This window comes from Lemur catta, chromosome 12 (genome assembly GCF_020740605.2).
Source record: "Lemur catta isolate mLemCat1 chromosome 12, mLemCat1.pri, whole genome shotgun sequence".
NCBI lineage: Eukaryota > Metazoa > Chordata > Mammalia > Primates > Lemuridae > Lemur > Lemur catta.
The window spans coordinates 89,668,281-89,812,459 of record NC_059139.1 but is presented as its reverse complement, the minus strand read 5'-3'; the positions used below and the strand labels follow the sequence as shown (position 1 = coordinate 89,812,459).

Sequence of the window (144,179 nt, the reverse complement as noted above, 5' to 3'; positions counted from 1 at the left end):
TTTTCAATAAATATTTCTTGAGTGCCTTCTATATGTCAGGGTTTTCTTTGTGGGTAAGCCAAACAGAGGAAAGGGAGTTGCCAACATTGACCCTGTTCAGTTTCCTTCCCAGGGAACAAATTCCCAAAGGAGTCGGCAGTGTAGAGTTGATGTTTTCTGTGGCAGCTGCCAGACGAGAGGGAACATAAGTGTCATAGCTTACTGGTGACAGATGGAAGTAACCTCTGGGGTTCGGGAAAAAATACAAGTTTATGGACCAACAAAATAAAAAAGCCAAATTTCCTTCACTAGTTACACAATGTTTAAGGTATGATGTAAAGTAAAAGTATAATTTAGATAAAACACCATCATGTTTCCAAAATATTAATAGATTAGAAAATTAAAATATTATGATTGTGAAAGAGGTTACTACCCTTTATTTACTCCCTGCCTCTAGTGTAGCAGCCAGCACGCTTTCTGTTGCAAGTGGCAGAAACCCAACCTAAAACAGTCTGAGCATAAAAGAATTTATTGACTTGTGTAACTGGTAAATTCAGGGTGGGGCTGGTTTCAGGATGACAGATCTATGGTCTCAGATGAACTTGTCTTTCAATGTAGTTTTATTTCATTATTCTGGACCTATTCTCTTCTCTGCAGTGGGCTTTTTCCACATTGCAGGGAAATTATCAGAAATATTCCTCAGTTAACATCTGCTCCACTTCCATAATACAAAAGCAAAGCCCTTTCTCCACTTCTAGATGTAAACCCTGGGAGGAACTCTAATTACCCTGACTTGGGTTGCATGCCCTTGCCTGGAACAATCGATAAGGCTAGGTAGATAGGCTATTAGGGTTGTCTGGAATACCATGCGCCCACTACAGAGCAGAGTCCTGGTTTAGGAGCCCACCAAAAGCACATGATTGCATCACTATGGGAGAGAAGCAATTCTCCAAAGAAAGAAGAGCTTTGCAAACAAAGGCAAAAGATATTTCTGAAGATTCCAACTCCTAAACTTTAAATCTGCCCTTACCTCTTGGCTTAGTCTTGCTCCATTGAATTTTTGAGCAATATGGTTGTACTTCCAGCTCAGTGGTTCTTAGGACTTTAGCACACATCAGGACACCTGTGTTGTTAAAACACAGTTTGCTGGGACCCACCACAGAGTTTCTGATTGAGTACCTCTGCGTTCCAGGTGTCGCGGCTGCCGCTGGTCTGAGGACACGCACGTTGAGAACTACTGTTCTGGGAGTTTATTTTCAAAATTGTCAAAGAACTTCTTATTCAAAAGAATACCAGTCTGAATATATTTCACAGGGAAATGCTTTCAAATCTTCCAGGAACATTTAACTCGGGCAGATTAACTTCGTGGCCTGGGGCCAATGAATGAACCACTCTGCCTGTTTTTTCTTATGTAAAATGGGAATAATGGTACTTACCTCACATGGTTATTGTAGAGATTAAATAAATTAACATATGTAACATACTGAGAAGAGTTCCTGGTATATAGCATATGATTTGTTATGCAAACATTACAGAGACTAAACAGAGAAGGAAATCATCCAAATTATTTATAATGGAACCAAAATTTCAATACTAAATCCTGAAAAGGATTATGCACACCAATCTCACTTATAAATTATCCATGAAAAACCCTAAATATTAGCAAATAGAATCCAGCCATACATTAAAAGAATATAGTAACACTGTTACAGCAAGTGTTACAGTGGGTGGTCCCGAGGACAAACCGAGCGGCACACGGAAGAGTCGGAGAATCAAGGTTTATTCACCAGTGGGCTCAGGGGCGTCTCACCACCAAATTCTGAGCCCCATCTACCCGATTTTTCCCACTTTTATTAAGTTGGGGTGGTCCGAGGGGTGGGGTCTCAGGTGGCTAATGAGCCAGGTAATAGGTTAGTTGATGTGTCAGGTAATAGGTTAGTTGATGGGCCAGGTAATAGGTTAGTATTATGCTGATGTGGGTCTTCCATGAGGGATTAGGGTCTCAGGTGGCTGATGCACCAGGTAATAGATGGGGGTTTTCATTATCAGCTGGATGGGTCACCACTTGGCAAGACTGTTACAACAAAGACTCAAATATCTGATGGCTACTTGGACCAGATGAATTCATGTTGTCTGCAAACCCAAGATTTCTTATTGCATGCTTCCCAGTCAAGGGAACACACAAAACTCCCAAACTTCAAGGGAACACCCAATTTCATGAGTCCTAGTCTTCCTATAGGCTGCATTTGGATCATCAGCCTACCTGAGGATTGCATGAGTCATCAAATAGCCTTCCAAAATTTTCTGCCCATAAGTCACCCAGATTCTGTTCCTGGTGTTTGAAACTGAAAATTTTGACTAGTGCAAGATGAATCTTTTCTTGACCTGATTTTAAAAGTATGTATCTCAAACCAAGGGCCAACAGTATATTTAATGGTGCAACGCCAGAAACATCCCCATTAACACCAGCATTAAGACAAGAGTGATCTCCTCGATCATCTACCATAAGAGTCTATAGATTTCTTTTGGGGGGGGGGGCAAGGAACAACTTTTATTTCATCAAAAATCTTGTGAACACTAGCTTGGGCAAGGTAGGTGGAGCAGTAGGTAAAATGCCTGAATCAAGTCAAGGGAAACTTACGACACGCCAAGCCAAGGGAGCTGCGGCAGGGGAACGTGATAGTTTGTCTGAAAGGGCTTCACAAATGTTCATGCCCTTGTCTCAGTGGTTCACTTCTGGGGATTCAGCCTAAGAAAATAATCAGGGCTGAGAACAAAGACTTGTGTGTAAAGAGAAGAAAATTTGCACCTGACCTCAATAGACAAGCGTCTCTCTTTTAAGCAGAAACTGCTTTCTTTTTCTTTCTCCCTTGTCCTTCCTCTTTCCGCCCCTTCCCCTCCTTCCCTTCCTCTTCCTCCTCCTCCTTCTTTCTCTCTCTCCCAGCCCCCTGATTTTAATTTTATCACACCTTAATATGCTTTTTTAGTTGTAAGAGAGATCTTGGACTAGTCTGAATGCAATAGGTTCGAAAAAAGTAGGGTAAGTGCTTCTGAATAACAAATCGGAATTTTCAAGTTGAGCTTTGGAGCACCAGGTGATGGAGGCCCTTGAACTTAGAATCAAGAGAAGAGGTGGGGAAACCTCTCAGAGTGGGGAGATGGACCCCAGTATCATGGAAGCAACTGGGAACCTGGGGGGAAAAGTAAGAAGTTCCCTGTGGCTGAAAGAGGTTCGTGAACTGGGAGCCAGCAATGCCTGATCAGCTCTAATTTGTTTCTTTTTCTGCAAGCGATTAAATTCTAGTTTCCATGAAAATCTATAAAAGCGTGAAGATGGAGGTGTCTGGAGCTTGTGCTCATGCTGGAAGTGAGGGGGCGAGGGGAACTGTCTGGAGAGGACCTGGAAACAGGAGCAGGTGGAATTGGTGCCGAGGTGCAGAAAGCCTCCAGGGGAACCACGCTGGGAAAGTGCTAGGCTTCCTGCAGTAATGTGGGGTTCGTATAGTGAAGAAAAGAAGGCAAGGGTATTTAGGGACATTCCTATTACATATGTGCAAGGTTATTTAAGATATTATTTATACCCATACGTATCTACCTTCGGAATGACCTCAAAGTCCACTACCAATTCAGAATTCTCAAACTCACTCTCTGCCCCAGCCTGAGGGGGCAGGAAGAGCTGATCCTACACCAACTCCGGGCCCCTTCTGTCCTGTCCACTTTCTCCTCCTGCTCCTAGCTCTCTCCTGGCCACGAGGGTACTGGTGGGTACTTGTGAGCACCCATGGGAGCATCTACTCCCTGTGTTCAAACTCTACTCACATTCTTGCCCACCCCTCCGGCCTAGGAGCAAGCACACCAGTTGTGTGGCCCATTCTTGGAGAATGGACCAGGTAAGAGCCCCACAGAGGTCCAGAAAGTGAGCTCCTCAAGGCAATTTGGGCAGGGAAGTTCAAGGTACCCAGATCAGACTTGACAGGGGAATGGAACTACAGGGCCTCGGAAATGCTTTGCCCTTTGGGACACGGTATGTCCTATGGAGAGAGGTCTGGCTCAAGTACTGGATCAAATCCAAAAGAGCTTTATGAAGATGACCTTAGCTTTGTTTTCCCTGTGATTTTAGAAGCCTTATTAAAGTACAAGGATATTTGAGGGCATGTATACTGAAGATGAGTATGAGGAAAAAATACAATCCTACAGCTGTTAATAAAGAAAATGAGATAATGAGGTAGTGTCTAAGACTACCCCCTAAATTACTAATATGAAAACCTTCTGTTCAGATATTTCCAAGCTGTAGGTAGGAATCTTCAGTTCCCAGCACCATGGATCTTCTCAGGCAGCACCTGGTTGTTAGCCAGAATGTATGGAATGTTCTCTATTTTCTAAACCTTTTTGTTACTTGGGTCATTTCATTTAATTTTCACAACTGCCCAATGAGGGAGGTGCTATTATAACCGCTAATACAAAGATGAGGAAGCCAAGTCTTCGCGAAGTCATGTGACTGAGATGTGCGCCCAGGCAGAGCCGCGCCAGAAACCCACTCCTGACCAGTAAGTGGCAGTTTCCCAGTTGGGTAGAAAATCCGAGAAAAAAAATTTTAAAAACCAGTCATTTGGGCAAAAGTGGCTCCCATTCTCCTAACTTAGTTTGGTAACATGATGTGTCCTTTTTCCCGGCAGCCTTCAGGCGGATGCATCAAGTCTTTGCACATGTCTTGATCGTATCTCTGTCCTGAGTGCGCAGGCAGAGACAGTAAGCCTTAGGGACACAGACCAGAACTTAGCTTGCACCTGGGACAGCCTGTGGGACTGAGTCCCTTAAGGCAAATAGGAAGGAGGCCACCAGCCTGAGGGCGTCTCCGCGGCTGGGCCCTTGGGTAAGCAAACCCGAACTTACCTTGGAAACGTTTCTTGTAACTGACAAAGAAAAAACACAACACAACAAAAATGAGCCTCAGAAGATCACGAACAGCCAACCAGCCAGTGATTATAAAACTCGGGCCCCCCATGGGACCCCATCCACGCGAGGCACGCGCCCCCCCCCGGGCTGTGGCCGGGGCCCAGCTCCCGCGCGCGGCCTCTGGGCTCAGCCGCTCCGTCTGTGGATGCGGCCTGCCTCGTTCAGGTTGTCTGAAGCCTTTTCAAAACTAGTCTAAAAGGGGAGTCCAGGCCCTGTGACCGGCCAGACGAGGGCGGGCATTGCTCTTCCGGGCGGGCGCGAGGGGGTCTCTAGCAGGAGGCACGGAGTTCGGCCGTGTTGCTCTGCGTGCGACAGCCAGCGGCGTGGGTGACGACAGACGGGAGCAGAGAGCCCCTGGCTGTCCCCGTTTCGGCCTGGACACCGGGCGGCCTCGCTCGGCGGCAGCAACAGCCGCGCGGCGCTTCCTTCTCCCCCTCGGCCGCCCCCGGCGCGGTCCCCGGCGGAGTAGCCGCAGGCAGGGGCTCGAGGTTTGGCTCAGCAGTGGGACGGAAACAGCGGGACTCACCTGGAAATGGAGAACTTCAGAGAGTGGCTAGCACAGTGGGGGTGGGGGGCCCAGGGGACAGACGCTGGACTTGCCGATAGTCTGAGGATATGCAGGTGGGAGGCATTGCTTACACCCCAAATTAGCGTGTGAGACAGCTCAGCTACCTTTTGAGGAGAACAGAACATTTATACTGTCGCTCTGAAATCCTAGAATCTCCACAGTGGACATTGGGAGGGACTTTGAGGACAGTTTCATTAGAGACACACCCAATGTTTGAATGTCTTTGCCAAGAGTCATCCAGCCTGTTTCACAGATCTGGAGACTGGGATGCACTATTTTCTGAAGCACCTCACTTTATGTTTGGGAAACATTAATAAAATGGTATTTTTAAAATTAAGCCTAAATTTGTCTCCTGCAATGTCCGCCGTTTGGTCTAGGTCCTACATCCTGAGGCCATGTGGGCTAAGTCTAATCCGTCTTCCACAAAATACTCATCAAAAATTTAAAAGCAGCTGGCATGTCTGTTTTCAAAGCTGTTCGGGTTATTTTGCTCAAGTGTTCCTCGCGTGACATGTGTCAAGGCCCTTCACTCCCTGAGTTTTCTCTATGAGCACCTGACAGTTGTCTCTGTTCCTTGTAATTCACTTCATCCAGAAGTGAATGTCATGCTTCTGCGCAGGGAGAGAGCAACAATAACGTACACTTTTCTATTAATACAGACCAAGATATCATACTGGCTTTTTTTTTTTCTCTTGGTGGAAACTTCAAAATGGGTGTATACTGATAGAACTCCTGGCCACATTCCCTAAATCATTTTCACATGAGGTATTGCTAAACCGGGCTTTTGCTTTGCTAAAGGCAGCTGGTGTGCTGTAGTGAGACTCAAATGCCCTTAGGGGGATGTTCCCGCAACAGAAGGAATAGTCCATTCAACCTTACTAAATCTGTGTCTCAATTTGAGACAATCTAATGTGTTCAGTTACACGTTGTATCTTTCCATAAAGGAATGTTTAAATATCTTTTGAAATGTCAAAGAGGGTGCCAGATTCTCTAATGTTTTAGAAAATATGTTTTGCTATGCAAATGTGGGAGCAGCATTAGGACTATAGGTGTTGTTTTGTTTTTCACATAAAATTTAGATGCAATTGCAGTATCTTTACAATTTCAGCTCTAAAGACTTAACGGATTCTTAGGAAAATATAGTAAAGTATTTGTACTGAGTTTAAAGACTAATTTTTGAAGACTGTCAGGGAAATTACTTATATCATCAGAAAGAATAAGCCTTAAAGTATAAAATTATAATTCACCTTTTAGGTGTTAAGAGTTTGAAAAAAGATTAAAATTAAAGTAAGTGTTAGTGATGTTTGGAAAACTTTATAGGATTTTTCAAAACACTAAATTGTTACTGTGTTGTCTAAGTTTGGCTTAGATAAGTACTTACAACCGCAGACATCAGTGTTACACAAGAATAGTGTCAGGTCTAAGATTAAAGTGCTTGGAACTGCCAGTGCTTGGATATCTAGCCTGGCATGAGGAATGTGTCAAGTTCTTACAAATATGCGAGTTTCTAGGGTTTGTTGGGATTTTTTTTTAAAACATCCTTGGATCATTTTAAAATCTTGCAATTAATTTAGCTGAAACTATTTTATTAGCCTAAAACAAATTACTTCATACTTCATCATTCTTTGGAATTGAAAATACTTTAAATCACATTTGGACGTGAGCTGGTTGTAACCTTATCCACTATGTAATGCTAAAGAGTAAAGAATATTTTCGGCCAACTTTGGTGTTTATCTACTTGAAATATTTCATTTTTCTAAAAGTAAAGACATGAAAGAAGTTTTGAACAAAAACTGAGTAATAAAAATAACACTATTGCTATTAAAGTAGTCACATTGCAAAAGACACTGTTTCACTTAGCAGTGTGCAGATGAAGAACCCTACAGCTAGGACTGGCCCTTCTTTTTCCCCTTCCCTGGAGGCCAGGGTGCTGGCTGGAATTTCTGGCAGTGGAGTTTGCAGAGGTAGGCAGTGTTTGTGGAAATGTGAGCTGAGAAGTAAATGTGGTTCCCCCTCATCATTTCCTGCCCATAAGTTCTGTCTCCCACTGATGGCCCAAGGCCAGTTGTGACTACAATAGAAGGTGCCTTCCTCCACCACCCCACTCTCAGCGGGAGATGGCACCCCACTTCTGTCTGGCCCAGTCTTGCTCAGGTGAGAGCTGTCCAGCGAGGGTTGTCCCAGCTGAGTGGACTGGGAGGTGGAAAAACCTTTGTTGGGAAAAGGGGTTATCATTTCTGATAGACCAGCGATGTGTGGTTTGCTGACTGCCCTGGTCGTGGGCTGGGGGAGGGGGAGTCACCAGACAAGGATAGTCTGCAAAGCAGCTCAGCAGAGCAGCGAGGTCTATCTGCCCACGGATAGAGACTGGACGTCTGAGAGCGCACCTCTGCTGACACCAGGCTTCCTTGCTTCCGCCAAACACTGATGCTCTCTCCCCACTCACTTCTCCCTGTGTGGACTCGCCCCTCTTTCTCTTCCTTCTTCCAGTGGGACCTTAATTAGGTCTAGGTGGTGGGAAAAACTGTAAATGTGTATCTGAATTTTTCTGGCTTCACCTAGATCAGTGGCTTTATAACTTCGACATGCCAGTAAGGGAACCCTTCCCCTGAAGCAGAGAATGACTCATGTCTAGCTCACTTTGAAGTTTTCTACAACCAAATGGCAGTAGAGAGAATGGCAATGGCTAACTTGTAATTAATAACAAACTAAAAACACTTATGTGGGTAGTTCCTCTGGGTTCTGTACTTAAGTCAGATGAAGGAAACCCTATAAAAAAAGATAACACACTTAACTGAAATATGTGCAATTCTTGGGAAAAATAACGTTGGCTAAATGTTGTTAATATTTATCACTATCTATTTTCATTCCTGCTGTGGAATGAAATTTTTCTTTTCAAGGGTCACCAATGGGCCCATGTTGCCAAATGTAATAATGACTTCTATTCTGTTTTTCTTGGCAGCAGCATTCAACTAGTTGAGCATACGTTCTTATTTTTAAAATTATATACACACACAATGTAAAAGTAAAACATTCTGTAAGGTTTGTTATAAAGAACAATCCCAGCTGTTCCCCACCCTCCCAATCTGTCTCCCCACCCACAGCCCATTACCATTTCCCGTTTCCCAGATAATGCTTTTAAGTACTTTTGCTCATTCTTTTGATACTTAATATCTTCATGTCTCTGAATAATGTGCTTATAGTACCACTTGTTGAATTTCCCCTTATTTCCCCTTTTAGCTGACATCTATTGATTTCACATCGTGAGGGATTAACATGGGCTCTCTCTCTCTCTCTCTCTCTCTCTCTCTCGCACACACACACTGCTCTTGGCACACAAGCATGTTTCTCATTCCCTTTGTCTCCAAATAAAGTTACTTGTAAGAGTGCTTAGATAAATATTCAGTATTTCACTACTAGGACTGTGTAGATATTACTGCGAAGCCAGGTCGTGTACAGTGAATATCTCCATTTCCTACATAACATTTCTCCCTGCCCCACCTTCACACCCCTACCCTCGACTTAATTATTACTTTTTTTCTCATTTGCTTAATTTTTTCTCAACAGTACTTTCTACTAGATTAACCATAAGTTTTTCCCCAGTTTTGAAGCTCTTTTCTCAAAAAGGTCAAACATATTAGGCATTCAGTCGATTCCTCCTCTGTGAAGAAACTCTCCTGGCCCTTCCAGTGAGCTGCAGTCGGGACAGGTGGCCCTCGGGCCTGCAGAGTAGCTCTTGCCCTGGGAATCCTCCTCTCTCATCCTTGGGGAGGATCCTTTAGCCTCTCTATTTGTGTTGGATCCTTGGTCTCCCAGATCCTGTATCTTCCTCATTCTGGGTTTACTCGTTTACTCCTCTAATTTAGTAAAGCCACATTCTCCTGCAGCTTCCTGAAAAAGAGTACACGAGCAGTTCATTCTTTTTACTGCTGTATGTTACTCTGTTATGTGACTATATCACACTTTGTTTCTTCGGTTTTGATGAACTGTTGGATTGTCTCCAGTTTGGTACTATTATGAATAGTGCTGCCATGAAAATTCTAGCACATGTCTTTTGGTGAGTTATCTAAGAATTTTTTGTTGGCATATACTTAGGATAATTAGGAGTGAAATTTCTTTCTTTCTTTTTTTTTGTTTTAGAGATGAGGTCTTACTCTGGAGTATAGTGGCACAATCATAGCTGAATGTAGCCTCGAACTCCTGGGCTCAGGTGATCCTCCTGCCTGAGCCTTCTGAGTAGCTGGGACTACAGGCTAGGGGTGAATTTCATCCCAGCTAGGGGTGAAATTTCTGGTATAGAAGAAGTATATGTTCAGATTTAGTAGATATTGCCAAAAAGTTTTCTAGGTTGTTGGACTAACTTGTACTCCCACCGGGAATATATGAGAATCCCAGTTCCTCTGCAGCCTTGCCAACACTTTGTATTTCTGTCTTGTTTTTGTGTTTGAAAGTTATAAAACTTTATTTTTTTACTAGAAGAAAAACATATATTACCTTTTCTTTTTGGTGTTTAATATAACATTTTTATTAAGATATGTTACAAACTGTAAAGGTCATCCATTTATTTATTTATTTATTTATTTTGAGACAGACTCTCACTCTGTTGCCCGGGCTAGAGTGAGTGCCGTGGCGTCAGCCTAGCTCACAGCAACCTCAAACTCCTGGGCTTAAGCAATCCTACTGCCTCAGCCTCCCGAGTAGCTGGGACTACAGGCATGCGCCACCATGCCCGGCTAATTTTTTCTATATATATTTTTAGTTGGCCAGATAGTTTCTTTCCATTTTTAGTAGAGATGGGGGTCTCGCTCAGGCTGGTCTCGAACTCCTGACCTCGAGCGATCCACTCGCCTCGGCCTCCCAGAGGGCTAGGATTACAGGCGTGAGCCACTGGGCCCGGCCAAGGTCATCCATTTAAAGTGTACAATTCAACTTAGTATATTCACAGAGTTGCACCACCATCACCACAATGTAATTTTGGAACATTTTTGTCCCTCCAAAAGACCACACCCATTAGCAGTCACTCGCCATTTCCCTCTCCCACAGCCTCTGGTAACCACTATTCTGCTTTCTTTCACTGTGAATTTGGCTATTCTAGGTATCTCACGTAAGTGGAATCATATAATATTTGATCTTTTGTGTCTGGTTAATTTCTGTAAGAGCAAAGGTAACTCCATGACAGGCTAGGCTTCCTGGAATAGGCCTAAGTTTCGGTTTCCCGGTGCGGGCCCTCCCCTTCCCCGGATCGCGAGACTTGGAGCCGACCAATCAGGAGTTAACGCAACCATGGGACTGACCAATGAGGAGCCGACACGGTCAGCCAGTCTTGAAGGAACAAATGAACTGAGGGAGGGAGGGGGATGATGTGCACAGCGTATGTAGCCCACTGGAAAGTATAAAAGCTTAGTTTTACCCCAGGGTGGGGTCCTAGTTCATGGAGAGGCCACTGCGTTGGTGCTCTGGGACTTGGGCCCTAGCTCGAGCTAGCCAGTAAACTCCTTTGCCTTTTGCAGCCTCGGTGACTCTGCCTCTCTGTTCCTGGGGCCGAGGGAAACCGGTTCTAACATTTCACTTAGCATAATGTTTTCAAGGTTCATCCATGTTGTAGTATGTATCAGTACTTCATTCCTGTTCATTGATGAAATATATTTTATTCTATGGATATACCACATTTTGTTTATTCATTTATCAGTTGATAGACATTTGGATTATTTCCACTTTTTTGGCTATTATGAATAATGCTGCTATGAACATTCATGTACAAGTTTTTCTGTGTACATATGTCTTCCACAGAGGTTTCTCTTGGATAGACATCTCAGGAATTGCTGGGTCATATAGGAATTTTATGTTTAACATTTGAAGAACTGACAAATTGTTTTTTAAAGTGGTTGCATCGTTATACAGTCCCACCAGCATTGTCTGAGGGACTCAATTTCTTCACATCTTCAACACTTATTATTATCTATCTTTTTTATTATGGCTATTCTAGGATATGTTAGCTCAAGCTGCCATAACAAAATGCCATAGACTAGGTGACTTAAACAACAGAAACTTATTTCTAACAATTCTGGAGGCTGGGACCTCCAAGGTCGAGGTGCCAGATGATTTGACTCCTGATCAGAGCTCTCTTCTTGGCTTGTAGGCAGCTGCCATCTTGCTGTGTGCTCACATGACCTTTCCTTTGTGGGCCGGGAGAGAGAAAACTCTGGTCTCTCTTCCTCTTTTATGAGATCATAATCCTATTGGATCAGGGCCCTAAACTTATGACCTCATTTAACCTTAGTACTTTCATAAAGGCTCTAACTCCAAATATGGTCACATTGGGAATTAGGACTTCAATATATGAATTTTGTGGGGACACAAATGTCTATAACATAGGGAGGACAAAGTGGTATCCCACTATGGATGGGATTTGCATTTCTCTAATACTAATGATGTTGAGCATCTTTTCATTTATTAGCCATTTATGTATCTTCTTTGGAGAAATGTCTGTTCAAATTCTTTGTCCGTTTTTATGTTGGGGTTTTTGTCTTTTTATTATTGAATTATAGGTCTTTTATATATTCTGGATGCAAGTCCCTTATTAGATATATGATTTGCAAAAATATATATTTTCTAAAGTCAACATTTTTAATTATAAAGGTCACAAAAAAATATAAACTTCTCCAAACACTGGAATTACCAAAAAGGCAAAGAAAACAAATCACATTGTGAAATAATCAAATTATAAATATATAAAATACAAAAGAAAGTAACAGAACCAAGATCAAGTATGTCTGTCATATCAAAAAATGAAAATGTGGCCAGGTATGGTTGTGCACACCTATAATCCCAGGACTTTGGGAGGCCAAAGTGGGAAAATTGTTTGAGGCCAGGAGTTCAAGACCAGCCTGAGCAAGAGAAAGACCCCATCTCTAGAAAAAATAGAAAAATTAGCCTGGCATGTGGCATGTCCCTATTGTCCCAGCTACTCAGGAGGCTGAGGCAGGAGGATCGCTTGAGCCCAGGAGTTTGAGGTTGCAGTGAGCTATGATAACGCCACTACACTCTAGCCTGGGTGACAGGGCGAGACCTTGTCTCAAAAAAAAAAAAGAAGAGGATCAGAAGACATTCTATACAAGAAATACAGAAAAATGAAATAGCAGGGGGACAAATGTATTATATTTGTAGACGTCAAGAGAAAAAAAATTTAAATGAAGTAGAGATAATATGCCAAGACAACATACTGGAGAAAATGAGGAGGTATGACATTCTCACAAATCAGCAAGTGAATAGTGTCAATGTAGCCCACCAGGGTTGTCAGATTTCCAAAACTACTTTGCAGAACCTTTTTCAGGCCGTTACATAATTTCAGCATTATAAGTGACACAATGGGATACCTACAATGCGTCATCAGTGATAAAATGTATTTAAAAGGGAAATAATGAATCACTACTAATAGCTCCGTTTCTAATTTATTTACCACCAAATTTTTAGAATTGTAATCATGATCACATACAGAGAAAGTTCAGAGTTAGTAAATTATTCAATTCTTTAGAGATAGTCTTCAATTCATTTATGTTTCCCCATACCCACCTTCTCCTATTAATAAATTACAGGGTTTTGTGTGGTTTTTTTTATTCGGTAACTCGTAAAAAACAACAAGAAACTTTTCATTATTGAAAGCTACCAAATTACTATTTGTTTATATCTGAAGTGGGTCTATTCTGGTAGAACACTGGAAAGTTGTGCAAAATGAGGCTAATTCTTTGTTGTGTGAGACATTTCCACACGCTGCAGATGGTCTAGTGTCCCTGGGTACCCCCCATTAAATGGTAGTGTTGCATTTTCCAATCACTGTGAGGGATAAAAAGATCTCTACAAATTTCCAAAACACACTTTAGGATAGGGCATGGCCTTATTGGCCATCACCATGTACACAATCAACTAGACTAGACCCAACTCTAGATTGCAAAGATTTAATGCAATTTTCAAACATCTGACTTGAAACTAGACATTTAGTATATCAAAGCAGTAAATCCTCACCACAGCCTTGTGATCCAAGTTTCATGTGGAAAGGTCAGGCCCTGGAAAAATCTGATGTATTTACTTGGGGTTTATCACTAAAACTCAGGTACTTGGATAGCCAGTGAGCTCTGAATGTTCTTCCCTTACTAACTGGAAATACAGGAACAACAGCTTCTCTTCATTGTAACTTATTTTACCCAAGTGTGGGCCTCTTTTACTCTCTCTTCTCTAAGCACAACCTACCTGAAAACACTTTGCTTAAATTCACTTTATCTGCAGGATTTCATAGCATGTCATATGGAAGACGAGACCATATTTTGTGTCATAATTTTCTTGCTTAATTACCCTATCGTGAATGAGGTAACTTCAGGGCACCATCTGTTCAAAGAATAACTGGATGAACACTTCAGAGAAAATACGTGAAAAGGGTAATTAATGTGGTAAACAAAACAACGCTAAGACATACGAGAACATATTTGGTTAATTTGAAAGGTCTCTTCAACACTTCTTTTACCACAGCATTTGTATAAAATTATGTGATATGCATGTATCGGGCCCTGTAATTTGCAAAACTATAGTCTTGCCAACAAAGTGGTAGACTCTGGCTTATTTGTCCGTAGCAACAAATTTAACCTTGAAATCAAAATCTAGATGGATTAGTGGCATCAATAAATTAACTCTTCCTAGACTTAGTAAATTATGAAAAAAAATTCAGACACTAAGTTCCTATGTTCACAAGATGCTTTTTTAATATAAGCTAAAGCCATGTATTTTTGAAATGTCTGTCATGATCAAACTTCAATTAACTTCAAACATTAAAGCAAATGGATGACATTTTAATTGTTTGCTATGTCTGATTTTAAGACATCTACAGTGCTCTGTGATATGTAGAATAAAATCTGAAAGACTGGACCACAAAATATTAACAATGGTTGGCCAGGCACGGTGGCTCACATCTGTAATCCTAGCACTCTGGGAGGCCGAGGCGGGTGGATTGTTTGAGCTCAGGAGTTCGAGACCAGCCTGAGCAAGAGCGAGATGCCATCTCTACTAAAAATAGAAAGAAATTAGCTGGACAACTAAAAATATATAGAAAAAATTAGCCGGGCATGGTGGCACATGCCTGTAGTCCCAGCTACTCGGGAGGCTGAGGCAGGAGGATCACTTGAGCCCAGGAGTTTGAGGTTGCTGTGAGCTAGGCTGACGCCACGGCACTCACTCTAGCCTGGGCAACAGAGTGAGACTCTGTCTCAAAACAAACAAACAAACAAAAAAAAACCACCACCACCACAACAACAACAAAACAGTGGTTGTCTCTGGAAGTTGGAATTATATACAATCTTTATTTTGTTCTTTTTGTTTTTCTATGTTTTTTTTCTAAATTTTTTTTCAATGAGTAAGTCTTATAATCAGAAAAAAAAGTTAGTTATTTTTTAAAAAGTAATGTATTACTAGTAGAATGTTTACCAAAGCTTGTTATTTAAACATGCTTTACTGAATGGAAATAAATACCAACCTGTAACAAGAAGTTCAGAAAATAATGCATTAGAAAAATTAAAACCACAATATCTTCTAATAAAAATCATAATGGAGTCTATAAACAAAGCTTTGCTATTAAGAATTAATTTTTTTTTTTTTTCTGAAACAGAGTCTCGCTCTGTTGCCCGGGCTAGAGTGAGTGCCGTGGCGTCAGCCTAGCTCACAGCAACCTCGCACTCCTGGGCTTAAGCATCCTCCTGCCTCAGCCTCCCGAGTAGCTGGGACTACAGGCATGCGCCACCATGCCCGGCTAATTTTTTCTATATATATTTTAGTTCTCTGGCTAATTTCTTTCTATATTTTTTTTCAGTAGAGACAGGTTCTCGCTCTTGCTCAGGCTGGTCTCGAACTCCTGAGCTCAAACGATCCGCCCACCTCGGCCTCCCAGCGTGCTAGGATTACAGGCGTGAGCCACTGCACCCGGCCTTAAGAATTAATTTTGAAACTAATTTCCCGCTGGGCCTGGTGGCTCATGCCTGTAATCCTAGCACGCTGGGAGGCCGAGGTGGGCGGATCACTTGAACTCAGGAGTTTGAGACCAGCCTAAGCAAGAGTGAGACCCCGTCTCAACCAAAAAGAAAAAAAAAAAAGAAAAGAAGTAAAGAAAAAACCCGCACAAAACTAATTTCCTTTTCTTTCAAAAGACTTTGTATCATAAGAGCACTTTAAATCTCTGTTTAAAAACTTAATTTAACACCAGTTAGAATATCTTTAAGGTAAGGGTACAGTTTTTCTCTTTAGAGCCATTTCTGAGGAATTGGCTTTGAGGTGGTTGTAAAAGCTATAGGTGTAGCGATTGCCAATAGCTAGATACCACTGGGTCTCTATGGGTGTCAGGGTCTAGTGGTCTACTCTCTGATTTTCTTTTTTCTTTTCTTTTAAGAGACAGAGTCTTGCTTTGTCACCGAGGCTGGAGTGCGGTATTGGAATCATAGCTCACTGCAGCCTCAAACTCCTAGACTCAAGCGATCCTCCTGCCTCAGCCTTCTGAGTAGCTGTGACTACAGGTATGTATCACCATGACCTCCTAACTTTATTTCTTTTCTTTTCTTTTTTTTTTTTAGTTGTTGGGGAAGACTGTGTGTCTCACTATGCTCGTCTTGAATTTTTGGCTTAAGGTGATCTTTCCACTGTGGCCTGCCAAAGTGCTGGGATTACAGGCATGAGCCACAACTCCTAGACACTCTTTGATCTTCACATGTGTACAAACTTTCCTAAACACACACATGATAGAGCAGAGTTCTTAAAGCATGACCCTGGGATGCCTAATGGTCCCTGAGAACTCTTGGAGTGGGTCTATGAGATCAAAATTATTTGCATAATAATATTAAGGCATTATGCGCCTTTTCACTCTCATTCTTACTCTAGTGTACCACGGAGCTTTCTGAAGGCTACATGATAGGTGACATCACAACAGAGTAAATGCAAAAGCATATGTGAGACTCCAGCTGCCTTCAATTAAACTAAGCATTAAAGCTGTGCAAATTCAGCCACTCGTCTAATTAAATTGTTTTTTCTTTCAAAAAATATACTTAACTTTTTCTTTAATTTTTTTTAAATAGTTAACTTTCTTTAAAATGTTATATGAAGACATATGTAGTGGCTCATACTTGTAATCCCAGTACCTGCAGAGGCCAGTGTGGGAGCATGGCTTGAGGCCAGGAGTTTGAGGCTGCATTGAGCTATGATTATGCCATTGCACTCCAGTCAGGGCAATTTTTAAAAAATTTTTTAAAAATTAGCTGGGCATGGTGGCATGTGCCTGTAGTCCCAACTGCCTGGGAGGCTGGGATGGGAGGATCACTTGAGCCCAAGAGTTCAAGGCTGCAGTGAGCTAGGATCATGCCACTGCATTCCAGCCTGGGTGACACAGTGAGTCCTTATCTCTAAAAAAATTAAAAATTAAAAAACATAAAATGAAATAAAATGTTATATGACCATATAGTGAATTATTATTTTCAAATAAATTTAATAAATTTTTCATGTTGGTTTTAATTTGTAATATAGTAGATATCAATAGATACAATTCATATAAACAAAAACTTTTCTTGAGATCCTGAATATTTTTAAGAATGTAAACAGTTCCAAAGACCAAAAAGTTCAAGAAGCGCTACCTGAACTCAAAAAGCACAGAGGGCTTAGTATGTGAACATAATTATTGTTAGAAATAATTTAGGAATGAGCTTCAAGCAGTGTTTTGTTTTCTTCTCTGAAGAAACAGATCAGTGTAGAATGGGCACACACATTCCTCCACCTTCAACCCTCCCCAGGTGCTCAAATTAACGAATAAATTAATTTAGTGGGGAAAGTTTACATGCTAGTATGTAGGACTCTGCCACAGAAAATAAAAGTATGTGATGTATCTTCACTCCGACAAGTCGTGAGGAACGCTGCACTTTCTTTTGTCATGTTTTTCCTGCAAACAATTATTAGCCTAGACTGTCATCAGTGAAATGCTTATATGCAGGAAGTTAGTTGCAATGGTAGAAATACCAAATTATGAATGAACACAGCCATTAGCGTGTGAACAGACTGAGGCCTGATGTCCTCACCAGTTGTACCAATGCAGAGGAGAATCGTCATTGGAACATATGTTGGTTTTCTTTTTTTTATTTTTTTGAGGCAGAGTCTCGCTCTGTGGCCCGGGCTAGAGTGAGTGCCGTGGCGTCAGCCTAGCTCACAGCAACCTCACACTCCTGGGCTCAAGCGATCCTCCTGCCCCAGCCTCCCGAGTAGCTGGGACTACAGGCATGCGCCACCATGCCTGGCTAAGTTTTTGTTTCTATTTTTAGTAGCCCAGCTAATTTCTTTCTATTTTTAGTAGAGACGGGGTCTCGCTCCTGCTCAGGCTGGTCTCGAACTCCTGACCTCGAGCCATCCTCCCGCCTCGGCCTCCCAGAGGGCTGGGATTACAGGCGGGAGCCACCGCGCCCGGCCCAAAGACTCTTTCAAAGAAGGGCTTTAAGCGCCAGACTCTGCAATTCTGAAGTAGAGCGCTGGCTCCTTGCACACCACGCCCGAGCTGTTCTATTTAGTTCTTTCTCCACTAATTTGAGGGTGCTCCGCCCGGCACCTCCAGATTTCAGGGCTGGGAACCGAGCCCCGCCGTGGAGACTGCGGGGGGAGCGCCCTTCCCCGAGGCCTCCCCGCAGGGCGGCGCTGCGAGGCCGACGGGGGCCGCAGAGTCCTGTTTCGCTCGCCTCGGCCTGGGACAACGCGCGGGGACCGCGGCACCTCCGGGCTCGGGCAGCTGCGGGGAGGGCCGGGGCTCAGGCGGCTGCTGCGGGCTCAGCTCCTCCCTCCGCCCGCCCGGCGCTGCCCGCCGCTGTCCCGGGCAGCGCCCCCAGCCAACCTGCGCCCTCGTTTTTGTCTCAGTGTCTCTTTCCCCCAAACTCGAGCTAAAATAGTAAGAAAAAAAAAAGTCTCCTCCCACTCGTACTCTGAAGCCGCCCGATTCTTTCCCGCGGCGGGCGTGCTTACCAGTTTCCCGTCTACCGGGCGGAGGTGTTCCTGGCGGTTACAGACACCATGCGTGTATCCGGCTCTCCCACTTACTGTGTTTGTTACACAAATGATAGCTTACTACACAAGCCATTGTTCACTTTGCTTTTTTCTTTTAATCATACATCTTGCAAAGCCGCCTTATTATTTTTAATGGATGTTTATAATGAATGTACCACAATTTATTTGACCATCACTCTATTATTATGGTCTGTATAAGTTGTTTCCAATCTTTTGCTACTACATACCATTCTGCAATCATAACCTTGTCTTTTCAGGATTATGTGATCACATCTCTAGCATACATAGCTAGAAATAGAATCGCTTGGCCAAAGAGTATGTGCATTTAAAATAATGATAGATGTTGCCAAATTGCCCTCCATGGAAGGTGTGGAATATACTATTTCCCTATACCCAAGCCAGTGCCCTGAGTTATTAACCTGTTTGATCTTTATCAGTCTCTTAGGGAGGAATTGTATAATTATACCTTTAACTTGCTATTTTGAATGACATGGAGTGTCTTATGTTTAAAAGGCATCTATAGTTTGTGTATGGGTTGTGTGCATGTGTGAACTGTTTGTTCAAATCCATTGTCCATTTTTCCATTGGGTTGTTGCTGTTGTTTTTTAAATCTATTTTTAAGAATTCTATATATTAGGAAACCTAGTATTATAATAGGAACTACAATTTTTTTTTTTAAGTTTGTCATCTGTATTTAGACTTTGCTTGTGGTAGATTTTGCCATGCTAATTTTTAAAATGTAGTTTAATGTACCAATCTTCTACAATTTCTAGGATTTGCATTATAAGAGTAATGAGAGAAAAGGGCTTTGAGATAAAATCCAAGGTATGCTAGAAAGAACCATTCTAATTAAAACTTTGGATAAGATCAGAACTATTTTAAAGTTATCACTGATAACCTAATAAAAATCTCCATCTTCCCTCCACCCCACCCTTTGAAACTTGCTCTTCTCATAGTCTGCCACATCTTTCTACTTGCTAAAGGAAAACCTGGAATTACCCTTGGCCCTTCTCTTTCTCTCACAACCTATATTCAATCCCTCAGAAGATTTTATCAGCTCTGCCTTTAAAATGACTCTAGGATCTGACTTCTTTTCTTAACCTCCCCCACTACCCGGGTCCAAGCCACCAACAGAGCCTGTCGTAGAGGCTGCTAATAGTTTTTCCTGCTTCTATCCTTGCCTTTCCACAGCTTACTCTCAAGCAGTCAGAGAGCTCCTTTTAAAATATAATTCCAATCATTTCCCTCTCTGCTCAAGAGCCTGCAAAGTCTCCCTGTGTGGCTCAGGGCAAAAGCTGAAGTCCTCACAGTGGTTTATGACCCACTGTGACCCTCCAGCTTCATCTCCTCACACACACTGCCTGGCTCGCTCTGCTCTCCTTGGTATTTACTATTTGAACATGGCAAGTGCTTGCCCCTGGGCCTTTGCATATCCTGTGCTTCTCTCTGAAATCCTTTTCCCTTAGTAGACACAAGCCCATTCCTTCACCTCCTTCAGGATTTTCTCAAATGTCACCTCCTAGTGGGATCCTCTATAACCACCCTATTTATAAATTCACCTCCCACTCCAACCACTTCTGGTACTCCCCATTCCCTCCCACTCTACTTTTCTCCATAGCTCACCTCTCATATGACATTCTGCACATGTTGCTTATTTATTTGTTCAGCGTCTTCCTATCGTGCGCCTGCCCCAGCTTAAGCTCCATGAGGGCAGGAGTTTCTTCCTGTGGTGTTCACTTCTGCATCCCTCACCCACTGCAGTGCCAGTCACATAAGTATGATTGAGTGGATCTAGAATTGTCCCCAAAGGATTTATTTATCTAATTCAGTTCCACAAAAGTGTACTGAAAAGTAGTTATGCGGATGGTTCTGTGCTTGAAACAGTGGAGGTTGTTAAGAAAAACAAAACCAGACTTTACACATATGGAAAAAATTTCCAAGGAGAAGAGACATTTAAGATTCTTCAGCTGGGTGTGGTGGCTCACACCTGTAATCCCAGCTCTTTTGGAGACTGAGGCGGGAGGATTGCTTGAGGCCAGGAGTTCAAGACCAACCAGGGAAACATAATGAGACCCTGTTTCTAAATAAATAAATAAGATTCTCCTAAAAACTTGAATAAAATTTGAATGGAAAGGAAAGGAAACCCCTTAGAATAGAAAACATGACATGAAGAAAGACACATGGATAAGAAAGCACAAGCTTTTCCAGGTAGTTATAGTAGAGTGGTAGTTATAGTATAGTAGAGTGTAAAATTGGTACTAGGGAAGAAATATTGGAAAATTCAAGTTTAAGCTTAATTTTAAGAGATGCCAGGCTAAGGTTATACTTAATTACATTTGAAGGAGGGAACCACTGAGAAGAAATGAGCAGAAATAAATATGATGGGAAATGGGTTTAAAAGCATAGTCTCTGTTGGGTGCAGCAGCTCATGCCTGTAATCTTAGCACTCTGGGAGGCCGAGGCAGGAGGATCACTTGAATTTAGCAGTTCAAGACCAGCCTGAGCAAGAGCAAGAACCAGTCTCTACTAAAAACAAAAAAATTAGCTGGGCTACTAAAAATAGAAACAAAAAATTAGCCGGGCATGGTGGCACATGCCTGTAGTCCCAGCTTCTCAGGAGGCTGAGGCAGGAGGATCTCTTGAGCCCAGGAGTTTGAGGTTGCTGTGAGCTAATGCCACGGCACTCTAGCCTGGGCAACAGAGCAAGACTCTGTCTCAAAAGTAAAACAAAACAAAATGCGTAGTCTACTAGCATGTCAAGATGGACTGGGACTGAAAAGGGCGTTCAGAGTCTAGTGCTATGGGGTCAGTGAGAGAGCCTGAAACAAGTGGCGATGGATTTGGAGAGGAATGATATGAAAAACCCTGTGTACATTGACTAGACACAAACTGGCGAGTGAATGAATATAGAAAGCAAAAGAAGAGGCAGATGGAGCTGGGATTTTAAGTCTGGGTGATGTCACAGTTACATTCCTTAGTAGCACGTCCTAGGTGCTATTGGTTCCTTATGGCACCGGGTCTCGGATCCTTCAGTGTCTTCTCCAGTGGTCTGACCTATTTGTCCGTAAGGAGATTTTCAGATCATTCTACAGATCCTCAGCAGAGAAAGCAGCAGTGCCTTAGTTCTCCGTTCTAAAGGAAATAGCTATTCCCGTTATACTGTTATAGTAATAGGAGTACAAGGATTAAACCCTGAGGAGCCAGGTTTGTGGTAAACTGAATGAAGCAAAATGCTTGATAAAGAGGCTGAAGAGATCATCCGCCTTTTCTGTCCCTTTAAATGCTTTATGGGATGTCATAGCTTAAGCTGAAGCTGAATTTGCAAAAGCTTGCATGGCTGTTCAGCAAAGCACAATCCCACAGCCTGCGCTGAACCGACCAGCTCCCCCAGCCTCTGAGGCCTGTGCATCATCCTCGCCTGCGAGAAGGTCAGCCGGTGAAGACAGGCGTATTATATGATGGGTGAGACACAGGCAGCCCAGAAAAAGGCCTGAGAAAACCCTGCGTTCCAGTCCCTTCCTTATCTGCACTCGGCCCAGGTTGCTCACACAAACATCGAGATTAGTGAAATGCCACGCCCAGTGTAAAAAAGAAAATCTATGTGATTCAGAGAAACAGAGTGTCAGAAGACTTTATATTTACTGGGAAAACATTTATCTGTGTTAGCTTGTGGAAATTTTCCTATAATAATTGTGTGCCTTCTAAATGACTTCCCTTAGGTCTGTCAATTTTTAAAAAATAATTACTGAAACCAGTAAATAAAATTTGATTGGAACACAGCCTTGCCTACTTGTTTATATGGGAAACAAAACTTTAATCAGTTTGTAGCTTAATGTTGGATTCATTCTCAGCCGGGGCTACGCGTCACCGATGTGGTCGTGGCCAGGGTGCCCTGGAGTGTCTCTTGGAGTTGCCAGACACAGCCATTTCCCACTGGACTCTCTCGGCCCCCTTGCCCACTCCTCTGAAACACAGAGCACCCCAATTACTGCCTTAATTGCATGGAGTGTTGGAGCTGTTTGAGTCAACTTGCTTATATCTAACATTGAAAGCAAAGAACCTAGTGTTTTTATCTCCTCTCTGGTCTTTAAAATCTGGCCAGGGACTGTGACTCATGCCTGTGATCCCAGCACTCGGGAGGCTGAAGTGGGAGGATCCCTTGAGGTCAGGAGTTCCAGACCAGCCTGAGCAAGAGCGAGACCCCGACCCCGTGTCCACCCGAGTGATGCCTGTAGTCCTGATGCCATGGCACTCTAGCCTGAGCGACACGGCAAGATTTTGTGTCAAAAAAAAAAAAAGGCCAGGCGCGGTGGCTCACGCCTGTAATCCCAGCACTCTGGGAGGCCGAGGCACGCGGGTCGTTTGAGCTCAGGAGTTCGACACCAGCCTGAGCAAGAGCGAGACCCCATCTCTACTAAAAATAGAAAGAAATGATTTGGACAGCTAAAAATATATATAGAAAAAATTAGCCGGGCATGGTGGCACATGCCTGTAGTCCCAGCTACTCGGGAGGCTGAGGCAGGAGGACCACTTGAGCCCAGGAGTTTGAGGTTGCTGTGAGCTGGGCTGACACCAGGGCACTCACTCTAGCCTGGGCAACAAAGTGAGACTCTGTCTCAAAAAAAAAAAAAATTATTTAAAAAAAAAATAACTTTTGCTGAATATTTCTTGAAGAGATTTTATTTTAATACAATACAGAGAATCATCAGATATAAGAGCTAGAAAGGTTCTTTGAGATCCTATTGTCCTCTCTCACATTTCATTTTACAGTTGATGAAACTGAGGTAAAGTTATGTTTTACTATACCCTATAACAGGTTGGTAGAGGAGCCAGAATTGGTTAAGTAGTTCCTCCAACCCAGTGGCCTTTAAACTCAAGCATGATTACTATGGAATAATTAAATGACACTGTTTAGCAATATAATCTTCAAGTAAAATAACTCATAAACGTTTAGTCATTTTTTAGAGAAATTGTACCAGAGAATTTGTATCAGAAAAGACTGTTGGAAACGTCTAGCTCAACCTCCTAGTACATCAGAAATCCCATTACAGTTCACAGGTAGGGAGTATACTAGTTAGAGTAATACCAGCTGCTGTGACAAAACAACTCCCAAACCTCAGTGACTGACTGAACACAGTAAGTTTCTCATTCATTTAACAGTATGGGTGTTACTGACTGGTGGCAGCCTTCCGTGTAGTGATTCAGGAACCCAGGCTCCTTTTAACTGTGGCTTCCCTGCTCCAGGCTTTCCTTATCCTCTGCACGCAGGGGGACGATGGGGAAAGAACACGCAGAGAAGACTTCTTAATTTTCTTGGTTTTGAGAGAATACACCCCACCTCCTCTCACAGTCCATTGGTGAGAACTATTCACACGGCCCTGGCTAGCTGCAAGGGAGGGGAGGCTGGGTAATGCGGTCCACAACTGGACACTGCCTTTGGACACTGTGGAGGGGGGAGCACAAATGTTTGGTGACGCCTCCCAGAAGCAAGGGGGCTGGGCCTGTACCCTTGCATCCGTCAGTCATTGACCCCAGGCAATCTGTGGCATGGGGAGTGCATTAACCCCCGTCAGTCATCTCTGGCTTAGGCAGCTCCCTCAGCCCAATGCCAGCCTCTGGGGAGGAGCACAGGTGTAAGCCATTAGCAGCCCACACCGCACACCAGCCTGGAATGGAGATTTTAGGAGGGCACCATTAGCATCTGTTACAGACTACCCTTTGTACCAGCCAGCACCAATTGTTTCTCGTGTTAATGTCACTCCATCTGGCTGCAGGTCACCCAGGATTCTGGCTAGTGTGATTTCTGAACACTTATAAGAGGGTTAATGGAACAAACTTATAATAACAACCCTGACTGCTGCAGCTGGTCCTGAGGCTATGACAGATACAGTCATGCTCAGGAGGAATTGTCGTTCCTCCTGCACGTGGAGGATATGGAAAGGGTCTGGTATAATCATTTTGCCGCCAGTGGCTGGTTGGTTTCCTCCAGGGGCTCTACCGTCTGGAGGGCTCAGCCTTGCTCTTCCCTCCTGGTGGCTGGACGTGCAGCAGCAGCAGTGGCTACATGGGCTTTGGTCGGAGGCAGCACATGCTGCCCAACTCACACCTGGCTCCACTGCTGCCGCCACGGCTACTCTGTCCTGAGCCGGCAGCGCAAGGACTGGTGTGGCTGCGAGGAGGAGCTAGCTGGCATTTGCCTGGCAACTCTCCACGCACCTCATCTGTAATGGATGCTCTCTGGCGGACATTAGTCAGGCGGACATTTCTTGCTCACTGCCATTGATCTGCTCACATGCTTCACTTCATCTTCTTGTGATTTTTTTCAACCTTGCCCTTTCCAAGCCCCTGACTGACCAGCCAGACCATTTGCCACTGCCTGTAATCCACATACGCTTTGGTCAGCCCATTTTCTTCCCCTCACAAAGCAGTTCCAGGCACTTGGAGAATTTGCCTCCAGCATGGTCTTCCAGCCTGAGTGGTCTATTTTTTGTCTATATCAACATACCAAGGCCAGGACTTTTCTTTCTCTGTCAGTTGGTCTTAGGAAAGTTCATGAATCTGTAAGTATGAGCTGAAGGAAAAATGTTTGTGTAAGAGTAGAGAGTGATATGGCAGCCTGAACTACTTGTTTGTACAACTTATTTGTGGTTTTTGGACCTTCCTGTTTCAGATGCACTGTTTCCATCTTGTGATAAAATGTTGCTGGTATACTCAATCTTTCTTTTCTTTTTCTTTTTCTTTTCTTTTCTTTTTTTTTTTTTTGAGACAGAGTCTTGCTCTGTCACCCAGGCTGGAGTGCAATGGCATCATCAGAGCTCACAGCAACCTCAAATTTCTGGGCTCAAGCAATCCTCCTGCTCAGCCTCCTGAGTAGCTGGGACTACAAGTGTGTGCCACCATACCTGGCTAATTTTTTAAATTTTTTGTAGAGACAGGAGTCTTGCTGTTGCCCAGGGTTGTCTCGAACTCCAGGCCTCAAGTGATCTTCCCTCCTCAGTCTCCCCAAGTGCTGGGATTAAAGGTGTGAGCCACCACACCCGGCCTGGTGTATTCAATCTTATGATTTAGTAGATCATGATAGGCAGTGCATCATAGGCAGCTCTAATTTCATGATCATTTGATGTTTCACAATCAGATTGTCTCTTTCAGGTCCCAGCAGTATGTCAGAAGCTGTTTTTTTTTACCAGCCTGAGCAACATAAGTGAGACCTCATCTCTACAAAAAATAGAAAAATTAGCCAGGTGAGGCAGCATGTGCCTGTAGTCCCAGCCACTCGGGAGGCTGAGGCAGGAGGATCACTTGAGCCCAGGAGTTTGAGGCTGCAGTGAGCTATGATCATGCCACTGTCCTCATGCCCGGGCAACAGAGTAAGATCCTGTCTCCAAAAAAAGAAGCTGTTTTTGGAATGGTGTATAGTTCTGCAGGTGGCCTGACCTTGTTCTGCCCCAGAACCCTTCTAGTATGCCCTGCAGCTCTTGTATTTGAGCTTTCCAAATATTTCACATAGCATCTTTATCTACTACAGATCCATCTAGTACCTAAGAATCTCCTGGGTCGTATGGCCCAAGCTGCAATGTTTCTTGCACTGCAAACCAGAACCACTATAGAGCGCTTTTCTGTTCTGGGGTTTACCTAAACTGATAACCTTTCTCATTATGCAGAAGTGGGTCAGAGCAGTGTTCCCCAAATGTGGTATATTCTGCCTCCAAAATGCGAAGCAGTCTGTGCTTTTTCTTAGTGATAGGAGACACCAGGTGCAATAACTTGTCCTTTACCAGAGAGGAGATGTCCTGGCATGCCCCAGAACACAGGACCCCTACAAACCTCACCAGTGCGGCAGGCTCCTTCATCTTTTCAGGGTTATGTTCTACCTTCTGAAGTGCATAAGTCTTAGCAACCCAGAGCACTTGCCGTTTCTTTCTTATCAGGTTCACTTAACATTATGATATCAACATAGATGACAAACATGAAATTCTGTGGAATGTCCACATGATCTGGGTCCTTTGGGATGGCATTGTGACAGAGAATAGGAGAGTCTGTCACGGCAAGTATTACAGCGAGTGGTCCTGAGGACAAACCGAGCGGCACAGGCAGAGTCGGAGAATCAAGGTTTATTCACCGGTGGGCTCAGAGGGGTCTCGCCACCAAATTCTGAGCCCCGTCTACCCAATTTTTCCCATTTTTATTAAGTTGGGGTGATCTAAGGGGAGGGGGGGTCTCAGGTGACAATGCCCGCCAGGTAATAAGTTTAGTGTCTGCACTAGGCAATAGGATTAGTGTTATGCTGATGTGCCAAATGTTAGGTTAGTGATGTTAATGTTCCAGGTGTTAGGTTAGTGCTATGCTAATGTGGGTCCTCCGTGGAGGGTGGGGGTCTCAGGCGGCGGCTGTGCCAAGTAATAGATGGGCGTTTTCCTTATTAAGTCAACATAGTCCTGGGACAAAGTCATGAATATATACAATTATTCATTCTTGAGAATGCAAACTGGTTCTGAGCGAGTCTTCTGGTAGGTACAGAAAAGAATACAGTCCAATAACTGCACACCACATACCAAAGTCAGTGTTAATCTGTTGTAGTAAAGATGCCACATCCAGTCCAACAGCTTTAATTGGGGATACTATGTGGCTGCGTTTCTCATAGTGCATTTTATCTGCCACAATTCATTTGATTTTTGCAGAGATCAAGCTACTGAATTAAATGAGGATATGTGGGAATCATTGTCTGCATCCCTTAAGCCCTTGAGGATGCTACTAACGTCTACCATTCCACTTAGGAAGCAATATTGTTTTCATTTTTTAACTTTTTATTTTTAAATAATTGCACACTCACGGGAGTGGCAAAAATTGTATAAGCAGTCCCGTGTGCCCGGGTTCCCTCTGTTTTCCCCGTACGTCTCGAACGCCTGAGCCACTCCACAAGCGCGTGCCACCTCTTCTCCCCACGTGTCGCCCGCGGACCGCAGGGGAACCGCGGAGCAGTCGCGTCCCCGCGGGAAGCCGAGGACTGACCCTGGCGCCCCCACCGCGATGACGGGGCTGTCGCCGCCGCCTAGTGGACGCCTGACCCGGCGCCAAATCTAGACGTAGTCGGCTGCTGAGGACCAATTCTGTCACCAACTGTCTTAGATGATGTCCCCTGTGAGCAGAACCCGAGGCGAAGTGATCTTAGGGAGAAACCTGGGGGTCAAAAAAAGGAGAAGACGGCAGGGAAGAGTCAGGCGAAGATGGCTTCGGGAGTGTAGTCTGAGCCCTCCGCGAGCCGCAGCCCCGAGCGGCGCCGGGGCCACCAGGCCGCTCCCTCCCGTCGTCGGTTGGTCTCCGGCGGTGGCCCGGCCCGGTGCAGGACGTCCCCTCGGCCGTGGTCTCCAGGGCCACTGCCAGGCCAGGCGGCTTCTGTCAGCCAACGACACCCCTCGGTAAAAGGACAAAGGCCTGAGCCCTTGGCAGGCAACCCCGCGGCGGCTGGAGGACAAACACCCTCCGGGGACGCACGGCGGGCCGGGCACCCACCCGCTACCCTGCCCGCCCGAGGAGACGGCATCGATGCGAAAACACGGCTCGGACGGCGGCAGCCACGTGACAACCCTCGGGACGCGCCTTCCAGGGAGCTGCGGGGCGGGACGGGACGGACGCGGCGCGACGGGCGCACCGAGAAGCCCGGGGGCGGCGGCGAGGGACGGGCTGCGGGGCTGCGGGGACAGCGCAGGGCGACGGCAGCTCCTCCGCTTGAACTGCCGCTTCCTTGGGGCGCTTTGTATCGCCCACGCGTGTCCGTGAAGTGATTTATTTTCTAAATAAATAATTCATGTTGGGTATTGCCTCTTTTTAATAATTGGAGAAATGAGAGCCATAGTGGTAATTTGGTTTGCACTAAGACACACAAGAGAAATTTGAGTTAGTGACGTGATTAGAGATGTCTTTCCTGCTTTTATTAAAAATACCACCCACACATCAGCTCACAGCTCATTCCAAATGTATGAGATCTTGGATAGTGCCACTTTCATGAATTTTTAGAAGGTAGCAAAGCAAGTCCAATCTTGACCTTGGGTGCCTTATCTGTTTCCTCCTAATTAGGCTGTACTTAAAGGAACCATCGCTGAAGAAGAAAACAGATTAGTCACACTAAATGGCTTCCTTAAAATACTTCACCATAAAAGAAAGCTCCCTGCCTCTTACTACTGCCGACATCACACATTGATTTTTTTCCCCTCCCCATCTGTCTTGCTAGAGAAGTGTTTCATTGCTTTTCTTGGAGGTTAAAGTGACTCTCTAGCATAGTGCCTTACTGACTTCATTTATAAAGGTAACTCCCCAAGTGCAATTTAGCTCTCCCAGGAGGGGTCAAGCCTGTCTCCATGTGCCCACGCCTCCACTGTGGGCTTCATTCACACCAGTATAAAATGTCCACGTGTACTTCACCATCAAATTGGTACTAATTCATCAACACTTACGTGCACATATGGAAGAATCATTCATTGGGTGTTGGGCAGGTGGGTGGGGGGAGGAGGGGATGGGTATATTCACACCTAATGGGTGCGGTGCTCACTGTCTGGTGGATGCGCACACTTGTAGCTCTGACTTGGGTAGTGAGTGCAAAGGCAATATATGTGACTTAAACGTTTGTACCCTTGTAACATTCTGAAATATATATATATATATACATATATACACATATATATACAAAATGTCACAGGCCAGCCCCTTATTCTCTACTCACATAGCTTTGATCCTAATCTGGCACTTCTTACTTGGATTTGTTTCCAAATAATTGTCCCTGTCTCTTAATCTCCAACTCATCCTTTGAACTACTGACAGATTAATTTTTATCAAACCCTGTTCTGATCATGAACATCGCCCTCTAATACAAAGTAATCTGTTTCAATCACTTGTTTGGGGATTTAAAGTTCTTCACAAGATGGATCCCTTTTCCTCTCTAAGATTATCTTTTGTTCCCCAACAGAAACCTTCTGGTCTACCCAGGATGTTCTCACCTTCCAATAAACATGTTTTCCCCCCTTCCTTACTGCCTCTGTTTCTGCTTTTCTCACATGTAGAAAGCCTACTCCAGTTTGCATTCTGCAAATCTTGCCCATTGTTCAAATCCTGCTCCCTCCTGGAATCCACTCTGAACCTTTGGCTCATGAAGGCTTTGCTCTCCTCTGAAAGGTAGCACCAGTCAAGGGCTGGTTGCCTAGCAAACGCTTAGAATAAAATGCACCTGCAATTGCTTGGAAAAACTATGGCACAACCATCATTTGTCTTACGATACCAGAATGACAATGAAACTTCTGGTACTTGCTAAGAATTCTTTCAACTCCCCAGAAAGACCAAACGATGAACATGTATGTTTATCATCCTGACCAAAAAAAGAACAGAGTTATCATTTTGAGGAAAGGAAGCCCTAACCTTTCGGAAAATGGTTCCTGATACAGAAAACCCAAATTTATTCAATGAAAACTAACTCACAGGGGTTATAATCTTATGAAGGGCTGGTCCTAATAAGGAGTAATTAAAAATTAACCAAATTTAAAAAGAGTAACTTCCTCAGACAGGTTATTGTAACAAAGGAGATAATAATTATAATGTACTTAACACAGTGCCTGACACACAGTCAGGCCTTAGAAAATGTTACTATCTTTAAGAAAGGGAGAAGAAGAATCTAATATCTAAGAACATGGGATCCAGAATCATAACTGCATGGGCTCAACTACTGTGTCAGATGCTTACTATTTAAATTTGGGGCTGGGCACAGTAGCTTATGCCTATAATCCCAGTGCTTTGGGAGGCCAAGGTGAGAGGATCGCTTGAGCCCAGGAGTTCAAGGCTGCAGTGAGCTATGATCGGGCCACTGCACTCCAGCCTGACGATAGAGTGAGACCTTTACTCTAAAATAAATAAATCAATAAATTTGGGTGAGTTGACTTCAATATGCCCCATTTTGCTCATTTGAAAGGTAGGATTACAATGGTATTGAGGTAAGGATTCAATTACGTACGTAAGATGCATAGCATCTTGGCATACAGCTCTCAATAAATGTTAGCCAGTTGCAGAATAATCTTTGGTATGACATCACTTGTGTCTACAAGAAAATGTACTATACACAAATGTTCATGGCAGCTTTATATGTAATTGCCAAGAACTGGAAGCAAGCTGTTCAGAAAAGAGTTCCTACAGCGGGCCTGAGTTGCTATCCTTGGAAAGACCTGTTTGCAAGGTTGGTCCTTGGCTGGCATCTAGGAATTCAGGTTTCTGGAGGGTTTTCACCTTTAACTGGTAAGAGTGGCTCATTGTGCCTAAACTGTTTATACAAACAATGTGGTTTACCCTGAGAATCTGATTTCCTTTTGGAGCTCTGGATTTGGGTAAATGCCAGGCAGAGGGACCTATGTGATTGGCCCCCAATAAAACCCTGGGCACCGAGTCTCTAACAAGCTTCTCTGGTTGGCAACATTTCACACATGCTGTCACAGCTTGTTGCTGGAGGAATTAAACCTGTCCTGGGTGACTCCACTGGGGGAGGACCTTTGGAAGCTCATGCTTGCTGGCTCCCAGACTTTACCCCATGCACCTTTTCCCTTTACTGATTTTTCTCAGTCTCCTTTCTTTGTGATAAATCATAGCCATGAGTATGACTAGATGCTGAGACTTGTGAGTCCTCCTAGGGATTTGTAGAACCCAGGGGTGGTCTTGGGGACCCTTGTATACACAAGCCAAATTTCCTTCAGTGGGTGAATGGATAAACAAATTGTGGTACATACATACAATGGAATACTATTCAGCAATAAAAAGAAAACTATCGATACACACAGCAAGCTGAACTGGTCTCAAGGGCATCGTGCTGAGTGAGAAAAGCCAATCTCAAAGATTACATGCTATAAGATTCCATTTATATTGAATTCATGGAGTGACAAAATTACAGTGATGGGAAACAGATCAGAAGTGGCTGAGGTCACAAGTGACCATCAAGGGGTAATATGAGAGAGCTCCTTTGTGGTAATGGAACAATTCTGTATGACACTTGTGGTGACGGTTACTTAAATCTTCACTTGTGATAAAATTTCATAGAAGTATACATAAGAAGTCCTAATCAAAACCAAAAAAGTGCATGTAAAAGCTGGTGAAATCCAAATAAATTCTATCCTCTATATCTGACTGTTTCCTATGGTTATGTAAGATATTACCATTGGGGGGAGCTGGGTGAAGGGTACATGGGAAGTCTTGGTACTATTTTCACAACTTTTTGTGAGTCTTAAAGTATTTCAAAATATAAAAGTATCAGAAGAAAAAAAGTATGGGGGGGGTGGGAGAGAGAGAGAGAATATCAAAATTCCAAAGACTCCAGACAGAGGACAATATATTTTTCTCCTTCTGGTGATCTTTAGGAAAAAAGAACTGATTTCAAAGCTTTTGTCAATTCTTCATGCTGCTATTGGGAGAGACTAGGTATAAATGACTGTTTTGTTTTGTTTTGCTAAGAAAAGCATTTCAAAGAATTTTCTTGGTGGTACAAAGATCTGGGGAGCCTAAATTACTTTATTATAAGCAAGAATCATCTTTGGAGATTATTTTTATTTTTGCTTTTGGGAAAATGTTGTCTTCCTTAATTTGGATTTGAACTTCATCATCTGAGAATTATTGCTTGTCTGTGCTTGGGGGGTGTATGTGTGTGCGTGTGTGTGTGTGTGCGTGTGTGTGTGTGTGTGTGCGTGTGATTTCCCCACGACTTGCCCACAGGAGACAAGAAGTCCCTAGAGAGAATGAAGAGGCATGCTTTTTCCTCACACAGCCAGAGACTAAAGAGGATGCTGTCTTTTATTGAATGCCTATTGTCTTTTGTCCATTTAAAAATTGCTTTGCTTATCTTTTTCTCATTGATTTAAAGAAGTGTTTTATGTATTCTGAACGGAAGTCTTCAGATTTATGTATTACTATTTCACATACTTCTCCCAGTCTATGGCTTTCCCTTTCACTCTCTTAATGGAGTCTTACAATGAACATAAGCTTTTAATTTTAATGAAGTCCAAAGTTTTAATCTTTCCTTAATGGTTAGTATGTTTCTATCCAGTTTAAACAATCTTTGCTAATCTCAAGGTCTTTATAAAACAGTGGGTTCTGTTTGCCCCAGAATATACTCTCTATGATCACCCAGCCTTTGGTCCAGTACTGAGGACTCAGCACTCTGTACTTGGTGGGGAATGATTCTTCTATTTCTAGACCATTTTGTTTTCAAAAGCTAGGCCTGAAAGCTTTTAGAAAAGTGTGGTAGTCAAAATCATTGACACACTGGATAGCACTAGTAATTCATCAATCAGGACGGACGCGGTCATAAGCAGCCTATGTTAGTACTAGTGAAGTAGCAACGTCATCAACCCTACTTTATAGGGAATAAAAGACATTTACCTGTGATCCAATTTCTTTAGATCCATACCAGCTACGGGGGCCATGGCTTTGGCTACCTTCGTGCAAACTGTGATCTTTAAGGCAGTGCTGTATGTAGTGGGCTTCTTGCACGGCAGCACTTCCCAAATGCAAACAGCACTTCTCAGCGTGTGGCCCACATGACACGGGGGCATGGAAATAAAGAAAAATCTTGAGTCCATTCAGGGTAGGTCCTGGGCACCTGGCTAGCCTTGAAAAGTGAATGGGAATGACCCTGACCCTCCATGAGGGCATCTCGACGTATACGCTGGAGCTGTTTCTCAGAAACCCCTACTGGATGGAAAATGCACATAAGGGGAACTGAGGAGTTGAACTCTGACTAATGCTGCTCTTTGTTCTAAAATCACATCCGTCTTCACATTCCTCTCTGATAATCCAAGAATCTCTGAATTCTATGATCCGTAGGCCCCCGTCCCCTTTCAAGATATCCACCTCTTTGGGCCAGGCCAATGTATAACCTCCATGTATTGATTTCAATTTTGCCTGCCACTTTGGCCTGTCTGAAGTGTACCCCTGCCTTTACAAACTTTTGTTTGTAAGCCATTGGGAGTTAGGGTCTTCAGTGCTAACTGCTCATTCTCCTTGCATGGCGCCAAGCGATAAAAATCCCTCTTTCTGCCATTGCAATTCTTGGCTTTAGTCTGGCTTTGCCATGACGGGCAAGAGGACCCCAGTTGGGTTCAGCAATGACACACATTATCCTCACTTGGAAGTTTGTTAGAAATATAAATTCTTGGTCTCCATTTCAGATTTCCTACTAAATAAGAATCTCTGGAGGTGGGTCCATAAATCTGTGTTTTAATACACATTTTCCAGGTGATTCTGATGTACACACAGTAAATTTGGGGAATGACTGCAGAACAAAAGTTCTGACAGAAACAAACAGGAAAGTTAAGAATAGTCCTCAAATTAAGCACCTGGCACCTAATATATGCTCAATAAATGTTTAATGAACAAGCACGTGAGTGTATGAATAAATGCAGGAGCATGAATAAAAGGCACCACCCTTACTTAGTCTTACCCTATTCACATATTTTCAGGTGCCAACACCTGCCCTATATTCTCCAGTCATTAAAGCTTAAAGCAAAGGTCTGTGAAAAAAGCAAATCCACTTGTAGTTGATCTACTTTTTTTTAAAAAAAAGGCCACAGAATTAATGGAAGTGTTATGATTGGCAGAGATATTTCAAGGTCTTTGTAAGAAGAATGATATTTTCTGAAAAAGAGAATTTATATTTATATTAGACCAGCGGCCCATTCTTCGGGTAATTTCAAAGTTCTTTGCTTTGTGGTTTTGTTTTCTCCAATGTAAAAAATGGCTTTCTTTTCTCCTCTGGCTAAGAAGTCCCAAGTCCATTGTTAACACACAAATCATTTATAATGAAGGTTCATCTTTACAGTAGAGATGTTGACATAATGTTAACTTCTGGCAATGCTGCAAAGTTACATTATGGGCAACCTCTCATTCTTCCATGGTTACTTTCCTGGAAGGGAAAATATTGCTCAGCAAGAGTTTGTTAAGAAGATAATGGTGGGCCAAGGTGGTGGCTCGTGGCTGTAATCCTAGCACTTTGCAAAGCTGAGGCAGGAGGATAAATTGAGGCTAGGGGTTCGAGACCAGCCTAAGCAACATGGAGAGACCACCCCCCCCCCCATTCTCTACAAAATAGTTTTAAAAAATTTTGCCGGGCATTGTGGTGCATGCCTACAGTCCTAGTTGCTTGGGAGGCTAAGGGGGGAGGATCGCTTCAGCCTAGGACTTCGAGGCTGCAGTAAGCTATAATTGTGTCACTGCACTCCAGCCTGGGTGAAAGAGTGAGACCCTGTCCCTAAATAAAATAAAATCAAAAAGAAAAAGAAAAAAGAAAACAGTGCATGTACAATTTTATCAAGATTAATTCATTATCTTTGAAATTGTATCCTTAAGCCATCCAATGACAAAATGCTGCTAGCACACCCAGTAAATAAGTGGAATTAGAGATACAGAATATTCCTTTCCTACAGGTTGTTATGGGAATCTAAGGAATACAGACTGTGAAAGTGTAATATTTCGGTCCCACAATTTCATAATTTGGAATTTAGTGGCTAAGGAAATGAAGAAAGAGGAAAACTAACATTTCCAAAACCCACCAAAACGAGATGTTACCCCAATGCACTTAAAGCTCTTTAAATACCTGTCCAGGTGGGTTAGGGATTGGGCCTTCGGAGTCAGGTGCTGCAAAGCTCGACAAGGATTCCAGCATAAACGTCTGGGCTCCTCCTTATGTCTTTCACTTCCCCCATGCAACACACATTCACTGCAGATCAGCTCCGCGCAAAGCACTGTGGTAAAAGTGAGGGGAAATACCAGAAGGATTAGGGAATAGTCTCAGTCCTTAAGGAGATTTATACAGGCAGAATAGTGATATAGAGCACATGGAAGCCCAGCAAAAGAGGGGATTATTTCCAGATAGAAGAGGGAAGACTTCACGGACAAAATACAGCGGAACTGGGCTTTGAATGGCTGGAAGGTCAGCATGTGGTTATATTAGGCAGGTTTGAAAAACAAGAGAGCTAAATCCAGGATGTACACAGGCTATGTCTGTGGACATTGAGGGAAGTTGTTGCAGAGAAAAAATGTGAGTGCAATCACGGGGTTGGGAGGGGTGTGCTGGAGGTGGTACGAGCATCGTACGGTAAGTCCCAGTAAGCTAACCATTCATCCATCCTTTTGCTGTCCGGTATGCCAGACAACTGCCTGGGGTTGAATAGAGGTGGTCCTTAAATAACACTATACTTCAGGTGTTTCGGTGATTAATTTTGGGGGGGGGGTAGTAAAATACACATAACATAAAATTTATCATTTTAACAATTTTAAGTGTACAGTTTAGTGACATCAAGTACATTCATGTTGTTGTGCAGCCATCACCACTTTCTAGAACTTTTCTTTTTTCTTTTTCTTTTTCTTTTTTTTAGAGATGGGGTCTTACTCTTTCTCAGGCTAGTCTCGAACTCCTGAGCTCAAGCAATTCTCCCGCCTCAGCGACCCAGAGTGGTTAGGATTACAGGTGTGAGCCACCATGCGTGGCTGAGAACTTTTCACGAATGGTTTTTGAACAGGAGGATGAAGGGAAGGGGACATGGTCACTCTTGTAGCAGTATGCAGGATTGACTGAACTGTCCCAAATTATTTACAGGAGAAGTGAGGGAGGAGGCAGGACACAAACTAGGAGGTTGTTGTAAGAAACTTGGTGCAAGAAGGAGAGGAGTTCCCCACTGAGAATGAAAGAGGGAATGACCATGCCAAGCACAATGGTCAGGTTAAGACCAAAGATTCCTATTGTACTTACTTTTTTTTTTTTTTTTTGAGACAGAGTCTCACTCTGTTGCCTGGGCTAGAGTGAGTGCCGTGGCGTCAGCCTAGCTCACGGCAACCTCAAACTCCTGGGCTTAAGCGATCCTCCTGCCTCAGCCTCCCGAGTAGCTGGGACTACAGGCATGTGCCACCATGCGTGGCCCTGAAGTATACTGTACTGCTTGATGGTTTTTCATTTGTCCCTGGAAAAGTTACATTTTCTTGTTTAAATGTACTCTTCCTCCTTTTCTCTTTTTCTGCTTTCAAATTTTTACATATCAGATGAAATTCCTCTGTAGCTCAGTAAAGTGAGAGGGACTAATGCAAACAGCCCAAAGGGTGTAAGTTCACGTTAGTGGATGAAACAGAGGCATTGATAAATTTTTATCTCTGACTTCTGTAAATATCATAATATCGCTAACAGGGATATAATGTCATAATATCTCTAAAGAAAAAGTTTTCCCTTATTGAAAAAGAGCAAAAACCAAAAACAATGTATCAGGAAGAGGGTTTCTTTTTTCCTTAAGCAATGCAGCAGAGACCTCTTCTGGCCAGGAAGCAGAAGTATTAGGCAGAGAACCAACTTGGAAACATCAGGATGGAAAAGTCCGGTAAAGGAGACAAGCGAATATGAAATAGGCTGCACAGAAGAGTTGCCGTTTGTGTTGGATTTGGGACTCTGACAAGCAGAACAGCGGGAGGAGTATGTTCCACACGCCAGGAGCACTGTGTGCAAGAGCAAAAAGTGTTCCTTCTTTTCTGAGGATAAAATACAAGGATGTAAATAAGAATCATTCGAACCCCATCATGCAGAAATAATACTGGAAACATTTGATGCACTGGATTCCAGTATTGTTTTCTGGTCATATATGTTCTTTTTTTTTTTTTTTTGAGAGAGTCTTGCTTTGTTGCCCGGGCTAGAGTGAGTGCCGTGGCGTCAGCCTAGCTCACAGCAACCTCAAACTCCTGGGCTTAAGCAATCCTCCTGCCTCAGCCTCCCCAGTAGCTGGGACTACAGGCATGTGCCACCATGCCCGATTAATTTTTTCTATATATATTTTTAGTTGGCCAGATAATTTCTTTCTATTTTTAGTAGAGACGGGGTCTCACTCTTGCTGGTCTCGAACTCCTGACCTCTAGCGATCCACCCACCTCGGCCTCCCAGAGTGCTAGGATTACAGGCGTGAGCCACCGCGCCCGGCCATATGTTCTTGAGATCCACAAAACTGGGTAAATCCTGACTTACTCATTCGTTATTCTATCATACCCATTTTCCCACATTTTTAAAAGAAGAAAAAGATGTTCTCTGATCTTTAACAGTCAGCCATGTTGAAGCCAGAGAAGACGTTTCACTGAATACTGTCACCCCAATCCCATTGCCAGGCCCCAGGTGCATGCACTGAGAGCCACAATGTCAATGAGCGGGCACTGGCTGGATTCCAGCCTCTGTTCACCTTCCCCACCAGCTTCCTGAGACGGAGTACACCTACATACCTGCTCTCGGCGGCCCCCAGCCTTCCAAGAAGCTAATTAGTAACTGTCAAAATGATCACCAATATTCTCAGCATATGAAAACTATATCCAGTGGTATTTTTCACGATCACTGGGACTAACCCACCTGGGCTAAGATGCAGCATAATAGTCTGTCTTGTGAGGAAACTTACAATCTAAAACTAACAAATAGGGGGGAAGGGAGTCTGAAAGGAGTAGATCAAAGGTACAAATTAATTAGAGCTCATATTTAAGAGGGTGAAATTAAACAAGGAACAATCTGAAAGAGAATCACTCCCTGGGAAGTAACTTGGGGTGGGGGTGGTCACAAAAACTTAGCAAAATTAGGTAGAAGGACAGAAAAATGGATATTATAAGGTAATAAGTCTGTCTCTGAGTCAGACCTCACAGAAGAGTGAACAGGTTAGCACTGTCAGCCTGAATAACGGAGACAGGCTCTTTTGAAAGAAATAAGGTTCGTCTGGGAATAGAGCATTGCAATAGGAATACCATTGTAATATGCCATTGTCAACCATGTGTATATTTGGGGGGTAAAAGAAGAAAAATTTTTAAAGGGAAAAATGATGATTATATAATCATTTTGAAATAATTATCCTTTGCTACAAAGATCAATAACAAGGGTGACACCAGTCAGAAGTTGGACAGGCAGTTGCTGGGCAGGATGTCCTTGTAGAAGTTTTTTTGTTTATTTTTTATTTTTAGAGACAGGGTCTTGCTTTCTCACTGGTGTACAGTGTTCCCATGATAGCTCATTGAAGCCTCAAACACCTGGGCTCAAGTGATTCTCCTGCCTCAGCCTTTCAAGTAGCTAGGACTATAGGTGCACACCATCATACGTAGCTAATTAGAATATTTTTTTTTTTAGAGATGGGGTCTGACTGTGTTGCCCAGTCTTGTCTTGAACTCCTGGCTTCCAGCGATCCTCCTGCCTCAGCCTCCCAAACCACTGGAATTACAGGGGTAAGCCACAGCACCTGTCCTGAGGTTTTTTTGCGTGTAAGTTTGCAATGGTCTTTGTGTAAGGTTATGGTTTCTGCAGAGCCCTCCGTGATCATTTTTGTTGTCAGACATGCAAAGGTGAGAAGCCTCTCTTCATAGCCTGCCTGGCTCTGTTTGTCAGGGATTTTTTTTGTTCTAACATTAGTGACTCCATTTTGATTCTGATAACTTTTACAGTACCATTAGATGTGAACAATATCTTCAGATATTTCCATGAGACAAGAACCAAGCACTGTACATTATTCAGTTCAACTCTTGTGTTCAAGATTATTTTCCACTAAATCCTAGAAATGTATAAAAACTCTACTCAAATCAGCTCCTCAAATGAGCGAGGTATTGCTTCACAGAGGGCTTAGCCTCTTTGGGATGCCACATAATATCCCAGTCCTCTTACCTATGAAATTGTTTGGTTCTCCGTTGTTACCTTGGATTTTAAATTTGAGTTGAGTGGTATAAACATAAAAAATCTCAAATTTTAACTTAAAGATTTTGCTGGATATCATGCCATAACCAGCCAAGTTTAGCTTTGCTTTCAGTGGAAGAGAAAATAATGGAAAGATTCTTAAACAGGAGCAAAGTCCTGTTAACGCTTACCCTTAAGGAGAAGTGGGTTAAGTGGCTCAGATCTATTTTAGAGGTAAGGTAGTATTAGGGGATTATAGGAAGTAAAAATCCACTTATCCTAAATACCTTTCAGAAATTCATGACTACTAGCTTTTAGTTTCTTAAATTAGCTGTATAAAATACCTCCTCCGTGAGGTATTTCCAGTTATTTCTTAAGTCTTCGACTGGATTGGGAGACAAAATGACATAGTTATATAAATTATATTTCATTGTTTTTCTTTTCTCTCCTACTTTATTTAGGTTTCAGTACTTGTCAGGTGAAGAAACAGAGAATTATTCTAGTATTTCTTTTAATTTTTCAGACTGTACTTTATGTTCTCTAAAGGACATGAATCTACAGGAGCACGGGATTCCCTAGAAGCAAAGGCTAGAATTCCACTTCCAGTGTGATAGTAGCAGGAGCCCACAGACCACTCCCCAGCAAAACCAGTGATAATTATAAAAGGACCACCATTTAAGTTCTCTGGAAATGGTCCCGGGGGAATATAGCAAGTGAAGAAGATTTATTGGACAAAATCTACTAAAGCTCAGAAAAACCCTGAGATGTTTGAACCAGGACCCGCTCCTTCCTTCTCACCTCCCAGCTCAGCGCAGTGGAAACTTCACTCCAGACCCGTGCAGCCAAGAACACAGGGCTTCCCCTCTCCCCAGCTTGCAGTTACAGGGCTATCTTTCCAGGAGGGGTATGATGTCAGCACTTCTCTTCGTGATACCTGTTTCCAAGGCTAAGTTCCAGGCAAGCGTGGCTGAGAGGTGAGGACTCCCTTCTTCCACTCAGCCACAACCCATAGGATGGAAGCTGTACATTGAGCACAGAGCCGCTGAGAATACTGGGGCCCCAACACACTTTCCCATATTGTAAGTCCCATGCTAGGACAAGCAAGCTAAGACCTGAGTGTACTGTCCTCTCCCTCTGCTGAGTACTGAGCTCCTAGAGTGGCGGCATCATGTGGAGAGATATGTGCCATTTTCTCACTCGCAGCTCCAGAGCCATGACTTGGAGATTTTTCCTGAGAGGAGAAATACACAGATAGGAGCACACAGATAACTCCTAATTTTTTCCAGAGGAACTGACTTCTTTTGCAAGGATGTATGGAGAGGCGTAAGGCTAAGGGTACTCTCAAAAATAAGGGAGGTTTTTGTGAAAGCCAATTGTGGGGAAATTGGTAGACTCATTGGAGATACAGGCTAAACTGCAGGCTGGCTAGTTTGCCTGAGAGATACAGGGAAAGAGACAACTGCAAGGAGTCCTCTGGGGTCAGAACAGATCTCCCTGAACTTGTGAACTATCCCTTCAAACACCCCAAATTTGATGGGATTAATCTTTGGAGTAATGCATTCCTTAGGGCATTGCTGAAAACAACAGAGCAATCAGCCTGTGATTAGTGGAGCCTAACAGCTGGATGGGGACAGGGAAAGAGATAACAAAGCCACCGTCATCAGAGGGCATACCCAAGGCTGAGGCCCTGACAAGCAACATCAGGGGCTCAATACTGCAGGTGGATGTGGGTATAGGGATGGGGTGGGGAGAGATTAGACTTTACTAAAATAATCCATCTAGTCACTAAACAAATAAACAATTAAATAACAATAAAATGCACCAGAGTGGGGTGGGAGTAGAAGGTACCAGTACCAAGAGTTGCTACAATATATTAATATTTTCTAAAATATTTAGTTTCCAACAAAGAATTATGAGACATGCAAAGAAATAGGAAAATATGGCCCGGCCCATACACCAGGGAAAAAAGCAGACAACAGAAACTGCCAGTTGTTAGTTTTAACAGACAAAGCCTTCAAAGAACTAAAGAAAGCCATGATTAAAGAAGTAGTTCTAGGTTGCTGAACACCTGGAGGTGCTGAGAGGGCGGTGTGCCTGGAGAGGGCATGCAAGCTCCACACTCCTTCCCCCATACCTTGCCCTACGCACCTGTTCCTTCTGGCTGTTCCAGAGTTGTATCCTTTTATAATAATAATAATAATGAAGAAGAAGAAGAAGAAGAAGAAAAAGAAAAAGACAAGGAGAAGGAGAAAAACATAAAGGAAGGTCTGATGAAAATGTTCCATCAAATAGAGAACATCAATAAAGAGATAGATATTATAAAGAAACAAATGGGAATTCTGGAGTTATAAAATACAATAACTAGGCTGGGTGTGGTAGCTATTGCCTGTAATCCTAGCACTCTGGGAGGCTGAGGCAGGAGGATTGCTCAAGGTCAGGAGTTTGAGATCAGCCTGAGCAAGAGAGAGACCCTGTTTCTACTAAAAAATAGAAAAAAATTATCTGGACAACTAAAAATATATAGAAAAAATTAGCCGGGCATGGTGGCGCATGCCTGTAGTCCCAGCTACATGAGAGGCTGAGGCAGAAGGATTGTTTGAGCCTAGGAGTTTGAGGTTGCTGTGAGCTAGCCTGACACCACAGCACTCTAGCCCAGGCAACAGAGCAAGATTCTGTCTCAAAAAAAAAAAAAAAAAAAAGTAAAATACAATAACTGAAGTAAGAAATTCACCAGTAGGGAGGAACTCAACAGTGTATTTCAATTATCAGCATAAAAAAGTAGTGAATTTGAAGATCAATCAATAGGCCTTATGCAACCTTAAGAATAGAGAGAAAAAAGAATGAAGAAAAATGAACAGAGCTCTAGAGAAATGTGTAACACCATTAAGTTCATCAGCATATAGGTAATGGGAGCAGCAAAAGGACAAGAGAATGAGAAAAAAGAAAAAGAAATTGAATAATTGTTGAAACATTACCAAATTAATTGAAAAATACTTACACATCCAGAAAGCTCAATGAACTCCAAGTAGTATATACACAAAGAGACTCACAAACAGAAACATCATAGTAAAAATGCTGACCTTCAGAGACAAAGAGAAACAAGAGAAAACAATGAGTCACTTTCAAAGGAGCCCCAATAAGATTAACAGCCAACTTCCGAACAGAAACAATGGCAGTGAGAAGGCAATGGAATAACATATTCAAAGTGCTCAAAAACAAAAAACAAAACAAAACCTGATAACAAAGAATCCTATATCCACAAAAGCGTCTTTCAAAAATGATGTTGAACCAGGCACAGTGGCACACAACTATAATTCCAGTTACTCAGGAGACTGAAGTGGAAGGATTGCTTGAGCCCAAAAGTTTGAGACCAGCCTGGGCAACAGAGTGAGACCCCATCTCAAAAATGAATAAATAAAATAAAAATTTTTTAAATGGGCCAGATGTAGTGGCTCATGCCTGTAATCCTAGCACTCAGGGAGGCAGAGGCTGGAGGATTGCTTGAGGTCAGGAGTTTGAGAATAGGCTCAGCAAGAGTAAGACCCTGTCTCTACTAAAAATAGAAAGAAATTAGCTGGGCAACTAAAATAGAAAGAACCAGTCGGGCATGGTACCACTGTAGTCTAGCTACTCAGGAGGCTGAGGCAGGAGGATCGCTTGAGCCCAGGAGTTTGAGGTTGTTGTGAGCTAGGCAGATGCCACAACACTCTAGCTTGGGCAACAGAGCAAGACTGTCTCAAAAAAAAAAAAAAAAAAATCAAAGTGCAACTCCAGTGAACACATGAATGATAAAAAAGTGAAACAACCTTATTGCTGATATGGAGAAAGTTTGAGTGGTCTGGATAGAAGATCAAACCAGCCATAACATTCCATTCAGCCAAAGCCTAATCCAGAGCAAAGCCCTAACTCTCTTCAATTGTATGAAGGCTGAGAGAGCTGAAGAAGCTGCCAAATAAAAGTTGGAAGCTAGCAGAGGGTGGTTCATGAGGTTTAAGAAAAGAAGCCCTAGGCCGGGCGTGGTGGCTCACGCCTGTAATCCTAGCACTCTGGGAGGCTGAGGCGGGTGGATCGCTCAAGGTCAGGAGTTCGAGACCAGCCTGAGCAAGAGTGAGACCCCCATCTCTACTAAAAATAGAAAGAAATTATATGGCCAACTAAAAATCTATATAGAAAAAATTAGCCGGGCATGGTGGCGCATGCCTGTAGTCCCAGCTACTCGGGAGGCTGAGGCAGTAGGATCGCTTAAGCCCAGGAGTTTGAGGTTGCTGTGAGCTAGGCTGACGCCATGGCACTCACTCTAGCTGGGCAACAGAGCGAGACTCTGTCTCAAAAAAAAAAAAAAAAGAAAAAAGAAAAGAAGCCCTCACCATAAAATAAAAGTGCAAGGTGAAGAAACAGCAAGTGCTGCTGCACCAAGTTATCCAGAATAAACCAGAAACAAACCATGTGTCTGTGGTTAACTGATTTTTGATAAGGGTGCCAAGACCATTTGAGCAAAGAAAAGGATAGTCATTTCAACAAGTGGTGCTTGAACAACTGGATAGCTGTATGCAAAAGAATAAAATCTGATTCTTACCTCACACCATATCCAAAAATTAACTGAAAATGGATCAAAGGCATACAGATAAGAGCTAAAAATATAAAATGCTTAAAAAAATAGGGGTAAATTTTTATAACCTTGGATTTGGCAATGGATTCTTAGATACGACATCAATAGCATGAGCAACAAAAAAAGAAAAGACAAAAGAAAAAACTGGACTTCATCAAAATTAAAAGCTTGTGTGCTTCATAGGATGTGATCAAGAAAGTGAAAATACAACCCATAAAATGGGAGAAAATATTTGCAAATCATATATCTGATGAGGGAAATGTATCTAGAATATATAAAGAAATCTTACAGCTCAAAATAAAAAGACAGGCTGGGCACAGTGGCTTACACCTATAGTCCCAGCATTTTGGGAGGCTGAGGCAGGAAGATCACTTGAGCCTAGGAGTTTGAGGCTGCAGGGAGCTATGATCACACCACTGTACTCCAGCCTGAGTGAGACCCTGTCACTATATATATACATATATATATATAATATAGTGTAAATTTATATACATATAAAATACAGCTTATTTGTGTATATGCAGACAAATAATCCAATTAAAAATGGGCAAAGGATCTAAATAGACATTTCTTCAGAGAAGATATTCAAATGGCCAATAAACACAGGAAAAGATGCTTAACATCACTAGTCATCAGGGAAGAGCAAATCAAAACCACAATGAAATACCATGTCACACCCACCAGGATGGCTAGAATCAAAAATTTAGATAATAACAAATGTAGGGTAGGGTGTGGAGAAATCCACATTCATCTACTGCTGGTGAGAATGTAAAATGGTGCAGCCACCTTGGAAAATAATTTGGCAGTTCCTGAAACGGTTAAACACAGAATTACCATATGATTCAGCAGTGGATTCCTAGGTATATACCCGGGAGATATTAAAACATATGTTCACACAAACACTTCTACATGAATGTATATAGAAGCATTATTCATAATAGCTAAAAAGTGGAAACAATCTAAATGTCCATAAACTGATGAATGGATAAGCAAATGTAATGCATGCACACAATGGAATATTATTCAGCCATAAGAAGGAATGAGAGTTGGGCACGATGACTTGTGCGTGTAATCCTAGTTACCTGGGAAGCTGAGGCAGGAGCACTGATAGAGGCCAGGAGTGGGGGACCACTCTGCGCAACATAGTGAAACTCAGTCTCTAAAAAACAAAATTAAAAAAATGAGCCAGGGCCAGGCATGGCGGCTCACGCCTGTAATCCTAGCACTCTGGGAGGCTGAGGCGGGAGGATTACTCAAAGTCAGGAGTTTGAGACCAGCCTGAGCAAGAATGAGACCCTGTCTCTACTAAAAATAGAAAGAAATGATTTGGACAGCTAAAAATATAGATAGAAAAAAAAATTAGCCGGGCATGGTGGCGCATGCCTGTAGTCCCAGCTTCTCGGGAGGCTGAGGCAGAAGGATTGCTTGAGCCCAGGAGTTTGAGGTTGCTGTGAGCTAGGCTGACGCCACGGCACTCACTCTAGCTGGGGCAACAGAGCAAGACTCTGTCTCAAAAAAAAAAAAAAAAAAGAAAGAAAAATGAGCCAGGTGTGGTGGCTCATGCCTTAGTTCCAGCTACTTGAGAGGCTGAGGCAGGAGGATTGTTTGAGCCGAGGAGTTTGAGTCTACAGGACACTATTATGGCACTACCGCCCTCCAGCCTGGGCAACAGAGTGAGACTCTGTTTCTAAAAAATAAATAAATAAATAACTAAAATTTGTTTTAAAAAGAAATGAAATGCTAATACATACCACAACGTGAATATGAAAACACTATGCAGTGAAAAAAGCCAGCCATAAAAAAATCACATATTTCATTTATAGAAAATGTTCAGAATGTCCATCATTAGAGACAGAAAGTAGATTAGTGGCTGCTTAGGGCTGGGGTTGACAGGGGTATGGGCATGATAGCTAGAGTATGGGTTCCATTCTGAAGTTATAAACATGGTCTGAAATTGACTGTGGTGATGGTTGCACACATCTGTGATTATATCCATTGATACACTTACATCCACTATGCACTTATATCCATTATACATTATATCCATTATACACTTTAGATGGGTGAATCATATGGTATAGGAATTATATCTCAATAAAACTGTTTTGAAAAAAACCCATAAAGCTATTAATCTTCCCCAGAGGACAGACTTAATGCAAAAATTTGCTTCTAATGAGCAAAGTCTATTTGAGAGGACTAAGGAGGCTTCTGAAAAGTTAGCAAACGTCCAGCGGACAACTCTCCCTTGTGCTAATGCTTCCCATTCTTCATGACAGACACACTTACATACAGAGTGATTCCAAATATCTAACACCTTCCAAAATGTATCACTAAATAGCTTTGTTGGTGAGGATATGCCAAGAACTTCAAGTGTGCAGCTCCTCTCATCCGAGGCTGTCATTTCAGGTGTCTTTAATGTGCTACAAAGGGTCTGGCATGACTTAAACAGGATTTACATGTGCCACATGATGTGAAGAGGGCATACTGCGTGTTCGTAATGCTGAAGAAATAACTGTGCTGTTTCTTTTATAAATTTATTTTGACTATGCCTTTGTACACAACCTTAATGAAAAAATGGTTTTAAAGTGTTTATTATTTACCCTGAATATATATATATATGTGTGTATGTGTATATAATTGTGTGCACATGTGTGTATATATACACATATATATATAACTTTATACCTTATGTATTTACTGATCTTTAAGTTGATGTTACATAGACATCTATATCTTTTTTAATAATAATTTCCTTGGTGCTGTTATGAGATATGAACATTTGGCTAGATGAAACATAGTTACTCACTATGGTTGAGTTTTTTTTTATTGTGGTAACATATACACAAAGTTTACCATTTTAACCCTTTTTGATATACAGCTTAGTGGCGTTATGTGCATTCATCTTATGTAACCATCCATCTCCAGAATTTTTTCATCATGCCAAACTGAAACTCTGTACCTATTAAACAATAACTTCCTATTGTCTCCTTGCCCACAAACCCTAGTAACCACTCTTCTTTCTCTATCTATGGAGATGATTGTTTTAAGTCTCTCATTTAAAAGGAATCACAATATTTGTCCTTTTGTGTCTGGATTATCTCACTTAGCATGATGTTTACAAGGCTCCTTCATGTTGCAGCATGTATCAGAATGTTGTTCCTTTTTATGGTTGAATAATATTCCGTTGTGTGTATGTACCACAGTTTATTTATTCATTAGTTGATGGACATTTGGATTGTTTCCACCTTTTTGCTATGGTGAATAATGCTGCTATGAATGTTGCACAAATACCTGCTCAGGTTCCTGCTTTCGCTTTCGAGTATGTTATACTCAGAAGTGGAATTGCTGAATCACATGGTAATTGTACATTTAATTTTTTGAGGAATCACCATACTGTCTTCTAGAGTGGCTGCACCACTTTACGTATGATAATTTTTATGTTAAATTATGAGAACTTGTTCTTTGCTGTAGGAAATTGACAGTCGCATACTCTACTGCAGAAAGTGTATCTCTCTTAGCTAATATTGTATGATGTATCGTAGAGTTGTCTGCTGAACACTTCTAATTGCCACAGTGATTAATTACCAGTGTCAAGAGCCTTGGGGGCATGTGTGATGGAGGGGTGCGTCGTAAAGAAGGGTGTTGGGGGCAGTCAGCAAAGCAACAAAAATAATTCCCCATCCCGGCACTCTTTTGATTTGGCTCATGTGACTGCGTATCAGAGGGGTTAACAAAGACGGAGTGAGGAGGAGAGGAAGGTGGAGGAGTGGTGAGTTTGGAGAGTGAGAATGGACCAGTCTGCTGATTCTTACCTACTTAGGGTGAAATTCATGTCAGCAAGGAAGTTTTTCTTCCTTCCCCACTTTAGCTCAGATGTTCTCAGAGCCTTCTTCCTTTCTAAAGCTTCTATACTCTATAGAGTGTACAACTGACTTAAGACCTTTAAACAAATTGACCTTGTAGGTGAAATACAAATGTATAATACAATGGACTTAAACGCTTATCAGAAACAGAGAGGAAGAGAGAGAGAGAAGAGATTGAAACACTTTATTATTTTATTCTGCTTTCATCAGACTAGTCGCCTCCTGAAGCCATGGGAAATCACAGTGCTTTGGTATCTGGAGAGAGGCGAATGCAAAGGCATATCCGCAATTTTTATTTCTGGTGGTCCTTTCCTCAAGACAACTCTACGATCTTCCCCATGGCAAAGCCTTTCGCTGTGATTCAAAAACAGAGAGTCTTCTAGAGGGCCAGTATAGATCCCACACACTTCTGCTAGCTGGGAGAGAGAGGGAGAGAAAGCCTTCTGCATATCACATCAAACATCATTTTTTTGTTAGGTTAAGATGGAATTTCACAATAATTTTTCTAATTCGCTGTTGAGAAGGACGCTCTGGTGGACAGAGCAACATCCCTTTTCTAAAAACGAGGCTCGTGGTTCAGTGTTACTGACTATGGGGGAGAACCGTGAGACTTCAGACTATTAAAGATGATAAACTCGGGGTCAGATTGTTGAACTTTAACATCACTACTTATACGACCTTGTCCAAGTCATTTACTCCCATAAGACTCAGTTTTCTCAAATATAAAATGGGAATATTAAAGGATTCTTTGAGAATTGAGAAAAATATATGTGAATGAAAAATCTTTTGCAAACTACTAGGCATTAAATTGGCATAAAGTATGATGCTGCTGTTACAATTGTAGCTGAGTAAATAAATGACAGCTACTTGAGTTACTGACTTAAGGATATATCTACTTCTGCTTCTTCAGCACCGCCAAACAGCATTCTGGCCTGATCTTGGGCCAGCCCCCACTCCTGTGTGCTGTGTTATCATCTTTTTTTTCTTTCTTTCTTTTTTTTTTTTTTTTGAGACAGAGTCTTGCTCTGTTGCCCGGGCTAGAGTGAGTGCCGTGGCGTCAGCCTAGCTCACAGCAACCTCAAACTCCTGGGCTTAAGCGATCCTACTGCCTCAGCCTCCCAGATAGCTGGGACTACAGGCATGCGCCACCATGCCCGGCTAATTTTTGCTATGTATATTTTAGTTGGCCAGATAATTTCTTTCTATTTTTTTAGTAGAGACGGGGTCTCATTCTTGCTCAGGCTGGTCTCGAACTCCTGACCTCCAGCGATCCACCTGCCTCGGCCTCCCAGAGTGCTAGGATTACAGGCGTGAGCCACTGCGCCTGGCCAAGTGTTATCATCTTAATGTTGTTAAATGTAGAGTTATCACCTCCTACTGGAAAAATGGTGATTATAAACAGAAGGAAGGAAAGTGTAAACTAGTGTTTACTTGCACTTACTCAGTGTGGGCACATTCACTTCATTGAATGTTCTCATTTAATTTTCAAGGTAACTCTGTAAAGGAGAATATGCTATACAGCAGTCACTAATTACATTTGAAAAATTGATATGACACTGTCAACCAAATTGCCAAAGTACAACATCTCTGAAAAATTATGCTGAGTTATAACTCTCAAGAGTACGGTCAAGAATAAATCTTTTGATGGAATCAAAACAAAGTTTTTCTACTGATTTCAATTCACAAAGTTTACAACCTATAGTTCTAGTAAATGAAAAAGATAAGTCAATACTAATACTATCATCATGCTAAAGCTATTCATTGAAAATGACTTGATAAGGCGCTAAATGACATGAGATACAAACCAATATTAAGATTATAGTAAATCCTAATAAACATATATAAACTTTTTTAAAGTCTAATACTTGAGTCTTGATTTCCTCAGTTTTATTTTTGTTTTCAAAATATCAGATAAAAATACATATAAACATGCCAGGGCAAATACATCTTCATTTATACTATTACATTATACTTGTGCATTTTGTAAGAAAATAATTGAGCCCGTTTTTGCAATTTATTTTATAGTTCATAATGTTTGTATTTTATAATATCATCTCTGTCTTGGCAAAATATCTTTTTTTTAGAAACACAATCTTGCTCTGTCACCCAGGCAGTGCTGGAATCAGAGCTCACTGCAGCCTCGAACTCCTGGGCTCAAGTGATCCTCCTGCCTCAGGCTCCAGAGTAGCTAGGACTACAGGCATACACCACTATGCCTGGCTAATTTTTAATTTTTTTAGAGACTGGTAGGTCTCACTATGTTGCCCAAGTTGGTCTTGAACTCCTGGTCTTGAGGAATCCTCCTGCCTCAACCTCCCAAAGTGCTGAGATTATGGGTGTGAGCCACTGCACCTGGCTCTTGACACAATATATTCTTGTCTTGAACTCCTGAGCTCAAGTGATCCTCTTGCCTTGGCCTCCCAGAGTGCTAGGATTACAGGTGTGAGCCACCGCTCCCAGTCAAACACAATGTATTCTTATTCAACATTACTTGCTTATCCATTTGAAATGTGCAAATTATTGATACATATTTTTTCTAGGAATCATAACTTGAAATATCCTCTCATAGTCTGATTATTGCCATTATTATTATTATTCTATTCTCCTTTAAAGAAATGACTTACCTTTTCACAAATAAATGGTCAATCTGAATTTGGAAAATGTTTTAAATTTCCTTTCAATTCTTTTGAGTATGTACCTAGAAGTGGAATTGCTGAATCATATCGTAATTCTATATTTAAATTTTTGAGGAACCACCATACTGTCTTCTATAGTGGCTGCACCATTTATGGACAAGATCGGGCACATTCAGAGTGGTATGGTCGTAGACGTGCACCATTACATATAGAAGTTTTTATGTTGTTTTAAAACTGCTGACTAAATAGGAGCATTGAATGGGCAAGTCTTATGTGTAAATCTAGCGAAACCATTTCCCATGGTTCTCTACTTGAATATTCAGTACAACTTTAAAAATACATGCTCTGTACTGTAGCTTTAATATTTTTTCCTGCATTTTCATATATTTTTTCTCTTGAAAATTTTCTTTTTATTTTAATAGATTTAGAGGGTACCGGTTGAAATCCATTACATGTGTATATTATATAGTGGTAGAGTCTGGGCTTTTGGTGTACCCATCACCCAAGTACTGTACGTTGTGTCTCATAGGTACTTTTTCAAACTTCACGCCTTCCATCTTCCCCACTTTTGAGTCTCCAATGTCCATTATACCACTCTGTGTGCCCTGGTGTAGCTGTAGTTTAGCTTTCACTTGTAAGCAAGAACATGTAGCATTTATTTTTCTGTTCCTGAGTTACTTCACTTAGGATAATGACGTCCAGTTTCATCCAAGTTGCGGCAAAAGCCATTATTTCATTATCATTGAGTAGTACTCCATGGTATACATATATACCACATTTTCTTAATTCACTCATCAGTTGATGGGCTCTTGGGTTGATTCCATATCTTTGTGACTGTGAATTGTGCTGCAATAAACCTATGAGTACAGGTATCTTTTGATATAATGATATTTCTTTTCATCTAGGTAGATACTCGTAGTGGGATTGTGGGATCAAATGGCACATCTACTTTCAGTTCTTTGAGAAATTTCCATCCTGATCTCTATAGAGGTTGTACTAATTTACATTCCCACCAACAGTGTATAAGTGTTCCCTTTTCACCACATCCGCACTAACATCTATTGCTTTTTGACTGTTTAATAATGGCCATTCTGACAGGGGTAAGGTGGTACCTCACTGTGATTTTAATTTGCATTTCCCTGATGATTAGTGATGTTGAGGACTTTTTCCCTATGTTTATTGACCATTTGTCTATCCTCTTTTGAAAAATGACTGTTAATGTTGTTTGCCCACTTTTTAAGGGGGTTGTTGGTTTTTTCTTGCTGAGTTGTTTAAGTTCCTTGTAGATTCTGAATATTAGCACTTTGTTGGACACATGATTTGTGGATATTTTCTGTCATTCTGTAGGTTGTCTATTTACAATTTTGATTATTTCTTTTGCTGTGCAGAAGCCTTTTAGTTTGATTAAATCCTATTTGTCTATTTTTGTTTTTATTGCATTTGCTTTCGGGATCTTAGTTATAAATTCTTTGCCTAGGCAAATGTCCAGAAGAGTTTTTTCCCCTAGGATTTTTATTGTTTTATGTCTTACATTTAAATCTTTAATTCACCCTGAGTTAATTTTTGTATGTGCTGAGAAATAGGGATCCAGTTTCATTCTTCTGCATATTACTGTCCAATTTTCTTAGCACCATTTATTGAAAAGGTTGTCCTTTCTCTAGTACATGTCCTTGTTGACTTTGTCAAAGATGAGTTGGCTGGGCTGGGCACAGTAGCTCACGCCTGTAATCCTAGCACTACGGCAGGCCGAGGTGAGAAGAAGCTCATTTGAGCTCGGGAGTTCCAGACCAGCCTGAGCAATAGCAAGACCCCATCTCTATTAAAAATAGAAAGAAATTAGCTGGACAATTAAAAATACACAGAAAAAATTAGCAAGGCATGGTGGCACATGTCTGTAGTCCCAGCTATTTGGAAGAGTGAGGTGGAAGGATTGATTGAGCCTGGGAGTTTGAGGTTGCTGTGAGCTAGGCTGCTGCCATGGCACTGTAGCCTGGGCAAAAGAGTGAGACTCTGTCAAAAAAAAAAAAAATCAATTGGCTATAAGTATGTGGCTTTATTTCTGGATTCTTTATTCTGTTCCATTAATCTGTGTCTGTCTTTATACCAGTACCATGCTGTTTTGGTTACCATAGCCTTGTAGTATAATTTGAAGTCAGGCAATGCAATGCCTCCAGCTTTGTTCTTTTTGATTAGAATTGCTTTGGCTACTCAGGCTCTTTTGTGTTTCCATATGAAGTTTAGAATTATTTTTTCTAATTCTATGAAAAATGACATTGGTATTTTGATAGGAATTGCATTGAATCTGTAGATTGCTTTGGGAAGTATGGTCATCTTAATAATATTGATTCTTCCAATCCATGAGCATAGAAAGTTTTCCCATTTGTTTGTGACATCTATAATTTCTTTCATCAGTGATTTGTAGTTCTCCTTGTAGAGATCTTTTGCCTTCTTGGTTAAATTTATTCCTAGGTATTTTATTTTATTTTATTTGCAGCTATCGTAAATGAGATTGAATTCTTGATTTAGTTCTCGGTTTGGTCATTGTTGGTGTGCAGAAATGCTATTGATTTTTGTACATTGATTTTATAATCTGAAACTTTGGTGAGTTCATTTACCAAATCTAGGAGTCTTTTGGAGGAGTCCTTATACCTTTTCTAGGTATGAGATCATATCATCAACAGAGATAATTTGACTTCTTCTTTTTCAATTTGGATGCCCTTATTTCTTTCTTTTGTCTGATTGCTCTGGCTAGGACTTCCAGTACTATGTTGAATAGAGGTGGTGAAAGTGGACCTCCTTGTCTTGTTCCAGTTCTCAGAGGGAATGCTTTCAACTTTTTCCCATTCAGTGTGATATTGGCTGTAGGTTTATCATACATGGCGTTTTTTTTTTTTTTTTTTTTTTTGAGACAGAGTCTCACTCTGTTGCCCAGGCTAGAGTGCCGTGGCGTCAAAGTCACAGCAACCTCAAACTCTTGGGCTTAAGCAATCCTTCTGCCTCAGCCTCCTGAGTAGCTGGGACTACAGGCATGCGCCACCATACCTGGCTAATTTTTTTCTACATATATTTTTAGCTGTCCAGATCATTTCTTTCTATTTTTAGTAGAGACGAGGTCTCATTCTTGCTCAGGCTGGTCTTGAACTCCTGACCTCGGAAGATCCTCCCACCTCGGCCTCCCAGAGTGCTAGGATTACAGACGTGAGCCACTGCGCCCAGCCACTTGGCTTTTATTATTATTAAGTTATGTTCCCTCTATCCTGAGTTTTTTGCGGGTTTTTATCATGAAGGGGTGCTGGATTTTATTGAATGCTTTTTCTTCATCTATTGAGATATCATATGGTTTTTGTTTTTAGTTCTGTTTATGTGGTGAATCACATTTGTTGACTTGCATATTGTTGAACCACCCTTGCATCAGTGGGATACAACCCACTTGATGATGGTGAATCATCTTTCTGATGTGCTGTTGGATTTGGTTTGCTAGTATTTTATTGAGGAGTTTTGCATCTATGTTCATGAGAATATTGGTCTTTTTTTGTTGCATCTTTTCCTGGCTTTGGTATTATGGTGACACTGGTTTCATAGAATGAGTTAGGGAGGATGCCCTCCTTGATCTTCTGGGAGTTTTAGTAGGATTGGCACCAGTTCTTTTTACGTCTGGTAGAACTTGGCTGTGAATCCATCTGGTGCTGAGCTTTTTTTGGTTGGGAGATTATTCATTACTGACTCAATCTTGCCACCTGCTATTGATCTAATCAGGGGTTCTATTTTTTCGTGGTTCAATCTTGGGAGGTTGTATATTTTCAAGAATTCATCCATATCCTCTAGGTTTTCTAGTTTGTGAGCATATAGTTGTTTATAATAGTCTCTGATGATCTTTGTATTTCTGTGGTATCAGTTGTAATGTCTCCTTTTACATTTCTGATTGTGTTTCTTTGGATCTTCTTTCTTCTTTTCTTGGTTAGTCTACCTAGCGGTTTATCAATTTTTCTTTTCTTTTCTTTTTTTTTTTTGAGACAGAGTCTCACTCTGTTGCCCAGGCTAGAGTGAGTGCTGTGGCGTCAGCCTAGCTCACAGCAACCTCAAACTCCTGGGCTTAAGCGATTCTACTGCCTCAGCCTCCCGAGAAGCTGGGACTACAGGCATGCACCACCATGCCTGGCTAATTTTTTCTATGTATATTTTAGTTGGCCAGATAATTTCTTTCTATTTTTAGTAGAGACGGGATCTCGCTCTTGCTCAGGCTGGTCTTGAACTCCTGACCTTGAGCGATCCACCCGCCTCGGCCTCCCAGAGTGCTAGGATTACAGGCGTGAGCCACTGCGCCGGGCCCAATTTTGTTTATCTTTTTGAAGAACTAACTTTTCATTTTGTTGATCCTTTTTTTGTTTTTTGGTCTCTATTTCATTTAGATCTGTTCTGATCTTTGTTATTTCTTTTCTTCTGCTAACTCTGGGTTTGTTTTTTTCTCGTTTTTCTAATTCCTTGAGGTGAAATGTTAGGTTGTTAATTTGTGATCTTTCTACTTTTTTGAGGTAGGAATTTAATGTTACAAACTTTCCTCTTAGCACTGCTTTTGCTGTATCCCACAGGTGTTGGTATGTTGTGTTTTCATTTTCATTTGTTACAACAAAATTTTAAAATTCTGTCTTTATTTCTTTGTTGATCCAGTGATCATTCAGGAACATGTTGTTTAATGTCTATGTGTTTGTTGAATCAGATATTGAGTTAAAAAAATAAAATAAAATATAATTTCTATGTGTTTGTATAGTTTCTGAAGTTCCTCTTTGTATTGACTTCTAGCTTTATTCCACTATGATCTGAGAAGACAATTGATATGATTTTGACTTTTAAAAATTTTGTTGAGATTTGTTTTGTGACCTAACATATGGTCTGTCTTGGAGAATGTCCCATGTGCTGACGTAAAGAATGTAAATTCTGTAGTTGCTGAGTGGCGTGTTCTGTAAATGTCTGTTAAGTCTATTTGGTCTAAAATCTGAATTAAGTGCAACATTTCTTTATTGATTTTCTGTTTTGATGATCTGTCTAGTGCTGTGAGTGGGAACTGTTCAAATTCTTGAAGCTTTTGAGCGTGTTTTGTATTTCCTCCAATGAATTTTGCAGCTCCAGAATTTCTATTTCTTTAATGATATCTATCTCCTTGGTAAAATTTTCAATCATATCCTGAATTAATTTTCTGATTTCTTTGTATTGGTTTTCAGATTTCTCTTCCATGTTATTAAGCTTCTTTAGAATCATTATTTGGAATTCTTTATCTGGCATTATGAGGGATTCTTTTTGATTGGGATCCATTGCTGGACAATTGTAGTACTTTGGTACAATTTCCTTGCTTTTTCATGTTCCCTGTGTCCTTGTGCTTATATCTGGGCATCTGATGTAGCAGTCACTTGTTCTGATTTTTTTTGAAATTGCTTTCAAAGGGGAGAATTTTTCCCTGAAGATGTATACATGTTGTTGGTGAATAGGACAATTTGGCTTTGGTTTTGGGTGCTTGCAAGTAGTGTGATCTTTGTATGATTTCTTAGGCAGTACAAAGGGTCAGTGGTATCTGTGATTTCTTTGATGGTTTAAGGAACAGCTATTAGTTGTGGCTGTGGTGAAGTTTTGCTGGGGACTTCAACAGCAGCTGATCAGTCTTTGGGCCCCAGTGGTGGAAGCAGTGGGCTGAGAATGCCTGGTTTTAGGTCCCAGGCAGCTTACTTTGGCAACACTGTTAGTGTTTCGCGGGGAGCCAATTCCTGGGCCTTCAGATGGCTTGTTCAAAAGGTAGTAGCTGGAGCAGAGGGCTGGGTGTGTGGGCAGGTTCTCAGGTCCCTGAACAGCTGGTGTGACATGGGAGGTGACAGTAGCAGTGGTGGAGCCAGCCATAGGACCCAAGTGGTAGTGTTGGTGTTACTGGTAGCTATAATGGATTGGGCAGGCTAGTCCCTGTCCCACAGCTGCCTGTGACAGGGCAGTAGGTATTGTCATAAATGTGTTTAGAAGGGGTTTTTCTCCCCTGTCCCTTTCCAGCAGGTGGCAGGTGCAGTCATGTCACCTTGAACTCTGCCTGAGGGTGGGGCATGGCTCAGTGTTAAACTCTCAAAATGGCTCTGTTGCGGGCTTGCAACCAAAGAGGGCAGGGCCCTTTCAGGCAAGTGGCATGGATAAGAAGCTGTGCGGAGTGCTGCTCGCTCACATCTCAGCCTCACAGTAGCCGTGGCATGGTGGTAGGAATTATTCCAGGTGTGTGGGAGGTCTTGGCTCCCCTGTCCCTCCTCAGCTGGGTGGGGCTCTGGCTGTGTCAGCCTGGACGCAGCCCAACAGTGAGGAGCTGCCTAGCCTGACTCCCCAGATGGCATCTCGGGCCTGTGACGAATAAGGAAAACCCCATCTATTACTTGGCACAGCAGCCACCTGAGACCCCCACCCCTCACCGAAGACCTGCATCAGCATAATACTAACCTATTACCTGACACATCAACTAACCTATCACCTGGCGGGCATTAGTCACCTGAGACCCCACCCCTCGGATCACCCCAACTTAATAAAAGTGGGAAAAGTTGGGTAGACGGGGCTCAGAATTTGGTGGCGAGACCCCCTCTGACCGCCCGCTGTAACATTTGCTGTAACATGGCCAGAGAGGGTGGGGCCCTTCCCGGGCAGGCTGCGCTGACCCGAAGCCATGGGGAGAGCTGTTCGCTGGAGACTCAGTCCCACAGCGGCTGGCTGCAGGACGGTGGGCACCTGCCCCCGCAAACGTGTGCTGGAAAGCCTGGCTTCCCTGCGCCTCCACAGCCAGGCAGGGGCTGTAGCCAGCTCAAGCCCAGACTCAGCCTGAGGGTGGGGCACAGCCCAGTGTCAACCTCTCAAAACGACACCTTGGACCTGTGACCAGAAATGCTGGGGGAAAGGTAGGCAGCATGGGCAAAAAACTGTAGAAATGCTGTCTGCTCACATTTCAATCTCAACAGCAGCCCACAGCGGGGCGGTGACCTTCCCAAGGGCGTGGGGACAGCTGGGCTCCTCTCTCCCTCCTGAGCTGTGCAGTGGCTGCAGGGGCACCTGCAGCTCTCCGGTGTCTAGGTTGTCAGGACGGTGCCCCCTCAGACTGCTCTAGGCTTGGGTGCCTGTGGGATTCCACCCGGGTCCCGTCCAGCATCCTCTTTTACGCCCCGAGACTTGCATGGGTCAGGGGCTTCTCTTGCAGCCAAGACTGTGAAAGCTCATCTCAGCAAATGGACACCGAGGGGCTTCTCTCTCACTGCTTCCAGGTGCCCGGAGCTTCTCATCACTTAGCCAGTCCCCAGCTGGGCAAGTTGCCCTGAAACCCTCCTTATCCACTTTTGGGGCTTCCCATTACTTCCCTACTGAATCCTAATCTCTCCTAGATGCTCCTTTCAACACGTGAGAATCTGTTTACTATTCTGGTTCCTTTCCGTGGAGGAGGCACATGCTACCTGTGTCTAGTTGGCCATCTCAATCCTCTCTCTGTGGTAGCTTTAATATTAATGGCACCTACTGCTGATGAGCTTCCTAACAACTGCAAGTTAGCACGATGTGGAGATTCTGAAGTCCTCTGGTGTATCTATTTTAAGTTTGTAATCGGGTTATTTGAACAGATCCTGCTATTTAAATTTTGTTTGCAAGTTTATAAGCACATCAAAATAGTTTTGATATAGTTATGTACGACTATTCATAGATATAGTAAATGGTATAGTTTTTTTTTCCTTAGGACTATTTATGGGAAAATACCTTCAGATTCACATTCCTGAATTTCATGTTTTCTTTCCAAGGCATTACATAACGTGTTGGGATCATCCCCTGCTTTAGTGAAAACCGTGGCAAATGAATCTCATCATACCTGAAGATTAGGAAAGAAGAAAAGTTATCTTGTAAGTTAAAGACAGTTGTTTTAGCATCATTCCATGGAATGGAGATGTGTGTTCATGTTCTGACCACTGGAGCTTCAGGACAGAGATGTGCCATGGAGACTCAACTAATAGATAATCAACCCCTTCAATCCCACATAGCACCAAAGTCAAAAGTCACGGCTGGGTTTCTGCACCTCCAACTGCACACTGGCCTTTACGATTTGCCCACAAAGTCATTTTAACCTGACTTTAAGGGAAAAGGCAGAGCACAGTGATTTGTTTCAGGCCTACCCATTGCCTAAAGGAAATCTCTGGAAAATCACCAAAAAACCCCAGTAACTATACTGGCTTCTTAGTTTATACATGCCCTACACTTAGGTAAGAGTTACTTTCCCTGCACACATTTCCCTCTGGAACATAAAGCTTTCTATATAGATGCCAAAGGGAAGCACGAAGTTATTATCCTCATCTATGTAGCTCCCAGATTACAAAACAAACAAGCAAACAAAAAACCCCAGAACCCTTAAGTCCTCACTTATTAGCAGGCTTATAGAAATGCTCATCAGAGCAGTTGTTGGTGAGTTTAGGTAAGGTAGGACAAGTGTCTTTTCCTGAAGCCATCACTGCCAGCAGTGGATGGAATTATCATTTAGAACTTGACTAACTCACTAGTCTAATTATGACACTGCTGCTCTGATGTAACAATGTTTTGCTAACGTAAGGGCAACTCTTAGCAGTTACATTAGCAGCTGATTAAGAGTGTTGAGCTCAGAAATATTTTCAGTGCTTTTTAAAATCTCTCTTTTTGAGCTGGGCATGGTGGCTCATGCCTGTAATCCTAGCTCTCTGGGAGGCCAAGACGGGAGGGAGGATTGCTTGAGCTCAGGAGTTCAAGATGAGCAAGAGCAAGAACCTGTCTCCACTAAAAATAGAAAAATTAGCTGGGCATCCTGGCACGTGCCTGTAGTCCCAGCTACTCGGGAGGCTGAGGCAGGAGGATCGCTGGAGCCCAGGAGTTTGAGGTTGCTGTGAGCAAGGCTGACGCCACAGCACTCTAGCCTGGGCAACAGAGTGAGACTCTGTCTCAAAAAAAACAAAAAAGGAACTTCTGAAAGACTTTGTTGTCCATAAAGAATAGTTTATTGATAAAAACTATTGTTGAATTTTACATTTTTGCTTAACATTACAAAATTTTTGCTTATATATTAAGCATATTTTTCCTTAATATATTTTGTTAACTATAGTTAACTCCTGAAACATCTAAACTACCTTTATTTTCTTCATTAATAAAAATGAGTAAGTCATGCAGATGTGATATTTTAAATAAAGAACTTCCTCTATAATCCTAGCTCTCTGAGAGCCTGAGGCGGGAGGATCGTTTGAGCTCAGGAGTTCGAGACCAGCCTGAGCAAGAGCAAGACCCTGTCTCTACTAAAAGTAGAAAGAAATTATCTGGACAACTAAAAATATATATAGAAAGAATTAGCTGGGCATGGTGGTGCATGCCTGTAGTCCCAGCTACTCGGGAGGCTGAGGCAGGATAGCTTGAGCCCAGGAGTTTGAGGTTGCTGTGAGCTAGGCTGACGCCATGGCACTCACTCTAGCCTGGGCAACAAAGTGAGACTCTGTCTCAAAAATAATAATAATAATAAAAAATAAATAAACACAAACAAAAAAAGAACTTCCTTAACATAAGGTAAAATAGTCTTAGGCAGCCTGCCACTGGGAATTTTTTTTTAAATGTCCATGGTAATATACAGGTCACATTCAGTATTTGGTATATGGCCAACTTAATAAGGAGTCAAAAACAAAGTTAAGATCGAATACTTCTTTGAGAAACTTCAGACATTTATTTACTTCTGGACAAACAAGTGGGAAGAGCCATCAGTATTAACTCTTAGTCTCTGTGCTTGAAATTGCCTAAGAGTTCTCAGTACACAGAAAAAAGAAACGTGAATGCGCTTGTAACAGTTTAAGGATTTTTATGTCCCAGTAGGAATTTTAGTGGAATGTTTTGAAACCAAAGCATAATTCACACTGCAAAGATAAATCAGAAAGAGCAAATAAACTTTTGAATGGCATGTTATAATGACCTGGACAAAACTGATTACCCACTAATAATTCTCATAATATTTAGCAAATGCAACAGATTGAGAAATTAAATCCTGTGCTATGTACTCTTCAGCATTTTGTCAGACATGAGACATTTTTAAATGTTCCTATCAATCACATTCATCTCCCCACACATATTAATTTTTATTTAAAACAAGAAAACAATTCTCCCTTCTCCAGATTCTCAGGTTTATCAGTGCAAACTAAAATGTGGCAGTATCAGTAGAAATGTTTTATTACGATGTTATTTTAGAAGGGTTTATTCCTCAAAATGTCCAAACTATACTTAAAAGATGTCCACGTCGTGAGAATGATCAACTTCGACGGCTCCCTCGGCGCCCGGCTTGGCCTCTCCATGCCCTTCCTGTGGCTCATCAAGAGAGGCCAGAGCCTCACTTGTGTCACTTGCAAAAGTTTCTCGTGATGTATCGTCATCTTCTTGAAAATTTAGACTTTTAATAGCTTGTTTCATCTTTTTCCCCAACACCTGTGTTCTCCTCTTTCTAGCAGCTTTTTTATTTTCATATTCCTTTTGATTTTCAATGTAGAAAATGTCCTATAATAAAGGAAGAACTTTAATAAATAAGAACTGCCATTTATTAAAAGTTTGGTACAAGACAGGCCTTCTACAATCATTATCTCCATTTCTCATAAAAAATAAGCAAAGATCATTAGGTCCATTATTAGACAAAGTCCTAAGTACTTACTTAGTGAGTACTAAGTAAGTACTCACTGCAAGTAAAGACTGAAACTGAGGCCGGGCGCGGTGGCTCCGTCTGTAATCCTAGCACTCTGGGAGGCCGAGGCGGGCGGATTGTTTGAGCTCAGGAGTTCGAGACCAGCCTGAGGAAGAGCGAGACCCTGTCTCTACTAAAAATAGAAAGAAATGATTTGGACAGCTAAAAATCTATACAGAAAAAAAATTAGCCGGGCATGGTGGCGCATGCCTGTAGTCCCAGCTACTCGGGAGGCTGAGGCAGTAGGATCGCTTGAGCCCAGGAGTTTGAGGTTGCTGTGAGCTAGGCTGACACCACGGCACTCACTCTAGCCCGGGCAACAGAGTGAGACTCTGTTTCAAAAAAAAAAAGATTGAAACTGAGTCAAACCCAGCCTAGTGTTAGGTGTAGGGCCCATGCTTATTCTGCCATAACACATTATCTCAATAGTTAAAAGTTTCCTAAATAAAAAGACATAGTAGGAAAATCACATTTAGAGTTTATATAAAATATAATTTATCACATAACAAAACAGAAGTTTTTGGAATAAAAATTTACTACCTTTGAAATGTCATCAAAACTAAATGTCCATGCTAAGAAATTAAGCCATGCCTGAATTCTGTGAATACAATCACATCACCTACACAATGCAAGAAAAATTCTAGCCCTTAAAAAATATTCCTGTAATCAACATGGGCAAATGTACATCTTTGTCAAAAACTTTTATCACAAGCATGGAAGTAATACACTCATCACCAGGATACATTCCAGGAGGCCAGAAAGGGGTCTTTATAGGAAATTTTGTGGGGGGTCTGTTGTGTGTGCACTGTAGGATGTTTAGCAGCAGACCTGCCTCTACCCAATACTTGCCTGAGTAACACAAACCCACCCTACCCTCAAATTGTGACAACCAAAAATATCTCCAGATACTGCCAAATGTCCTCTGAGGGGCAAAATCACCAGCAGGAAGAACTGTTCTAGTAGAAAACACATTTCTATAAAAATATATAAACATGGAAAACAAGCTTGGCACAGACAGGTAAGTGGAGTTACAGAGGAAAAGAAAGAAAGGCAGGTCAGGGATTTAAAGCAAAGGCGAAAATGACTATACAGGTTAAATATCCGTTATCCAAAATACTTGGGACCAGAAGTGTTTTGAATTTCAGATTTGTTCAGATTTTGGAGTATCTGCATATACATGAGATATCTTGGGGATAGAACCCAAGTCGAACCACAAAATTCATTTATGTTTCATGTATACCTTATACACACAGCCTAAAGGTAATTTGATATAGTATTTTTAATAATTTTATGCATGAAACAAAGTTTGTGTTTAGTACTTATGTGTGGAATTTTCCACTTGTGGCATCATGTCAGCACTCAAAAAAAGTTTCAGATTTTGGAGCATTCTGGATTTTGGATTTTCAGATCAGGGAAGCTCAACCTTTACTAATACAGAGAAGATTCAAAGGTTTGAAAAAGAAGCTGGTATAGGAACGACACATTTTTGAGACCCTACTGTCTTCTAGAAAAGGACTCCTAAAAGCTATAACACCAAGCCAGTCCCTATTATATTCTTTAGAGTATACAAAATGTATATTCCTTCTTGTTTTATAAAAAGCAATAGGGAAGATAGCGAGATAAAGGAGAACCTCTGCTAAAATTTATGCTAAATAGTTATAAAGCAGCACACAGAATTAGCAAAGGAAGCAGTAAAGAATTCTGAATCTAGCCCGGGCAACAAAGTGAGACTCTGTCTCAAAAAAAAAAAAAAAAAAGAACTCTGAAATGAAGGGGATAAGGGAAAGCTTCAGAATATGAATGTTTTGATGAAGAGAAAGATAAAAGTATTTGCTAAAGAAATGAGGAGGGACTGGGGATGGACAAGGGTATATCCGTTAGAAAAAAAGTACAGAAACAGAGGAAAATGAGGCTCTCTACTACTTACTGAATGAGTACTTTTATGTGCCAGGCATTCTGCTAGGACTTGAACAAATTAACTCATTTCATCTTCACAAAAAACTTGAGGTAGGTATATTATCCTTGTTTCCAGATGTGGAAAATGAGGCACAAGATTACAGAGCTAACATGGGATGTAAAGTCTGAATTTATATGATTTTCTCTAATATTCTTAAACTCTACTATACTGCCTTCACAAAAGTGTGATAATTCACAATTTTTTCAGGAGTTTATGTACCTTCAAGTGCAAAGATAAAAAGCACCTGCAAGTGTAAGTATTTTATGTGGAAGCACATCCAAGAATCTTGATGAAAATAACTCTAGGTTGTACAATGCTTGGCAACACTGAGTAAATTTTATGACGTTCCCCCTTTCCCTCCAAATGTGGCAAGTCTTATGAAAAAGGAACTTCTTTGCCATGGGTTATTTTTTTTTTTTTTTTTTGAGACAGAGTCTCACTTTGTTACCCAGGCTAGAGTGAGTGCCGTGGCATCAGCCTAGCTCACAGCAACCTCAAACTCCTGGGCTTAAGCGATCCTACTGCCTCAGCCTCCCGAGTAGCTGGGACTACAGGCATGAGCCACCATGCCCGGCTAATTTTTTTGTATATATATTTTTTAGTTGGCCAGATAATTTCTTTCTATTTTTAGTAGAGACGAGGTCTCACTCTTGCTCAGGCTGGTCTCGAACTCCTGACCTCGAGCGATCCACCCGCCTCGGCCTCCCAGAGCTAGGATTACAGGCGTGAGCCACCGCGCCCGGCCTCCCATGGGTTATGAATAGAACAAAGTGGGCAATGCCCCCTCCAAAAGGTTGCAACACGTTGTTAATGTCGTTACAACAAACATAGACAATTTCAGGGAGATGTTTTTCCCCTCCCATCCGTATGTATATCTAATTAACACTAAAAGAACCTGACTGTGTACTCTTTTACAGAGGGATATTGTTACAGTTTTGCTAATATAACCAATAAACTTTTAACTACTTTTTCTTGACAAACTTTGTAATTTCTAAAACAAAACGTAAGCAATTACGAGGTCATGTACCCAAACAAAATAACAAAAAATAGGAAAACAAACCCACTCAGTCCAGCTCTGGCTTCTAAGTTCTACAAATGGTAATTGTTAGAAATGTAGTGATTAAAATAATAATTATGACATCATCATTTGGAATGCATATGAAATTACCTGCAATAAAATTTTATTTATCTTCAGGTTCTTCCCTATAATAACAAAGGTAATCAATCCATGTTCATGCAGAAAATTCAGAAAAACCTTAAAAAAAAAAACCAAAGCATTGGCCGGGCGTGGTGGCTCACGTCTGTAATCCCAGCACTGTGGGAGGCCGAGGCGGGCGGATAGTTTGAGCTCAGGAGTTCGAGACCAGCCTGAGCAAGAGCGAGACCCCGTCTCTACTAAAAATAGAAAGAAATGATTTGGATAGCTAAAAATATATATAGAAAAAATTAGCCGGGCATGGTGGCACATGCCTGCAGTCCCAGCTACTCAGGAGGCTGAGGCAGGAGGATCGCTTGAGCCCAGGAGTGTGAGGTTGCTGTGAGCTAGGCTGATGCGACGGCACTCACTCTAGCCCGGGCAACAGAGTGAGACTCTGTCTCAAAAAAAAAAAAAAAAAACCAAAGCATTTATAATCCCTCACAACAGACCAAATCATTGGTAACATTCTGGTGTTTGTTTTCAAGTCTATTGTCCCATGTCTCTTTTTAATTTATAATTTTGTACTTAGCCTTTTTAAAAAATTCAGTATTACTGCATGTTCTCATTTTCTTAAAACTGCTTCATAAAAACAGAGGTTAAAGGATAGTCCTCTGAAGAATGGCCTTAGAGGTCAACATTTCCCTATTATTATTAGATACTCTAAATGTTCCTGTTTTTTTATTATAAGGCAAAGTTTCTGGTAGTTACACATAAAAACCTACTAACAGGGCCGGGCATGGTGGCTCACGCCTGTAATCCTAGCACTCAGGGAGGTGGGAGGATCACTTGAGGGCCGGAGTTTGAGATCAGCCTCAGGAAGAGCCACATCCATCTCTACTAAAAACAGAAAGAAGCTAGGCAACTAAAATAGAAAAAATTAGCCAGGCATGGTGGCACATGCCTGTAGTCCCAGCTACTTGGGAGGCTGAGGCAGCAGGATCACTTGTGCCCAGGAGTTTGAGGTTGCTGACACCATGGCATTCTAGGCCAAGCAACAGAGGGAGAATAGAATAGAAATAGAATATTCTAGAATATTCTAGAACAGAATCTCCCTAACAGTAAAATGCCCTTCTTCACAATAAATTAGAATAACTAAATTACAAAGACATGTGATACAGTGAAAACAACTCTAACGTGGGCTTGGAGTCACAGTGTTCTATGTAAGCCCAGGTATATAATTGATCATTCTTCATTTGCGTAACAGGGTAACACCCACCTTGACACACTGAAGTGACAATGAAGTTATACAGTATAAGTCTGGTCCAGTGCCAGGCATATACTCAATAAATGTTAAAGTATTTCTTCTCCTCAGCCTCTGGAAATTGTTTGTCCAAGGTTTAGTTACTTACAAAAAGCTTTTCTTGATAATCACTTTATTGCTTTTATAGCTCTATTAAATAGGGCACATATTAAGGTTCCCACTTTATAGATGAGAAAATTGTTACTGAGGGAAATTAAGTGATCTGCTCATGGTCACATAACCACTAAATAGCCAAATTAAGATTAAAACCCAGATTTTGAATTTTATACAATTCTTTTCATCATATGCTATTGCTCTAAAAAGGGTAACATTTTGCTATCAAACAAAAACCGAAAAAGAAATATCTTTTAAGTACATATTTTTTGACGAGGATTATACTGAGGGACGGGAGAGAACACTGAAGTATAATCTCTGTTTCACCACTCAATAGTTGGTGTTCCTAAGGAAACTTACATCGTTACAAATCACATTATCAAAATAGTTGTCCCAATGAGGGGGAAAAAGCAGCTGCAGAGATTCAGATGTGCAATAATAGTTAACATTTCTTATGGGAGTCTCAATGTAACAGATTTTTAAAAAACGACTGGAAGTGAACAGCCAGAAAATTTAAGGAAAAAGAAAAAACATTGAGCAGATACAGATGTAAAATATGGTCACAAGGAGCATCAGCTCAAGATAAATGACTTATTTATCGTCACCATCAGCATGACAGTCAGCATGGCTAAAGTACACGTCCTATTAACTTTATCACCCCACTGTTATAGTAAAGGAAACAGAGCTGCTCAACACAGCAGCTACATGGATGTGCACCACCTCCTTCCTATGTAAGAGCTTGGTTCTCAATCTTGGTTATAAATGCTAAATGTGAATCATGTTCCCTGATTAACAGATTAAAAAACACCAAATTTTAAATTGTGAAAAACCCATGATGTAGAAAAATCCCATATAAGACATTATTAACAACACAAAAATGATTAAGAAAACTAAAGTGCCTACAGTTTCCTGTTTATAAGAAATATCATAGAGGAACGAATGAAACAAAGCTGTGAGGAGACGATCACCAGAATAATAATAACATAACCTAAAATTCTGTAAGATAACCATCTCGAACTCTTCAAAAGGTTTAAATCATGAAGGAAAGTGTGAGGTTAAAAAGAATCAAAGGATATATAACAAACGTAACGTGGAAACGTAGATTGGATCCTCGTGGGAGAGTGGTAGAGGTATAAAACATATTCTTGGGACAATGCAGGAAACTGGAACAAGGTCTAGATATTGGACAATACTATGAAATTGTTTTTATTTCTCTTAGGAGTGATAATGGGTCTTGTGTGGTTATGTAGGATATTGTCATTATTGGCAGATGTTTGTTGAAATAATCAGAAATGAGTGTCATGATATTTGCTATTTATTTCCAAATGGAACAGAAAAAAATTATATAGGTCAAGTAAGAATGTCAAAATATTTATTAACGATTGTTGAACCTAGGCAGAGGATATTCAATTATTATTCCTCTATCTGTTCCGAAAATTTTCATTATTTATTTATTTATTTATTTATTTTTGAGACAGAGTCTCACTCTCTTGCCTGGTCTAGAGTGCCGTGGCGTCAGCCTAGCTCACAGCAACCTCAAACTCCTGGGCTCAAGCGATCCTCCTGCCTCAGCCTCCCGAGTAGCTGGGACTACAGGCATGTGCTACCATGCCCGGCTCATTTTTTTTTTCTATATATATTTTTAGCTGTCCAAATCATTTCTTTCTATTTTTAGTAGAGATGGGGTCTTGCTCTTGCTCAGGCTGGTCTCAAACTCCTGGGCTCAAGCGATCCTCCCGCCTTGGCCTCCCAGAGTGCTAGAATCACAGGCGTGAGCCAATGCACCCAGCCTGAAAATTTTCATTAATAAAAAGTTTTAGAAGGATAGAAAAAATAATTATGTGCTAGGAGACCAGGAAAAACTACCATAAAAAATAAATCTTGATCCTGGCTCTACAAGGGAAGAAAAAGAGGAGGCAAGGCATTATAAAAGGCACAAGTTTTGCTTGAAATGAGACAATGACAAAATTGGTCCATTTAAGGCAGAGCAGGAAATGGAGATTCTTAGAAAATGAAGCCAGAGGCTGAGAGGAAGTCAAATTATGATGGATCTTAAAAGCCATTATCAGTACCTTAATTTGTTCCTCGCTGATACTAGGAGTGTTTTTCAGCAGATTCAGAAAAACTCCACCTGGTGTTCTTCTTCGACTACCATTCTATAAAAAGGAACAGAAAAGTTAAACTGCATATACTCTTCCCACGAATAGCCAAGGTACAGAGGCACACTTAGGGAGACAGAACAAATAGCAGATTTGTGAGATGGGTAACATGAGGAAGTCAACAAAATTATGAGTTTCAGTTTCGTCATCTATAAAATGAAGACCAAAGGTGATCTTTAATCTTTTTCAACTCTCAAATTCTGTGATTTATGAAATCTACATGGTAACGAAGAGAAACAGGCCACTCAGCTCCAGGGACCTGACAAATGACTGGATTTTCTGCTTTTATCTGCCATCTGGCCAAATCAGTGAATAGTCTTTTAGATATTAAAACACATTATAAAGCCTCAATAATTAAAACAGTAAGGTACTGAAATAAAACTAAAAGCCAAATACACATGAGAATGTAGTCTATGACACAGATACTAGCCCAAACCAGAGAAGATAAAATGACCTATTCAATAATTGGTGCTGGGGCTACCACACAGCTATCTAGGAAAATATTAAGTTGGATTCATTCATACCTCATGCCTTGTACCATGATATATTCCAAAGGGATCTAAGATTTACATACATATAATAAATCACAGAATATATACATACAGTGGCTTCTCACCAGTCATGGTCGTTACGTTCTACAAAGTTGTCACAAACACTGAATCAAGCAGATACAGAAACACTGCTCCAGGGGATCTACAGGGTTAGGTTCCTGCAAGCCTATGATCACGACATTTTTGTCAATGGATCGATATATAACCTTGTTGTACGTGCGATTCTGTTTAAAGACACCTTATTTAAAACATAGTGTTGATTCACAGAACACTGAACTCATAACTCAAGGCCAATAGCACTGTAACTCATGCCTAAATGAAGCTTATCTAAGACACATATTCCTGCATAAGGGCATGCCACAGTCTTCTTGCACTTAGGAACACTAGTTGGCACTTCAGCACTATCATTGGAGGGCCATTTTAAACAGCAAAGTCACCACACCAAAAAAAAAAAAAAAAGCACCAATGTGAAAAACATGGCACACTAGATAGACCTTGAGGACGCTTGTTTATAATATGAGAGCCGAAACAACGCAGAGTGTTGCCTTGTTTGACCTGAGCTAGGGTCTAGGACAAATTCTTTAAGATGGCAAACAAGTCCCTACTGGATCTGGCCCTATATTCTCTCTCTGACCTCATACCCTACTCACTCTCCCAAGCACCCTGCTCCTGCTGCGTTGGCCGTGTTCATACAGGCACTGAGCAGACTGGGGGTGAAGAGAAAACAGTCTTCCAAGTACAGGGTCAGGGGTCAGACTTGTTTTTTGTTTAGAATTTTGTCCATTATGAATTTTTGCATTAATTTTGATTTTTGAAACTGTTGCATTAAAATATTATTTATCTTGATTGAGTTTCTTTAGCACCCCCCTCAAATTTTACAACCAAGGCAAATAAATTGCTTACTTCACCTTAGTTTTGGCCCTGTCAGGCCCCCCTCACTTTTACAATGGTTGTTACGTCTGTCTGGTCTGTTCTTCCTACAGTACTCACTACTCCACCGTCTTCAAGTCTTTGTTTAAATGCTGCCTTCTTAATAAGGTCCACCCTCCCTCTACCTCCAGTTGATCTATTTCTTTTCCCATAGGATAGATCATTTTCTAACAGAGTTTTAGAACAATGCCTGGCACAGAGCAGGCAACTCAGTAATTGTTCAAGGAAAGAATGTATCAGAAGAAAGTGAATTTGGACTTGTAGCTTCCCAACATTCAGTAGATTTGCATTCGTTCAATGGAATATAAAGTTTTGTTATACTATAATATTAAATATTAATGAAACCTGTAACTTTGTGCTCGACTAAACGAAAATCAAAGTACTTTAACACTGACACAGAGATGCCAGTACATTCATGATTATTATAATTTGTTTTGTTGTTAACTTCTGTTTTGACTTTTGTAATTTACGTTCAGGGGTTATTTCCCCAGCCAATGTTATCAATTCTAACCAGTTTCTTTTCTGTCCATTTCCAAAGCATATCCATCTACTCTCTTCTGATGTTACTGTTATGGACTCATGAATAACAAAAAAGAAGTCATTCAAACTTTCATTCTCAATCCTGTGGTGAAAGGTGAATTCAGTGAGATCTGCAAAACCATTCTGTAAGATAACTGTCACTGCCTGTGATATGGCCTTAAGCGGAGGGAACCTGAGCCCTTAAGTCCACATGTGGCCTTCTAGGTCCTTAAGTGCAGCCTTTTGACTGAATCCAAATTTTACAGAACAAATCCTTTTATTTTTATCAATATATTTTTGTTCATCTTTTATATTTTTATTTTTAAAAAGAATGTATTTAAAATACCAAAGAATAAGTTTCAATGAAATGATCCTCTCAGATTGACCAGCATAATTATTATAGAACATTAGGAAGCCATAAGAGATAAATTGATGGCTGCTAGGCTCATGATTTAGTTCTAACTTCCATCGCCTGACTGACGCCACTACTGAATGAGGCTGGTTAAGGAGAGTTTATGAGAGTCAAGTATGCCAATCTGTTATCAGCTTTTGACAACGGTGCATACCATGTTTCTGTCTGAAGTAGAATTTGTGAATAGCTGCACATTCGACAGTATTTTTTAATTGTCTGCTTAACAGTCCCTCATGCCAAAGAAGACCAAGAGAATGCTGAAGGAAGAAAACAGATTTTTTAATGAGGATCAGGAATTGTAATATTATCTTGTTTCTGCTAAAGATAAGATGATTGCTTGCTTTGTGATACTACAATATCAACATTAAAGAAATTCAATGCTCATCAGCATTGTAACACTCCTAAGGACCACAAATACTTTAGATTAGAGGGAGAGGAATGAAAGGTTGTATTGCAGAAATTAAAAGATGAAAAGCAAAAGCAAAGACAGTTCTTTCAAGCAGCAATAACACCTGGAAATAGTGCCACTGAAGCAACTTACAAAGTAGCTTACATACTTGGGGAAAAAAGGGAAGGCATTCAGTGATGTAGAAATTGTGAAAAAATGCATTGTCAAAGTTGTAGGATGGTTAGGTCTCAATAACATTTCAAAGTATGAACAATTGCCTCTTTCAAGGAGAACCACAGCTGGCAGCATGAATTCGCCTTCAACTTAACAGAACAACTTCATGCAATACTTTAAAAGGAAAAAATATGTATTATTCAATCATTTTGGATGGATCAACTGATACTACATACTCGGCGCAGGTTTTGTATTTCATTCTGGTCGAACAGAGGATTTTTTTTGCGACAAGTTACTCGCTTTGGGCACTCTTATGAACAGAACACAGGGAATAGACATCTTCAACAACTTTCAAGATAAATGTTGTGAAATTGGACTGAATTCAGTAAATTTAGTGAGTACATGTAAAGGTGGTACACCTTCCGTGACAGGAAAACATGAAGGATTTATTACACAGATTAAAAAAAAGTATTAAAAGATCCAGATGTTCTCATTTGTTTTCATTGTATCTTGCATTAGCAAAATCTCTGTGCTAAAGCTATTATTTTAAGTGACACTTTGCAGTAAGTTATAAGTATTTTTAACTATATTCATGAAAATGCAACACAGCATCATAACATGCTCAAGGTGAACAATGAGGTACTCAGTGTGAATTTACCTTATCATTCTAAAGTATGTTGGCTATAGCAGGGATAGGTGTTAGCCAAAATTTTATTTCTGTGAGAATACATAGTTAAATTTTATGAAGAATAGAATCAGCAATGTGAATTACCAAAAGAAGATTTCTGTAGGAATGCAGCATTTCTGTGTGATACCATGTCAGATCAAAACAATTTGAATATTTCTTTGCAAGGTAAAACTAAGTCTACATATGATATGTGGCAAAAAATCCAAGCATTTCCAAAGACGCTGTCTTTTTTCAAAACATGTCTTCTTCAAAGGAAATTTCAGATGAACATTCCCCAGTTAGCGAAGGTCACTGATAAGCAGGATATACATGAATCATTCTAAGAATATACTGCTGTTACAGACCTATTAATTGGAGAATACAATGAAAGGTTCACGTACTTTTGAGAATCATGACATCACACTCAAATTAGCATTTCAGCCTCACCTAGTTGGTACCACCAAGGCACATAACAAACTACAGACGGAACTGTGCTCTCAGTAGGTGACTTTTTAAAGTCATTGTTTGATGCTAAGAAAGATTCAACTGAAATATGGTAAAATGTAGTAGAATACCCACGCCTTCGGCAACGGGCCCAAAAAATGCCTGCTTGCTTTTCACCCACTCATTGCTGTGAATCTTCATTCTCTTACCTAACCCAAATCAAGATGTCCTTAAGGTCACAAATGACTAATACTCATCTAGAAGATAACTGAAACTGCAGACCTCCATGCTGCATCCAAATATTCAAATGCATTCCAACAAAAAGCAGACACAGCAAAGTCATTAAAAGGTTAACTTTAAAATTAACAAATAATTTTCATTTTTTGAAATTATTAAGTACACAGTAGTTAGGTTTTTACAAAATCATGTACATTTTTAAGTGTACCTAATTGAAGTTTCTTGAATGCAGCCTTATTTGATTATAGCTAAATTAATGTGGCCTTCCAACATGAGAAGTTTCCCTACCCCTGACCCAGCCAGAGTTTTCTTTCTGTCATTCTCAAGCAGTAAACAGTGTTTCTTGACCTTTTTGTCCATTATCACCTCTCCACCCCAGAATGCTTTTTAGATTTTTCCCCCCCTTTTCACCTCTACCATTAATTTTAATTCACCTAGAAATACTGTATACATATCTGTGCTTCATACACAAGAATTTTTTTTTGCCCTCTTTTTCATGAATGCATGAATTAAATGCACCAAAAATAACACCTGTATTCACCATTGCTAAGTGCTAGGAACTGTGATAAGTACTTTATATGTATCATCTCCTCTAATCCTTATGATACAGGATTAATCCCCATTTTACAGCTGAGGAGACTGTATAGAGTCAAATAATTTAGCCAAATTTCAGTTAATAAGTTACACACCTAAAACTCAAAAAAGGCATACAGAGAAACACTCATTCTATGGTATAGAATGTTCACTGCCCAATTAAAAAAAAAAGAAAAAGCACCGAAACTCCATATCCTCAAAATCTGAGCTTCCAGGATTCCTAAGACTCTGTTGTCTTAAAATTTCAGCTCCTACCTTTAATGAATTATGTAAGACATGTGTTGTTGACTGCACACTAACAGGCTACAATGTATCTATGTTTTTTGTAAGGAAAGTATTAGTTGTAAAACCAACTATGCTGGATTTATTCAGTCTTCATTGTTGATGTAGTTTTTAAAAATCTGAAACACAGTGTAACTGTAATAATGTATGATAAAAGATCCAACAAAGGCAAGTTAATTTTGTAAAAAGAAAACAAAAACATACGCTAAGCAAGGCAAAAACAGTGGCGCAGTCTTACCATTATGAAGAGACCACCATTTTGTTCAACTTCAGCAGTTTCCATTAGAAGTTCGATTGCCTTTTTGTTCCCAATAATCCTCACTACTCGGGCTATCAGATCTTTCTTTGGTTCCTGTAACCTGATTAGGAAAAAATAAAGTAAAATTAATCTCTTTATTTGTTGTACAAAGTTGAAGAAATTTATCTTAGTCTTCAGTTTAGTCCCCAACTAGAATCAAAATCTGATTCTAATAACATTTGCCTTTCTAAATCTTCGATATTTAACCTTAGAATCACTGACAAGTAAACATTCCTAACCCTGGGTCACACAAGAAGATGGTAACCTCAAGGTTCCATCTCAAATCCCATACTTTGCTTCTTTATCTGCCTTACTGTATTATGGCAGATTTCACAATAAATGTGCACATTCAGCAAGGTGAATGCAAGCCTAAAGCAAAAGAAGATAAAACCAGTCTACAGTCAAAACAAGTAACAGACATATACTATGCTTTGAATTATTATGCCTAAAAGTTAGTTCTCCTAACTCCAGAGATGTCTGGGAGCTTTAAAATGGACCGAATCTTTCTCTCATAGATTCTTTGCCTCAGAACAAAAAATAGAAATAGCTAGTATTTACAGATGGCTTATTTTGGTTACGGTTAGCACAAGCCTAAGAACCAAATATGCATTATGTCAATTAATTCTCTCAACATTATGAGATAGGTACTATTATTTTCACTTTATTACTGAGAAATTAAAAACACAGGTAGCATAAGTAACTCTTTTAACGTCAGAGCCCACACTCTTGAGAGGTGAAGGAGAGCTAACAGTGCAGAGCCTTACCAATTCCCTAATCAGACCTGGCATCCTTGTTTCCTCTCAAGAGGCAGCAGTGCATTATTGTGGATGGAGTACTAGACTAGGAACAAAGGGACCAGGGTTTAGCTTCAGGTCTGATACTAACTGAACATGTGACCTTGGGAAAGCCAGATATAACTACTGAGCCTTGGTTTCCTTATCTGTAAAATGAAGGTTTTCGTTTACAAGATCTCTAAGTTCCTCTCCAGCACTCAAATTCTAAACTTCCCCAGTATTTAAAAAATCTAGTACTGGTGTTGAGACAGGCTTGCCTGGAAAGTAAATACTTGTTTTCCTACGCTATTACTCTTGAACCATATTTGTTTTCAAATTCATGACACTGTTGATTAGTGCCTTAGAGTTAATGAAAATGTTCATTCAAATCTGAACTTGTTAAAAATAAATGAATTATACGGCTGGGCCCAGTGGCTCATGCCTGTAATCCCAGCACTTTGGGAGGCCAAAGCAAGGGGATCACTTGAGGCTAGGGGTTCAAAACCAGCCTGGTCAACATAGCCAGACTCCATCTCTAAAAAAAAAAAAAAAAAAAAAAATTTAGCTAAGCACAGTAGCACATGCCTGTAGTCCTAGCTACTTGGGAGGCTGATGCAGGAAGATCACTTAAGCCTAGGAGTTTGAGACTATGGTGAGCTATAACCGTGCCACTGGACTCCAGCCTGGGCAACAGAGCAAAACTCTGCCTCAGAAAACAAACAAATAAACAAAGAAACACAAAACACACAATACAAAAAAAACCATGAACTGTAAGTTGACCACACACACCAAGCAATTCTACTGCTAGGTCATTTACCAAAAGAAATGAACATGTATGTTTAAAGATCTGGATGTGAAGGTTCGTAACTGTATTCAAAATAACCAAAAAGTGGAATATCCATTCAATATGGACATATACATATATACACACACACAATAAAAAGGAATTAAGTATTGATTCCTGCTACAACATGGCTTAATCTCAAAATCATTACACTAAGTGAGAGAAGCTAGAAACAAGTTCACATATTCTACAATGCCATTTATATGAAAGGTCCAGAGAAGACAAATTTATACAGACAGAAAGTAGATTAGCAGCTGTCTAGGATGAGAACAGGGATTAACTATAAACTGGCATATGGACATGAGGGACCTTTCTGGATGATGGAAATGTTTTAAAAGTGATGGTTGTAAAACTTGATAAATTTACTAAAAAATCCACAATAGAAATGGGGTGAATATTATCATCTATAAAATATACTGTAAAGTTATGTTAAAAAAGTCCTAAATGCTTGAAAACACTCAAAAAAATACATGATTTAAAAAGATGTTTTGGCTGGGCACAGTGGTTCACACCTTAATCTCAGCGTATTGAGAGGAAGGCAGGAGAATGGCTTGAGGACAGGAGTTGGAGACCAGCCTGGGCAACACAGAGAGAACCCTAACCCCACACAAAAATTTAAAAATTAGCTGGGCATTGTGGCACTTCCAGCTACTCAGGAGGCTGAGGAAGAAGGATCACCTGAATCCTGGAGTTTGAGGTTGCAGTGAGCTGTGATCATGCCACAGCACTCCAGTTTGGGCAAAAGAACAAGATCCTGTCTCCAAAAATAAACAAATAAATAAAAAGATATGTTTATCTAGGCCGGGCACGGTGGCTCACACCTGTAATCCTAGCACTCTGGGGGGCCGAGGCGGGTGGATCGCTCAAGGTCAGGAGTTCGAGACCAGCCTGAGCAAGAGCGAGACCCCGTCTCTACTAAAAATAGAAAGAAATTATCTGGACAACTAAAATATATATAGAAAAAATTAGCCGGGCATGGTGGCATGTGCCTGTAGTCCCAGCTACTCAGGAGGCCAGTAGGATCGCTTAAGCCCAGGAGTCTGAGGTTGCTGTGAGCCAGGTTGACGCCATGGCACACACTCTAGCCAGGGCAACAAAGTGACACTCTGTCTCAAAAAAAAAAAAAAGATATGTTTATCTTAAGAGCTCTATGTACTAAATGCAAAGAGTTGCTTAAAGAGTTCATAAAAGTCTTCAAAATTATCCTCTCAGGCCTGTCCAAGTCTAACAAAACACAAATGCATTCATATAACCAAATAAGCCCCGAGTTAGTTCCGTAAGTTTAAAAAAAAAAAATCTCAAAAACGAACATCATCAGTAATGTATTTGCAGTCTATTTTATTTCCTGTAAATAGATGTTATTTGGTCAAGTGCCCATTTGTGGTCAAATTTAAATGCTCACCTGAAACAAATTTCATCAGCTACTTTCTCTTGAGAATCTTCCTCTGTGATCTCATATCGGCCTTTATAGTTCATTTCTACTCTGTACCCTAGTCTGTCTTTGACAGGTCGTTTCCTTTTGAGATGACGTTGCCCATTTTCCTCTTCCTTTGATCCTGTTTTTTTGCCATCATGCATATATGAATCTAGTTCCTTGTCTAATTCTTTTGTATGCTCTTGAGATTCCCTCTTAAGTTTCTTAGCAAGCAAATAATTGTAGGTCTCGGATTGTCTGCTTCTGTCGATAGTGCCCTCCATTTCCAAGATACCAAGTTCAGTGGCCACTGCATCTTGATTCTGCTCCTGCAGCACAGCACCCCATATGTTGTTAACCTTCTTTCCTCCAGCAACAGGTGGTTTCTCACTGCTCGGGTCAAACTGAAAAGGCTCTGGTTTAGGAGGAGGGTTGAAACATTTCTGTCGCTTGCGTTTCCAAAGAGAGCTATCATCATCTGAATCAGAAAAACTCTCTTCACTTGAATCCACACTTTTAACAGTCCGATAATGGGACACGGGTGCACACGCTGTTGCCGTATTCTGAAAGGTCCTCACGGCACTATCCCCACTTAGTACTTTCTGCAAGTGAAAAGAAATACAATCAATTCCACAAAGCACATTAACTACACCTATCATGTGCTATTTTAAAAAAAATTATTTAGAGATGCAACTGGACCATTCTGAAACAGAACTGATCTTCAAAGACATGTCTGAAACCAATCCAGTCCTTACTTTTTTGAAGTTCCACATGGAATTTGTCAATATTAAAGCCACAAATTCTTATCTCTACTGCTAATACAAGACTTAGTTCTAAGATCTCCTTCTAAAAAATTACCAAAGCTCTTAATTCCCACCTTCAAAGGACTTTAACCTTTTCAGTTATTGCCAAAATGAGAATGACATACCTGATAATTATTATTAGCGGTTAAAACTGAATTTGTGGCCTGGTGCAGTGGCTCACACCTGTAATCCCAGCACTCTGGGAGGCTGAGGCCAGTGGATTGTTTGAGCTCAGGAGTTTGAGACCAGCCTGAGTAAGAGTGAGACCCCGTCTCTACTAAAAATAGAAAGAAATTAGCTGGACAAGTAAAAATATACATAGAAAATAGCCGGGCATGGTGGCGCATGCCTATAGTCCCAGCTACTCGGGAGGCTGAGGTAGGAGGATTGCTTGAGCCCAGGAGTTTGAGGTTGCTGTGAGCTAGGCTGACGCCACGGCACTCTAGTCTAGCCTGGGCAACAGAGTGAGACTCTGTCTCAAAAAACAAACAAACAAAAAACTGAATGTTTTCTTTCTTTCCAAAGATACCTATCTTGTATTTGGACACATACACTTCTTTTATATGGTTCTGTAGCCATATTCCTTTTAAATTAGATAGCAAACTCCTTCAGGTAGATATCTCTGAAATACTACTTTTAAAACTGCAGAGTCCATGGCATTAAGTTTACCAAGTCATGAGTCAATTTATGTAAAACCACCTGAAAGAGACTTTCAACAAACTATCTTGGTGCTAATTTCCTAAGATATTTATATGCAAAAGGAGTCACCTTTGTTTTTTGTACTGAACACTAAGCCAAGTATTTGCTGAGTTCCTATTATGTGCTAGAAATCGGGGTGAGGAGTGATTTAAGTCAATAAGATAGCCTTCCTAACTTCTAATAATAATCAGAGCTAACACGTGTCAGACATTATTATGCACGCTATGCGCCATAGAATCCTTACAACCCCATCGGTGACATATCGTGCCAACTCTATAGATGGGGACAAAAAAAGCAGTAAGGCTAAACAAACCTGCACAGTGGCCGCACCAGGACTGGAATGCAGGCAGCCTGGCACCAAAGCCCTCTCAAAAAGATTGCTACGTAGTACGGCGGTCAAGACAAACTCCCACTTAGAAAGCTGGGACGCTAATACAAAACTAGCGTCACGGTACCGCATGACAAAGCCAGACTCGGCGGAAATACAGAAGACCAGGTCTCCGAATGGGTGATGAACTTCATTCCTGGGCCTCGGTTTCCCTATCTGCTCAGGGCGAAAATAAGCACCACCGGCAGTTTCGGGCCGATGCCCCCAGGTTCTACACTTTCAGCAAAATCTGCCCTTTCTGGAAAACCTAGCGGCGCTGGAGGGGGAAAACCGTAAGTTCAGGAAACGAACAGCGGCGCAAGCAGGCGGAGGCGAGCCGGCCAGGGGACCGCCGAACGCCGCCTCCGGCAGGCCGCAGGGCTGGCAGACCCGCCGCCGCCTCACCCGCACGAGCCCGGCCAGCGGCGTCGGCCCCGACTGCCGCCGCGGGCTCCCCGGCCGCTCTGCGCGCTCCGGGCTCGAGGGAGCCCGCCCGCCCCGCACGGCCACCCAGCGCCGCCCCCGCAGCCGGGGCTCCGCGCGCCCTTCACACTCACCGGCACGTGCAGCGGCCTGTCGCTCGGTGCGACCGTCATGTCGGAATCCGAGTCGGAAAGCTGCCCGTCTTCCATGTCTCCGGCTTCCAGCGCCATGTCCGCGCGGCGGGCGCGGAGCGGAGGGGCGGGAGAGCACTTCCGGCGGCCCGGCAGGAAGGCCCGGCCTGCGGCGGCGGCTCGGGCGCCCCCGCGCGGTCAAGACTGGGCGAGAACGCGTCGCCTTCGCAAAAATTCGAGCTGCCCGCCCCCCGCAATGGATCCCCGGTAACCTCAAAACTTTTCTTCCAAAGTTTGTTTTCGTGCAAACACAAGTATGTGCACGGACCGCGGTAGTCTGGGATTCCTCCCTTGGCGTCACACCTGCCACCTGGATGCTCTGCACGACCTCCCTGCTCCCATTCTTGTTCCTCCACAGTCCACTCTACGTGCGGCTTCCAGGGCGGCCTTCCGGACGGTGCAACCGACCCTCCGCATACGTGCACACGGAACCCGCGGATCTGGAGGGCCGACTGACTATGCCATTTCCTATAAGGGATTTGCGCATCCACTGCATCCAAGGACTCCGACGGCAAACTGTACCTGAGGTCACTGCCCCACTGAAATCTTCCAGAGGCTTCCTTCCCGCCAACTAAGGCCTGAGTGCTCAGCTGGCAAACAAGGCCCTGTGATCTGGGCATCCGGCCACTGTCCCCAGGATAGCCGCTGGCGCGTAGTCATTCCTCAGGCACCCTTTGTTCTTTCCGGGCGAAAGGCGTTTGCAACTGAAAGGCGTTTGCAGTTGGCGTTCACTCTGCCTCGAAGGCAGCTTCCCCCACCCCAGTCTTTGCACAGCTTCTCTCGCGTTATTCAGGTTTCTGATTAAGTGCCACCTCCGAGAGGCCTTCCCGGGCTTTCTTCCATCACCCTAACTAAAACAGCATCCCCTACTGCCACTTTGGAACCCTTTATGTTTTCCTTCATGGCATTGATGCTTTTACGTGTGTTTGTTTTATTTTTTGTTTGAGTTTCCCCACTAATATGTCTGTTTTATTCACTGTTTTTCCCCCAGTTGTTCAGCCTAGTGACTTCTTGCACGATAGGTGACCAAGAAATATTTATTGACTTTTTTTTATTTAAATGGGATTTTATTATTTGTACCTTTTATTGTTCTGCAATCAGCTTATAAACAGAAACTATGTAGCAGTGTATCCTGGACACCTTTCCATGCCCAAATATAAAGATCTAGCACCCTCTATTTTTTATTTTTAATTATTATGGGTAAATAATAGTTGTATTTCTTTACAGGATACATGTGATATTTTGATACAGGCATACCATGTGTAATAAATCAGGATAATTGGGGTATCCACCACCTCAAGCATTTATCATTTCTTAGTGTTAGAAACATTCCAATTCCATTCTTTTAGTTATTTTAAAGTATACCATATAACTTATTGTTTACTATGGTCACTTTTTTGTGCTATCAAATATTGTTCAATCTACCTAATTATCTAACTATTTTTTTGCATCCATTAACGGTCCCCACTTTATCCCCCGGTCGCCACCTGGCTACCCTTCCAGCCTCTAGTAACCATCTTTCTATTCTCTCTAGCACCTTTTTGATGACTCCCTGGTATTCCGTTGCATGGAAGTACCATCATTTATTTAACTAGTCTCTCATAGTGCACATTTAGACTGTAGCCAGTGTTTCCCAATTACCAAAGTGTTGCAATTAACATGTATTTTTACAAACTTGTTTTATTATTTCCTCAGGATACATTTATAGACGGTACAGAAAAGAATGAATAGGGATTTTTGACATGTGAATTTAAAATCTGGAAAAGAAATTAGAAATCACCTGGTCCAATTCCTTATTTTGACAAATGAAGAGAAATTACTGCACAGCTAAGCCATAGAAGAGCTGAGCCTTGACTCCCTGTCTCCTAACTCTTAGATAATTTTATCATTTATCTTTCATACTTAGAATTACAATCCACCTGTAATTGATTTTTTTTTTTTTTTTTGGAGACAGAGTCTCACTCTGTTGCCTGGGCTAGAGTGCTGTGGCATCAGCCTAGCTCACAGCAACCTCAAACTCCTGTGCTCAAGCAATCCTTCTGCCTCAGCCTCCCGAGTAGCTGGGACTACAGGCATACGCCACTATGCCCAGCTAATTATTTCTATATATTTTTAGTTGTCCAGATAATTTCTTTCTATTTTTAGTAGAAACGGGGTCTCGATCTTGCTCAGGCTGGTCTCGAACTCCTGACCTTGAGCAATCCTCCCGCCTCAGCCTCCCAGAGGGCTAGGATTACATGCGTGAGCCACCATGCCCGACCTGTAATTGATTTTTGTATTATATATAGTGTGAGGTGGGTGCCGAATTTCATGCTATAATTAACATTTTTGCTATTTTTTATCACATATCTATGTATCCCTCTATCCTTCAATCCATTTTATTGTTTTACCACAAAAACAAGACACAGAATCAGTACTTTTCACCCCTCCATGCTTGAGCATACATATCATTAACTATATTTCAATGTTTATTTATGGTTCTATTTTAAAAATTGATGTTGAGGCCTGGTGTGGTGGTGCATACCTGTAGTCCCAGCTATGTGGGAAGATTCCTTGAGCCCAGGAGTTGAAGACCAGACTAGGCAACATAGCAAGACCCTGTCTCTGAAAAAAAAAAAAAAATTAGGTAAGATTTATATATTGTAAGATACACAAATATCCCTTTAATGAGTTCTAAAAAATGTACACATCTGTGTAACACAAATTCCTATCAAGATATGGAACATTGCCATCAGCTCTGAAATTTTCCGTATGATGCTTTTCAGTGAATCCCCATCCTACCCCTTCATCATAGATTCATTTAGATTATTCTGAAACTTCATAAAATGTCATTTTATACTCTTATGGATAAAGCTTCTTTCACTACATTTAATATTTTTGAGATTAATCTTCAAAATGTATTAAAATGTTCATTCCCTTTTATCACTCAGTAGTATTCCATTGTATGAACATACCAGTTTATTCATTCTTCTGTTGATGGACATCTGAGCTGTTTCTAGTTTGGTGCTATTATGGATAAAGCTGCAGTTTTTGTGTCTTTGTGGACATTCTTGTTTATGTCTCTTTGTGGACATTTGCTTTTTCATCTTTTAGATAAACACTTAAGTGCCGGTTATTGATTTGTTGACTCAGCACCAAATTCATCCATTTTGCCTGCTCTGTGAAAATTAATCTGAGCCCTTTAAATATTTTCCCTTTGCCAGCTGGCACTGAAGCTTTGTCATTAGAAGGCTCAAAAGAAACATTGCAAAAAAAGGGCTCTGCTGCCTAATTCTCAGGTGCTCATTCACCAGGCCCTTGCAGAGCTCACAACTTCCCCAGTGTCCAGCTCCTGCAGTGCACCATGGCCAGCTGGCAGCTGGAGAGAATGTTGGTAAGTTAGGAGTAGGTAAGGTTTTCTTAGGCAAGAGACAGGAAACAAACCATTGAAATGCTAAGACACAGCTATCAGCTTCCCAAACCCATCTCCCACCCCTTTTGGGAGTTTTGTAGCAGAATGCCTTTGGGGGGAAACATCCCCCCATGAATGGCTTTCCCAAGCACCCTAAAGGGGTGGATTTCCAGGAAGTTCCAAAGGGCAGATTTCTACCAAGTTCCACTGCGCACGGCATCACAGCAACTTCTCTGCCATTCAGTGAGCCACAATGTGCCCTCTTCATAATACAAGGTCTGGTTCTCAGCCCTAGGGGGCTCTCCCTTGGGTGCTCTGCCTCAGCCCTAGGTACCAGATGCTCCTTATATCTGCTGTTTCTATATTCATTATTTTTCACTTCTTTCTAGCCAGTCCCTTATTGCTCCAATCTCTGTTTTAGTTAGTAATCCATTTATTAAACTTTTCCTATTCAAATTACTATGTGGTTTCTCTTTCTTGATCAGATACATACTGATAACAATTTAGAAGTGTAATTTCTAGGCTATACAGCAAGTGTATGTTTAGTTTTATAAGAAATTGCCATATCTTTTTTGCCAAAGTGGTTGTACCATTTTATATTCCTGCCAATATTGTGTGGGAATTTCAGTTTTTCTGTATGCTTGCAAATATTTGGTTCTTTAATCTTTTTCATCTTAGCCATTCTGGTGCGTGTGTTGTAGTATCTCATCGTGGCTTTAATTTGTATTTCCCTGAAGACTAATAATGTGTTTATTGGAAGTTTGTATATCTTCCTCTGTGTCTGTTCAAGTTTTCCATCCATTTGTTAAAAATTGGGGGTGTTTGTCCTTTTATTACTGAATGGCAAAAGGTTTTTTTTTTTTTTTCCCAAATGTATTTTGGATATTTATCCTTTTCCAGATACATATTTGGAATAATTTTTACCAGTCTGTGGCTTGTCTATTCATTTTCTTAACACTGTCTTTTGAAGATTTTAATTTTAATGAAGTCCAAATTACTATTTTAATGGTGTTTTCTTCCTATGTCTTGCCTAAGAAAAACTTGCCTACTCCTAAATTACCAATATTCTCTCCTAAGTTTTCATCTAGAAGATTTATAGTTTTAGTTTTTGTGTTTAAGATTCTGATCCATGTCAAATTAACTTCTGCATATGGTATGATGTAGGGATCATTGTTCATGTTTTTTCCATATGATCTGCTATTCCAGCATCATTTGTTGAAAAGACTTTCTTTTCGTATAGGATAGCTTTGGCATCTTTACTGAAAAAAAAATTTGACCATGTAAGTATGAGTCCATTTTGAACTTTCCATTTTATTCCATTGATCTGACTATCCTAAGATCAATATCATACTCTTTTAATGACTATAGCTTACAGTAAGCATTGAATTCAGGTATTGTATGTCCTCCAATTTTCTTTTTCAAGATTGCTTTCGATACTGGGAAGCTGAAGCAGGAGGATTGCTTGACGGCAGGAGTTTGAGACTAGCCTGACCAAGAGTGAGACCCCCACCGTACCCCATGTCTACTAAAAATAGAAAAAATTAGCTGGCCAACTAAAAATAGAAACAAAAAAAAATTAGCTGGGCATGGTGGTGAGTACCTGTAGTCCCAGCTACTTGGGAGGCTGAGGCAGGAGGATCACTTGAGCCCAGGAGTTTGAGGTTACTGTGAGCTAGGCTGATGCCACAGCACTCTAGCTTGGGCAACAGAGTGAGACTTTGCCCCCCCCCTCCAAAAAAAAGATTGCTTTAGATATTCTAGGTCCTTTGCATTTACATATACATTTTAGAATCAGTATGTCTATTTTTATATAAAAAAACTGCTGGGATTATGTTTGGGATTTTACTGCATCTACAGATCAATTTGGGGAGAACTGATATCTTAACAGTATTGGGTTTCCAATCCATGTTCATGGTATATTTATTTAGGTTTTATCTCCTTTGTCTAAGCAATATTTTACAGTTTTAGTATAGTTTAATGTCTTTTGTTCTAGTTATTCCTAAGTATTTTATTTTTAAAATCATTGTTATTGAAGCATAATTTACAAAATTTACAAACTCTAAATGTCCAATTCACTGAGTTTTGACAAATGAATACAGCATGTAATCACCACCACAATTATGATATAGAGTATTTCCATCACACCAAAAAGTTCCTTCCTATTCCTTTGCAGTCAATCATCTCTCCCAACCCTCTGGCTCCTGGCAATCACTGATCTATCTGATTTCTGTCACTATAGTTTTATCTTTTCTAGTATTACATAATTAGCATTCTTCAGTAGGTAGTCTTTTGTGTCTGGCTTCTTTAAATTAGCATAATGCTTTTGAGATTTATCCATGTTGTTGTGTTCATCAGTAGTTCATTTCTTTTTATTGCCAACTAGTGTTTCATTGTATCAACATAATACAATTTGCTTATTCATCCATCAATTGATGGACATTTAGGTTGTTTCCAGGTTTTGAACATTATGAGTAAAACTGCTATAAATAATCAAGTATAAGTCTTTTGTGGATTTATGTTTTTATTCCTTATGAATAAATAAGGATTACTGAGTAAGATCACTGAGTTAGATGGTAAATGTATGTATGACTTTATGAGAAATGCCAAAAGATTTTTAAAAATGTACGATTTTGCAGTTGATCAGCAATGAATAGAGCAATAGAACCAATAGAATATAATTAAAGAGAGAGAGAATTATTACATAGAGAGATTTATTATGGGAATTGGCTCATGGGATTAAGGAGACTGAGAAGTCTCACCATCTGCCATCTGAAAGCTGGAAACTGAGAAAAATCCAGTGGTATAGCTGGAGTTTGAGTCTGAAGATCTGAGAACTAGGAGAACTGATGGTGGTAAGTTCTAGTCCAAGGTCAAATGCTGAGAACCAAGTATGCCAATGGTGTAAGTCCCAGGCCAAGACCAGGAGAAGATCAATGCCCCAGCTCACATGGGCAGAGAGAGAGAACTCTCCCTGCCTCTGACATTTTGTTCTATTCAGGCCCTCAAGGATTGGATGATGTCCACCTACACTGAGGAGGGCAATCAGCTTTACTCAGTCTACTGATTCACATGCTAAACTCTTCCAGGAACAATCTCACAGACACATCTAGAAATAATATTTGACCAAATGTCTGGGTACCCTGTGCCCCAGTCAAGTTGACACATCATACCATTTTAGTGCATGTTTAGCTGTATCTCATTGTTTTAATTTGCATATCTCTAAAGAGTAACGATGTTGAGCATCTTTTCATGTGCTTATTTGCCATTTTTATATCCCCTTTGACAAATGGACAAAGTTCAAATTTTTTGTCCATTTAAAAAAAGCAGTTTGGTCAATCATTTTATTTTTCTCATTCTTTTTTCTTTCTTTCTTTTTTCTTTTTTTTTTTAGAGAGGGTCTCACTCTGTCACCCAGGCTGGAGTATAGTGGTGTGATCACAGCTCGCTGCAACCTCAGATTCCTGGCTCAAGCAATCCTCCTGTCTCATCCTCCCCAGTAGCTAGGACTATACGCACACATCACCATGTCCGGCTAATTTTTTTTTTTTTTAGAGATGGGTTCTCACTATATTGTCTAGGCTAGTCTTGAACTCCGAGCCTCAAGTGATCCTCCCACCTTGGCTTCCCAGAATATTGGGATTACAGACGTGAGCTACTGTGCCTGGCTTCTTCGTATTAAATTATAAGCATTCCTTATATATTCTAGAAACAAGCCCTTTATCAGTTATACACACACACACATATATATATATAATCTTTTATATGTATGCATATATTTTCTTCCTGTCTCTGGTTCATTGTGATAATACTATATATATATATATATATATATAAATAAAAAATTGTGCTAAATATATATTATTGTGATAATATGATATATATATATATGTTTATCCACAATTCTTGGTTCGTAACTCCCATAGCTCTTATTATTTCCTAAGTGACTGAAAAATAGGCATATCTTTTGTTAAAATATTTGGCCTTTTGTCCTTGGTTTCTGACATAGCTTCAGAACAGCTTCAGAGCAAAAAAGGGGAGACAGTCTTTTGTTATGTTGGGGCACTTTAGGCCTCAGAAGCAGGCCTCAGAAAATAGAATCTCTTTGTCTGCCCTTCTCCTGCCCTCCTTTTTCCTGCTCCTTTTTCTCCCCAAGGCAGGCCATAAAAACTAAAAATATACTCTAATTTCCCCTCATTTTTCTGTCTTGGAGCGGACCATAAAGAAATTCTCTGACCTACCTTGTCTAACTGTAGGTCATAAGACCCCAGTTTCAGAAGAGGTCCTGCCCTGTACCTGGGAGGAGGGAATACTGCACAGAGAGTCCAAGGAGAATCTAGACAGACAGGCCTTGCTGGGCTTCCCCACTCAGTCTATTAGTATTAAATCATACGCTTTTTGTCCAGTCACATTTCTACATGGTTGTCCAGGCTCCAATCATGCCTATCCAATGAAGGCCCATAAAAGGGCTAAGAGGACGAGGTACAGAGAGCTTTTGGTCTGCTGAAATGCGGCAGTTCCTGAAGGGGGGAGCACCTGGGGAGGGCATGGAAGCTCTGTGCCTCTTCCCTCATGCCTCACCGTATGCTTCTCTGCATTTGCATCCTTCGTAATGTCCTTTGCGAAGAACTAGGTAAACATAAGTAAGTGGTTCCCTCAGTTCTGTGAGCCACTCTAACAAATTAATCAAGCCTAAGAAATGATCATGGGAACCTTGATATACAGCTGGTTGGTCAAAAACACAGATAAAACAGTCTAGGACTTGCAATTGACGTCAAAAGTGGAACTGAGTCCTCAACCTGTGGGATCTGACACTATGCCCAGGTAGATAGTGCCAAAATTAAATTGGAGGACATCCAGCTGCTGTTTGCTACAGAATTGATTACTTGCTTGGTGTGTAGGGACATCCCTCCCACATTTGGTCACAGAAGTATTCTGTATTAATTGTTATGGTGTGAAAACAGAGAAAGAACAGTTTGTTTCTGAACACAGTCATTTTTTCATATTTTTAACAGTATCCTGTGAAGAGCAAAAGTTTTTTGGTGTTGTTTAGAGATAGTCTGTCTCTGTCACCCAGGCTGGAGTGCAATAGTGTAATCATAGCTCACTGTAGTCTCAAATACCTAGGCTCAAGCTATCCTCCTGCCTCAGTCTCCCAAGTAGCTAGCACTATAGGTGTGTGTGATCATACTCAGCTAATTTGTTAAAACAAGTTTTTTGTAGAGATGGGATCTCTCTCTCTTGCCCAGGCTGGTCTCCAACTCCTGGCCTCAAGTGATCCTCCTGCCTTGGCCTCCCAAAGTGCTGGGATTACAGGAGTGAGCCATCACCTGTTTTAAGGTTAATAAAGCCCAATTTATCATTTTTCTTTTATGATTCATGCATTTTCTATGCTAAGAACACATTAAATAACTCAGTGATTCTTTGCAGTTTTATTTAAACTTTAGAATATTTTGATTGGAATTGCATGGAGTCTATAGATTAATTCAGAAAATGGGGAGGCTATTTTAGCCTGATGCCATTAAACACTGGAATCATATATTATTGATCAACAACTGGGGAGATAGTTTGTCACCTGAAGAGAATGGAGTAATAGGAGGATGTGAATGGTTGGTCCTCTCTGAAGATAATTTTCCCTGTAAAATAACACAGCATTCTTGTTGTAGTATCATTTTTTTGTGTGAGCTTGATTAATACGAGTGTGTCCAGAATAATAGTGTCACTTACCAACATATGGCAAATCAGGTTCTGAGTTTTTTAAGTTGAAATAGCATCCTGGGGAAGCAAACCTGTTTAGGTAACATCCCTCTGCCTCATAGCATTTACATTTCTACAGGGCTTTGTAGTTTTCAAAGTGCTTTCATATACGATTTATTTAATTCTATATTTCTGCTATGCCCCATCAAAATTCATTGTTTCTGACTTTTCCTGAACCCCTGTTGGATGGGGCAAGCAAGTTTTGAAAAGAGGAGATTAAAGAGAAACATAATCCCTATTTTTAGTGCGGGCAGTTTCTGGTGCCTCTCTTCCCAGAATTGGTTAAGAAAGATGGCCATGAACCTCTTTCGTTGATTTTAGAGAAGGAAGCTAACATTCCTTGAGAACATTATGTGTTGCTCCTAAAATTTAGTGCATCTGTAAATGTCTTTTCATTTTGTTGAATAGCATGGAGGAGAAGAGAAAGAAAAGTGTGGTTTTGGGATACGTGTACAAAGAATCTTGCAGACTGACAGAAAGGGATAAATAATTAGTTTAAATGTCTGAGAATTAAAATTAGGAAAATTAGTGTTGTGGTCCTCCGGGTCAATGGAAGACAGTAGATGGGTTGTTGATAGAGATTGCCAATGCTAGATAGGGTAGCCATGCTTGCTTCTCCTGAGGTGTGTTCATAGGTTCATTTGTTCATGCATTCATGTAAGCGGACATGAGCCTGGCACAATGCTGGGAAATGTGGAGCCATGCAAGGATAAGTCAGAGATGGTCCTTGCCCTAAAGGGAAAAAATGTAACATATACAAAAGGAAGCATCATTCATGTATCCCGAGTAGTAACTGCAGTTCCTGGTAAGTACTTGATATATGCTGAGTGTTTGTTGAAATCATGTGTGCTATAAGGGTGGAACAGACAAAGCGGAAGCTTAAATGCACAGGTGGAAGGGTTTTACAGGTGGAGAGAACGGCAAGGGCAAAGACACAGTGGGAGGAAAACATAGGCTTTGTATAGAAACATGCAGTGACTTTGGCTGCAGTGTGGAAAGCCACAAGGCAAGTAGTGAGAAATATTTTGAAAAAGAAGGTTGGGAATCACTGAGGCACCTATTAATTCAATTTATTTGAGAGTGCATGTACATGTTTAACTCCCATCCAAATACTGCTGATTGAAATGTATTTCCCTTATACAGGGTAGGCCGAGTTACTGCGGAAAGAGATGGAGTATGGTAAGGGGTGGGTGGAGAGAATATAGGAAGACAGAAGAAATGGAGAATGAAGGAAATTGATCAAACCTGTCTTTTGTTCTTCAAAAGTAAGAATATACCTAGGGAGGATATTTAGGAGGAAATACAATAATTTAATATTTTTCATTAATTAGAAAACTCTAATTTGTAAGCCACGAAAGCAGTGAAAACCTCCCTTGGCTACTCCAGGGACCAACAGCGTCACCATCACTTGGAAGCTGGTTTGAAGCGCCCCGCGCAGACCTACCGCATCAGAAAGTGCCTTAACGCGGTGACTGCGTGCACATTAGTCTGAGAAGTCTTGCTCTAACCTACCGCACTTTACAGCCAATGTCTTGCTGAAAAGAACGCCCAGCCGGTGCCGCGGCTCCCGGCATCTTTCACCAGATGGCGGCGGCCCTCTCGCTCCCTCCCCGCGGCACCCGCTGCGTTCCCGGCCGGGCTCGGCTCCCAGCTCCCCCGGAAGACCCCAGCGCCGAGGGGCGGTGGCAAGGGGCGTGTCTGGTGGGCGGGGCCTGGCCTGCCCAATGGGCGCGCTCGGGCGGGGCGGGGGCGGGGCTCTATTTCAGCCGCGCCGCCGCCCACAGGCGCGTGTCCAGGCCGCGGCTCAGTATGTGGCGCCTGTCCCGCGCGCTGTGCGTGCACGCCGCAAGGACCAGCAAGCCCTCGGCCCCGTGGTACAGGCCGGCCGCCTTCATGTCCACTCTGCTGATCGATCAGCCCCAGTATGCCTGGCTGAAAGAGCTGGGGCTCCGCGAGGAAAACGAGGGCGTGTATAATGGAAGCTGGGGAGGCCGGGGAGAGGTATGCGGGCGCCCGGGAAATCTGTGCAGCAGCCCGGCTTCGCTCCGGGGGCCGGCCGCGCTGGCGCTGTGGGCAGTTGCACTGGATGGCAGGTTTTGAAGCCCCACAGTGACAGCTTTCTCATTTAGGGTGACTTTTAAAAACTTAGATTTGAGGTGCTTGTGTGCTATGGAGATTCAATGTCATTTTGGAGCTGGCAGGGGGCTAAACTTCCATGCACAATCAAATCCTTATGGCAGAGTCTTGGGATCTGTAGTGAGAAACGTCACACACTTGGCGGTGCAATTGATCTTAATTGACTGTGGCTCTTCAGATGTGACAGCCGCCGCAGGTAACGTTCAATAATGTAGTTTTATGTTGTCCTCTTTCCTGAAATCCTTTGGAATTTGCAAGCCTGGACTTGGTAAGATCCTGTTTTCGTTGAGCCGTTCTTTTGTTCCTCCTTGAGAACAGGGTTTTTAGCCTTTCTCTATTGCTCAGAGCTTAACACTGTACCTGGCACCCAGTTACTACTCAATAAAACATAGAATACAATGGAAAGGTAGGGTTATTAGCACCTCAAATTTTTTAAAGAAAGTTTTTTATAAGAAAATGTTATGTAACATTCAACAAACTTTGTTGAAAGTTTTATATAACAAACCTGCTTTGTTAGAGGAAACACATTTTCCTTTTGGTGATCTGTGGCTGTAGGAGGTGCACATGATTTTAATTGTTCCCCAAATCCCTGTTTCATCTTGTTTTTCTTGTGGTATCTAATCATTAGGCTCTTCGATAAAATACTCTCTCCTGAGGCCTTTTTAGCTGCACTTTGATTTTCCCTTTGTAGTTGCTGACCTGAGACCTCTCCAGTGGGCACAAGCCTTTTCCATGTTTGTCTGGCCTTGGCATCTCTGGCCAGAGGGGCAACAGCGTAAGGGAGAAAAGGAATAAATACTACTCATTAGTTTGGTCTGTTATTAATGGAAAAAGAGGCAAAATAACTGGTTAGTTAAGGCTTTTGTTTATAAACCTAATATTTAGATGGCAAGGGTCAGTTTTGCAGAAAGGTGGTTTCTAATGTCTTCCAAAGAAATTAAAGACTGAATCTCTGTAGAGTGGTTTATTAATATTTGTAGCAGAAGCTAACTTAAAGTTTCCGAGTTCGAATATTATATATATTTTTTTCTCTCCTGTTTTCTTCCCCCTATATGATTTGTTCCTTCAATTCAGAAGGGATTACATTTTCTATATATCATGGCCATCTTTCTCTTTTAAGGTTCTTACCACCTATTGTCCTGCTAACAATGAACCAATAGCAAGAGTCCGACAGGTAAGTGTTTTTTTTGTTTTTTTTAATTCAAACTGCGCAGGGTGTTTGTGCAGCTTTCTTGAGAGGCAGAAGCCAATTAGGCAAGTCAGGAGGAGTTCAAAATCACAAATGCAATAGAAAAACAAAAGAATAATATGTTTCTTTTTCATTCGACATTTAAGAATGTCTGAGAGAGTCTTTCCACTCTTGGGGGGCGGGGCTTGTGTGCTGAAAAAATGTGAACTATAGAGAGACTAGGAAGGAGGTCCGTTTAAGGTAGTGCTTCTGAATTACCTGAGGATTTTGTTAGAATGAAGTTTCCGTTCTGATTCCTTATCTGGGTTGGAGCCCAAGTTTCTGTATTTCTAATATACCTCAGGTGTTGCTAATGGACCTTGCTTTTTTTTTTTTTTAGACAGAGTCTCGCTCTTTTGCCCTGGCTAGAGTGCTGTGGCATCAGCCTAGCTCACAGCAACCTCGAACTCCTGGGCTCAAACAATCCTCCTGCCTCAGCCTCCCGAGTAGCTGGGACTACAGTCATGTACCACCATGCTTGGCTAATTTTTTTCTATATATTTTTAGTTGTCCAGAAAATTTCTTTCTAATTTTTTTTTTTTTTTAGTAAAGACGGAGGTCTCACTCTTGCTCAGGCTGGTCTTGAATTCCTGACCTCGAGCGATCCTCCCGCCTCGGCCTCCCAGAATGCTAGGATTACAGATGTGAGCCAAAGCAAGGTTTTAAAGCACAGGTGTATTCTGACCTGTTTTACTGGATTCTAGCCAGTTTTTGAAAGTGTAGACTGTGAGAATCATTCTCAGCCATAAATATTAGGGACACTTAGATATTTTCCAATTCTTTTCCAAAAATATCTGTGTGTTCTAGAAGATCATCTTCACTTCCCTTTCCTCCCCCCTCTCTCCCTAATTCTTAATTTAGGCCAGCATGGCAGACTATGAAGAAACTGTAAAGAAAGCAAGAGAAGCATGGAAAGTCTGGGCAGATGTAAGTACGGCCTTTGTTGTCTAAAGCTCAGAAGAGGTCACCGCACAAGTACCTACTGTAATTGCAGTGAGACAGATAAACATCTAGTAAGCAAGCCCGCTCGTGTTGAAATAGAGTGCCTTGGGGGCTGTGATACTGTGCTGGGCTTCCTGCTGTCTTGGGCGCTCCTCTGCTGTTCTCCGGGACATTCAGTGAATGGGTAGTATTAAGTGAACTAAAACTTTGTTCTGATGTAGTGTAAACTCAAGCTATGAACACTTATTCTCCGCTGAAGTTACTTGTATTTGTAATTGAGCAAATAGACAATGGAAGATCTATGCTTAAAATACCTGTTGGCTCCTTTCCTCTTGCCCTGACAGATTTATCTGGGCAATCTGGGCGGGAGCATCTCTGCTATAGATCAGCATTCCTGGCTTAAAGAGCAATAGCAGCATCTCTTTTCTCAGGGCTGGGGGCTTGCATTCCTGGACAGTCTGATCAGGCTGTGAGGCAGAGTCTGCCTCTCTCATCTCTGCGTTTCCAGCAGGGGTTAAATGAGGAAATGATGTAACTGTGTCTGGTGCTGGGCTGGCCACACTGGCTCGTCGCTAGTATCAATGGAAAAGAACCCAAATTCTGTAAAATAAAGAGGTTTATTCTGAGCCAAGTATGAGGACCATGGCCCAGAGCTACACCCAAGAAGCCTGGAGCAAGTGGTCTTGCCATGGTTGGGTTACAGTTTGGTTTTATAATTTCAGAGAGACAGGAATTACACATAAAGTCATAAATGAATACATGGAAGGTGTACATTGGTTTGGCTAGAAAAGGCAGGGCATCTAGAAACGGGATTATGTGGTATAGGCCGGCTTAAAGATTCTTTGATTTGTAATGGGTTAGAGAAATGAAGCTTTGTCTAAAGGCTTGGAATGTTTTAAGTAGCGATAAGGAAGTCTGTTAGTCAGAGACAAGCCACTGGACGTAGACTCACAAGATCTGTTGGGTAAATTGAGGACCTGCAGGTGTGGTTCAAGCTTTGTCTTGTAGCTTTAGGCCTGTGAGTGAGTTACAAAGGGCATCTCCAGGAGGGGAGGGGGCATGACAAGGCACCTCTGACCTCCCTTCTCTTGGCCAGCAACTCTCAGCTTTAGGGGATTTCTGGTGTCCCCTTGGCCAATATGGGGTCCATTCAGTCAGCTGGAGGGGGCTTAAGGTTTTATTTTAGTTCACACTAGGGGGGAGCCAGGCTTCTCAGGAGGGGAGAGTAAGGGATTTCCCAGTCCCCACTCCCCATGCTCAGTGTGCTTTGTCTCTAGGAAGGGGGGGTAGGAGCGCCTGCCTCCTAGCGGTTACTGTGAGGGTTAAATGAGTTAACCATTTGAAGTGGTTACTGGAGAGCCTGGCCCAGGGCAAGCCTCAATACATTTGAGTTAAAAAAAAAAGCCCCTGGGATGAGGGGTTTGGGGCTGCTGAGCTGCAGTGTTTTCTCTGAGGCAGTGGTTGCTGTGGAGTTGCAGGGTGGGCAGGAGAGGAGCAGCCTGTCGGAGAAACCCCTGAGCTGGCACATTCTTCTTCTATTTTATTTCCAGCTTAGGGTTCCTTTATACACAATCAAAAATTATGGGCAGAAAAATACCACTGTCATGAGTAAACAGTTTGGTAGGTAAAGTTTACCATACCTGGGTAGAGAGTGTCCATTATAGTGTTATTTATTGTTTTAAAAGTTACTTCTAGGCTGGGTACAGTGGCTCACGCCTGTAATCCCAGCATTTTGGGAGGCTGAAGTGGGAGGATTGCTTGAGGCCAGGAGTTCGAGACCAGCCTGGGCAACATAAACAAGACTGCGTTTCTACAAAAAAAAAAAAAAAAAAAAATTAGCTGGACATGGTGGTGACTGCAGGTGCCAGGACTCAGGAGGCTGAGGCAGGAGGATGGCTTGAGCCCAGGAGTTGGAGGCTGCAGTGAGCTATGATCCTGCCACTGTACTCCAGCCAGGGTGACAGTGAGACTCTGTCTCAAAAAAATTATATTTCTTTATGATCATAAAAGTAATATATATTCCTTGTTAGGAAAAAAAAAGGTTGGTGCATATATAAGATAATCAAATTTAGTCCCTTTATTCTAATCTCTTCAATACAAAATGGTTATTGGAGTTATGTTTTGGTGTATTTTCTTCTAGTCTTTTATGTGTTTATTCCATAGTTGTGATTATTACACATATATACACACATTTTGTGCATAAAATATTGTGACCTGTGATTGCATTGTACATCAGCCTAAAGTTACTAGGTAATTTTTAGAATCATTGTTTTCCTATACGTAGATTTTTTAAAATTTATTTTATTTTTGTTTTTTTTAAATAAGAGACGGGGTCTCACTGTGCTCAGGCTGGTGTCGAACCCCTGAGCTGCAGCGATCCTCCCACCTCGGCCTCCCAGAAAGCTAGGATTACAGGTGTGAGCCACTGCGCCCGGCCCATAGATTTTTTAAAATGAAGTCTTTTTTAGAGCAGTTTAGGTTTATAGAAAAATAAGTAGAAAGTAGAGAGTTTCCATATACTCCCTCATCCCGTTCTCAAGTTTCCCCTATTAACATTTTGCATTATCATAGCACATTTTTTATAATGGATGAGCCAATATTGATACATTATTATCAGTTAAAGTACTTAATTTGCCTTAGGGTTCATTCTTTGCATACACTGTTTTGAATGTTTGTTTAACTGAATATGTCTTTTGACCAGTAATGTCTATCGTATGAATGTATTTATCCAGGGTAAATACAAACATGTTTGAAAAAAGAGTTTGTGTGAATTCAGGGTGTTGTCTTTTCCTGAACTGTTCTTTAAATCTGTCTTTGCTTTGCCCCGGGGTGGCAGCTGACATGATATCTTTCTTTAATTTAGTGCTGTACTTTTTTCGTTGTTGCTATGTCTACATTTGGGATCTCATTTGGCAGTCACCTCTTGCCCAACAATGCCAGCCTCTGCTCCTGACACCCCTTTTCCTGCGTCTTGTGCTGTTTAGACCTCCCGATAGAGTTGGACTGCTGAGCGGGGACAGGCTGCTTTCCTGGGTGATAGTAGAGTCCGTTGGGGGCCCACTTGTTAGAGTTTGAGTTAAGCGATTGAGTTCAAAGTTCAGGGAAGAGGTGTTTTCTCCTAACTGTGCTTTTGGGGCTCCTGCCAGTAGGGCAGTGACTTAGAGAGCAGCTGGTGCCTCAGTTAAGAAAGACCAAAGCTTGATCCCCTTCTGGTCTTCACACTTTCCCTCTTCGATCCTCTGTGTGTGAGGCCGGCTTTGCTTGGCCCTCATCCTTTTGGCTGGCCTGGCCTGTGTTAGGACAAACAACCGTTTCATTTAATTCACTGGAGTTAAGCCTGGATTTTTTGAAAGGGAACATTTTTCTTTAAGGAAAATGGAAACAAAGTGAGACGTGTGGATGGGGCAGTTTATGAAAACTGATTTCTTCCTCAGGACTACTGAGACTTGCTGCTTTCCTTCATGAGCTGGTTTCAGCATAGAGTGCCACTCATTTCTATGTCTCTGTGTGTCCTTGTTTTTCCTCTCCATCTCTGGTCAGAGGGCACGGGAGTCTCTTCCCTCCCTTGAAGACAGGGAACTGTTAATGGGCCATCTCTTATTGCAAAAAGAAATAACCAGATAACCGGTAGCTCTTTAACATGGGGGTGTCCATTATTTTCCCAAAGGCTCACCTAGCACCTCCTCAATGCTTTTAGTTTCCACCACATGGCTGTCTTTGGTGTCCATGTGACTTCATGGGTGAATTGTGCAGGGACGAAGACTCTTGTTGCCCGTAGTGGGGCAGGGTCTGGGTCTGTTGATGCCCGGTCATGCTAGCACCCGGCAAGCTCACATCGGAACTTGGCCGTCGTCCTCACTTCCTGTTCCTCTCTTATTTCTTTCTCCCCAATACTAATCCTGGCTTTCTCAAGCCTTGCTGCTCCTATGAATCATCTGGGGAGCTTAAAAGAAAAAACCAAAGATGCCAGATTTGAGTGGTCTGGGGTGGAGTCTGGTGTAAAAGTTCTATGGATGATGTTTCTAATATGTAGTCAGTGTTGAGAATCAATGATCAATTCTCAATTACCAAGTCTTGAACGTTTGAAACTACATTTATCTCTATTGCCATTTTTGTGGTCCAGAGAGCCATCATCTCCTGTCTGGCTCAATGGGCCTCCTGCCCAAGTCTTGTCTCTTTCCAATTCATTTTCTACAACTGCAACCAGACTGATATTTTAAAATGTGTTGGGATTTCCCCCCGTTTAAAGCCCTCTTGTGATTTTCCCCTGCTCTTTGGGTCCTTAATATGGCCCCTACTTCCCTCTCCTGCCTATTTGAACTTAAAATTTTCCAAAACTACTACATTCTCTCTTGCTGTTTGGCCTTTGCATATGCTCTGCACCCCACCCTCCATGCTTTTCCTCTGTTTTCTCTGCCTCTTCACCTGGCAAACACCAGTCATACCTGAAGACTTAAACCCTAACCTCTAAACTTTTGAAAAAGCCTCCTTCCTCCCCGTTCCCTTATCTTCGAGTAAGGCTAAGTTGACACTCCTAGGTGCTCCATTATACAACCTAGTTCCCCCTTCGTGGCATTTACCACGCTGAGTCGTAATTGCCTATTTCTTCTGTCTACCATCCTCATTGGACCATCAGGTCTACAGGGCAAAAATTATAGCTGCATTGTTTGCAGTATTCTCAGGGATTAACACAGTATCTGGCACATGGAATGTGTGCAATAATTATTTGTTGACAGATTGATTGAATAAAATATGCCCAGAATGGGAGGTAAAAGGTCATGTGTACTGATCATGTCTGAGTTGAAACTGACTGATTTGGTTAAACTTATAAATGTGCTGTTTATATTCAGTTGAAACATTATTAAACCCATGCCATGTACTAGAGATGTGTAGAGTCTATGCTGATTCTTTTAATGTTACAGATTTTTAACGGTTTTTAAGGCACAGAATAAGGTAATTAGCTTTATCTTTAAATATCACTGTCTGATGCATAGAGAACAAACAGACAAAAAGATTATAGTGACTTAGTCTTCATACTGCAATGGTAACAAGGGAAACAAAAGTGGAGCAGGATCTGCTGTGGAAGTAGAACCGACAGGACACACTAATGCAACAGATGAAAGAAAGGAGGCAAATAAAAGAACTAAAGATGACTCCCTGGTCTCTGGCTGGAATAGCTAGGAGGAGACGGTACAGTTAGCTCAATGAAGAAGACTTGAAGGGAGATGTCAGGTTTTGGGGGCAGTGAAAAGTACAGGTTGTATCATATTAAGTTTGAGATGTGATTGATGAATGGAGACAAAATTTCCCCCACATGACCATCTCTTCCCTCTAGCTCTTCTCAATTCTACCTCTCCTTCAAAGGGCAGCTAAAATGAACCTTCCTCCAGGCTGGAGCCAATCTCTTCTGTTTCTAAAAGAGTGCATATATAGTAAAAATGACAAACATTGCAGACATACAAAATGTGGGGAGTGAAAGCCTGTTAAATTCCACGCTCTAGAAATAATTGCTGTTAACAGTCTCGTGTATATTCTTCCACAGTTAAGCACAAGTTTATTTATCATATGCATTGTTTTCTTGTTTTCTGTTAGCCTCTGATAGCTCCTAAATGGTTTCCCATATAAATTTACTTCATTCTTTTTAGAGAATATTTTATTTTATGGCTGTTCCATAATTAACCAATCATGTGCGAGTGGATATTTAGATGGTTTCTGTTTTTCTTTGCTAGAAACAGTACTGCAGTGAATATTGTTATATCTATACTTTTGCATACTTATGTATAAGCTCAATTTCCAGAAGTGGAAGTGTGTAGTCAAAGAGTAGGAATGTTTTAAATGTTAATAAATTGCCAAGTTATCCTTCAGAAAAGCTGTATGTATATTTTTACTTTTTATATATGTTTTTGAAACAGAGTCTCGGTCTGTTGCCCAGGCTAGAGTGCTGTGGCATCAGCCTAGCTCACAGCAACCTCAAACTCCTGGGCTCAAGCAATCCTCCTGCCTCAGCCTCCGGAGTAGCTGGGACTACAGGCATTCGCCACCATGCCCGGCTGATTTTTTTCTATGTTTAGTTGGTCAGCTAATTTCTACTTTTTGTAGAGATGGGATATCGCTGTTGCTATGGCTGGTCTCGAACTCTTGATCCCGCCTTGGCCTCTCAGAGTGCTAAGATTACAGGTGAGAGCCACCACGCCTGGCCTGGAAAAGCTATATTAAGACACAGTTATTGGGGAGAAGCAAGAGCTTAGAAGAGCCTTGAGTTCACAGTCAAGCTCTGTGAGGCAGAGTGTGAGCAGGGGTGTGTGTGTATGTGTGTGTGTGTGTGTGTGTGTGAGAGAGAGAGAGAGAGAGAGAGAGAGAGAGATTGGCTCCAGCCTGGAGGAAGGTTCATTTTAGCTGCCCTTTGAAGGAGAGGTAGAATTGAGAAGAGCTAGAGGGAAGAGATGGTCATGTGGGGGAAATTTTGTCTCCATTCATCAATCACATCTCAAACTTAATATGATACAACCTGTACTTTTCACTGCCCCCAAAACCTGACATCTCCCTTCAAGTCTTCTTCATTGAGCTAACTGTACCGTCTCCTCCTAGCTATTCCAGCCAGAGACCAGGGAGTCATCTTTAGTTCTTTTATTTGCCTCCTTTCTTTCATCTGTTGCATTAGTGTGTCCTGTCGGTTCTACTTCCACAGCAGATCCTGCTCCACTTTTGTTTCCCTTGTTACCATTGCAGTATGAAGACTAAGTCACTATAATCTTTTTGTCTGTTTGTTCTCTATGCATCAGACAGTGATATTTAAAGATAAAGCTAATTACCTTATTCTGTACCTTAAAAACCGTTAAAGACTTGGCATTGCACCTGGAGTAAGATTCTGACTCCTTATAAGCTTCTAGCTTTAGACGTACTGGCCTTCCCAGTCAGCCCGTTTGATTATATTTTCCATAGGTCTCTTTTACGTGTTCTTCTTTTCCCTGGGAAGAATATTCCTACAGCTGACTTTTCCCATTCTTCAGGTTTTAGCTTCAGTATCACCTCCTTCGAGATTTTCCTGCCAATCTTTTAGGTAAAGTAACTTATCCATTCACCTTCCAAACCTGCTGTTTTCTCTGTCTGGTATCCTTTTTATTTCCTTTGTCTTTATTAGCCCTGATGGCAGTTTGTAATTATTTGTTGCCTTTCCGCCACCCCATGCCTGGTAGATACTGTCTCCATGAATGCCTCGCTGCTCATTTCGGCCCCAGTGCCTGGCCCTGTCAGTCTTTTTTTTTTTTAATTAACTAATTTTTTTTTTTTTTTTTTTTTGAGACAGAGTCTCACTCTGTTGCCCGGGCTAGAGTGCTGTGGCGTCAGCCTAGCTCACAGCAACCTCAAACTCCTGGGCTCAAGCAATCCTCCTGCCTCAGCCTCCCGAGTAGCTGGGACTACAGGCATGCACCAACATGCCTGGCTAATTTTTCTATGTATACTTTTAGCTGTCCATATAATTTCTTTCTATTTTTAGTAGAGACGGGGTCTTGCTCTTGCTCAGGCTGGTCTTGAACTCCTGAGCTCAAACAATCCATCTGCCTCGGCCTCCCAGAGTGCTAGGATTACAGGCGTGAGCCACCGCACCCAGCCCTTATCAGTCTTGATGTGATCAAGAAGTCTCCTTTGATGTGATATACTTTGTTCTTTTACAGCACGTGTCTAATACTGTGTGACAGACATGAATTTACACTTTGAATCAAACACTAAAACTCCATTCTTTTCTTAGATTCCTGCTCCGAAGCGAGGAGAAATAGTCAGACAGATCGGTGATGCCTTGCGGGAGAAGATCGCAATCCTAGGAAGCTTGGTAAAGTATTTTTGTAGCACATGCATAATCCTTTGAGTGGAGAACAAGGCTGTCATGCATTTCCGTGCATAAGATTGTGATTTTTTTTTTTAAGAAAAGCAATTTATAAATTTCAAAAATCCTTTCTTTAGAGGAAAGATAAACAAGATAAATAGGAAAAAGTGAAGGCAATTCTTGCATTTTAAAATTCTTCAGAAAATAAGAACATACTTTCTTCAGTTTATTACCCCCACAAAATAGACACAAATATGTTTTGCTTTCCCGCTCTTTAATGTTTAAAATGTGGATTCTGTTGGAAAAATTTTGCTTTTTATGTTTTTAGGTATCTCTGGAGATGGGGAAAATCTTAGTGGAAGGTGTGGGAGAAGTTCAGGAGTATGTGGATATTTGTGATTACGCCGTCGGTTTGTCACGGATGATTGGGGGACCCATCTTGCCTTCTGAAAGTAAGCAGTGAAGTCGGTTAAGCTAAGAGTTTTGTGCTCTGATATATGGAGCACTCCAAATACTCTGGCTATGAACAGTTCAGAAATGAGGAATTGCAAGTGGCATATAAATATAATATGTGAAAATATCTTTAATCTTTCCAAGAAATGCAAATTAAAAAAGCTAATGACATTATGTTAAGAGCCTTTTTTCTCTTTTGTTTTAAAGATAAAATTGATGACAAGTCTGTAGGTTAGACGTTCTTTTAACCCATGTGGAAAACAATTTGGAAATATACTCAAATAGCTTTGAATTTAAAGCCAGTTTTAAGAATCTAATTTAAGTAAATAATCTGAAATATGGCAAAAGTTTATGTGTAAAGATTTTCATTGTGGTATTAATAAAAAAATTAGAAATGACCTAAATGTCAAATCATAAGGGAAAATTTAAGCTAATTTTGGTAGACTATTAGCATAATGTTTATGAAGATTGTCTTCCTCTAACTCCACACTTTTATGGAAAGGTTGATTTTACTTATTTTTTTATTTCTTATTTTTCTAAGACAGGGTCTTGCTCTGTCACCCAGGCTAGAGTACAGTGGTATCATCATGGCTCACTGCAACCTCCAACTCCTGGGCTCAAGTTATCCTCCTGCCTCAGCCTCCCCAGTAGCTGGGACTATCAGCATGTGCCACTATGCCTGGCCAATTTTCATATTTTTTTGTAAAGACAGTGTCAAGCTGGTCTCAAACGCCTGGCCTCAAGCTGTCCTCCCACCTCAGCCTCCCAAAGTGCTAGGATTACAGGTGTGAACCACTGCACCTGGCCTGCATTTACTTATTTTTAAATTATATTAATGTTAATTTTTTGAAGAGGTGATAAATATCAGAAAAGTAGAAAGAAGTAACAGTGTAGAGGTTGAGAAGTTTCCCTCCTTATGCTCCTTGCCATGCCATAGTTCCCCATGGAAGTAGTGAATATTTCCAATTTTTTGTTTATCTTTTTAGAGCTTTTATTCACACACAGGCAAATATGTGTCTTTTTAGAACACAAACCAAAGCAAACTACATTCTGTTCTATATTTTTATATTAAGTAATGTCTTGGAAATTATTTCATATTAGTACATTAAGGGGCTTCCTTTATGGTTCTATGGCTATTTTGTTATAAACCTGTTATAATTTATTTAGCGAGCTCCAGACTGATGGATATTTAGGGTGGTTTTTAATCTTTTGCTATTACAAGCTATGCACCAACCTTATGCTGTGAGAAGGTTTCAATGAGGAGGACAAGAGCTTATGCGATTTGCAACGTGCGCAATGTTGATGGAGCAGCACGGGTGCCTCTGAGGGACAGAAGTGTGTGCCAACGTGGTAGCAGTAGTTATCTCTGTGTGCTGGAATTACTGGTGGTCGTCATTTTCTTCTTTGTATTTTTCTGTATTTTCTAAAATTTCCATGATGGTAATTGTAAGGTTTTTTGGATTGGCCGGTGCCAGAGAAAGGAAGACGAACAGAGTTGAAAGGGATAAGTAAAGAGGCTTTATTGGAGCGCTCCTGGGCGAGGTTCACGGGTCCCAAGAGAGGGGGCCCGAGAAGTCACCCTGCCCAGAAGTCTGAGTGGGCTTATATATGTTTTTAGGGCTGGGGGTAGGGGTTTCTTTGGCAGGAAGATTTACGGTAGGGAGAGCAAGGAATTTTCCGTTGCAGTTTTAGGGAGGATATTGAGGAATAGGAGGGGCGGGTGGTATGTGTGGACTCCAGGAACAGAGACTCTTATCAGGGTAACCATCCAGGTGTGGTCCTCCTTTAACTTAGCTGGGCCCTGCAGGCATTGTCCTTGGCAGGTCTCCTGGGCTTCCTCTTTTTCCATTAGGGAGGGGAGGGGTGCCTGCCACCAGCCTTACAGTAATTATGTTTATAATCAGGGAAAGAAATATTTTTTTAAAAAACAGATCTTTTCTTTTTTCCTTGGAATGTTGGGCAAATTCCCTACTTGCGGAAAGAGTTGGAGGAGTCTTCTTAAATGTACAGTTGATGTCCTTAATTAGACCTATAACAGTGATTTCCATCATCCAATATTAATTTTATGTCACTGAACACTTTCAAGAGGTTTTTCCAGCTAAGAAGAGTTAGTTAACTGCCAATTTGGGGAAGTACATGTGTGTGAGCAGGTAACTTCTTTGATTTATACCTGCTAGGATGTCTTTCTCACAATGAAAATCTTTTTCAATGGTTTACACACTTGTTTTTAAGAAGTAGAGTACTCATGTCATATATGCAGAGGCTTTGGGTAACTTCGACTTCATTAATTCAAGAAATGCTTGTTGAGTATCTACCAGGTGCTAGGTGGTCTACTGGGTGATACTGGATCAATGAGGCATAGTCCCCCTCTTCAAGGGATTTATAAGTTTATAAATTCCTTACATTTTAGGTGGGAGATGAGTAAACAGATAATTCTAATCCAGCATGGTAAGTACTGGGGTGGGGTAGGGGACAGGGTGGTGATTATGTAGGGGGAGCCCCTGACCCAGCCCCCTGGTGTGGTCGGGAAAGGCCTCCTGGAGAAGGTGCCCAAGATAAGGCCGCAGGGAAGACAGGGACGAGGGGTGGAATAGTCTAGTGTGCTGCCAGGGGCTAAAGATGGGAGAGCCTGGCTTACTTGGGGATTGCTCAGCATAGCCGGAGGGTGCAGTATGGGGGTGGTAGGTGGAGCAGAGAGGGAACCCTGGGAACAGGGAAGCTCAGGAATGGACTTTTCCTGACTAGGAGTTTGGACTTTATCCTGAGGGTGGCCACAGTAGGGATCCAGACACCAGAGTGTTGTAATGAAAGGGTGACATCAGGGGAGAGGGGAGGGCAGGAGAGAGGAGGCAGGCCCTGCAGGAAGAGGCTGTGTGGGCAGACCGGCTGCTGGGGATTGAGGACACCTAGACTGCAGGAGGGTCTGGGAGTGAGGTTCCCCATCCTCGCCGGCAGTGTGAGTGTGGCTGAGATCAGTGGCTGGGGCCGCTGCCTTTCCCGTTGGTCTGTGGGTTTAACCAGGGCCAGGGAGCCATCATACTCCTTTGCTCTGGTTCTTCACTGCTCCAGCTGCCTTTGATTGAACTAAGCCCCTTGTGGGATTCTGGGTGACTTTAAAGTTTGTGTTTAAAATACAAATGTTTTTGTTTACATTTTCAATTTTTCTGTAGTGAATATAAAGATCCGTGCAATTCATTCATTCAGCATATACAATTATTAGAATCCCCTAACCCCTACGTGAGCCACCTTGTCTTAAATTTAGAGAGGTTGGCCCAGGGCTTCATCGGGCAACATAAAGAACATGGGCCTAAGAGTCACAGCTCCGGTGTCCTGGTCATGTTCTGCCCTTTGTGAGCTCATTGCCTGGGGCAACTCTTGCTGTTATTGGCCTCTGAGTGGAGGTTTCCCCAAGTTCTTGGTGTTCATCAGGAAAAGAATTTCAGTATGTACCAGATAAGCCAAGCAAGTGACAGCTTTTATTGAAAGCAAAACTACATTCTCGGCTGGGCGTGGTGGCTCACGCCTGTAATCCTAGCACTCTGAGAGTCCGAAGCGGGCGGATCGTTTGAGCTCAGGAGTTCAAGACCTGCCTGAGCAAGAGTGAGACCCTGACTCTACTAAAAAAATAGAAATTATATGGACAGCTAAAAATATATAGAAAATTAGCTGGGCATGGTGGCACATGCCTGTAGTCCCAGCTACTCGGGAGGCTGAGGCAGGAGGATTGCTCGAGCCCAGGAGTCTGAGGTTGCTGTGAGCTAGGCTGACACCATGGCACTCTAGCCCGGGCAACAGAGTGAGACTCTGTCTCAAAATAAAACAAAACAAAAAAAACTACATTCTCAGTAAAGAAAGGGGGTAGGCTGGAAAGAGAGCAGCTGCTCTGGAAGAAAATGGTTTTAAAGCTTTTATAGTTTCACTAATTGAGGGGAGGCGTATTCAAGGCAATGGGGTTTGCTTTTACTAAGAGTTTGGGTAGTAATTCCTGGAATTGGGTTCCTTTCCATTTCATATTTTATATGATTGTCTTGGAACTATCATGGTGATTTCAAAGGCAGAGAAATTTTAAAACCACGATGTGAATGATGCTATAATTAGCCAAAGTTCATGTAAGGTGACAGGGACAGCTGACAAGCCAGGCGAAGCCACTTCTTGCCTGTGGTTATCAGCCCCTTTTGTTTAAGGTTGTTTACTTTAATACCTGTCCCCAATCTTCAAGCTTCAGCATCTGGGCTCAGCCCTGTGTCTTCTCTTATTCTGAAGTTATCACCTCTCTAAAGTGTCCTTGTCTCCCAGATGCACTGACACTGCCCTGAGCTCTGCAGAGTCCCTGTGAGGATCAGAGGCATAATGAATGTCATTAGGGTTCACAGGTAGCGTAGTAATAACCACTTCTGTTGTACGTTACTTAAAGTACCAATATCCCACAGCTGCGTAAAGAGACCCACTGTAAGGCATCTGGAATCCCCTCTGGTGTGGTGCCTGTGTTCTGAAAATGAAAAACTCTGGACTTTGTTATTTACTTGAGGTGCATTAAATTAACATGCTTCGGCTCGTTCCTTCCCTTTCCTGTCCTCAGGGCCTGGCCACGCCCTCATCGAACAGTGGAATCCCGTAGGCCTGGTGGGAATCATCACTGCCTTCAATTTCCCCGTGGCCGTGTACGGCTGGAACAGCGCCATCGCCATGATCTGCGGGAACGTCTGCCTTTGGTAAGACCTGCTGGCTTCCTACCCAGTAGCCAGAAGGCAATAAAAGTAGCCATTTCCAGGTACTAGTGAAAAGTAGTTAAAATACGTTGAAATGTTTTCTACTTACTGTGCTCTTTCAGTTAACATATTAAATCATACCTGCTAGTTGCCTAATGCTGATTTTTAATGATTATGGATTTTAACCATGGGTAATTTGCTTATTTTTTTCACCCGGCATTGTCCTCCTCTTCCTCCCAGCTCTCTTCCCACCGCAGGTGGGTGTACTGACATTCAGTCCTGACACCGCTTACCCAGAGTGAGCCTCGGGCTCCCCAGGTGTGAGGGCTCAGCCCTCCACAAGACTGCCCCTACTTCAGGTGCGAACCGCAAGTGGGGGTTCCCAGGACCCCTGCAGTTCTGGCCAGCTGTCTACAAATTTGGAGGTTCCTGTGAACCCTTGGTTTTGATAGTTCAGTAGAAAGACCCACAGAACTCAAGAAAGCACTGTCTGTAATGATAACGGTTTCGTGGTAGAAAATACACACAGGGCAAGGTCTGGAAGGACTCTAGATGCACAGCTGCGTGTGCTCTCCCAGTGCTGTTAGGGCCTGTCACCCTCCTGGCATGTGTCAGTGTGTTCACCAACCAGGAAGCACCACTGCACTTGGATATCCAGAGTTTTTATTGGGGTTTCATTATTTAGGCATGAATAATTAAATCATGGTTGACTTCAGTCTCCAGCCCTCCTCTCCTCCCTGGAGGTGGTACACTGGCTGAAAGTGCCAACCCTCCAATCATGTGTTCGCTCTTTCTGGTGACCAGCCCCTATCCTGAGCTACCTAGAGTCATTCATAACAGAGGCGCTATTATCACTCAGGAAATTCCAAGGGGTTTTGAAGCTCCCTGCCAGAAACTGAGGAGAAAGACAGGATATATTTATTATACCCCACTTCTCAAACAGAAAACTAAGTAAACGCCCGTAGGAGGAAAAAAAACTTGTGATGTCACAACCTTCTTTTTAAAGTTTGACTTTTTTCCCAATAAAAACTTTACAGTGAATTACCAAGTGATTCTGAGACATTTAGCCAGTGTTCTCATTGATGCTTTAAATTTTCCATCTTTCTAAAATATTTGATAGTAAAAATGTATGTTATAGATGGCAAAACAGTTACTTGTTTTTAGCTTTCATTTTCAGTGGAAGAACTTAGTTAAGGAAAATCAGGAAAGTTGCCTTTGGCCTATTTTGCATCTGTTCTGCTGGTTATTGACTGATCTTAAATGCGGTGCTCAAGTGAATGTACTCAAAGACTATAAAACAAGGCATGGTTGGCAGAATTAATAATTTGGTACCATGTTGCCAAAGGAACCCATGTTTTCCAGCATTTTAATCCAAAAAGGCTAACTGTGTAGTTTTCCTTGGCTCTCTGAGCCTTGCAAGGAAAGTTTGATGAATGCAGCACATTGCTAGGTTTCTGCTTCCCTCAGTTTCCATAGCTGGCTGAGGTTATGTAATAGTTCCTGTGATCAGTGCAGCAAGCAGTTTCCGAATTGCTTGGTGCTATTTTTTATGTTCATGGAAGTTTGTAGTCCCTTAGGTCTCAGAGGCATTGAGCTGAAGGATAGATTTCTATTTCAGTTACTAGACTCATTTGTTAGTTGTCTAGCTGGACAGAGCTTTTTCTCACAAAGACTTTTGCTTCTGCTTGATAATAATAGGTATTTATGGTTTCCATCAAATTAAGTTTCTTCCTTTTTTTTTTTTTAACCTTAAGGAAAGGAGCTCCAACAACTTCCCTCATTAGCGTAGCTGTCACAAAGTAAGTATGTGTGGCTTTCTTTTTCCTGGGCACAGAGTAATCTTGCAAGGGTGATTGATAGACCCCTGACGTTTTAATCCAATGTGAAAGTGTCATATTTATTTAAGCATGGAATTTGGATAACTTCTTTCTCCTTTGGTTATAGCATATTTATATCATTTGGCAGTTTACAGATCTCTTCCAGAGCAATATCATTTAACTCTTTGATATCATGCTAGATATTGATACAAATGTGGACCTTGAACTCTTATAGACATTTGTTGTCACTTGGAAAATGAAAACATCTCCAGAGGAGAGGAAATATTTTTGTAATTTGGGGACTACATTATATAGCTATTCAACTAGTGAATAGTTTTAAGAATACATTTCTACCCAATTAATACTTTTATTGCTTTTGCTTAATAGACTGCTTAATTAATTAATTAATTTATTTGAGACACAGTCTTGCTCTGTCGCCCTGGCTAGAGTACAGGGGTGTGATCATAGCTCACTGCAACCTAGAACTCCTGAGCTCAAGCGATCCTCCTGCCTCAGCCTCCAGAGTACAAGGATGACAGGTGTTGAGCCACCATGCCTGGCTTTAATAGACTGTTAACAAAACAGAAAGAACTGGTATAGGCCAGGCGCGGTGGCTCACGCCTGTAATCCTAGCACTCTGGGAGTCCGAAGCGGGCTGATCGTTTGAGCTCAGGAGTTCGAGACCTACCTGAGCAAGAGCGAGATCCCGTCTCTACTAAAAATAGAAAGAAATTATCTGGGCCGGGCGCGGTGGCTCACGCCTGTAATCCTAGCACTCTGGGAGGCCGAGGCGGGTGGATCACTTGAGGTCAGGAGTTCGAGACCAGCCTGAGCAAGAGCGAGACCCCGTCTCTACTAAAAATAGAAAGAAATTATCTGGCAACTAAAAAATATATATAAAAAAAAAAATTAGCCGGGCATGGTGGCACATGCCTGTAGCCCCAGCTACTCGGGAGGCTGAGGCAGTAGGATTGCTTAAGCCCAGGAGTTTGAGGTTGCTGTGAGCTAGGCTGAGGCCACCGCACTCACTCTAGCCAGGGCAACAAAGCGACACTCTGTCTCAAAAAAAAAAAAAAAAAAGAAATTATCTGGCCAATTAAAAATATATAGAAAAAATGAGCCAGGCATGGTGGTGCATGCCTGTAGTCCCAGCTACTCGGGAGGCTGAGGCAGGAGGATCGCTTAAGCCCAGGAGTTTGAGGTTGCTGTGAGCTAGGCTGACGCCAGGGCGCTCACTCTAGCCTGGGCAACAAAGTGAGACTCTGTCTCAAAAAAAAAAAAAAGAACTGGTTATTATACTAATCCACTGATTCATCTCACACTATTTAAAATATATTGTGTATTTTGGTTTAAAAAGTTATTAATGTTTTACTCATTTGTATTTGAGAACTTGACAGCTCTGATTAGGCCATAAAAAACCAGTGTTGTTAATTTATCATTTTGGAATTTAGAGGATGTATAGCAGAGGGTGCCTTCCATGTAGGCTTCGAGTGCACTTTTCATGTTCCTTCACTGGTGCATGGTGTGTATGCTCTGATTTAAGAATTGTTGGTAGAGAGCTTGTGGTAGATTCTGTATGAAAGAGCGTTTTTAATGTTAGACAATTATTTAGAACAGTGGCTTAGGAATTAAAAAGTGGGCTGAAAAAGAGAGAGGGTATTATATATTAATATTTAGTTGAAATAAACATATGATATTGAGGAAACAATATCCTCTAAGGCAGGGGTGTCCAAATGAAATATTAAAACACATCAAAATGATAAGATTCTGTAAGCAATATTTTAAAATAAACTTTTTTTAAAAAAAACAGAAGAGAGCCGGGGGCGGTGGCTCACGCCTGTAGTCCTAGCCCTCTGGGAGGCTGAGGCGGGTGGATCACTTGAGGTCAGGAGTTTGAGACCAGCCTGAGCGAGACCCCATCTCTACTAAAAATAGAAATAAAAACTATCTGGACAACTAAAAATATATATAGAAAAAATTAGCCGGACATGGTGGCGCATGCCTGTAGTCCCAGCTACTCGGGAGGCTGAGGCAGGAGGATCGCCTGAGCCCAGGAGTTTGAGGTTGCTGTGAGCTAGGCTGACGCCACGGCACTCACTCTAGCCCGGGCAACAGAGCGACACTCTGTCTCAAAAAAAAAAAAAACCAAAAAACGGAAGAGTTAACGTGGACATAGCTGACTTGCCGAGTGTTATTAAGTGGCTGGTGAAGATATTATTCATTCATACTAGTTTTGCTTTAAGCCTTTTTGTTTTGTTTTGTTTTGTTTTAAATAGTACAAAATATTCATATGCACTTTTAATATATGCTGGTTGATATTTGTCAGAGAATTGGAAATACCTGATTTTGCAATGAAAGATAATAAGGAAAATGCTGAATTTTGCTGGAATTAACCAAGAGTGGTGCAGTGCCCACTGGGAGGTCTTCTTAAATTCAACTAAATGTTCAGGCTCATAAGATGACCACAGGTCACATATAGTCCCTCTGTTTATTCAGAAGGATATAGGACAGGAACCTGGTTTGCTAGGAGGGCAGCATCAGGTCTTTGTCTTCAGTCAGTGTTCCTGTAGTGGTCACGCAGGTGCAAGGAGATGAGATCCACCTTGGATAGGTGCAGGGGTTTCCCTGGCTTGATAGTCTAATGCCCCACAGAAACCAAAACCTCTCGTAACAATTCTATAGGCATAGCTTTCCGATGCCACAAAGGACATGCAGTTACAAGTGTCACTGCACTCAGGGAAGGCCAAAAAACATGGCATTTCCATTTATAGTTCGCAGATAGTTATCCTAGTTCAGATGCAATTGACCAATCTGGTCATTTTTACTGTAAGCCGTGTTGTCTAAGTAACATCGTTGATGCTCTGACATTTGTCAGGTAACCTGGGGAACAGAGCTACAGTTTAACCTGAGATTAGATTCCCCAGCCTTAGGGGAAAGGGTTTTGTTAACCTCTACCCACAGGCACAAAGTAAAATCCTTGCACTTAAAGAGAGTTACACTCTACTTGTGCAGACAGTATATACGCCTTAAGTCCCACAGAAGAATTGTACGACCCAAAACCTGGTCTTGGACGTTATAGCTGCAGTCCATGATCCTTGACTGGATCCTGGATTAGGGGGAAGAAAGAAAACACTCTAAAGGACATCTTTGGGAACAACTGGGGAATTCACTTAGGTATAACAATGGTATCTTTTCTGTGGAAGTAAGTGTGGGATTTAGGTCTCTTTGAAATTTAAACAAATTGGAAAATGGCCAGCAAGTTGGTATGATTGATAAATAGAACCTTTGCTCTATTGGTCCTCTGGAAGCTCAGAAGAAACCAGAATTACTTGAGCCATTTGTAGCTGGAAATCATACTTAAGTGGCATTTAACTATGTCTTATTTTAATTGTAACAGCCTAAGCTGTAGGAGAGGCTGCTTTGCTTGTCCACAGTGCTTTAGCCTGAAGGACACTGATGTTTTCTGACTACAGTAGTTTGGTGTGAAGCCAGTGGACACTAGTCACAAGCTTCTTCAGGGTTTGCAGGGCAGGCCCCGCTCCCCTTGTTGTCTGTCCTTGGTGCCTGCTCTGGGTTTCGGGGACCTCTTCCCTGTCTCATCCTTTACCATTTCTCCAACTGAGCCTTGCTTTGCAGAGGTGGGTTCAAATCTCTCATTTACTGTTGGGAACTACTTCTAGTTTTCTTTATCTTTCTAAGTCTTTTATTTCCTTTTCTGTTTCTTCACTATCACTTTAATGGATCTGTGGTGGGAAACAAAAAAAAAAGGCCTGCGATCAATCTGCCATCTGGAGCCAGATGTGTCTTCAAAGTGTGGCAGGAAATCCTTAAACGATGATCCCTTGCACTCTCTGAGCAGTGCTCTGTGTCTTCCATTTGTGTTCTGTGTTCTTTGCTCCTTCTTAATATTCTCTTAGAAAAAAAGAGTTCTGCTACTAAGTATTTGAAAATCTCTTCTATGTGAGGAGACGTCCTGGTCTTAATGTTTGAAGGTAAAGTCTGTATGTAATAAGAGGGTTCTTAATGTCAGAAGATCATTTGGGAACAATGGTTTAGGAATTGAAAAGTGGGTTGGAAAAGACAGAGGGTAGTATGTTTGAGGGGTGGGAGAGAAAATTGGAGAAAGGAGAGCCAGGTGGTTGGAGTTTTGATTCTCATTTTTAAAAAAATGTCCTAAGAAATTAAATTATTGCCTATGAAATTACTTTTTCCTTCCTAGGATAATAGCTAAGGTTCTGGAGGACAACAAGCTGCCTGGTGCAATTTGTTCCTTGACTTGTGGTGGAGCCGATATCGGGTAGGTTAATAGGCTAAGAACATCCTTCTGTTGAATGACTCAGGTTGAACAACTAGAATCATCTTTACTAGAAGAACAAAACAGCTAAGGAAATGAGGATGGTTCTCTGGAATCATCATGATTATGGACCTAGTTGGGCTCTTTAGTAATGCATAACCTCTGTTGGAGGACGAGTAAGAATTGTCTTTCTAATTGCCCAGAGCTGCTGTTCATAGGTGTTTATGTCCTGAAATAACAAACTGCTTTAACGGTGGGCAGTCTGTGACTTCCTGATACTTGATTTATAAAAGTGTTTACTTACAAAGCAAAGCTATACAATTACAGTCTGGGGTCTTACTCCCCCGTGAAAAGTACCCTGTTGCCTGAGTTCTTCAGCTGACCGAAAACGAGAACCCTGGAAACACGGCCTCTTTTATTTATTTATTTATTTTTAAACTGTCATGTAATTCACATACCATAAAATCCTCCTTTTAAAGTGTACAATTGAGTGGTTTTTAGACTACAGTGTGTGCCACCATCACCACTATCTTATCCCAGAACATTTTGATCAGCTCAGATAGAAACCCCATACCCATTAGCAATCCCTTGCTATTCCCCTCTGTCCCCAGCCCCCGGCAACCACTAATGTACTTTGTGTTTCCATGGATTTGCTTATTTGGGATATTTTGTGTAAATGGAATCGTGTAATATGTGGCCTATAATATCACAGCCTCTTTAAGTTGGAACTGACTATAATTGCTCTGAACCGTGATGAAAGCTGAGGTGGTTTTTATCAGCCTAGACTTTGATTAGGGAGGTTTCCTAGGAGTCGAGTCTTGTAACCTGTACGTACCGCTGTGGCTAAAGTGTCAGCCTACTTCCGACACTTTCAACATACTATTGTACCTACTGAGCAGTTTCAAAAAGGAGCGATAAGTTATTATTTTTTTCATATAGATGAGAAAGTAGTAGAAAATACAATTCCCAAATATGCAGTACATAGTGAAGTATTACGTAAATGTCATTTAAAACATGAGTATTGTATCCTTTGACCTACTCTATTCTTGCTCTCAGGCATCCAGTCCTTTGTGTTGGCCTCGGAATAGCTCAGCTAATTAGAGTGGCGTATACAGGAGTGCTGGAAGCAGCAGCCGCTTTGAGCGTCAGTGCTCATGTTTGCTGGGCTGAGCCTGGGGAGAGCTCCCTAGGTCACTGAATCAAGCTGTCCCTGCTCTGGACTGATGCTGCCCTGCTTGGCTCACACTGAACCGTTTGAAGCACTGAACAAAGAGGTTCAAATCAATAGTGTCTGATCTACATTCCTTAGAAGCCACTGGAACTCCTAGCATAGCCTTTATAAGTCAGCTTCCGTGAGGAATATTTTAGGATGTTTCCCTGTAGTCTTTTAAGTTTTTAATTCTTAAAGGAACTACACAGTGGGTTGAGAGTGTGCAAAACATCTGGAATGCTCAGCAAGGAAATGCTGAGATTCTATCATCCAGTCACCCACTCAGTAGAAGGACTGTCTTCCCCAACTAGCAGCTTCCTCCGGGTGATGTCTGTTTCCGGAGTACTCACAGAGCAGGTCAGCCCGCTCTGCGGGATGGCTCTACTTGTGAAAAATTTCTTTCTTTTTCATGAAGACCTTCCCTTGCCCCCGGAGATATACTTCCTTGTCCTTTTGCCTTCCGAGGGTGCACATCAGTGTTTTCCCGCTGGGTTCCGTTAGGTGTTGCCATTGCTGGGTTTCTCTGCGTGGGTGACCATGTCTGTTCCCTTGCAGCACAGCAATGGCCAAGGATGAGCGAGTGAACCTGCTGTCCTTCACCGGGAGCACTCAGGTGGGAAAACAGGTGGCCCTTATGGTGCAGGAGAGGTTTGGTAAGTACTGGCTTCTAGTGAGGGTTTTAATTCCCTCAGAAGTATGGATGTGAAATCTAAAAGCTGAGTGTTTTTTTTTCTTTGACCTTTCCGTGGAGATAGTGGCCATGTTTATTTGAATGTTCAAGTAAAAGAGAAGGGTGCAGTTAATAGTAGTTGAATGTTAGGGAAGTCCCAAATTTCAATAACATAATTTGGAAAAGAATATCATGTTATCTCTAAATAATGATCGTAGAATGATATATAGTTATTTATCAAATTCTACTAGACCTGTGTGGCCAATTAAAAAAAGGAAAATCATTATTTAAACAAGACCAGTGAATACAGGAGCTAGAGTGGAAGGCTTAAGTCTGCTCTTCTCGTGTTTACATTTCACCTGTGTATGGTTGAAAAGGGTTGTAAGGACAGAGCTTTGTATACTGTACTGTGCTTTACAGCGGACTTTTAAGTTTTTCAAGGATAGCATTGACCATCAATTTTTGGCTACTATGCTGAATTTAGACTGTAACACCAGCATAAGATGAGACTTGACTAGTTAGTCTGCCAGGCATTTTACTATGTAGGCATTGCTTTTGAAAAGCAAGTTTATGGAAAACTATTAGAAATGAAATTCAGAAAACAATTCCATTTATAGTAGCATCACAAAGAATAAAATACTTAGGGATAAATTAAACAAAAGAAGTAAGTTTTTCACACAAAGCGCTACCAAGCATCATGAAAAGAAATTAAAGATGACCTGACTGGCCGGGCGTGGTGGCTCACGTCTGTAATCCTAGCACTCTGGGAGGCCGAGGCGGGCGGATCGTTTGAGCTCAGGAGTTCAAGATCAGCCTGAGCAAGAGCGAGACCCCGTCTCTACTAAACATAGAAAGAAATTATACAGACAGCTAAAAATATATATAGAAAAATTAGCCGGGCATGGTGGCGCATGCCTGTGGTCCCAGCTACTGGGGAGGCTGAGGCAGGAGGATTGCCTGAGCCCAGGAGTCTGAGGTTGCTGTGAGCAAGGCTGACGCCACAGCACTCTAGCCCGGGCAACAGAGTAAGACTCTGTCTCAAAAAAAAAAAAAAAGATGACCTGACTAAATGGAAAAACATCCCATTTTCATTTCTTGGAAGATTTAATATTAAGAAATCCATAATGTCCAAGTAATCTACAGATTCAGTGCAATCCGCATCAACTGCCTGTTTTGCAACAACTGGCAAATTGATCCTAAAATCCATATGGTTCATGCAAAGGGCATGCAAATGGCCAGAACAATCTTGAAAAAGAAGTGCAAATTGGAGGACTCTAACTTCCCAATTTTAAAATTTATTGCAAAACTACGGTAATCAGGACTGTGTGGTACCAGCATAGGACAGACATAAAGGTCAATGGAATAAAACTGAGAGTCCAGAAATAAACCCTTAAGTTTATGGTCAACTTATTTTTGACAAGGATGCCAAGACATCTCAGTGAGGAAAGAACAGTCTTTTTATCAAGTGATACTGACATGACTAGATACTCATACGCATAAGTGTGAAACTAGACTCCTATTGCATCCTATACACAGACTTAGCTCAAAATGTATGAGAGACCTAAATGTAAGAGCTAAAACTATAAAACTCTTAGAAGAAATTATAGGAATAAGTCTTTGTGACCTTGGGTTAGGCAATGGTTTCTTAGATATGACACCTAAAGCACAGGCAACAATAGCAACAACAAAGTATATAAATTAGATTTCATCAAAATTAAGGACATTTGTGCTTCAAAGGACACCAGGAAAAAAGTACAGAGGACAACCTATAGAATGGCAGAAAATATCTGTAAATTACATGCCTGATAAGGAACTTATTTCTGGAATATATGAAGAACTCTTAAAAGTTAACAATATATTGGCTGGGTGTGGCAGCTCACGCCTGTAATCCTAGCACTCAGGGAGGCAGAGGCTGGAGGATTGCTTGAGGTCAGGAGTTTGAGACCAGCCTCAGCAAGAGTAAGACCCTGTCTCCACTAAAAATAGAAAGAAATTAGCCGGGCAACTAAAATAGAAAAAATTAGCCGGGCATGGTACCACATGCCTGTAGTCTAGCTACGTAGAAGGCTGAGGCAGGAGGATCACTTGAGCCCAGGAGTTTGAGGTTGCTGTGAGCTAGGCTGACGCCATGGCACTCTAGCCTGGCAACACAGTGAGACTCTGTCTCCAAAAAAAAATAATTCAACAATATAAAAGATAAATAACCCAATTAAAAATGGACACTGGACTGGGTGCGGTGATTCACACCTGTAATCCCAGTACTTTGGGTGGCTGGGTGGGAGGATCGTTTGAATCCAGGAGTTTGAGCCTGAGTAACATAATGAGACCCCCATCTCTACAAATATATAAAAAATTAGCTGGTCATGGTGGCATGTGCCCGTAGTCCCAGCTACACAGGAGGATTGCTTAAGCCCAGGAATTTGAAGCTGCAGTGAGCTATGATGTTGCCACTGTATTATAGCTAGCCTCAACCTCTTCTCCAAAAACAAACAAAAAAAAGAACAAAGGGCAATGGATTTGAATAGAAATCTCAAATGGCCAATTAGCACAGGAAAAGATGCTCAACATCATTAGTTCTACTCCTCCGGCTAGCAGATTTTATTTCATCTTCTCATCCTTCTCCTCTTCTCCTTCTTCCTGAAAGCAGTAGTTTGTTCTGCTTAAGTAGTACCATTAGAAGTAGTATAATTTTTTGAATGTATCTGCCTGTCTTAAGTTATAGATGCTTTTCTTATAGGGGATTCATGGTTAGTAGTGGGGTTAGAGAGCAACTGATAGAGAGTTGGAAGGATGTGGAAAGTATAGGTCCTTCCTTTTCTGCCAAATATTACCTGTAGCCAGACAGGAGAAGCTGATAGCAGGCATGGAAGCTTCTAGTTCCTTCTTTTTCTTCTTAGTACCTAGCATAGTGCTATGCTATAGCGAGCAAGCTGTCGTTAAATCAACTATTACAACAGAAACTAGAGCTGGTGTAGCACTTGCTGGATTTGGGTAATAACAGCCACATCCTTCATAATTAATACCCACTTGATGCTTAACTGTTTCAGAGTGGTGGAAATGAGAACATATTCTCTTACACGTCTGTCACGTACACACGTCTGGTATCACAAATAAAAGTTCTTACATAGAAGCTGGTTTTAAAGTGTACTTAAATTTATGTTCAAAAGATCAGTAGTAAACATGTCTCAAAAATTGAGGCAAACCTCATGTCTTTATGCTGGAAGAGCAAGGTAAGAATGGCATTCATAGCCTGCTGTATAACTTTTCTGGAATGCAGGTTGGCAATGTAAATCAGGAGCCCTTATATACATACCCTCTGGCCCTGACCTAAGTAGATAATCAACAATGAATATGTTCAACACTGTAGTTATGAATGTATTAACACAAGTAACTAAATAGAATTTGGTGTGCTATCATGATGGAATACTGTGGAGTGGTGTTTTTAAATTTTAAACAGCACTTAATAACGTAATGGAGAATGTATAAGACATTAATCAGAAAATAAAGTAAAATTAATTAGATAATATAATCTCAATCAAATATTAATACACAGGGAAAAGATTGGAAGACACTATACCAAATTGTAAGGAGGGATTTTGTGGTGGCCTTATGGGCCATGCTTTGTTTTTCATTTATATTGTTGGTGGGTAAACACAACATAAAAATTGCCATCTTAACCATTATTTTTAAGTACACAGTTTGGTAGTGTAAAGTACATTCACGTGGTTGTATACCTGATCTCTAGAACCTTTTCATTTTACAAAACTAAAACTTTATATCCATTAAACACTAATTCTTCCTCCCCCCTCTCCCCAGCCCTTGGCAACTACCTTCTATTTCTATTATTTTGATCACTTTAGATAACCTCATTTAATAAGTGGAATCTTATAATATTTGTCCTTTTGTAACTAGTGTATTTTACTTAGCATAACGTCCTTAAGGTTTATCCATGTTGTAGCATGTGACAGGGTTTTCTTTTTAAAGACTGTGTAATATTCCCTTTGTACATACCACATTTTCTTTTTTTTTTTTTTTTTTTTGAGACAGAGTCTCACTTTGTTGCCCGGGCTAGAGTGAGTGCCGTGGCATCAGCCTAGCTCACAGCAACCTCAAACTCCTGGGCTCAAGTGATCCTTCTGCCTCGGCCTCCTGAGTAGGGACTACAGGCGTGCGCCACCATGCCCGGCTAATTTTTTTTGTATATATATTTTTAGTTGGCCAGATAATTTCTTTCTATTTTTAGTAGAGACGGGGTCTCACTCTTGCTCAGGCTGGTCTCGAACTCCTGACCTCGAGCGATCCACCCGCCTCGGCCTCCCAGAGCTAGGATTATAGGCGTGAGCCACCGCGCCCGGCCACCACATTTTCTTTATCCATCCATCTGTTGATGGACACTTGGGTTGCTTCCACCTTTTGGCTGCTGTGAATATGCTGCCATGAATATGGGTGTATAAGTGTTAGAGTTCCTGCTTTTAATACTTTTTCCCAATACATTCCAGAGGTGGAATTGCTAGATCATATGGTAATTCCAAGTTTAATTTGTTGGGGGGATCACCATATCATTTTCCACAGTGGCTGTGGCTGCCCCATTTTACACTAACTTTTTTTTCTTATATAATTTCTTAAAGTTATAAGGCTAACATGGAGTCCCTATATACCCTTTAATCAGATTCACCAGTTGCTTACATTTGCTTTATCATTTCTCCCTCTCCAGCAACATACATGTGCATGAGCACACACACACATCGTGGGTGCATGTAGTTGTTGAACTGTTGGGAGTAAGTTGAAGACACCGTGTCCCCTCACCACTGAATATTTCACTGTATTTCCCAAGAGCATGGGCAGTCTCTCATATAATCATGGTTATGATTATCAAAATCAAGATATTGGACATTGATACAGTAGTCATGCTACTTTATAAATCAAAAAATCAATCAAAAAACAATTGGGATAGGCTATAATTTGAGGCCTATCCTAATGATAGCAGGTGCAGTAAATACTAAAATAGTCATTAATTTGTGTTTATGATTTTTTTAAAAGGGAGAAGCTTGTTAGAACTTGGAGGAAACAATGCCATTATTGGTAAGGCTACCATTTTTTTTTTTTGTTTTCTGTTGACAATATCCTCAATAGCCATCCTGAATACATAGAACTTGTTTATGAACTCATCCCTTCTATGTTGTATGTGCCTGGGACCTAATTCCCATGTTTAGAAATTTTTCTTGTGAGACAGAACAGAAGCTTGGTTTGAAGGCAGGAATGACTAGGAATAAAAGGTACTCATGTTTGGGAAATGTTACCTGGGGCCTAGAATCTGTGAGTGAGACTTCCATTGTGGTGTGGCATTATTTCTTGTTTTTCCTTCTCTTTTCTGAAAACTGGTCATGTGTTTCTCTAGAATAGCTAAGTAACTCTTATGTGACTTGATCATTCCTTTAGACTTCAAAAACATTATTCTGTCTTTGGTGGATTATTGAATGCTTTTATATTGGGAGGGCACACTTCTTTAAGGCTTTTTTTTTTTTTTTTTTTTTAATCACTTACCTGTAGGTTTAGAGGTTGCAGGCTGGGTGCAGTGGCTCATGCCTGTAATCCTAGCACTCTGGGAGGCTGAGGAGGGAGGATTGCTCAAGGTCAGGAGTTCGAGACCAGCCTGAGCAAGAATGAGACCCCGTCTCTACTAAAAATAGAAAGAAATTATATGGACAGCTAAAAATATATATAGAAAAAATTAGCCGGGCATGGTGGCGCATGCCTGTAGTCCCAGCTACTTGGGAGGCTGAGGCAGGAAGATCGCTTGAGCCCAGGAGTTTGAGGTTGCTGTGAGCCAGGCTGACGCCACGGCACTCTAGCAGGACAACAGAGTGAGACTCTGTCTCAAAAAAAGAGATTGCTTAATTCTCTTTTTTAGTTGTTTGAATTTGTAACAAAAGGAAATAGTCTACCAGCCTAACTTCTGAATAATGTAATGAAAATCAGTAGGTTAAGATTTAACAGAAGCATGGCTTTTGTGATAAAAAGCGAAGCTCGCTGATTTCTATATTACCATCTCATCATCATCATGATCATATTTAAATGCCTAGATATTTATACCAGAGGTATAAAAAGTATATGGTGAAAGGTTGATTCCAGATTAACTTGTAATCAGAAGAGAGACTTCATTAAAACATGTGGTTAGCATTTAGTGAGCACTGGTGTCTGCTAGGTACCGTGCTCGGCTGTCTTGTGTGCATTATTTCACTTAATGCCCACAACAATCTTCTGAAGGAGATGCCATTATTAATCTTATTGAAGGTTACTCTGAGACTTAAAATGATTGTGTATCTGAAGTGACAGGCTAGCAAGTGACAAATGCTGACCTTTGTATCAGCAACCTGGCATCAGAGCACAGATCTTTCCTTAACTCCTTGCTACTGTCTGTGAGTACCGCAGGCATCATTACCCCATGTTACAGATGAGGAACCCGAGGCTTAAAAGGTTAAAATAGTACAACTCAAAAAGTGGTGGAGATGGGTAAACACTCTGGTTCGTTTGCACCAACTACCCTCTTAACCATCATGCTAGTCTGAGAATGCTTGGCAAGGGCAACATGGACGTTAGGGAACTGTGACTGTAAGTTTCTGGAAGGCATAAGAAGGGAGGAATTAGAAATAATGTAAATGGAAAGATCAACTTTGTAAAGATTATGCTAATTTTTCCTTCTGAGAGCAGAGGTCCAGGGAGGAATAGATAAAAGTAGAGAGGAATTTGGAAGTGATTTTACACTGAGGAAGTGCCAAAAGGCCTGGATGTAAGTGCTTTGAGATTTTTCCCATGAGGTAAAGGGTGAGGTCATCTGGTGCGGAGTAGAGAGCGGAGGTGTTTCAGGGATTGGGAAAAGCTTCTGTAGGGTGGCAACAGGGAATCTGCTGACGCAAGCGGGTGCTCAGATGCTGCTCGCGAGGCCACGGTCAGAGGGGTATGTCGTCCTCTCTGGTGATCTATGGGCCCCGAGAAGCTGACATCAGAATAGGCCGTGGGATGAGACCGCAGGCAAACTCAGAGGAGTCTCAGTCAGTATCAGAACTGAAAGATGGACGATGGAGAGGTCAGAGGACTGAGAGCCTCAATTTACCTCTGTGCTTGGGTAAAGCTCATTGCTTTATTGTCATATAATCTTCCCTCGAAGAGAAGCATGCCTCTCCCCCGACACGCATGTGTCTCTGTCTCTGCCATGTTAATATGCTTACTTTACAACAATAGTTTTCATATGCTCTTAATGTACTTATTTTATTTTTTCTTTTATTGATATATAATATTTTACATATTTATAGGTACATGTGTTGCACTTTTTAAAGGCATTGTTTTATACCAGTTATTAAGTTCCTTGTCTGCTTACTTTGCTACACTGACGGGCATGTTTGTGCTTCTCTAAGCTTTTGAGGATGCGGACCTGAGCTTAGTAGTTCCATCAGCTCTCTTTGCTGCCGTGGGGACAGCCGGCCAGAGGTGTACCACTGCGAGGCGACTGGTGAGCTTGTCTGCATGGCTGCATGAGATTGTCCTGCTCTTTAAACATCACTTTTTAAACAAATTCTGCTATTAGGGAGGTGTCTTAGAAGAATTGCTAGAACGATGCCTGCCCTAGATGTGGCTTGCAGATACGTGGTCTTACTATTCTCCCTTCTGCGCTTATGGCAGATGTTGTTAATCTACCAGTGATCTGCCTTTTTTCCTACCCCAAGCTAACAGGGATCTCACTGCCAATTGATTGGAGATGAGACCTGTTTTCAGTGCTGCTCTTAGAACCATATGGACAAAGTCCAGTGTCACTTACAGAATAAAACAAGGTAAAAGTTTGAAAAATTCTTTTTTTTTTTTTTTTTTTTTTGAGACAGAGTCTCACTTTGTTACCCGGGCTAGAGTGAGTGCCGTGGCATCAGCCTAGCTCACAGCAACCTCAAACTCCCGGGCTTAAGCGATCCTACTGCCTCAGCCTCCCGAGTAGCTGGGACTACAGGCATGAGCCACCATGCCCGGCTAATTTTTTTGTATATATATTTTTAGTTGGCCAGATAATTTCTTTCTATTTTTAGTAGAGACGAGGTCTCACTCTTGCTCAGGCTGGTCTCGAACTCCTGACCTCGAGCGATCCACCCGCCTCGGCCTCCCAGAGCTAGGATTACAGGCGTGAGCCACCGCGCCCGGCCAAGTTTGAAAAATTCTAAAACATTTAGCTGAAAGGTAGCCTTGCTCTTTTATAAAAACATTTTAAGTAGTAACACATTTTAAAGATTTAAATTTTTGGCCTCAAGTCTTAAAGTGACATGATTTATTGAAAAAGCAAATGACTCTGGGTGTGTGTGTGTTCTTTCTATATAAAAATATAGTCTGCATACGTATATATAGGAAAGATTAATATTAAGTGTATATAAGGAGATGTAGTTTAGCTTCAATGTGGGGTTTGGGAATTTTAATCTCTAATATTGAACAGGATTTCAGTTTAATATGAAGTACAACCTTGATTTTCATGACTCTTAATGGTACAGAAAACTGTTTTGGTTAGGTATACCTGCCACTTTTTATTGTTGAATTTTCCTTTTGTAATTCAAAAAAGTTGAATTACAGAGCACTTGGCTTTGGGTTTCTGCCTCATTCACAATGAGTATGTGCAAATTCTTTATAAGATTAACATAATCTAAATTAATTAGAATAAGATAAAAGATGTATGAAAATTCAGTCTTTACCTTTCTCACACTTTTCACATTTATTTTTTCCTGTGTTTTGCAACAAATGAAAATCTTTCCTATATTTTTGCATTACTCAGCTGAAGTCCTCAAAAAATCTGATACAATATTCATAAAGTATTTATAATTTATTTTGTTTACCATAAACATTAAATTACATTAGACATTACATTAAAGCAAAGGAAGAAGCATCCAAATGATTATACCCTTAATCACATGTTAAAATATGAAATGATATGAAAGCCAAACATTTCTCTATTCAGCCAACTTTTATTTTTCCTTTTTGTCTTGGGGCAAATATACATAGCCATGCTTTGTATTTAATGTTAGATATTAATGAATACTATTAATCATTGCCCAAGCTGATTGCCATAGGGACAATTAGTGGAATATATTAAAAAAAAAATCCAGTACTATGGACCTCTCCATGACTGTTCTCATAATGTCAATTCATTTGTCACTTGGAGGATGGATGTCAGCCCAGAGAATGGATGGTTTGGCGAATTCACCTCTGCCACTAAGGACGTAGCACAGACCTCACACTTACCCGGAGAGTGCAGAGAGTGCAAAGGTCGCCCTTGTCTGATTGAGAGCCTCACTCTGGAGGCCCATGTGGCCTGAGGCTAAGTGCATGTAGTTTCCCACAGTGGCTGTTACTGTTGTGCTCTGTGTTTGGACTGGTACTTGAGGCTAATTAAGATGTCAAATGCTCTAAAATAAAAACAGGAATAATGGATTTGTGACACTTAGCCAAATAGATCTTACAGAAACTTCATGAAGACATGGCTTATGGTTTTATTCTAATGTCTTTCTAGAGGAAATTATCTTCTTGTATTAATAGTTAATATTAAAATTAGAAAGAATATAATTAAAAATATGCTTCTATTTGCTTATGTTTTCAGAGATTATATTTCAATAACTATTCAGAACTATTAATCAGTACTATTAAGAAAATTATTCATTGGTTTAAAATTTGTACATTTATTTTATTATTCCTTTGCATGTTTCTTTTTTCACTTAGTTTTTACATGAAAGCATCCATGATGAGGTTGTAAATAGACTTAAAAAGGCCTATGCACAGATTCGCATTGGGAACCCATGGGACTGTGAGTATCTGGTTCTGTTTTCAAAGATATTCCTTTTTGACAGGCGGTGTTAAAAGTGTTTCTGATCTTCTGAGTTTTGGAGGCTTTTTCCTTTTGCTGAGAGGCACATGAAACGAGTATTAGGCTTTGGGATGACGTGTCGGCTCCTAGGCTAGGACTGCGGGTGCTTCTTGTTGGCTGGGGGGGCAGAGCGGGAGATGTTCAGGTGGGATGAGATTTGGTGAGCTTTTCCCCTTTCACTACTGTTACCCTCATCCAAGCCACCACCCACCCTCTCTTGGAAGGTTACCCTTCCTGCATCCACTACTGCCTTCCACAGTAGCCAGAGTGATTTTAAAAATGCGATCAGATAATTCACTCTCCTGCTTCAGACACTCCAGTGACTTCCTGTGCTTTTAGACTAAAACCTAGATTCTCTCGATTCCCTCTTCAGCAGGCTCCCAATCCTTCGTGGTCTGAGGTCTGCCTCCTGCCCTGCCTGGCTTCTGAGCAACCCCTCCTGTGTGCATTTACCTCTAGCTTCCTGAGCTCCACCCTCTCCAGCCTTCTCTCAGTGCTGCAGGCATGCAGACTCTGTCCTGCTGCTGGAAATGTTCTTCACCCAGCTCTTCCTGTGGCTGGCTCTGCTAATATGCCACTTCCTCACAGAGCCCTGCCTATATCTTACTCTTCCTCTGTCCCTGGGTCACTATCAATGCTCTAATTTCCAGCAGTCATAACACAGGGCAGCGTCAGTCTCCCCTTGAATTGCACGCCAGTACTGAGACTGTGACGCTCTTAGAGAATGGTCACGCTGTAATGAATCAACTGATCCCATATTTTGAATGTAGTGCTCTGATTAATTGACGGCTGTTCCTCCAAACCAGCGATTGGCAAACGGATTTGGCCCTTCCTGTTTGTGTTAGTTTATGGGCACAAAGCCACACCCACTCATTTGCATGTCATTTGCAGCCGCTTTCCCACCACAGTGGACAAGATGAAGAGCATTCCTTTTCTCTCTCCAGCTAATGTTCTCTATGGGCCACTCCACACCAAACAGGCAGTGAGCATGTTTCTTGGAGCAGTGGAGGAAGCAAAGAAAGAAGGTGGCACAGTGGTCTATGGGGGCAAGGTAAGGAAAGCTCTGAGATCAGTTGCGATAGCTTTTTCCTTTCTTTCCTTTAGACACAAGCAGAGCTCTGGGTAAATTGGGGAAGGGTCTCTGTTTGACATCCTTCTTTTCTCATCTATTATAAGGGGAAATAAACATTTTAAAAGCATGACAACAGAAAATGCATGAGACATTTCTGGGAGGACACACAAGAAACTCAAGAGTCTTGAATGACTTAGAATTGGGTCCCTAAAAATCTGTATGGAAAGGTGGCCTCCTTTTCATGGTACAGTAGAAGACTTTGTATTTGGAGCAGTTAGAATCTATATGTGTTGGTTATTTTAGAAGGTCAGTTAAGATAGGGAATCAAAAAACTAGGTACTGGCTGGGTGTGGTGGCTCACGCCTGTAATCCTAGCACTCTGGGAGGCCGAGGAGGGTGGATCGTTTGAGCTCAGGAGTTCAAGACCAGCCTGAGCAAGAGCGAGACCCCATCTCTACTACAAATAGAAAGAAATTATATGGACAACTAAAAACATATATAGAAAAAATTAGCCGGGCATGGTGGCACATGCCTGTAGTTCCAGCTACTTGGGAGGCTGAGGCAGGAGGATTGCTTGAGCCCAGGAGTTTGAGGTTGCTGTGAGCTAGGCTGACGCCACGGCACTTTAGCCTGGGCAACAGAGTGCGACTCTGTCTCAAAAAAACAAAACAAACAAACAAAAAAAACTAGGTACCAAATTTTATCTTAATTTAGCTGATATAATAAAATTTGTGTGCAGCCAAGATGTTTTCTTTCATAGGAATTTTTTGTCTTCATATTTGCATAAGCCATACCTATAATGTATCATTATCTATAATTTAGTTTCACTTAATTTAAAATTCACTGAGACTTGAGTCTCTTGCAAAGCAATCTGAGAGCAGAATCTTTCTAGTCTTAACATTGATACACTCACGTCTAACTGGACAAAGGTGTGTATGTGTATTGTGTATTTTTTTCTTATAATGGGTTTTTTTCTGCAGCATTCAACTTAATCTTGATGGAAATAGCCCTCTTTTCCCTTTGTGTAGTATTTATTTAGGTTACATAATGCGCTATGGCATTACGGTAACAAGTACAGCCGCCACGCACGGGACTGAGTAAATGCAGTTGATGCTTGGTAAACACAGCTCAGGGTGGGAACAGAATCACGGGGCATGTTGGGGAGTCTCCCACCAGCCAAAGCCACTTCCTGTGGGCATCAGAATATTTATAGGAGGAAAGGCAGTTGTTAGTTAAGTGGAGATGCTCTAGCAATGTGGTTGCGGAAGGCTGGTTAAGAGAGCGTCTATTCGCAGTAATAGCACCTCGGACAAACCTCACTGGCTGTGATGCTGCCGTGCACAGCTGAAAGAGCATCTGTAGTTATACACCCCTTTGGAGTCTGCGGTTTTGTACAATGTGCGTTAGTCTGCTTGGGCTGCCACAACGAAATACCACAGCCCCGCGGCTTAAACAACAGAAATTCATTTTCTCGCAGTTTTGGAGACTTGAAGTGTAAGATTCTGGGATGGGTTGGTGGGGTTGGTTTCTCGTGAGGCCTCTCTTTCTGGCTTGTGGATGCCACTTCTCACCGTGCCCTCACATGACCTTTTCCGGAGATGGGGGTAGAGATCTCTGGTGTCTCTTCTTCTTATAAGGACCCTTGTCCTATAGCTGGATTGAGCCCCCACCCTTATGACCTCATTTAACTTTAAGTACTTCCTTAAAGGTGCTATCTCCAAATGTAGTCAAATTGAGCATTCGCGCTTCAATATATGGGATTTTGGGGGGATACAATCTATCACACAATGGGTATAGATTTCCTATTTTAAAATTACATAAATTTTAAAATGACCCCTTGCAATAGCGCTTTTTCAGTGTAACTTGGTGTGACACATGGCATGGCTCTCCATCCTGACTCTTTCTTTTCTCTGTTTTTCCTCTGACCAACTAGATTAGAACCAATAGGAGGAAGGGATAATTTTCATTCATGAGAGGAAGTTACTTTGGAGAAATAATTCACCTGTAAATGCTGTTTATTTTTTTCTCGTAAGTATAGGCAAAGATTGTGTCCTCTGACCCCAAGTACTAGAAAACAAAGTGCTTTCATTGTTTTTGTTTCATTTCTGTGTATAAGGTTATGGATCGCCCTGGAAATTACGTGGAGCCAACAATCGTGACGGGTCTTGCCCATGATGCGTCCATTGCACACACAGAGACTTTTGCTCCCATTCTGTACGTCTTTAAATTCAAGGTAAAAATGGATTCTGTTTCTCCTTTCTCTTGTCTAATGTTGAAATAAATGACAAGACAAGGGGAAAATGAAGGTGTATTAAATTTTACTCAATTAGCATTTAGGAAGGTTTTAGAAAGTCATGTGAATAGTAGACATTTGAAGATTCAGAATAAAATATGATGAGATAACACTTTAAAACTGTGAAGCATGCCGAGTTAGCTGCCACGGAACCCAGGATGGGTAGTGGGCCAGTGCAGGAGTCTACGGAGTGTGTGGCCCTCACCTCGTGTCACCTTATTCTGAGCTGGGTGGGCCATAGAGGCAGCTCCTCCTAAACATGGGGACTGGATAATTTGATGGCCTGAGTGCTGTGTATGTGTCAGCAGACAAAAAAATGTGGGGGCAATCTAAAGACCTACAGTTATAAACTGCATTGGAGGACAGGCTGTGGAGGTTTTAAAAGGTGAAGATAATTAGAAGGTCTGATTCCCTAGCATGAGCTAGGCCCTATCCTTGCCCGCAAATACTTAGGATTAGTTTTGCAACTGCAGAGATTGAATCAAGATTTGAATATGCCATTATTCACAGTTAAAGGATAATGAAAATTGCACGTTGTTGCAATTATACGATTGCATTTCTTTATATCTTGCTTTAAATTGCCTCTCATTGTTTCCTATATAGGGACTAGAGAGTATAATTTCCTGTTTCGTGGTGTGTGTGTGTATGTGTGTGTGTGTGACTGTGAGCTCTCAAGCATATTATTTAGCCTCTCTGGGCCTCAGTTGCCCACTCTATAAATTGGGGATAGTATAAAACTTGTGTTATAGGGTGAGGATTCAATAACTGAATGCATGGTAAGTGCTTAGATTAGTATGCTGCGGCCAATAAGCACTGGATAAATAAATATTAGCTATTATATATAGTATCTTGAATGGAAGGAAGAATATGCTAATCTTTTGTTTCCCAAAGTATAATTAGAGGGAAAACACCAAAATGTTTTACTTACTATATATGGTCCAAATTATGAGAAACATAATTAGTAAGCTGTTGACTCTTTAGTAATTTTTTGTGCACTAGAATTATACTGGTACATCCTAAGAAATGAGTTTAACGTCAGTGAACTTTGATCTGAACACTATAACATCTAACAGCTTCTAATGTCTGTCCTTTTAGAATGAAGAAGAGGTCTTTGCATGGAATAATGAAGTAAAACAAGGACTTTCAAGTAGCATTTTCACCAAAGATTTGGGTAGAATCTTCCGCTGGCTTGGGTACAACTTTATTTGTCTATTTTGAAAATATATATAAGTCTGATTTATGTGGTGAGTGGACTTTAAAAGAATGAAACCATCTAGTTGAAAATCCATTTTTTAGCATTGAGTTTGTGTTCAGGTTTTTTATTTGTGTTCATTTTTGTTTTGTTTTTAATTTTCTGTCCATTGCTCTCACCATGCCTCCCTTTTTACACAGACCTAAAGGATCTGACTGTGGCATTGTAAACGTCAATATTCCAACGAGTGGTGCTGAGATTGGAGGTGCATTTGGTATGTAGGGAATCATTTATCCTTTTTCATGTTGGGCAGCAAAGGAAAAGCAGTAGTAACTTTTAGAAAGACTTGACCAAGAAACTGAAACACTACTTATATTCTGAAATAATCTTTTTTGATCTAGCATGCCTGAAAGAGCTTATATTCCATATTCAAAGTTATTGTCCAGAGTCCTGCATTTTCTCCTTAGATGCAGCGTCAGATCAGAGCAGAGGCTCTTAACCTGAGATATGTGAACCCCTGAAATGGTGGCATCTGTTTTCTGGGGAAAGGATCTAAGACCCCCCCAAAAATTAAGAATCCCTGCTTCAAAGCCAGAATGTTTTACATGAAATATTCTGATTTTAATTTGCAAAGCAGGCAAACATATTATCTTTCACTAGATAGAATACTAAGTTATTTCTTTCCACTGGGCCCTGCTCCTAATTGCTCTTAATTAGCTGTGTGTCATTAATGCTTAAACTTGGTAATAGTTTAAGAAAAAAAACTCTTTCCAACAATTTTTTATTAACTTTTACTTGTTAAAAATGATCAAGGCTGGGTGCAGTGGCACATGCCTATAGTCCAAGTTACTCTGCAGGCCTAGGTGGGAGGATTGCTTGAAGTCAGGAGTTCAAGGCCACTGTGGGCAACACAGTGAGACCCTGTCTCTAAAAAATAAAAATGAAAATAAATGATCCAAAGTATAGTAAAAACAGAGTGCCTTGTTTTTAGATATAGAAACACAACAAATACACATTAATACCTGTAAAAGTTTATATAATCAATGACATTCTTTTATATTAATGTTTTTAGACCAGACACTGCAATTACTATTCAGTGTGCAGACTTTGCCAGAAGGCTCCTGTGTTCAGTCCAGCCTCTCACCTCTGTCCCCTCTGTGCAGTTGCCTGATGTGAGAGTGTCTGTCTGCTCCTTCTCTAGGCATCTAATGCCTGTTTCCAACCCATGCCTACTTTCTCCATTTGCCTATTCTTGGTTTAAACTTTCATTGTTAATTTCAAAATTTTTGAAAAAGTCTTCTAATGGAATAGCAGTTCTGCCCACCCTTCTTTCCCAAAAGGCTCTCTGAGATTCTTCTAAAAAACAGTAAATTTACCTTGACTTTATCAAAGTTTCCCTAAATAGTGTGCTTTAATTGCTATCTCTTTGACAGCTTTAGAGATTATGTATCAACCCTCTATTAATGATAATCTTTCTAAACCCTCCTTCTCTTTTCCTATATCTTCTTAACATGTGATATGACATTATTGCATGGAGTGAGGTCCAGTGGAAACCAGCCGCAGACTTCTAAGAGTCTTCCTTCTGTGGAGTCACACAGGATGTGCTTAATTCCTCTGGCGATGAGTTGTGAGCGCGTGTGTGAAATGTTGTCTGCCAGCAAAGCTCACTGGACTCAGTGCCCGAGGCTTTTACTGGGGGCTGGTCATGCCGGCACCCTCTGCCTAGCACACACTCAAACTCCAGACTCTCAGAAGAAAAGCAGGTGTTGAGCATAAACCTCATTGTTGTACAGAAACAGTTCAGGCTCAGTGAGCCACCCTTATCGTTTAAGGAAGGTTTTACGCTGGTATAGGGGGAACTGTTTACCACCTGAGTTTTCAGATGCCAGCGATCTTACAAGGCAGCCTGCTGTACGGCAGGTCCTCAAATAATATTAGAAGTGTTTGGGGTCTTTATTTAAGAAATGTGGTGATGTTTCTGTGACCAGAAATATGCTGCGGGAACTTAGCTTTTGTTTGTATTAATTAGCCCCTGGTAAAACTGGTTTTGTTTATTCATCATTTCATTTAAAGTTGTAGGTTCTAAGAACCTACAGATGACATTAAGTGAGGACTTACTGTACCTTCTATGCTTTTTCTGCAGAGTTTGTAATAATTTGTCCTCAGAATTTTGAAGCCATTACTCCTTTGTCTTATGGTTTCTAGTATTGCAGTTGAAAAGTCTATTTCTATTTTGATTTCAGATTGTTTTTTCCTCCTCTTTCAGAAAGTTTTGGGTCTACTATTTATGTCTGATGTTCTGACATTTCATAATGATGTGCCTCGTTGGAGATCTCATTAAGACTTTTTGGGACAATCAGTGGGCCAGCAACTGGCCTCATTAGTGTCTTGGGACTCATAGTTTTGAGTTCTAGGAAGTTTTGGTTAGTTTTCTTTTGAGAGGTTTTTTTTGATGATTTCCCCTGTCTGTTTCTCTATTTTAATTTGTAGAACTCCTATCATTTGGAAGTAGTCTCTTGAAGATTGATTGTCTGATTTTGTTATCTTTTTCCTCCTATTTTCCCTCCCTTTAGTCTTTTTCTTATCTATATGGGAGATTTCCTCAAATTTTTCTTTTAATTCTTCTGTTGAGTTTTTTCCCCTCTGTTAGTGTTAAAAATATCACAAGACTTATTTCTTGTACTTTCATGGCGCACGTCTTAATAGTATCCTTTTCTTGTTTTATGGAGTCATTACTTTCTTGTAACCTCTCTGAGGGTATTCATATAACATTTAAAATATTTTATTATAAAACAATAAGGATATAGTAGGAAAGTAGGATATTTAGATATGCATAAATGAGAAAATGAAATTGTTTCCACCATCTAGAGGTTTCTACTCTTAAAACTTTAGTCTAATTTTTTTTAAGGTTTTCTTCCTCTTGTATTTCTATTTCCTCTTAATTCTTTATATTTTATTTTCCCTCCTAGTTCCTTTTTTCTGTCTGTTTCAGTGTCTGTCTTATTTGTTTGCAGAGGAGATACTGTGGGCTAATTGTAAAGTCACTGTCAGGTGGCTATGGACCCTCTTTTTTTTTTTTGAGACAGAGTCTTGCTCTGTTGCCTGGGCTAGAGTGCTGTGGTGACTGGCATCATCTTAGCTCACTGCAACCTCCAACTCCTGGACTCAAGCAATCCTCCTACCTCAGCTTCCTGAGTAGCTGGGACTGCAGGCGTGTGCCACGACACCTGGCTAATTTTTCTATTTTTTGTAGAGATGGGGTCTCGCTCTTGCTCAGGCTGGTCTTGAACTCCTGGCCTCAAGTGATCCTCCCACCTCGGCCTCCCAGAGTGCTAGGATTACAGGCCTGAGCCACTGTGCCCGGCCTTGTGGTCTCCTGTTGCTGTTTTCATTTCGGTGACACTGAGTAGGAGCCCACACAGGGAGAAACTGCTCGAAAGATGAGGGATCACTGTGTACTCTTCCAGGAGGAGAGAAGCACACTGGCGGTGGCAGGGAGTCCGGCAGTGACGCCTGGAAACAGTACATGAGAAGATCTACTTGGTAAGAACAGGCTTTGGGAAGACGGGTTTGGGCTGACGCCGCCGGGAATGTGTTTTTATGCTCTTCTACTTTCTGTACTGTCTTTGGCAGGTTGTCTTGGTTTTATTTTTCCAGGGTTCCCAGCTGTCTCCTCAGAGCCTCTGTGTTGCACCGTTGTTTCTCTAGCCTCCTTGTGCAGCTTCAGCCTGTGCTCGGCACCGGCTCGCACGGGGTCCCGCGTGCTTTCTGGCCGGGAGGTGGCAGGGCCGCAGGACTCGCGGGGTCAGCCAGCCGGGAACGTGCAGGAGGCCGTCCTTTCATTTCCTCCTCGCTGCGGGGGCCACCCTTGCCGGCTGGGAAGCCCTGGGAAGGGAGGCACGGAGGGGCTGGGGGCACCGGGGCGGGACCCTTGGAGGCGGCCTAGCTGGTTCCCCCAGCATGTGCGTGGCTGGCTCGGGAGCCCGTCTCTCGGAGATTCTGACCGGGACTTGCTTCTTGGACTTTAGTCTACCCGCCTCCCACCTTGGGTAGAAGTAGCTTTCAGGCGGGTGTAGTAAAGCGGAGTCTGTGGGATCAGGTCCGTGGGGTGTCACGCTGTAGGAAGAGCACTGGGCGAGGAGCCGAGAGACGCCCGTGCCGTGCCATTTGCCTCGGAGGGGCCCCCGGCAGGACCCTGTCGGGATGTGTGAGGTGCTTTGGCTGCGGCCGGCGGGGCGTCCCAACGTGCGCGCGCTTCGCCGGCTTCCCCGTCTCTGGAGTCAGTTACCTCCCTTTCACTTTCCGTGCACTTGAGAGCCAGAAGGGCAAACATCTAGCTGTGGTCTTTCTAGAGCCCGTTTAATGGCTCTACTTTTCTTCTCAGGAGAAGAAGCAAGTGACTAGTTAATAGAGAAGCTTTTATTTTCTAATCTTTTATATTATTTTATTTCTATCAAAATGAGAATATCTGTGTTTTCCCTGATAATTCAAGACAAGTTATTGAGAGATAAAGAAGAAAGTGACAGACCCCATATCTTGTGCCTACTCAAAAGAAAAACTATGAATAACGTGTATGATGTGTCTTTCTGGATTTTTGTTTCTTTTTTTTTTTCTTTTATAAAACTAGATCCATACTAACATTGTCTTGTATCTTAAATTTTTTTCTTTACCAACATTTAACTTGGACAGTTTACCTTGTTAATATATACAGATCTGCTACATTTTTTAATGGTGTGAAAATAGTCTATGTTATGTATATACTAGCATTAATTTTTGTTCATGTTTTTCCCCCAGTACCATCAACTACAGTAAGGACCTTCCTCTGGCCCAAGGAATCAAGTTTCAGTAAAGGTGCTTTAGGTGGACATTACTCAGTCTTCTAGGCATTCCTACAGCTGCTTCTGAAGAAGATAAAGAAAATGAAGATTTTCCTGGAATAAATGCATCATTTTGAATATGACAGTGGCTAATCCTCTATAACCCCCAAAGCCCTAAGTAATTCAAGAGACTCATTTTTTTAAAATCAAAATAAAATTGTCATAACATAGCCATATTTACTAAAAAATGGGTTGGATGGATTTTTATGTCACTATATATACATGGTTTTTAAAAAAGTTAATGATGGCTGGGCATGGTGGCTCATGCCTGTAACCATAGCACTCTGGGAGGCCGACGCAGGTGGATGGTTTGAGCTCAGGAGTTTGAGACCAGCCTGAGCAAGAGCGAGACCTTGTCTCTACTAAAAATAGAAAGAAATTAGCTGGACAACTAAAAATATATATAGGAAAAAAAAAATTAGCCGGGCCTGGTGGCGCATGCCTATAGTCCCAGCTACTCGGGAGGCTGAGGAAGGAGGATCTCTTGAGCCCAGGAGTTTGAGGTTGCTGTGAGCGAGGCTGACGCCACGGCACTCTAGCCCAGGGAACAGAGTGAGACTCTGTTTCAAAAAAAAAAGTGAATGATTATTTTATAATTAGAAAGAATAGTACATGCCAGAGTGGAAATTTGGGAAAATACAGAACAGAAGAGAGAAGAAAAAAGACGTTTTGCAGTAGCTGCAGAGGGTCCTCTGAGCAAGTGAAGAATTCTTATGGTGGGTTTTGGTTCACATCACCCACCTCTGGCATGGATGGGAAAGGGTGTGATGGAAAGGCAGGTGTGTCCCTTACATGCTGAGGACCATCACACAGTATTCATGTGGAATAACACGCTGTGTTTATTTTATATTTATTTATTTTGAGACAGAGTCTCACTCTTTTGACCAGGCTAGAGTGCCGTGGCGTCAGCCTAGCTCATAGCAACCTCAAATTCCTGGGCTCAAGCAATCCTCCTGCCTCAGCCTCCCAAGTAGCGGGGACCACAGTCATGCGCCACCATGCCTGGGTAATTTTTTTCTATATAGTTTTAGTTGTCCATCTAATTTCTTTCTATTTTTTTTTTTTTTTAGTAGAGACAGGGTCTTGCTCTTGCTCAGGCTGGTCTTGAACTCCTGAGCTCAAACAATCCGCCTGCCTCGTCCTCCCAGAGTGCTAGGATTACAGGCGTGAGCCACTGCGCCCGGCCAACACGCTGTGTTTAAAGTGACAACATACATTGACTACCAGTTACTGCTCTTGCTTATGATGGCTGTGTCATCTTGGAAGAGATTTGCAGGGTAGACACAGATTTTGCTCCAACCTAGAGTCTGCCACCAGCCAAGGACTCTGAGGCCAAAATGACATGTATAGAATTCTACTGAAAGTACTTCTGGATTTGTTAGGCAAGTGTAGACCATTTTCTTTAGTTGTTAGTTTTCTGTAGTTGTTGGTTGTCCGCAGTCTCCTCAGTGTGGCGAGGGCAGGTGCTCGCAGGGAACTGGGGAAAGTCCACTTGCTCTTCGCCGGGCGCTGGCCCTTCTCAGAGGCTGCACAGAGGCCCCTGTTCTGTCTTCCTGGCACTTTATCCTCCCCCCTGCGTGGCAGCCACCACCCCTCCCCTGCCAGTTTGGACCAGGGCAGCAGCCTGTCAAGGAGATTGTTGTCCAAACCACAGGGGGTTTCAGTCTGGGTCCAGTATCTCGTCACAGAAAAATCCAATTATTGAGATGACAAAGATTGCCAAGGAAGAAAGGATCTTTAATATGACAGGCATCTTCTCAGGAGAATGGGAGAAACTGCCTCAAATCCTTCTCTCCGACTAAGGGATACCATGGGCTTTTAAAGGAGAGGCCGTGTGCCTTGGGGCAGGCCTTGCAAGGGGCACATACATGGGGGGCAGGTTACGTGGGATGGTGCATCTTGGTGTCAGGAGGTCTTCCCTGGGGCCTTCAGAATCTCAACTCCTTTGTCTTGTAGAAAATCTATCATTTCAGGCCTGATGTGGTGGCTCACGCCTACAATCCCAGGGCTTGAGGGGTCCAGGAGAGAGCATCCCTTGAGGCTAGGAAATTGAATCCATCATTTTTTGGGAAATAACTCAAAGGGTCAAGTAGTTAAGGGAAAAGATGATAAAAAACATGGGGGTTCATGGAGTTGGTTACAAGATGACATTTGCAGACAACCTGATACATCAGGATATGGAGAGATTTGGACAACTGGCAAAGAGTTTGGGGTTGAATTATGACCCAGAGAAGCAAGCAAATGAAAAACTAAGCAATTACAAATGTATCACAGGAGGAAAGGTATTCATACCGTGTTCCATGGCCAGCTGCGAAGTGTTTACTAGATATGCTGTTATCAGCCCTGAGTGCGAATCGAGTCCAGTGCTGAGATGGACCTCTTGAGAGGATGTGGCCGGGAAGAAAGTGGTGAGGGTAGGCGAGAGCTCTAATCTTAGTTACAGGTTTCAGGCAAAACTGATTCTGAAAGCTTTCTTTGAAACAAATTCATAATTTTTTCTACATGTTTTTAGCAAAACAAGGACTCATTTTTGTTACAATGTTCATTAAAATTTTTTGTCTTAAATTGTTTCTCTTTGTTCTTATTTTTACTGACTTAGCAAGTACAAGGTGCTTGTTGTTAATAATATCTGTGACCACAAGAGTTAAAATTCAGCCACAAGAAACAATGGTGATCTAGCACCTCGTGTATTTTCCTGGATAGAGCTGGAGCCCATTCTACTAAGTGAAGTATCCCAAGAATGGAAAAACAAGCACCACATGTACTCACTGTCAAATTGGTATTAACTGATCAACACCTAAGAGCACATTTGGGAATAACATTAATCCGGCGTGGGGCAGATGTGGGGGGGGATGGGTGTATACACACGTGATGAGTGCGATGCGCATGTCTGGGGGATGGACACGCTTGAAGCTCTGACTGGGGGGGGGGCAAGGGCAATATACGTAACCTAAACATCTGCGCCCCCATGATATGCTGAAATAAGAAAGTTAAAATGTACATTTGTGTTATTACTTGCTGTGTATTTGAAGGTGCGAGGAGTCCTACAGTGCTCATTGTAAGGTTTCTTTGAAGTAGGGGGCGCCAGAGAAAGACGAGCAGAGTTGAAAGGGATAAGTAAAGAGGCTTTATTGGAGCGCTCCCGGGTGGGGTAACGAGTCCCTGAGAGGGGGACCCGGGCGAGCCTCACGGGACCCACGGAGTGGTGCCAGAGACGCCATGCCGCCCAGCAGTCTGAGTGGGTTTATATAGGTTCTTAGGACTGGGGGATGGGAGTTTCTTCGGCCAGGAGATGTCGGTGCTAGGAGTGAGGAATTTCTTTGTTTCAACTTTAGGGTGGGTATTCAGGAATAGGAGAGACTTCTTTTTTCATTAGGGAAGGGAGGGATACCTGCCACCAGCCTTACACTCATTACTGGTGATATTGGGCATCTTATGACTTTGCCACCCCCCCCTATATCCTGTGTTCCAGCCACTACGGCTGACACCCCCAGCCCCGCTGTGGACGTGGGGCGCTGCCGCAGCCTGCGGGCCTAGGGCCTTGCGGTCTGGGCTGAGCGGAGCGCACGGGCGAGCTGTGCCGCGGGGGGGGGGGGGTGCGAAGGCCTGGCCCCCCCGCCCCCGCCCCTCCCCCGCCGCCCCCGCGGGAGGCCGCGCTCTCGATGGAGACGACAGCGCAGAGGAGGCGGCGTTCTCAAAGGACAGTGAGCGCTGCGACGTCAGCCACGTCTCTCTTTGGGGGAGTCCGTTAATCACCCTCTGTCCCCGGCTCTGCGACCACGACCTTCGCTGTGGCATTCTGTCTCCTGGGAACGCGGAAGGGACAGGGAAGGCTCGGTGTCCTTCCTCGTCCTCTCTTCCCTGGCACTTCCAGACCATTCTGTTTCCTTCCCTCTAGCAAAGGTGACAAACGGGAAGGCTGGTTTGGATGTTTTGAAATGTTTTCCGTTTCCGTAGTTGCGGGCGAGGCGCAGCCCTGCGGGCCGGTTCTCGCAGGCCTGGCTTGACTCGCGGTTCCCTTGTGTATCTGCCGGATCGCCGAAGACACGTGCAGTGGAGACCATTTCTGCAATTTCTGTTCTCTTCATTCGGACCGCCCCTGCCACACCACTACTCATGTTTGCTTTCATTTGTTGGTCCTCGAGTTTTCAAAGAGGATGTGTGGAGACGCGAGCGCCTGCCGTTGCTCTCCAGTCCCAGAAACCGTGGATACCTTTTGATGTGTTGCAGTTTTGGATTTCTCATACAATCGATTCTATTGATCTTTTGCAGGTTTTTGAATTTAAGTTTAGAAAGTTAGGTTGCAAATATTTCCCTCTGCTTTTTGTTTATTTTAAGAATTTTAAGGTGTGTAACACTTGTACATAGTTAAAACTTCAAACGGGACTAGAATGCTTCTAGAAACTGGCAGCTCGCGTTCCCTCCCCCTCTACCCCACCTCTGATTCCCACTTCGAGCAACCACCCCCACCTTTTCTGCTGTTCTCTTATTCACCTCCATGTTTCTAACTAATAAGCTTGTGCCACTATCTGTCTTTCAGATTTAGATATTGTTTGGTGACTTCTTGATGTGAGGATTAATTAACTTTATTACCACTTCCCCAAACATAAACCTTCTCTCACCTCCACTCCTCTAATCTTTTAATATCACAGATTTTGGTTAAATCTGTGATCATTATTTATCACTATGCAAAGACAACTAAGCCAAGTAGTGAACTAATATCATTTCTACTTTCTTGTCTAATCTTTTATTTTCCCTGGGGTTAAAATTGCCCCTCCTGTTGCTTAATTTGCTTTGTATCTGTTTTCTTCTTTTTAAATTGAAAAATAAAACTCACCATTTTAGCCATTTTAAAGTGTGCAATTCAGTAATATTTAGTACATTTGTAAAGTTGTGGAACCATCACCACTGTCTAGGTTCCAGAACATTATCACCTTAAAAGGAAATCCTATATCTATTAAGCAGTCATTCCCCGTTCCTCTCTAATCCCAGTCCCTGGCAACCACTGGTCTGCTTTCTGTCTCTGTGGTAAATCTGAATATTTCTATAAGTGGAACATATCTATTACTAATTATTTCCAAATGTTTGAATTATCTGTGTCACATGTCTGTCAATACTTTCCAGTTACTCGGTATTAGTTTCAGTTTGTTTTGTTTTTCCTGGAATCAGCTCTCAAGTGCCCTTTGTCCCACTGCTTCCATTTGTTCTCTGTGACTGCTGCACAAGTGTCATCCTTGGACTCCCCTTTGCTGCTGTTCTATGTTAGAGCCTCTTGTTCCCTGGATTCTGTGTTTTCCTCTTTATTGCTTTATACCCTTCTTTTGCTGGAGCATATCCTGCAGAAGCTTTCTGACAATGATTATTTTAGAGGAAATGAAAAACAAACCTCTCCCATCTGGATTTAAAATGTTAGTGAAGTTATGGTGTTTTCGTGTGTGTGTTTTTTTTTTTCTATTGAAAATGTCTACACATGTTTTATAGAATTGACATTTTAGCCTTTAATAGATTTGTAATTTGGGTATATGATTTATCTAAATTGATTTCCCCTTCTAATACCTAATTCTTCCTCCCCTAATTAGATGAACGAGTTGTCCTTTTCTCCACTGATGCCTCTTTTAGGGTCTGCTTTTAGCTGTGTATTCTGATTCAGTAATTGGTATATGTATCTGTTTCTACACACACATATACTGGATAGATTTAATTCTGTGGTCTTTTACATTTCTTTTAAGTTTTTTTAAAGTCTTACATATTTTATTTATGTGACCTTCAGAAATTAACATAACCTCTTTGAACTTCATTCTTATCTGTACTTGTGTGTATCCATTTGGTTTCTTTGTTTCAAGTTGCAGAAACAATGATGTCTTTAGCAAACACACATGGAATGTTCTGGAAAGCATGCTGGCCAGACTGGGTTTGCCTTTCCAGATCCACCTTCAACATTCTCTCTCCTACAGTGTGTCTTTAGGGGCTGATCTCTATGGACTGCTTCAGCTCGGCTTCCTTTGTCCTCTGGCTTTTGATTGTGTTTGGCTGGTAGTAAAAAATCAAAGCAGAAAAGAGAGATCAGGGTATTAATTTCCCCACTCCTCTGCCAGCCCTGGGTAGTTATTGTGTCTTTAAGAAAAAAAAAAAGAAAAATCCAAACTGTGTTTATTGGGATGGTTTCCCTTTCATCTTGATTGAGGTGCGCTCAGTGCAGCTTCCTCCTGGAGGAGCATCCTTCCGTGAGCCTCGCAGGGGCCGCAGGAGGACAGCACAGGACTGCTTGTGTGGCTCAGCAGCGGGTGATTCGTAGCAGCCTGGTTGTTTCTCATCTGTGAAGTAGGAACCGGGCTCTGCACCAGGTGCTGGTGCTTGTGTTTTTTCTCTTCTGGAGAAGGACGAAGATTCCCTGGCAGAGGACGCTCATGAGGAGGTTGGCACTGCCGGAAGGTTTATTCCTTTTTCTATGACTACATCTCCTTCCAGGTGTCCCCTCTGCTGTGGCTCCACACATTTTGCTGACGCCACTCCCTTTCCTTGAGGTAGACAAGTGGAAACTGCATTCTGTTGCTGCTTCCTGAGTTTGTTGTCTTACCTCCAGGGCTCTAGCTAGACAGCAGGTAATAACCACTGTCTTGGCAGAATACCACTGCCAGAGTGAGTGAACCTCAACCATTTCTAGGCTTTTTGTTTCTCTACTCAAAACTAAAATTCCAGGGAAGGAGCAGGCAGTTCACCTAAAATGGATCATTTACCCTTGGAGAGCAAAACTCCTGGGTTAATAGTCCTAATTCTGGACTAATCAAGAGTGGATAATTCCCCTAAAAGAAATTAGAGTGACGTTATCGTAGGTAAGAAACACAGATGCTGCTCAGTTTAAACAGTACATTTCCACTATTTGGGGATGGTAATACCCGTCCCACACAACTGCCAGGATTACAGGGAAAAATTATAAAAGTAACATCGTGCCTGGTACGTGGTAAGTGCTCAATAAATGTTGGCTACTGTCATTAGGGTGTTTTCCACAGTAGTGTTTTTGCAGTTTTTAATATTTTAGTTATTTTCCTCTATTTAGAAACATTTTTCAGTTCTTTTTTAAAATCTACATGAGATAGTACTTAGTCATTTTTCAGTTTTCTAAAAAGAAAAGTTGTTTGGGACTTTTATTGGAATCATGTTAAATTTATAATTAGGAATAGCTGTAATACTCAGGCTTAAAAAATCTAAATTATGGCCGGGTGCAAAGGCTCACGCCTGTAATCCTAGCACTCTGGGAGGCCGAGGCGGGTGGATCACTCGAGGTCAGGAGTTCGAGACCAGCCTGAGCAAGAGCGAGACCCCATCTCTACCAAAAATAGAAAAAAATTATCTGACCAACTAAAATATATATAGAAAAAATTAGCCGGGCATGGTGGCGCATGCCTGTAGTCCCAGCTACTCGGGAGGTTGAGGCAGTAGGATCGCTTAAGCCCAGGAGTCTGAGGTTGCTGTGAGCTAGGCTGACGCCACGGCACTCACTCTAGCCCAGGCAACAGAGTGAGACTCTGTCTCAAAAAAAAAAAAAAAAAAAAAAATCTAAATTATAAAAAATAACTATAATAACTAAAATAACTATAATACTCAAAATGGTGTGCATTTTGATTTGCTCAAATTTTTTTGATTCCTAGCAAAATTCTGTAGTTTATTTCATGCAGTATCTTAACAATTTTTAAGTTTATTCTTATATATTGTATGATTTTGGTTATTGTAAATGAGATCTCCCCACATTATAAATAAATTATTACAGAGGCCGTTTACTTCCCAAGGTAGATTAGGCTTGAAAATAGAAACACAGATCCAACAACTGCTCAACATTTGCTTTTTGCTTGTTGAGAATCCTTATTGCTGGGCAAGTCTGGGGTTCTAGAAATCTGGCCGAGATTTGGATATTTTCAAATTGTCTTTACAGTGTTGACCTTTAGGTGTCACTGTTGGCCAGAACAAAGGTCTCCGTTTAGCAGCGGCGTGAGTTGTGCTGACTCTTCAGTATCCAGGAGGTCACCCTGGAGAAGGATTTGCAGTCAGCAGACGGCTCAGCGCCCCACTCTCATGAGCTGCTTACTTTCCAGCAGCACTGGTACCCACCTCTCCTGCCGCTCTTGTCTTAACAACACAGATCAGCAGAGCTTCAGTTGACTACCCTTGTTGGATAAAACTTAAGCCTCAAAATGTTAAAGAGAAAAAACAATGTTTGCCTATAATTGCAGTTTTGTATCTTTTAAATTAAGAAATGTAATTATGTTGTTTTATTTTCTTTCCACTCTCTGTTCCCCTCAGTGAGCATATGTGTGAGTTTATTTTGAACAACTCCATGGGATATTCTATTTGCTTTACTTACCTGGTGCTTACTATGTTCCAGACATTTTTCAAAGAACTTAACAAATATAAACCCACGTAATTCTCATAACAAACCTAGAAAGTAGATGCTATTATGATCCTCATTTTATCGATGAGGAAACTGAGGTACAGAGAGGTTAAGTAACTTTCCCAAAGTCACACAGCTGATAAACAATGGGACTGAGATTTCAATCCAAGTATCCTGGACTCGGAGTTAGTACTCTTCTGAATGTGAATAGTGTCCCTGAAATTGCAGAGCTCTTACTTGCCTTCCTTCCCTGCCTGACTCTTTCTTTCTTTGTCTTTTTTTTTTTTTTTTTTTTGAGACAGAGTCTTGCTCTGTCGCCCAGGCTAGAGTGCCGTGCCAGTGTCAGCCTAGCTCACAGCAACCTCAAACTCCTGACCTCAAGTGATCCTCCTGCCTCAGCCTCCCAGAGTGCTAGGATTACAGGTGTGATTCACCATTCCTGGCCTTTGACTCTTTCTTAATTGCTGATACTTCCTTTGTTCTTTTGTAATTTAAAAAATTTTTTATTTTGACAATCACAAACTTACAAGTTGCAAGTACCATACAAAGAACTTTCCCCCCCTAAACTATTTGAGAATATGTTGTCAACCTGATGCCTCATCACCCCCAAATACTTTAGTGTGTATTTCCTACAAACACGGACACTTTTCCTGCATAACTACAATACAACCATCAAAATCAGGAAATTTGTATTGGTAGGCTACTAACACCTAATCCTCAGATCCCATTCAACTTTTGCTGCTTGTCCCAGTAATGCCCTTTATAGCAAAAGGATCTATGTTGTCATATCTCTTTAGTCTTTGTTAGTCTTCTCTCACCTTTCATGACCATGACACTTCTGAATTTACGGGCCACTTATTTCTTAGATTGTCCCTCAACACAATGTTTCCCCATGATTACATTCAGGTTTTGCATCCTAAGTGGTCCGAGATCATTTCTTGAGGAGACCACATGGTCTGGGGCTTAGGACCCTGTTGGGCAGGTCCGGGGCTTGGGCTGCGGGAGTGGACGCTGGCCTGGCCACAGAGAGACAGCAGACAGGTGGGGCCCAGGCTGGGGGGTGCAGGGTCTCTGGAGCTGCCTCTTATGACCACGGAGTCCCCTTAAGGAAGTCCTAGCCCAGAGCTTTTGAGACGGACCTGTCAGGAGAAACCATTCTTTTTCTGACTATCCCTCCCAGGTTCTCTGGCTTGGTCTCTACAAATTGGACCGGCATAAGATAGGTTAACAAGGGAAAAACAAGCGGAATTTGATTAGCACGTGTATGGAGATTACATGTGGGACCACTCAGAGAAGAGCAACGCAAAGGTTGGGTTAGAACGTGGGCTTATGTAGCATCTTAGCAAAGGATCAGTACGTTTTTAAAGAAGTGACAAGACAAAAGAAAAGGACCTGAGTTTCGAGAGGCAGCAACTTGTGGGAAGGCAAATACATGGGAAACCAAAGGCAGATAAAGGATAGTTAGTAAAGCTTGTTATAGATTCCTCCGGTGGCGTCTCCAGGTTGGTAAGCGTCTAGAAGTTGTCTCCAGTGATTAACTTTCATCCTTCCTGGAGGAGAAGGGAGGAAGAGGGAAATTTTTGTAAATTTATTCCTGCTTTTAGGCAAAGATGAAGAGTACAGAGAGCTTTTCTTGTATCTGTTTCTTCTTAATTGCCTACAGCTCAAAATAATCCTTATGTCAAAGTGTCATGTTTTGCGGTGACATATTCTGCCACCCTACAGACCGAAGAGCATTGGCTGAAACCAGTTTGATCTTAGACTGTAGTGAGCCAAACAGCTAGCGTATAACAAAACCTCCTCTGATTAAGTCTGAACCTCTCTGTCTCGTTTGAGCTGGGGAACTCAAATTGTTCACTGAATATTTAAATTCTTTGACTTTCATCTGTGAAAATCCCGAGTGGAATGAGGAGATATTTGATCCTATTTAGAGGGTCACTTGAGCATGCTACCGATATGAAGACACATTCAGTGGTGGGTTACGAAGGTGAACTTTGCTCACAATCTCAAACAGGGCCTGTAAGAAGATCTACATGTCCTGCGCCCTGTGCCCTTTCTTGGGGCCTAAATGACACACTGCCTTGTCTTCTCTGGAGAAAGTGGGAGGGGACAGCCTCTCAGGGACCATCTTGCTCTTATTTTGTACTGTAAGCTTAGAGAATCAGACGTTAGTTTTATACCACATCCCTCAGTATTAACAGCTTTACTTTGAAAAAATATAACAAGCTGTTATAAGAAGAATCAACATGATTCATCGATTTATTCCAACTTAAAAAATTATGCATAATCATTGCAGTGTTTCCCCGGTATTTTAAATCCAGATTCCAGATGCCCAAAACAGAGTGATCACATGATTTTAACCTCCTGAAATGAAAACAAAAAACAAAAAAATCCCAAAACTTCTAAAGAAAAAAAATTGGAAAATTTTCTACGGTTTCTAGACCATAGAACCTGCAGCAATAACTCAATGAGTTTTTATTTTCATGTTTGGCCTGTGCAAGGAGTCAGACCAGGACAAGGAGTTAGCTTACCCCTGACTTTCTCTGCCATGCACCTCAGCTGCCAAGTGGGCTGCAAATCATTCCAGTATTTCCTGTGAATGCAGGCAAGCTAAGTAAGTTTAGTGCCTCCTGGCCTCCTTCCCCCTTTGGGTTTTTTGACCTCTCCAATATTTAACTATGACTTTCTCATGAACACATTGCCTCCTTTTCTCCTTGAGGGATTGCCTTTTATTCTTGCTCACAGAAAGCACAGAACCGCGCGGGCTGTGGGCTAGTTTAGCCTTCCCGGGATTCTGTCCACTGCGGCCTCCCGGAACTTCTAATCCACTAAGGGGCGTGTCCTACCGCGGAGATTTTACAACCTAAAATTCAGGTGCCTCCCTGACTAAATGGCTGGAGCTAACTATCACGTCTGCTTAGTCCTGCGTCTTTATAAATAACCTCGGCAGTGTGCCATTCCCTCCGTCCTCCAACAGGATTTTTCTCTGGAAAATGCTTTCTTTAAAGTCTGTGGAAGCATAATTGTTCCCCCAGAGTTGGTTAAATGACTTGAAGGGCTTGGATTTTCAGTAGCTTTCAGAAACAAAAGGAGCTTTTTAACTGGCTAAGCGATTCCCTTGATTCCCTCCAGCAAAGCACCCCTGGCTAACCTTTGCTTACTGCACTAGCAGCGCAGTGCTAGCAGCACTGTGGCTTGAACCCAAATAATCATTACAGAAAATTTGCTTCAGGGCTATTATTGCAGTTACAAAGTTTACTTCTGGCTTGTTATTACCT

At 41.7% G+C, this 144,179-nt stretch overlaps 3 protein-coding genes across 3 annotated transcripts; 1 reads left to right on the top strand and 2 right to left on the bottom strand.

Annotated features, from left to right (window-relative positions):
• Positions 1-47,896: 47,896 nt before the first annotated feature.
• TEX43 (testis expressed 43) lies at positions 47,897-58,882 on the bottom strand. Its single transcript, XM_045566011.1, has 3 exons — positions 58,769-58,882; positions 58,115-58,223; positions 47,897-48,142 (listed from the first exon to the last, which is right to left on the bottom strand). The coding sequence occupies exons 1-3, from the start codon at positions 58,852-58,854 to the stop codon at positions 47,933-47,935; spliced, it is 405 nt and encodes a 134-aa protein (XP_045421967.1). The 5' UTR covers positions 58,855-58,882; the 3' UTR covers positions 47,897-47,932.
• Positions 58,883-60,060: 1,178 nt separating this feature from the next.
• PHAX (phosphorylated adaptor for RNA export) lies at positions 60,061-78,843 on the bottom strand. Its single transcript, XM_045566010.1, has 5 exons — positions 78,704-78,843; positions 76,266-76,879; positions 73,187-73,307; positions 67,664-67,747; positions 60,061-60,901 (listed from the first exon to the last, which is right to left on the bottom strand). Exons 1-5 carry the CDS (start codon positions 78,797-78,799, stop codon positions 60,632-60,634), a joined length of 1,185 nt encoding a protein of 394 aa, XP_045421966.1. The 5' UTR covers positions 78,800-78,843; the 3' UTR covers positions 60,061-60,631.
• A 10,718-nt stretch (positions 78,844-89,561) lies between these two features.
• ALDH7A1 (aldehyde dehydrogenase 7 family member A1) lies at positions 89,562-132,598 on the top strand. Its single transcript, XM_045566009.1, has 18 exons — positions 89,562-89,906; positions 91,162-91,215; positions 92,131-92,196; positions 99,962-100,042; positions 100,365-100,488; positions 105,069-105,201; positions 106,953-106,997; positions 111,235-111,312; positions 113,075-113,172; positions 118,230-118,271; positions 120,605-120,699; positions 122,937-123,021; positions 124,026-124,132; positions 126,270-126,386; positions 127,542-127,639; positions 127,839-127,912; positions 131,106-131,181; positions 132,433-132,598. The coding sequence occupies exons 1-18, from the start codon at positions 89,715-89,717 to the stop codon at positions 132,485-132,487; spliced, it is 1,620 nt and encodes a 539-aa protein (XP_045421965.1). The 5' UTR covers positions 89,562-89,714; the 3' UTR covers positions 132,488-132,598.
• Positions 132,599-144,179: the final 11,581 nt, after the last annotated feature.

Bases quoted from the DNA above. Each gene is read 5' to 3' on its own strand.
- TEX43 (XM_045566011.1), bottom strand. From the start codon at position 58,854: ATGGCTTCAGGAAAAGACACTTGTCCTACCTTACCTAAACTCACCAAC. The intron at 58,224-58,768 runs GTGAGGACTTAA...CCTAATCTTCAG, and splicing joins TTCTATAAGCCTGCTAATAA to GTATGATGAGATTCATTTGC. The intron at 48,143-58,114 runs GTATTTTCCCAT...TCTCTCTCCCAG, and splicing joins TCAGGAATGTGAATCTGAAG to CTAGCAGAAGTGTGTGGGAT.
- PHAX (XM_045566010.1), bottom strand. From the start codon at position 78,799: ATGGCGCTGGAAGCCGGAGACATGGAAGACGGGCAGCTTTCCGACTCG. The intron at 76,880-78,703 runs GTGAGTGTGAAG...TTTCACTTGCAG, and splicing joins ACAGGCCGCTGCACGTGCCG to AAAGTACTAAGTGGGGATAG. The intron at 67,748-73,186 runs GTAAGACTGCGC...TCCTTTTTATAG, and splicing joins ATGGTGGTCTCTTCATAATG to AATGGTAGTCGAAGAAGAAC.
- ALDH7A1 (XM_045566009.1), top strand. From the start codon at position 89,715: ATGTGGCGCCTGTCCCGCGCGCTGTGCGTGCACGCCGCAAGGACCAGC. The intron at 91,216-92,130 runs GTAAGTGTTTTT...TTCTTAATTTAG, and splicing joins CAATAGCAAGAGTCCGACAG to GCCAGCATGGCAGACTATGA. The intron at 118,272-120,604 runs GTAAGGCTACCA...TGCTTCTCTAAG, and splicing joins AGGAAACAATGCCATTATTG to CTTTTGAGGATGCGGACCTG.